A 144179-nucleotide genomic window follows, 5' to 3' on the forward strand; every position below is an offset into this window, starting at 1 on the left:
GAGTGTGAATTGATTTACCCATCCATTGTACTGTTGTCTGTTGAAGGCACAGTTTTAACTTAAATAAAAAATTTTAGAATTTTAAATTTTATTGCAATAAGTTAAAATAAGTGTCATAAAAGAGTTTCATGCCGCTAAGAGAAATTCCTATACTTAACACTCCCTCTGAAATTTTTTGTGGTTGTGTTCAGTAATAGGGCAAAGTTGGAGTGGCTTATATAAAATAAGTCTTATTTATAGTCACTTCAATTTTTTTGAGGTATAAAATACATACAAAAAAATGCACAAATCTTAAATATACGGTTTAATGAATTTTTACATGAGTATATACCTATGTACCTCCTAGATCAAGATACAGAACGGTTCCAGCATCTTTTTAATATGATTGCCGAGCAGGTCTTTTTAGTGCCCGTTACCACCTACAAGATAGCCATTTGCTGGACGTTTTAGACTCAGGAGTAACACAGGTCTGTGTGATGGTTTCTGGGCTTGTGGATGCCACCACATGGTGAGTCTGCATACTGCTACTTGTTTTCTTTCAAGAAGGGCTCAAGCAGTTAGATTTCCAAAATGAAAAGTGATATAACAGATTCTGATGTGGTTTACCATTAAAGTAGATGAACTAATGTTTCCATTTAAAAATAAAAAAGATTCATCTTTCAAACTGAGGATTTAAGATCAGGTAGATAATGACATCATATGTATTTATAGTTAAATTGAGTATAGAACTTTCTGCTTGAATAAGCATATAAAGAAAGAAATGACTTATTGAAAACATTATTAGCTACTAGCTATAAAATGCCTTGAAACTGGTAATGTATAGAAAGTGTATGAATAAAATTACATGAAAGTAATTTATTCAAAGCTTTGAATTTATTGATATGTTTTTTAGTATTTTACTGTATTCTGACTACAAAATGCTATAATTCCCTTTGGAATTGTGGCATTCTAGAATGGCTACATAACAGTAATATCTCTTCAAATGTACACTGAAATTTTTGAATGCTCACTAAGTGACGCATTTCACATAGGTCTTTCCAATATTTTACATTTTCAGGAGGGGGAGAAAAGAGAACTCAAGCACTTAGAATTTTAATGAATATTAAGGAAAAGTATACAAATGGTAAATTAAATGATTTCATGTGCACATGCGATACCTGTTGAGAAATAAGAAAGGGAAGAAGAAAATAGATGGACACTAAACAATGTTTTATTCCTATAAATGTGGAACTCATCAAGACTCTCTTACAGGAAGAATTTCAGGTCAAGGTGTAGACTGTGCCACATGATTAATCACATGCCCTCCCATCTCTCATTTAAGTTTTCAGACAGATATTTTCCTAAGAGCAGAAAACCATAACAATAGAAAATGATTAGAGTATCATCAGTGTACCAGAAACTTTGGAATTACTTGCAAAATAGAAAGCAAATGGGTTTGAATTTCCTGAAAAAAATCAAAATAGATGAAATTTCAAAGGCAAGCCAGGTTCCTTCCTAGAAGCTTCAGATAAGCTCCAGGCTCCACATCAGCAGATTCAAAAAGAGGAGTCGGCTATGGAGCAAACAGCACTGTAGTTCATTCAGGATGCCTCCATGTGAGAGTATTGGGGCCCAAGAGAAAATCAAAGCCAGACTTGTAGTTACTTCAGCATTTGGGCCAAAAAGCACTAAAGAAGATATTTTATAATATTAAAGACTGAATTCACAATGAATGCATCAATCTATGTGCCAAATAACATAGCATAATTATTCGTAAAGTAAAAACTATAGTAGCTGCAAGGAGAAATAGAAACACAGTAGAGATAGAGACCTCAATTCTCTTAATCTATGTCAGAACAACTAGACAAAAAGTAAGAACATAGAAGAAAATTAGAGCAATCTCTTCAGTGGTCTATGGGAAGACTTTTTTGAACTTAACTGCGTTGTTAATTAAGCATGAGGACAAAATAAAGACATCTGGGAATAAAAAGGTTTACCACTCATACTCCCTACATGTAAACATTACTTGAGGAAGTTCTTTAGCACAAAAATCCAAGACATCAGGTTATACAATAATGGCAGCAACTAAGTAAATCAGAAAAAATGAAGGAAAGAGTTATCAAGCACCAAGTTTTTAATGCCATAGCATTCAGTTACCATCTAAATTGGCCCAGTCATAACATTTGGTTTATAGTGAATAATACTTACATAATCATAATATTGTTACAGAAAATACTGTTACGGAAAATACTGGAAAACCTGGACTGAATCACTGACTGAAGAACCAAGCGGCACTCCGAGGTCTTGGAGTGTTGAGGTTTTATTTCACACCGGCGGGCTCAGAGGGGAGCAATCTCTCAAGGTCTGAGTCCTGAGCACAAGCAAGAGGAGCAATTTATATTATTTTGATATGTGGCATTTTGGCTTGTGCAGGGCAAAAGAGGAGCCTAGAGGAGGGGAGAGGGGAGCTGGGAGTGCTTTGCCGATTGGAGGTAAAAAGCAGTTTGCTGACCTTGACGGCTGTGTTGAATATTTTCCTTATCAATATCACACATGCTGTCCATTAATTATAATACAGAGCAGCATGTAAATGTCATAAACCTTGACAACTTAAACTTTGTGTGGTAGGATAGAAATCTCAGCCAAAAAAATCAAGTATGTAAGAAATACCACATTATTTTCTACACTTCAATTTCAGTTCTGCCCCAAGGAAATATTCCATTTCTCCCTTCCCCTCCCCAACAAGACTTGCTTGATGGGAAATGTAAGCACAATCATTCCTGGGGTTTGTCACCCCTCCCTGGGTCCCTTCAAGCTACATAGCTGCCAAAGTATCAGAGTGAAGGGGAACTCTCCGCTCAGTAATCTCTACACCCAGGTAACTGAGAGCCTCATTGAGTGATTGTTTCCAATGCAGCAGATGGGAATCTTAGCTGAGACTGGGGACACTGTGCTAGGTCCTGTTTTCCCCAGATATTTGATACCACCACATTTAACAAGGCTTGCCCCATCCTCAGGGCTTCTCCATACAGCAGTGTTTGAGTCCCACATAGCTTCTCACCACCAACCCACCCTCATGAAATCTCTGGGGGAGACGCTTCGTACCTTCTGCTTCTATGAGTCATTATGCTTGCTCCCTCAAATCCTATGGAAATCATTGAGTTTTGGCTTTGGAAAACAAAAGCCAGGAAAAATTTTACAGGCGAATTCTGCTTTCCTCCGTGTCCTACACCTCCCCTGAAGCAATAAAATTCAGAGCTGTTACTTACTTGAATGGAGAAATGGAAAAGGGAAATATAAATTAATATTATACAATATTATTCAGACACATATTAATATAACTAAAAAATTGGGGGGTAGAGAGAGAAGTAGAAAAGAAGGTAGTATTCTCATTTTTCTTTGTGGGTGCTCAATCCATACTAAATTTGATAAATTAAGAGTCAAAGATTTAAATATGTTATTTAAAGTAAATGAAGCAATCACCAGAAAATTAAAACAAACAAACAAACAAATAAAATCCTGAAGTGGAAGGTTATTTACTTCATGATAAATTTTTAACTTTTCATAGTATCAATAGAGTCTATGTAAATTTGATAAAACTTGAAATGAAGACAAACCAAAACAAAAACCCTTAACAAGGGTGATTTCTGGGAAATTAATTCAGGACTGGGGAGGAAAGAAGAGTACTGTGAAAGGAAGGGAGACTTATATATTTTCACTTTAAGCTTTTTTAGTCTCATTTTAAATTATATACATGCAATTTTTCCCCAATAAAAATTAGATTAAAAATAAATAAGCAAACTTTATCTTGCATCTACCTACCACTTCAGCATTTTATTTAAAAAAATAATAATAATAATAAGGGAGAAATGTGGGATTCACATATAAATCAAGTATAAAAATCAAATGAATAGTCATATCTGACTTGTTTATAGTTCATGATGCATGATCAAAACTGAAAGTTTCTGCGATATGACTGCCCTTGCACTGTTCACCATGTAAGAACTTATTCACTATGTAAGAACTTGTTCACCATGTAAGAACTTGTTCGTTATGCTTCAGAAGATTGGAGACTGTTGAGAATTAGGCTTGGGGTTGATTAATGATTGTGCATTGAGTCCCCTATACAGAATTTTATTGTTGTTAACAACCATTTGATCAATAAATATGAGAGATGCCCTCTCAAATAAATAAATAAGTGAATAAGATGTTAACATCCAAAATATATAAAGAACTCACAAGCCTAAACACCCAAAAAAGCAGATAACCCGATCAAAAAATGAGTGGAGGATCTGAACAGACACTTCTCCAAAGAAGAAATTCAGATGGCCAACAGGCACATGAAAAGATGCTCCACATTGCTAATCATCAGGGAAATTCAAATTAAAACCACAGTGAGATATTACCTCACACCAGCAGTTAGGATGGCCAACATCCAAAAGACAAGAACAACAAATGCTGGTGAGGATGCAGAGAAAGGGGAACCCTCCTACACTGCTGGTGGGAATGTCAATTAGTTCAACCATTGTGGTAAGCAATATGGAGGTTCCTCAAAAATCTAAAAATAGAAATACTATTTGACCCTGTAATTCCACTCCTAGGAATTTACCCAAAGGAAGCAAGATCCCTGGTTCAAAAAGACATATGCACCCCCATGTTTATTACAGCACTATTTACAATAGCCAAGATATGGAAGCAACCTAAGTGTCCATCTGTAGATGAATGGATAAAGAAGAGGTGGCATATATACACAATGGAATATTATTCAGCCATAAGAGGAAAACAAATCCTACCATTTGCAACATGAATGGAGCTAGAGGGTGTTATACTCAGTGAAGTAAGCCAGGCAGAGAAAGACAAGTACCAAATAATTTCACTCATTTATGGAGTATCACAACAAAGCAAAACTGAAGGAACAAAACAGCAGCAGGCTCACAGACTCCAAGAAGGGACTAGCAGTTACCAAAGGGAAGGTGTTGGGGAGGGTGGGTTCAGAGGGCGGGAGAAAAGGACTAAGGGACACTATAATTAGCAATCACAATATAGGTAGGTCACAGGAAAGGCAGGACAGCATGGAGAAGACAAGTAATGACTCTATAACATCTTACTATGCTGATGGACAGTGAGTACAATGGGGTGGGGTGGAGGGACTTGATAATATGGGTGATTGTTGAAACCACAATGTTGCTCATGTAAAACCTTCATGAGATTGTATATCAATGATACCTTAATTTAAAAATACATATTTTATTATCAATCACAAAAAATAATCCTGTGATCCAGTAAAACCATTTTTAGTAATGCTCCAGCACTATGTTAAATTAAAATCACAGTTCCTATATATATATTTACTTACCACTGGATACTAGTTATTGTCCAAAGAAATTTATTATCCATTCTCTTTTAGATACCAAACTTCCATCTGACATGAATTGCAAGCATTTCCCCAACTATCCTGGTTTTCTTTTTACCCTTGTCTCCTTTAGTGCAAATGTTTCTTATTTTACATACATATAGTATTTGAATTTTTCTGTTGTGCCACCAATAATTTCTTGATGTTTCTAAAATTTCTGAACTTTTGGTTTCCTTATTACTCAGTAATTCCCACATTTGGGAATTACTCTCCTAAGACATGATGAGAAATTCGGACACAGTGAAAGGACTCACACTTAGAGATGGCAGGGGTGGGCAGTAATAAGTGGGAGTATAAATATATAAATTTTACATAGTCTTACCTCTTACAGTTTTTAAAAGTAGTTTTTAAAAATTATGCCACTTTTCCATTGTAAAGACCAGGAAAATAATGTGCTATAAATGAAAAGCTTGAACAAAAACTGACATTTCAAAAGATGTTAAAGGATTCTTTAGAATAGGAAAATAAAACATAGCTTAAATAGCTAATAAGAGAAGAATTAATTTTGAATATATATTAACTTGTAAAGTGTATATAAAATATAATAATATATGCAGTACTTAATGAAACTATTTTGTTTTAAAGATGTGGCGTTTTGTAGATGTCTTTTAATAACTGAAAATTTTAACATTTAATTATATCTTGGGGGACATTTAATTAGACTGAGCTATTTGCAGGAATTTTTAAACTATTATTTGTTTTACAAAAATCACTGTTACAATGCTAGAAGAAATTAAAATATAAGATTCACACAATGTTGTCACACCATGCATTTCCCTCCAGACTTTGTCATAGGTGTAACTTTATTGAATAATTATAATCTGTCAACTCTAATTACACATTTTCAGAGATGATTTTGGAGGTGTGTTCTTGAATTATACAGATATTTTTTATGTGTTTCAATCACTTTGAAATGAGTTCCCAGCACCATAAAAAATGAAGTATTTGTCACTTTATATAAAACACCTACATAGTAAAAATGTCAATCACTGTATTTATTGCATTTTTGCTATTTTCTCACAGAAGATCATCAAGAGCTTTTAATGATTGGTGGAAAAAGCAATAAGTGGATGAGAAAACAAAAGCTTTAATGAGTTCAACTTCCCTTAAGTCTGAAAAGACATTTGGTGGGAAAATGCTGATCCACAATAATGGGTTACAATATTGTAAATTAAGGGAATTCTTACCCACCTTTTAAACAAGTCACATTGATTGGGAAACATGTTTTCTACTAAGATTCTACCAGTTCATATTTGTGACCAACTAACATTATATTTTGCCATTGTTACTAATTTATAGCAATACCTCTTGCTCTTTATTCTTCAATATTTTAATTTAAATGTACAATTTCTATTGGTAGCTCCAAGGTTATTATTGTTATCATCAGTCAGTATTTTACAGTACCATTTATTGAAAATCTTTTATTTGCCAGGTACTTTAATATATAATTTATCTTTACCTTAAAATTCCATGAGGAAGATATTGTTATCAAACTGAGGCTGAGGAAGGATTAAGTCTCTTGCCCAAGGCCATATGTGGCCTTTAACCTATGAATTTTAAAACGTGGCAGCATTGGGATGTAAACCCAAATCTATGGGGCCAAGGGCCACACTCTGCACTACCCTGTACTCATCTCCTAGCCTGCTAATCCAAGGTTTGGTTTACAGAGACTCTGGTGCTCTGAGGCACTCTAAGTTTATCAGGCATACAGAGTAAGTGAAAGGTTATCTCGCCGCGACCCTCCTTAACCAGGACGACTCAGGAGACACGGGCCCACGCAAGAGACTTTATTATCTGAAGGAGAGAGTGGCTGCCCCAGATGGGGGTGGGGAGAGAGAGAGCGACAGAGAGGGAGCAGCAGAGAGAGCAGGGGGACAGAGAGACAGAGACAGAGAGCAGCGAGACAGACACACACAGAGAGAGAGACACAGACAGAGAGCAGCAGAGAGAGACAGAGAGAGGGCAGCAGTGTGGTGCCTTTTATTGTGGATCCACTCGGCCTGCTGCTTTGGGGGAGGGTCAGGATGTTTAGAGATAAGGCGGGGTAAACCCAGTCAAGCCCCAGGCAAGCCCAGGCATAATTCTCACCAGTTTATGTGCTTGGGACCATGGGGCAAAAGGAGGATAAATTATATCTTCTTACATTCCTCCCTTTTCTGTTTTATAAGTGGTAGAGGATTTGGGAAGGGGTGAAGGTCAGTCTTCAGTAACTGCTTCTTGCTGATTAGGGGCGATGAAGTTCATTTTTGTATTGATGGGGGGCGGTCCTCAGATGAGCCCTTGGTCTGCAGTGGTGATGGCATTTTCCAGGTTCAATAAGGATGATCGTCTTTGGAGAGGGGTTGGTAATCCTGTAATATAAGCTGGTTAAAGGTTTGGTTAGAAATTTTTGCATTTGGGCTGATTGCTATGTTTACATAGGGTGGCTGAATTAATAGCATTTTGGGGGAAATATGTGTAGGCAGAAAAGCGACCTGTAGGGCAAAGGGAATCCTTGATGGTGTAATCTTTTGGACAGTCTGAAAGAGAAGAAAGGGCTGGTGTTGGGAAAATAGGTCTGGTGAGAGAGTAAGTGTTGAGACCAGGGTTAATAATCCTGAAGCATGATGCATGGAGGTCTTAGGACTCCGTGCTGGCAGAAACTTCTTCAGTGATGAGTGGAAGCAGAGATGAATAGTGCGAAACGCGCAGAGTAAGAGGTCCCATCAGGGTGGAGTAGGAACCTGTGGGAGATTTGGTGGGAGGGGAATAAGCTGAGACAAACAGCTTAAGGTGCGAGTTGTGTATCCAGTGGAGAAGACTCTGGAGTTTAACTGCAGTTGGCGTGGAAAGGATTACTGTGTATGGTCTTGCAATAGGCATGCTTTGGAGAAGTTTTTTCCTGTCTATGGTAATAGCCTTGTAGTGTGGGGTGAGCTGAAGTCCCAGGTATGTGACCTGAGCGGCAGACAGCTGAACTTTGGAGGGTGAGACCTGATAGCTGTGTTCTGAGAGAAAGTTTAAAAGGAGAAAAGTATCCTGTTGAGAGGTTTGTAGGGAGGGACTGCGTGGGAGGAGTCATCTACATATTGAAGGAGGGTGGAGCTCGAGAGAGTAAGGAATTTGAGGTCTTTTGCTAGAGCCTGTCCAAAAAGGTGGGGACTTTCTCTAAAGCCTTGGGGAAGGACTTGTTAAGTGTTCTCTGAATATTAAAAATTAACTTAACATAAGGAATTTCCTGCCTTGATTTTTCTCTGGGATACTGGCGTCTTGGTCTGGGAGCATATCAAAAGGCTGCCTGCTCAGCTCCCAAGGTGGGCTGAGGTATTGTCTATTTGCTAAATAATCCTGCCGTTTACCATGCCGTCTACAGCTGGGTCTGCATGCTAAATTAGTTGCTCAGTTTGCAAAATTACCTCGTCAGATCTGAAGGACAGCACATAGGCCTGGGCCTTTTAGTATGCTAAAATGAATTTTATACACGATTACAAATGATTAGCATAATAAAATATGTGCTACTCTTCTTTATCTGGGGAACATTAACTGATCTCACTGAAGAATGATTCTAGAGCTTAATGTTCAACATAGTTTTAGTAGGGGAGGGGTTTCCTAGCATGTAGTTTTACATTGCTCTGACTGCAAATATCCTGCCTTGCTTTCTCCAGAGGCTCTCACCTTATTCTAAGCCTATGGTCCCTGTCTCATTCTCCCCTCTATAGATAGAGACTGTAGCTGCTGCTAGGGAAAGGGGCCGATGACAGCTCAGGCTGCTTCATGCTGAGAGGGGGCGCAGTAAAGGGTGCAGCTAGGTCTCCATCACTGGTCAGTTGAGAAGGCCTCGGAAGGTTGGCGCTTCTATTCTGGGTTTCATTTCTATTACTATTTGCAGTTTTGTGGCTTCTAGGCAAGATAGAACAAATTGTGTTATTGGGTTAAGTAGCAACATCTGGAGTTGGATTTTCCATTCTGGAAGGACAAACTTGACAAGATTAAGAATGCAATGGCTGAATATGAGAACTAGAAATATGAAGCCTAATTGAGAATCATAGCTAGATATCATGGGGAAACTAGAATTCTGGATCGAGTTTACATCTAAATGACTAGTATTAGGATTTAGTGTAGATAAGACTGCATTATTGAAACAGTACTTTTCTCTAAAATCACCCTCATTTTTATTAGAAGTAGCCAGATTAAGAAAAGAATTAACAGTTGGCTTGATTATTCGCATAAGTGCAGCATGAGGAGTAATTGATTACATGGGATCTTTTAAATGTGCTTTGCTGGAACTTTTTGTAAGGAATTTCAGATTGAACTTTTAAGGGCTTCTTGAGGCCAGAAAGCCAAGCCAGACTTGCCATCAGCTTGTGCCTGCAGTACCTGTAGATTTGGGTGAATTCCTCTCTTCCTGAGGTTCCTGCACCTGCCAGGAAGTGACCTTCCTTACTCACCTGGTAAGGCTGCTGGGAACTCTGTAAGCAAGGTACCAGGCCAGTTCTTCTAAGGGGCTTTGTTGGCTTTATAAAGTCAATCTTAGTTCCTTAAAGCTGTCTGTTCATATCTGAGTTTACACACGTGTCTCTCAGGTGTAACGTTCCAGTCAAAGCCTTGGTAATATAACCAGTGTTTTTAATTGGTCCTCTTACAAGGAAAGCAGATTCTTATTGAACTTGTGCAAATAAACATACTGCCATGAAATATAAAAATAGTCACTGAGAGTTTTTAAATTCTGGAGGGATCAGGTAGAAAGATGAAGTTTCAATTCTGCTTATAAAGGCAGTCATTTACTAAACTGTTGTCAGCTTAAAAGAAAAAGCTTAAAACACTTTATCAACATTTGAAACAAAAAGCCACAAAATTATCTTCCTTAGTTTACTTAATCCTATGTAACTAATACCTGTTCTGCTGAAATCTATTTTACTAATTTAGGAGTAATGAAACAGTGAGTGTAGATGACAAAAGACTTACAAATGACAATGGTTAAAGATCTGATGAGAGCTTACTGTAAGACAGTTGTCATAAGGAAATTTGGGTAATTCTGTAACACAAAGCATTCAGTAACAAAGTTTAGCATCATTCCCTGTGACAGTGCCTTCTAGGATATTAAGCAGGTAAATAAGCCAAATTAGCCAAATATTTTCCTCAATGAGAAAAAATTCCTCTGACATGTTCCAGGGGTCCTCTGGAAAATATCAGAGTGAACTAGAGGTAAAAGAACCTTTTTGCATTTGATTTTGGGAAGTCGTTAAAAGTTTTAAGGCACTTGCTTAAATAGTTACTCACATTAGACAAAGCTATACTTCACTTTAAGCATTTTTCTTTGAAAGATTTAACAGATACCATCAACTTATATGACTAGGTAAACTTAGGCAGCTGATAACCATAAGGACATGTCTATTCAGTTCAACTTAAATTAGCATTAATGCTTAATATCTTCTATTAGAATTTTCTGGAAATTTTAGAATGCCCAATTTTTACAAGCACTTGTCTTTAAATCAATTTTTATTAATACCATCTGGAGGTAGAAAAATACTTTTAATTTACACACTTAGACACAAACATACAGATTGAGACGTAATGATACAGTGAGATGACAGACAGAGCTCCTGGCATGAGCCAGGAGAGGACAAGAGAGCCCATGGTGGTGCATTGTCTAGGGGTTTTATAGGCAGTTGAGGATATTTGGGAATGTGAAAAAAGCTTAGGGGTGTGGACTTTAAGAAGGCAAGTAGTAGGTGAAAGGGTATCTTGCCATGACCCTCCTTACCCAGAATGACTCAGGAGACACGGGCCCACGCAAGAGACTTTATTATCTGAAGAAGAGAGTGGCTTCCTAGATGGGGGTGGGGGGGGGGAGAGAGAGAGAGAGAGAGAGAGAGAGAGTAGGGAGAGCAGGGGGACAGAGAGACAGAGACAAAGAGAGGGCAGCAGAGAGACAGACAGAGAGGCAGAGAGAGAGCGACAGAGGGATAGAGACAGAGAGCAGTGAGACAGACACACAGAGACAGAGAGAGAGGGCAGCAGAGAGACAGAGAGAGAGAGGGCAGCAGAGAGAGACAGACAGAGAGACACAGAGAGAGAGACAGAGAGACAGAGACAGAGAGCAGCGAGACAGACAGACACACAGAGACAGAGACAGAGAGGGCAGCACCGTGGTGGTGTCTTTTATTGTGGTGGACCTGCTCTGGCCTGCTGCTTTGAGGGAGGGTTGGGATGTTTAGAGATAAGGTGGGGTAAGCCCAGGCAAGCCCAGGCATAATTCTCACCAGCTTCTGTGCTTGGGACCATGGGGCAAATGGAGGATAAATTACTATTTTCTTACAGTAGGTGTTTAGGATTGCAGGGGAGACAGAGAGAGAGCTTGGTTCGGAGGTAGGAGAAAGCCTGGATATATGGGATCTCTTTCCATTTGCCCGTAAGCTCACAGAAGTTGTATAAATTGCGGAGAATTTTAGGATTTAAAGAGCCATTGGGGGGCCATTTAGACTGATTGTCCAAGGGATATTATGGCCAGATCTAATTACAGTAGCGAATAGGTTTGAGGTCTGGAGTGAGGTGGAGGGGCTTTAGATTATTGAGTAAGCACCCCAGCGGTGAATCTGCAGGAACAGAGGGGCCAGACCCCATGGTGAGAACGAGACTGTGCAGAAGTCGCTGAGGTGTCCCTGAGCGATTGAGAAGGTCGCGGAGAAGACCAGGCACAGTTAGGGGGTCATCACCACCTCTAACTGTGGGGTCAAGGCAAAAACACCGGGGAGGCTCGGTACCTGGTACCAGGAGTTTTCGAGTTGAGTAGATACATAGATAAAGGGAGACCAGGCCTCAGTGGATGAGGATTCTCACCATGGGGAGGCAGAGAAGGGTCAACTATGGGGATCAACCGTGACTCTGAAAGTCATGGTTGGGGGTGCCCCTGTCCCAGAGGAGCCCTTGGGGGTGCCGGACACTCAACGGTCACCTCCCAGGTTCCAAAGGGACACTTAGGTTGACCATGAAGGGGAGACTCACCAAATCGAAGGCCGGTGTTGGGTGAGAAGATGAGCAACCGGGAAAATGGACGGTGAGCCCGTGGAGGAGGATTGGACAGTGAGGGTTCCCAGAGCAGCTCAGGTTCCGGGAGTTAGAGCAAAGTCAATGGGAGAGCCTCATCTGAAGTCACGGCACCAATGAAAGGGTATCTCGCCACAACCCTCCTTACCCAGGATGACTCAGGAGACATGGGCCCACGCAAGAGACTTTATTATCTGAAGGAGAGAGTGGCTGCCCCAGACAGGGGTGGGGAGAGAGAGAGCAGAGAGAGCAGGGGTCAGAGACAGAGACAAAGAGAGCAGCGAGACAGACAGAGAGACAGAGAGCAGCAAAGTGAGAGAGAAGAGAGAGGACCGCAGCGTGGTGCCTTTTATTGTGGATCCACTCGGCCTGCTGCTTTGAGGGAGGGTCGGGATGTTTAGAGATAAGGTGGGGTAAACCCAGTCAAGCCCCAGGCAAGCCCAGGCATAATTCTCACTGGTTTATGTGCTTGGGACCATGGGGCAAAAGATAAATTATATATTCTTACAGTAAGCGCACATTAAAAACATGGGAAAACAGAATGGATTTTTGAAAAAGAGAATCCTTGATCGGTGATTCCTTCATCTTTTAATTCCAATGGAAAAGTTAAGAGTCCCTTCCCAGCTTTGTTACAGGCAAATTGATTCATTGATTAATTACATTCTACTGACTACCCAACCCCAACTATCTGCCTTGTTAGAAACAGGGCTGAGCCTGAGAAAATAGGAATAGTCACAGGATTTAGTCCTCATCCTGACTTTTTCCCTTTGTGGTCAGTTAACACTAACTACCATGGAAAAAGTGCTCTCTGTCTGCCAGCTGCTATGCCAAGTTCTATAAACAGGGTTGTAAGTCTGGGAGAGGAAATCCTGGGGCAAAATACCTCTACAAACCGCAATCAGTCAAAGGGAGAAATAAAGTTTAAAACCCATTTATTGCTTACAAACTGCAGTCTAGAGCCGTCTCTCTCCTCTGCTCCTGAGGAAGCAAGCAAGCCAGCAAGCCAGCCCCTCCCTTTAAACTCTCAAATTCAGATACGCCCTCTGTTGCCTAGGTAATTACCCACTGATATGGAGATGAACTTCTCTCCACCCCTGAGGATATGCAAATGCACCAAAGCCAAGCGAAATACTCTGGAAATGTTACAGTTTTACCCACATGATACTTCATTTAATCCTCACAACCACCTTAGGAAGTAGGTATTGATATTATCAACATCAATGAAGTCTGAGAACAGAAATCAAGCAGCTCCAGGACTACAGCCCGGGTTGGCTGGACTCTAAAACTGCTCTCCACCCTTTACATTATACATGTCTCTTGAATCAATGAATGGCTACTTACGCTTCTTTTTGGTAATCTGATTTCAAGATTTCAAGACTCCATTTCAAGATGTTCATAGATAACGCCTATTAGAGGAAGACCACCAGGAACACATTTGGAGTTAGAGTTTGGTTTATTTTCTTCCTGTTGGGAGAGAGAGAGCATAAGGGCTCTCCCGGGGAACCTGGGATGAGAGACTCTGGGCTCCAGAGACTCGGAGGGCCGTACCTCAGGGTTTGGGGCTATGCTGAGTGATTCCAGTGAGGAACCAGGAGAAGCGGGGATCAGCTCTGGATTGGTGCCATCAGGAAGCAGGGGCAGTTTAGCAACTGATGTTTCTCTGTAATCTTTGTTCTGGATGCAACAGGAACAAAGCAGAGCTGGAGAATTGTTTACATGGTCTTGGCTTCCTTCTGTTGGACACATTTTTTAGATTTCATTACAAATATTCCAGTCTGATCACCTGTTTCCTGGAAACTGCAGTTTAAAAACCTCTTTCCTGAAGCTTTGGGTTGAAAACCCCAAGGTTCAGATCTTTGAAGTAGGAGTGAGATGTTCCATTCTCACTGATATTTCAAACAAAAAGTGCCTCATAAACTGTGACAGCATTTTCCAGTAGAAATGTAATGTGAACCACACATGCAGTCTAGATTTTTCTAATAGTCACATTAAAAAGAAACAGGTGAACTCAATATATCCACAATTTATCCAAAATATTATTTCAACCCAATCAATTGAATTAGACATTTCAGTTTCTTTTTTCATACCAAGTCTCCAAAATCTAGTATAGCAGATCTCAATTTGGACTTTACATTTGCATTGGAATGCTTGGTCAGTATGTAGATGTCATAAAATTTACATATAAAAGTATATTTACATTTCCAAATTGTTCCACACATACTTAAGAGTTTTTCAATAACTGGATCAATTACCAGTTTGTAAGTTCATATTTAAACTGTTTAAGATTAAGTAAAATTAAAAATTCAGTCCTTCAGTGAGGTCTACGATTTCAGAGAATAAGCTCTCATTTTTCTTAGCTTCCCATCTTCCCTGTCAGCTGCAGGGCAGGCCTGGCCACCCACAACTGAAGTTCAGGGCTGCTTATCATCCCTGTTCCCTCTCATTTGCAGGGAATCTATCATTATTATGAACTACAGACATTATCTTCTACTGCTTCCAAGTGCTTCCCTAATAGCATAAAGGAATTATAAAGAGGTTTCTCAAAACTCTTCCCTGAAATGAGGTATCATCACAAGACACACCACAGATTCCTTGGGTGCCCAAGCAGCATTAAAGACTTTTGGCCAGCTGTGGCCATGCGCCCCACTACAACAGTCTGTTAGGATAGGGCCATATTTCATCTCATTTCCAGAGATCAGGCATGCTTGTAATTCAGAGTGATTTCATGGAGAGAAAGGTATCCTCACATTCATGTTTCAGTTCTGCCTTTGACTAATAATGAATTGCTGTGTAAGTAATTTTAATCAGCATGTTTTCCAAGGTTTACACTGATACTTCAATTTGCACAAATGTCTTTAATTTTTAGAATAAAAGAAACCAAACAGAAATAATATGGTATGATGATTTTGAGATATAGCTCGGTGCTCCATAACATTGTTTTTAGTGATTACATAATATGCCATGTGATAGATGAGATTCTTTACTGAACCATTCGCCCACTATTGACATTTAGATTGCTTCCAGTTTTTCATTGTCAGGAAACTGGTGAACATCTTTAGGCATAGATTTTATCATGAATCATCAGATATGGCATTTTGGGGTCAAAAAGGCTCTGAAGGTTTTATGGCTCTTGGCACATACAAAGTACTTTCCAAGGGGATTATATTAATTTATAGTGTCACCAGCTATGTAAAAATAATTCACCATCTACAAACCTGAATTCATTGCTATAAATGTGATTTTGGCATAATTTCCCTGCCATATAGAAAATCACCAATTTATTCATAGCATTCCCTCTTCTACATATATATATATATATATGTATTTACCTTAAAATACATAATAATGAAATTTTTATATATTTTTAAGTGGCACTGTGACCTCTTTTCCACAGTCTCTTTCTTGACAGTTTTTTTGATTTCAAGGTTTCTACAATTACAGTAACTGCTGATTCATTAACTTTCAATATTGAGATACCATTTCGATTTTAAGTCATCATCATTTTAGGTTTGAATGTGTCATAAATTTTGTACAAAGTTTACAGAAGGGACAATAATTTTACAGACAATACTTGTTAATTTAAGTTTCTTTAACTGGGAAGAATGTGTCTTTCTAATGGTAAAAATCTAACTAAAAGAACTGTGCTATCTTTGCCAATTTCATTATGTAGTTTAACCTAGAAGTTCTTAAATATAACATAGATAAATAAAATTACATAGAAATCCAATAACTCCTTTTGTTCCAGAGATTCTATTTCCTTCTCTCCCTTTCTCGTTTGTTGAAACTACTAGCATGATTTATGAATTTGTTAAAAGGAACAGTTACTACAGATAATCACTATTAGGAAACATATATTTTCCAAAAACCCTGTATCACAAGAGCGTAATAGTATTAATATTAGTGCAAAGACCAGCTGCCACCACTTACTGTGGGAAGCTTAGGGGGTATAGGTTTTATTTTTAAGAAAGAAAATGACATTCCTTATACATACTTGATTTCTTCTCTTGAGTTACCATTAACTCAGTTGGAGAAGGAAACTTTTAGAACTTATGTATAAAAGCTATTAGGGCCTGGTGTTTTCTACATGGAAATTTTTTTAACCATGGTTTTAACTTATTTAATTAGTTGTAGAACTACTTAAGCCCCTTATTGAATTTATCTATTAATCAAAGTTTTCAAAATTGAGATATCACTTTTGATGGTATTTTCTCTCTTTTTTTTTGTACTTTATCTGTAATTATGCCTCTACTGTGGATTGCTAAACATAGCTCCCAATGAATCATTCCTCCCTGTGCCTGCTCCCCTTTGAATATGACTTTTCTATTCCCCCTATCAAGATTTAACCTCCTTGGCTGGCCCTGTTGTCAGGCTGGAAGTACCAGAAGGAGGAAAGCGAGGACAGTGCAAGCGGAACAAAGACAGCACCAAATAGCTCTGTGCCATATAAGGAAGGAACAGACAGCTCTTCCTGGATTCCAGGCCTGTGACGTGTGGACAAACCCCAGATGCAGACCCCCTCCATCTGGAAGGAGGAGACCTCTGGCTGTCCATCACCTGACCGTAAGCCAATAAAAATTCCCCACATACCCCTGGCACGGCCCACTTCCCCCTCCCTTCCCTGTGCTTATAAAAACTCTCTGCCTGTCTGGCTGGGCAAGACTTCTCCAGCCTGTGTCTGTGCAGACTGGTGAACCTCACCCAGGATTGTGCTCAAATAAACTGCCTGGCCTTTTGTTGCCTCTTGTCACCTGCTTATTTCAGTTAGAATTTATCTTACATTTGGTGCCGAAACCCAGGAAGGTGCATGAGCATGGGGCCCTGACTGGCCACCGGTGCTCCCTTCCCTGACCCGGGACCTCAGCCTGCTCTCCACTGCATGGACTATTTTCCAGTGAGTCCCTCAGTTTCCCCCATTCTGTTTCCCTTCCTAACTCTTTTTCACCTGGTCCATTCAAAATCATAGCTATGTCCAGGTTGGGGCATCCGGCCCACCCTCTGCGGGCATCCGGCCTGCCCCTGGCCCTGCGGTATGGGAGATGTCCCTCACCCAGGCTCCCAGGATGTCTCCCCTGACTTGGCACGCTTGGGACGCTGGGCGATCCTCTCAGGGGGATTAGTTGGGGGGAGGAGGTGACGCAGACATGGGGAATCAGCCCTCAAAAGCAGAGGCTCAGATCCCACTGCAGTGTCTCATTTCTAATTTGGCTACTCTGTATTTGTGCTGGGAAGTTTGCAAACGGAAGCTGGTCTTCCTTTGCTCTCAGGCCCGGCCTCAGTATCCCTTGGACAATCAATCTCGCTGGCCCCCTGAGGGAACTTTCAATTTTAGCCTCCTCACCGACTTGACTAATTATTGCCACCGGAGCGGAAAGTGGGTGAAATCCCATATGTGCAGGCTTTTTAGACTTTGCGCGCTTGCCCAGATCTGTGTGTTAAGTGTACTCCTTCCCAAGTTTTATTGGCCCAGGTCTCTGCCAAGGACTGCTGATCTCTACCACTCCTATTACCAGGAGGCTCTTCTCTGACGGACTCGGTGGAGGATCTTGGCTATCCCCCTTCCCACTCCTCCAGGCCCTCCACAGGAGCCAACTCCCTTCCTCAATGTTCATGTCCTCACCCCTCCTTCTCCTCTCTCTCTCTATCTAGTCCACCATGTTGTTCCCCTTCTCTTCCGGTCTCCCCGCCATGTTGTCCCCCTTCTCTTCCGGTCTCCCCGCCATCTTGTTCCCCTTCTCTTCCAGTCTCCCTGCCATCTTGTTCCACTTCTCTTCCAGTCTCCCCGCCATCTTGTTCCACTTCTCTTCTGGTTGTGCCGCCGTCTTGCTCCACAGGTGCCGACTCCAATTTGGAAAAAATGGATAAAACTCCCCCATATCCTGGTCCCCTGCCTTCAAGTTCTGCATCGATTCCCAGGTTGGATCCCCCATTGCCAGTGTTGCCTCCTCCATCCCTTGCTTCAAACCCACCGCCGTTCTACTCTCTGTGGCTGGCACCCAAATGGTCTAGCCCTCCCATAACCTGCTCTAAGTCACAGCAGTCTCAAGCTCATGTGATGGCTCCTCTGAGGGAGGTGGCAGGGGATGAAGGGGTGGTGCAGGTTCATGTTCCCTTTTCCCTGGCAGACTAGTCTCAAGTGGAACAGCAATTGGGGTCTTTTTCCTCTAACCCTGTAATGTTCGCTAAACAGTTTAAATATCTCACTTGAGCTTACAAGCTCACCTGGCATGATGTACATGTAGTCCTCCAATCCACTCTAACCCTGGAGGAATATGACCATGTCACGGTGGCGGCACAGCACTGTGGCAATGAAGCCCACACCACAGATGAATGGGAACCTATGGTCAGAGAGGCTGTTCCTCTACAGGAACCCCTGTGGGATTATAATTCTCCCGAGGGTGAGGCATGCCGGGGATCGCATGGTTTGCTACTTGTTGGTGGGTATGAACTCAACCACCCAAAAGGCCATCAATAATGATAAGCTTAGAGAGATTACCCAGAGGCCTGATGAAAACCTGTCAGAATTCCTCAAGTGCCTCAAGGAAACCCTAGGGGCTTTTACTAAGATTGACCCAGCCTCAGCGTTAGGTTCCTCTCTCCTGGCCATGCATATTATAACTCAGTCGGCTCCCGACATCAGGCACAAGCTTAAAAAGGCTGAAGATGGTCCCCAGACCCCTCTAGGAGACCTGGTAGATATGGCATTTAAGGTTTTTCATGCCCAAGAGGATGAGAGCAAGAGGAGGTCAGCTGGCCGAATGGCGTAACAGACTCACACCATAACAGCTGCTCTGCGGCCGGCTCATGGAGATCATCAGGGTGTCCCTGAAGATCGACTTGAACCTCCAGGCCCTCGCTTTTGATGTGGTGAAGAAAGGCACTGGGTACAAAAGTACCCCAACCAACCACATAGACTGACCAAACCGTGCCACAGCTGCAGTAAGCGAGGTCATTGGAAAGTGGACTGTCCACTAGGGGGTGGTCCTCCTCTGGCAGCAAAGCCCCGCAGGGGGCAGACACCCATGAAAGACTACCCTTCAGACCTGCTGGGCATCCTCGAAGATTGAAGATGCCTGGACTCGGACACCCCGGTCACCCTCACCGAACCCAAGACCAAGCTGTGGGTAGTGGGTAAGCCCATCTCCTTCTTGGTGAACACAAGGGCTACCTACTCTGTTCTCCCCTCCTTTAAAGGGCCTTTATACCCTGCCAGAGTCTCCATAGTTGGGGTCATGGGAACCCTCTCCAGGCCTTTAGAGATGGGCCTAGTGGCCTGCACCTTTCAAAGCATCCTGTTTACCCATTCCTTTCGAGTCATGCCTTCCTGTCTTACCCCTCTGTTAGTACAGGATTTGCTCTATAAGTTAAGAGCCTCTATTTCCCTCCCACTTTTTGAAAGCTTACAGGATGTCAGAAGTTCCCTCATTGCTTTGGTCAGTGAAGGAGAGTTGGACGATGGGGACCTGAGTCTCCCAACTCCCTGGACTGCTGTCAATCCGATCGTGTGGGACATCTCCACCCCTGTAGTGGCAACCCACCACACCCCTGTTTTAATATGCCTTAAAGACCCATCCCACTTCCCTTCTTGGCCTCAATTTCCTATTTCACAGGCTCACTGAAGGGGACTACAGCCTATTATTTGCTCTCGCAGGGGCTTTTAGTACCCACTAACTCTCCATGCAATACTCCCATCTTGCTAGTAAAAAAGCCTTCTGGAGCGTATCGCCTCATTCAAGACTTCCAAATAATTAATGAGGCTGTTATTTCCATACACCCAGTGGTGCCTAACCCATATACTCTTCTGTCTCAAGTCCCTTCTGGTACCTCTCATTTTACTGTACTGGACCTTAAAGATGCCTTTTTCACTATACCTCTCCACTCAGACTCACAGCCGCTATTTGCCTTCACGTGGGAAGACCCTGACACCCCTCGGTCTAGACAATTAACCTGGACAGTTCTACCTCAAGGTTTTAGAGATAGCCCCCATCATTTTGGACAGGCCCTGGTGGAGGACCTCTCATGACACTCAGCAGGCGAGAGTACTCTCCTCCAATCAATGGGTGATCTTTTACTTTGCAGCCCCTCAAAGGAGGCCTTGGTTCTAGATGCCACATCCCTTCTTAATTTCCTGGCAGACATGGGATACAGGGTATGCCCTGCCAAAGCACAGCTGTCTTTATCTCAAGTTACATACCTCAGGCTAGCTCTAACTCCCACCACTAGAGCCCTAATGGCGGACTGAGTGGCTACAATTAAAGCTCTCTTGCCACCTACTTCAGGAGCCGAGATCCTATCCTTCCTAGGATTAGTAGGATTTTTCAGACACTGGGTGCCTAACTTTGCCCTCCTGGCCAAACCACCTTATGTGGCTGCCACAGAGACTCCTACTGGGCTACTAACTTCACCCACCGAAGTAGCCTCTGCTTTCAATCAGTTGTGGGATGCATTGCTCTCATCGCCCCCTCCCCCCTCGGTGATGCTCCCCAGCTTAACTAAGCCCTTTACCCTATATACAGCAGAGAGGGCAGGGGTGGCAACCGGGGTGCTGGTACAGCCAGTAGGGCTGGGTTACCATCCCGTTGCCTTTGTCTCTAAACAGTTGGATACCACCGTCAGGGGGTGGCAGCCTTGCCTCTGAGCCCTGGCAGCTGTGGGAAGTCTGGCCCGAGAAGCACAGAAATTAACTCTCAAACAGTCCATTACTGTGTACTCCCCACACCAGTTACAAGATCTTTTGAGTCATAAATCCCTGGCCTTCTTGAGTCCTTCAAGGGTACAGGAATTCCATCTTCTGTTCATTGAACATCTACAGGTAACCCTACAAGTTTCTCCCCTCCTTAACTTAGCCTCCTTGCTTCCCATCAGCAATCAGGTGGATCAGCCCACTCATTCCTGTGTAGAGATTGTAGAAGCTCTTAGAAAACCTAGAGAAGGACTACAAGACATGCCCTTCAAAGACGCTGACTTGACTTTTTTCGTGGACAGAAGCTCGGTGAAAGAGAGTGACAGGGTACAAAGGGTGGCCTATGCAGTAGTGACTCTGTGCAGGTGATAGAAGCAAACCTACTTCCATCTGGGACCACCTCCCAGAAAGCTGAATTAGTGGCTCTTACCTGGGCATTACAGCTGGCAGCTGGGAGGAGGGCCACAATATATACTGACTCTAAATATGCCTTCCTAATTACACACATTCATGCTGCAATTTGGAAGGAAAGGGGCTTCCTTACCACTAAGGGAACCCGGATCATCAATGACAGGGCTATCAGCTGCCTGCTACAGGCCCTACAGGACCCCAAGGAGGTGCCCATCGTGCATTTTAAGGGACATCAGACTGGAAACGATCCAGTAACCAGAGGTAATGCATTCACAGATGCCATGGCCCGACAGTTAACATCCAATCTAGCCAACCCTCTGTACTGTTCCTTTCCCCCTCTCTATTGCCCCAATACCCCGATGATGAACGGCAACTGCTTCTACATCAAGGGGGGATGTTGGGAGATCAGGGATAGATATACCTTGGGGGACGAATTGCCCTCCCCTGAGTCCAAGACAGAGATACCATATCCAAAATTCATCAGTTTCTACAGATTGGGCTGGAGGCTATGCACCAGTTTCTCTCCCCCATATTTGCCCCTTATGGTCTCCACAAGGCAATAGATCAGGTGCACCAGACCTGCACTACTTGTCGCCTCTCATCTCAAGGTGCTCTGAAGATCCAGATGGCCCTCCACCAGATTAGGGGAATGATCCCTGGACAGGACTGGCAGGTTGATTTCACTCATATGCCTAGGCATAAAAAGCTCCGGTATTTACTGGTTCTGGTTGATACCTTTTCAGGGTGGATCGAGGCCTTCCCCACCTACTGAGAGACTGCATCAGTGGTGGTGCAAGTGCTGGTGGAACACATCATTCCATGTTTTGGGCTCCCCACTTCACTCCAATCCGATAACGGATCTGCCTTCATCTCCCGGGTCACTCAGCTAACAGCCGAGGCTCTCAATATCACCTGAAACCTCCATATACCTTATCACCCCCAATTATCAGGTAAGGTTAAAAGGGCTAACAGTCTCCTTAAAGATCAACTAACTAAGCTGTCTCTGGAAGTTAAGCTCTCGTGGCCCGATCTTCTCCCTATCACTCTTGCTTGGCTGCGTGCTGCTCCCCGGGGACCGGCTGGACTAAGCACATTTGAGCTAATGTACGGCAGGCCCTTCTTACTGAACACAGGCCTGCCTGCTACCTCTCCTCCTTTGGCCTCCTACCTTCCTTACTTTTCACTGTTGAGACATCTTCTCAGGGAACACACAGACCAGCTCTTACCCCAACCCACGTCGTCCAACAACCCAGGGGATGCAGCAATTCTTCAGCCAGGGGATGAGGTTCTTCTAAGAGAACTCCAGCCTCAATTGCTCCAGCCTTGCTGGACAGGACCATACACTGTAATCCTCACAACGCCCACTGCTGCCAAACTATTGGGACACCCTGCACGGTACCATATTTCCTTAAAAAGAGCCCCACCCCGATGATGTTTGGCAAGCGGAACAAGTTGGACCTCTACAGATCCAACTCCAATGGGCTCCTCGTCCTACTCCTCCTCCTTCATAGTGGAGTAGCCTCACCTTCTCCCATCAGGTATCAATTTGAGGCCACCCAAAGATACACCATAAAAAATGGACAGGTGGAGGAGACTATTGGGACAGACTTCTGTGAGGTTAACAATTGTCAGTCCGTAATTGCCCTCCCACTTAACCGAGTTTGGTGCCCTGATGGGGAGACACCTACCCACATGGCCCTCTGCTTCACCTTTCAACAAACAGAAACATGCAAAACACAGTGGGTCAAGGAAAATTTTGGATGCTCCTGGGCCTCCTGTGTCATGAACTGGATTGTAGAGGGCCGCCCAGGCGATAGCCACCATATGCTTACTTTGCAACGCTGGGCACCCTGGGCAAAGAGGTATTTAAACATCAAGGACCCCTTACATAATTGCTGGAATGAGGGCATTACAGGGGGTGTCTACTTAAATAATTTTCAAGCATACCCCTGCCAGACCATCACGATTCACCAAAACCTGGAGGTAAGTGCCCCCGAACATCTTGAAGAAGTACAATGGGCCATTAAAACCCAGGAAACCCACTTACAGTCTGACATACAACAAAATGCTAAGACCCTTCCCTTTTCTTGGTTAAGTCTCCTACAGGAGGGGCTGGATTTATTCCGGCACACCCTTCCCAATATTTCCTTGACTCAATGCTTCCTCTGCACTTTCCTTATAGAAGCCCCTGTGGTGGCAGTTCAGGCACCATCAGGAGAGAACCTATCTTGCCCTCCAGGCCCTCCCTCAAAGCCCAGACTTATCAGGGAGGTACCATTATTTGAGACACCTGAAGCAAATGTGACCTTGAGACATCACTATAAGCAGCCTTCCCTTCTTTGCTCCTGGCCAGGCACCTTCCTGTGGTGCAATGGGACCTTATACAAAACCAACTTTGCAAACGCTTCTTGCCTGCTTGTCACCCTGGTCCCTAGGCTGACTCTGTATGGGGGAGCTGAGTTCACCAACTCCTGGGCCTTGGATTCCTGTCACAAGAGAGCAGTCCTCTTGCCTTTAGTGGCAGGGATCTCCCTCACTTCCTCCATTCTAGCCATGGGAGTGGGCACCAGTGCCCTGAGTTACAGTATTACAGCCCTAGAAAAACTGGAATGGCGGCTTGAGGCAGCCGTCCAGGCATCTGCAGCCTCTCTGGCATCCCTCCATAAGCAAGTCACCTCCTTGGCCCAGGTAACTCCCCAAAACCACTGGGCTTTAAACCTCCTTACTGCAGAGAAGGGAGGGACCTGTCTATTCCTCCGGGAACAATGTTGTTAGTATATCAATGAGGCGGGACTTATGGAACAAAATGTTCAAAAACTACAAGAACTAAAAAAGGAACTCCAGGGAACCAGCATATCAGATAGTAATCCATACAGCTGGTTTCAATCCCCTATTATGGTCTGGTTGGTGCCTCTCCTTAGGCCCTGTTGCAGCTATCTGTTTTATACTCCTTATTGGCTGGCCCATGTGTTTTCAGGTTCCTTCAACAGAGCATAGTGGAAATATCACACATAAAGATCAATCAACTATTGCTGCACAAGTACTTGCCCCTCCCGACTGAGCCTCCTCCAGCCATCAACCAGCCTTAAAACCTCCCACGATGCCCCCAGTCAGCCGGAAGTAGCCAGATTGAGTCATCACCCATTACGACCAAAAGGCTGGAATGTAAGGCTGGAAGTACTGGAGGGAAGAAAGCGAGGACAGTACAAGCAGAACAAAGACAGCACCAAATAGCTCTGTGCCATATAAGGAAGGAACGGACAGCTCTTCCTGGATTCCAGTCCCCTGACATGCCGACAAACCCTGGATGCAGACCCCCTCCATCCAGAAGGAGGAGACCTCTGGCTGTCCATCACCCGACCCTGATCCAATAAAAATTCCCCACATACCCCTGGCACGGCCCACTTCCCCCTCTCTTCCCTGTGCTTATTAAAACTCCCACCTGTCTGGCTGGGTGCAACTCCTCCAGCCTGTGTCTGTGCAGACTGGTGAACCTCACCCGATATTGCGCTCAAAACTGCCTGGCCTTTTGTTGCCTCTCGTCGCCTGCTTATTTCAGTTAGAATTTATCTTACACCTGTGACTTGCCTAGACCAACAGAATGAGGTAGAAGTGACATTCTGGGACTTCTAAATCCAGGTCTTAAGAGGTTTTCCACATATGCCAATGAGATAGGGACCATGGGCTTGGACAGAGTAGAGTGAGGGCCTCTGGAAAAAAACAAAAGCATGATAGTCCATTGTGGGATTTGCTTTGGCCTACTGGGGGGGCCCAGCTTATTTTTCTAACTTTACCCAAGTGCTGCTTTTCTTCCTCCAGCCCTAAACAAACGATTTGTTGCAATTTAGGCAATGTAGCAAGCAAGCCCAAAACAGCATAGTAAAAACAGGAAGGATTCCATCTTAAAGCCCAACTAGTTAAAAAAAGTTTCCTAACAGACACTAACTCAGCCCACCTTGGGAGCAAAGCAGGCAGTCTTGAGTGATACGCTCCCAAGACCAGGAAGCTGCTATCCTGGGAGGAAATCAGAGCAATAAAATTATTGTAAATAACCAGAAAGACTAATAAGAAACTTAGTGTTTCTTCAAAGGTATTTGGGACCACTTAGCAGGTGTACATCCCTAGCCCTTTGTCTCTCAACTGCCTACAAAACCCCTAGACGATGCACCATCCCGGGACCCTCTTGTTCCTCCTGGCCTGAGTCAGGAGCTCTGTCCTCTTGTTTTCTCTCTAAATAAAAGCCTCTCCCTGGCTTTCCTACCTTGACTGTGAAGTTCATTCTTCAGCTCTGTGAACAAGAACCCCAGCATCATCAAGAAGGAACTCAGCTACTGTGTAAAAGACTTCAAGCTAGGCTGCTAGAGAGAGACCAAATGGAGAATTTGCCAGAGAAAAAGAAACTAACCTTGTAGAAAGAGTGACTCCAGATGATTCAGCAACAAAGCCCCACAAGGATGGGTGAGACCATCTTGAACACTCTGCTATAGTGGGGAAATGAGATGAGAGAATGAAAACAGAGAGCACCACCCATCCCAGCCATCACCTAACCATTCAGACCACAGATGTGAAGCAGAGGTGTACTGTCTCACTATCTGCCCAAATTCCTGAGCAAATAAAATGACTACTGTTTTATGCTATAAATTTTAGAATAGTTTGTTACACAGCACTAGGTAATTGGTATAGTCCCCTTTGTGTATTCTCATTCATGATATTATTTGTGTCTTCTCTTTTGGATCAATCATGCTAGAGTTTTATCTATTTTAGTTTTTTTTTTTAAATCAAGTTTTAACTGTTGATTTTCTCCTTGTATCTTTGCTTTTCATCTCACTGCATTCTTTTCTTTCTCTTATTTCTTTATTTCTATATTCTTTGACTTCATTTTTTTCTAATTTCTTATGATAGACACATAGTTTATTAGTTTTGAGACTTTCTTCCTTTCTAATCTAAGCATGTAAGACTCAAAATTTCCTTCAAAGCACCTATTTTGCTTCATCCCACAAGTTTTGATTTGTATTCTTTATGTTATCATTTAGTTTCAGGCATTTAAAAAATTTCTATTGTAAATTCTTCTTAAAAAAAACAAGAGTTATTTAACAGGTTTTTAATTTACCTTTTTTGCTCTCAATATCTAACATTATCACATATCTCTTCTTTGAAGTTTGTTCAAGCTTTCTTCAGGGGCTAGTATGCAATGATTTGTAATAGCTCCATGTGTGCTTAAGAAAAATATGTACTCTCTGATTGTTGGATATTCATTTGGTCAAGTTTGTTACTAGTTTTGTCCAGAACGTCTGTATATACCTTCTAAAATTTCATCTGTTTGGCCTGTCAATAATGACAGAGCTGTGTTGAATCTCTCATAGTAATTATTTATCAGTTTTTTTTTTGTAGTTCTGTAAACCTTTGCCTCATCTACTATGAGGCTATTTTACTGGATGCACACATGTTTCAGATTGCTCTAGCTTGGTGAATAGAACTTTTATTATTGCACAGTGACACTCTCCATCTCTAGAAATGTGCCAGCTTTCTTTTGGTTAGTATTTGCCTGACACAGTATATACCATTCTTTTATTTTTTACTCTATGTCTGTGTGCTTTGGGCATATGTCTTAGAAACAACATATGTCTAGATTTTAAAAATCCACTGTACCTTCTGACTGATAAGTTCACTCCATTTATGATTACTGTAATTATAGATATACTAGTAACTTTTTCTATCATCTTAATTTGTAAGTTCAGTTTGTCCCACTTTTAGTATGCTTCCTATTTTTAAAAAATGATAAATGGAAAAGTCCTTTATTAGATAAGAACCTTAGTGCATCCTCTTATCCCTTGTTCTCCCTTCACTCCCACCTTCCATATCTTGATATCTGGAGACTTTCATTCTAGGTTATTTTGAATATGTCCTCTTTTTCTTTTGGTCTTAGCAATTTTTAAATAACAACAAATATTACAAAGGTATTTGCTTACCTTCAAAAATTTGTTTTACTTTTTTTTTCTCTATATCTCTTGGAGATCTTAGTTGCTGCTATATAGGAGCAGGTACTAGAGAATGGCAGGGGAGAAGTGAAAGCCAAACTCTTAACAATTTCTTTCCTATTTTATCCTCCATTGCCTCCTGCCCCAGGCCATACCCATCATCCTATAAACACCAGTTCAGAATAGCTGCATCACCCCAGATTTTTCTATTTCCTTTGTATTTGGGTGTTTACCAGATAACTTGGCTTTTTTAACCCCTCGGTAGCTCCTCTGAGGTTGAATTGAGGTGAGGCAGAGAGCCAGTAATTTTCCTTTGTCAGCATCTTGGCTGAAAACAGAACTGGAAATAGTTATTTCATTTAAACTTCCCAACCTTTCTAGGAGACAGAGATGGAGATTCAGAGAAGGGCAGAAACCTAGGTTTGAGGGCTGGCTCTGCTACTTAACTAACTGTGGGATCTTGTAAAAGTCATTAATCTTGGAAGTACTTTTTATCATTAAAAACTCTGATTCCTCACATACACTTTCTGCCTGTGCTTCAGTAACCCTCAATAAGGCTTTCATTTACTGTTGTATGTTTTCTGCCACCATTGTTTTGCTGAAATTATTTTCAGCAAGGATGCCAATTGTATTCCTGTTGCTAAATGGACTGAACATGGAATGGTATGCCCTTCCCTTACGTTACGCTTTGTTTTGCATTTCTTATCTCACTAAAATACTATAGTTTTAGTTAACTCAGCAAATCACCTGAGGGTTTACAGAGGGAACTCTTCCCACATGACCTTGTGGTAGGCAAGTATTTCTTAGAGAGAAAACAAAGCATTAAAGATAAAAGAAAAAATTGATGTTAGACTTAATCAAGCTTAAAACTCTCTAATCACCAATGATACTATAAAGAAAATGAAAAAGCAACTGACAGAGCCCAGTTTTCTACTGTTGGGGTGGGAGGTTAAGATAAGCAGCAGGAGGAAGCTAGAATGGTCCATGTGGTAATGGATTAGAGTTGGAGACATCAGCATGAACTCATGATTAGCTTAATATAGATACAGATGGTCACATTTAGAAATATTTACAGATATGTATATACATACTACTTAGTATAGACAGGTATGTTTCTTCACACTGTCTGCGAGAGAATCTGCAGTAGCAAGGAGCACACCTAGTATCCAGATCGTGGTTTCTGGTACCATTCTCCAACAAAACCAATAAAAGGAGCCAAGGCTCCTGGGAGAAAAGGCTGATTCTAGAAGTGGGACAAGGAAATCCAAGATGTGCTTGCATCTTGTTAAGTCAGAAAGTATGGAAGTACTAAAACAAAAACAAAACGAAACAAGCCCACAATGATGAGGATATGTCAAAGTGACAGGAATAAACTGGAAGAGCTACAACTGGCTAAAGTTAGAATGATTTGAGCAACAAAATGAATAAAGTTGTATTATAGTATGATCCAAAGTATGAAATAAATATCTATGAGTCCTGATATAAATGACTGAATGAATAAATAATGGGGGAGAAGAAACAAATCTCCCATGCAGAATAATTCCAAATAGTTTATGTTTATAGTTTGTCCTCAGGAAGATGGAACATAACTTCCTACTCAAGTGTGGGGTGCCCTTAGTTACCTTTCCAGAATACAGTATGGAAAGGGGGGGAAATAGAAACTGTACAGTGAGGAAACCTGACAAATACTACTTCAACCAAGTGATCAAGGTTAACATTAACAGTGATAATCATGTTGAAGTTATGTACTCTTGCTGTGATACGGTTCAGAATGGACCTTCACCTCTATGGTCTTCCTCCCGAAAACCTATAACCCTGGTCTAATTAGGAAAAACATCAGACAAGTTCTGAGGGGCATTCTACAAAAATCCATGACCAGTACTCCTCAAAACTGTCAAGGTTACCAAAAACTAGAAAAGGCTGAGAAACTTCCATTCTAAGGAACCTAAGGCAACACAATGACAAAATGTAATGTGGTGGCCTGGAACAGAAAGGATCAGTGGGTAAAAACTAAGGACATCTGAATAAAGTATGGACTTTAGTAAATAATAATGTATCGGTATCATTTTGTTAATTGTAGTAAATTATGTAATGGGGAAAGGGATGTGGGGCATATGGGAATTCACTATCTTCCTAATTTTTCTCTTAATTTAAAACTATCCTAAAATTATTTATTGTAAAAAGTCAACCAACTGCGAGAACATATTCAAAATACGTATGTCTGACAAAGGACTTGTACTCAGAATAGATAGAACTCCTGCAAATGAATACTAAGTTGATAGGAAATTGGAGGAGCGGTTGCCTAGATCTAGGGTCGGAGACTGGAAAGTGGATTGAAGGAATTCTTGGGTGATGGAAATGCTCTATATCCTGATCGGTTAGTGATTTAACAGCTTTTTACATTTAGTAAAACTCATTAAATTATACATTTAAAAAACTATGCTTTTCACTGCATTTAAATTTTACCTCCGTAAACAAATGGACAACGGAAAAATGAATACCGGCGACGTTGAAAAATAACACTAAACGGTCTAAGGAGAAACTGGGCGTGGCAAGGCCTTTTTCAAAACGTTAAGTGAAAAAACTACTCCAAAAAACTGCTGGAGCTATGTGACTAAATAAAAACATTAAAAAGCCCTGCAATCTCTGAATTCCTTCTTCGCCGGAGGTTAGCCGCCCTTCCTCAGGCACCCGCGTAGCCCTGGGAGGTGCCGAGCGGTTGGACACACCGCGCAGCAGCCCGGCCTGCCTCTCCCGCCACGCGCCCAACCCCGGAGCCCCCACTGCCCCGCCCTTCATCAATCTTTCGTCGTGGACCCGCCCTTTGATCCGCCCACACCCATCCTCTGAACCATCCGTTCATCTTTCAATCAAATCAAATGTCGCATGAGGTGAACCAATCGGAAGCCTCGTATAAGGGAAGGGGCGGGCACTTTCCCCGGAAGTGTTTGTTAAAACACATCCAATCAGAGACTCAGGGCGGGATGTTTGAATTTTGCCGAGGCTCGGGTTGCAGGCGTTTCTTCTTCGGAGACGGCGGCGGTCTTACAGACCGAGAGGGTTCCTTTATTTTTAGTTTGCTTGAGGTTTCACGCTAGAAGCTGCTTCAGGTAGGTGGGTGCTGGGGAGCCCGAGGGCGGGCGCTGGCCCGCTTCCTTCTAGAAGGTCTAGAGGTGTCTGAGGACGGGCGTCTGCGAGCTGGACGCCGCCCGGGGAAGGCTTCTCCGGGACCGTGTTACCTGTCTTCCCGGAACTGATGACAGAGTCCTCCAGAAAAATAAATGTTTGTTGCTATAATCTATGTAGCAGTCAGCGTCTCACCACTGGGGCGTAATTGGCTTTTGGGGAGGGACAATACTTCATGTCCTTTTTCTCCACGTTGAATTCCAGTAGCTCCTCCCAGATCCCGTAACAACAAAAAACGCCCTGGTTGATAACCAACCTTTTGGGAAACCACGGCTAAGGCACTCTAGATTTAGAAGCTGAAAGAAATTACAATCAGCCAATTACAATCACACTTAGGTATGTGTGAAAAGCCAGGCCGCCTGACTTGGGATCCCAGCTCCACAACCTTTTAGCTGTGCTAACGTGAGCAGTTAATTTACTTTACCTGTGTAATGGCGATCTACTAACTACCTTTTAGGGTTTAGGCGATAATTAAATATGTCTTCAGTATTCTCTTTCCCTTTCTCTTACTGTCTTTGCTGCTATAATGCTGTGTTGTATTTTAAAGTAAGTGATGCGTAAGTTTTATTTTTTTTTCTTTAATATTTAGCAAAGTAATACTTAGGGGAGGTGGCAAATCAAACAGTAGAGAGGAGTTCTTGATGAAAAGCACAATCCTTTCTCTTCCCCTGGCGTCTTAAAAGGAGAAAGTAGTTAGCACCCAGGTCAGACGAATTCTCATTTTTTATGCTCTGTTGATTGCTTAAAACCAATGGGACATTTTAATATGTTGCATTTTTTGTGCAGATTTTTCTTTCATCTGAAGTTTTCTGGTGGATTTGATTAGTTATTCTTGTGGAAGAGAATAGTGTGCTTATAACATTTTTAACATCCTATTGTCAGACCCTCCCTCCTTCCTTTTAAGCTGGCAAGAATTTCTCTGGAAAACCAGTCCTCCTTCTTCTGTTTGGCTTGGTTCTCTATGCCAGCTATATAGGTGACACCGTTAGGCTTTCCACTTTCCTTTATGCTTTTCCTCAGTTGGATCCACAGGTTCTTGGAGACTATGACATCCTCTTCCTTGTCTTCCCTTGTTTGGCTGAATACATTCTCAAGGATCTTTCTTTAAAAAAAAAAGTGTATGCCACATAAACTACATGATTTCTTACATGGCTGAAAATAATTTTATTCTGCCCTCACAAGAACAAACTGATACAGTTATCCCTCTGCATCACTATGATAATTCTTCTGAAAATTCATGTTTTTCTCAATCTTCTTCAGTATATCTAACTGCCTATTTATCATTCCTACCTAATAAGCATCACCTGTGTTTTGTTTGTTTTGTTTTTTAGCTTGAGAAAAAGTTCAGGCTGCCTGCAATTCATCACCAGAAGAAGGTTGAAGAAACTGTTCTGTATAGTTCTTCACTTACTTTCCCTATTTGTACCTTTACTTCACACTCTTTGTTTGCAACATTCTCTACAGTAAGCCTAGGGCCTTTTATTTTTATTCTGGGCCATAGCTTCTGGGACTTCACTTCATCTGTCAAGCAAGTTCCTATTTAGAATCCCAAAATATGTTGTAGTGTCTTATCCTTTGATAACCAGCTTCCCACTCCTCAGTATCACATACTTATTGCATTTTGTATTTTAATATTTTTATTTTTGAAGGCTCTGAGGTAGGATGGAAAGTGATCTGGAATCTTAATTTTTAAATAACAAAATGAAAATCCATGTAGGTTGGTGTATCTCTCTTTTCCCTGATAGGATGTCTTCATCACATTTTGCCAGTCGACACAGAAAGGATTTAAGTACTGACATGATTAGAACGAAAATTGCTCATAGGAAATCACTGTCTCAGAAAGAAAACAGACATAAGGAATATGAACGAAATAGACACTTTGGATTGAAAGATGTCAACATTCCTACCTTGGAAGGTAGAATTCTTCTTGAATTAGATGAGACATCTCAAAAATTTGTTCCAGAAAAACCCAGTGTCAAGCCAAGTAAGTAAAGATCTATTGTAATTGTAAATGCTTTGGAGAGTGAAGAAAAGTTGGTTTAATACCTAAGATTTAAAAAACCCTGATCAGAAGAATGGAGTTTTGAGATACCATACTAAATAACATGGTGTTTTCTACAGGTAAATACAGTCTATTTAGGCTGTGAAGGTCCCTAGCTAAGATAAAGCCATTCACCTATGGATTGTTACGATACTTTACTGTTTATATTGTTTTATAGGAATACTAAAGTTCTTACTTTTTGGAGCCTGGGTAGGCTAAGTGTTGACAAGATAAATTAATAAGGGAATAAAAATAGAATTGATTGCAGAATCCATGAAACAAGGATACTCTTATCAATGGAAACATTTCTTAGGATTCATCCTAATTCAAGGATTTATCCTTGAAGTTTTCCCAAATGGATTTAGGGTCATTAGGAAGGGAAGAACTAACTAAAGAAAGGAATGATCTCAGGAAAAGATAAAAATAATAAAAATAGAGTGTCTTAGAAGGCAAAAGATGCTGCAGAAAAGGAGAAAGAGACCTGGGAAATCACCTTTGCACTTAAGAGGAATGAGTCATTGGGCTGTAATTTAGTTGTGTTTACATAGCAGGCACTAGTTGCTGGATGACAGTAAAATAAAGCAAGGATAAACTGAAGTGAAGAAATAGCAGAAAGAAATAAAGTTGTCTCAGAAGTTTATAGAGAATCAAAGAGATGCCAAGTTATTTAGCTGCTTCAATCTTACTTTCCAGGACCAGTATATATGTGGCACGTATAAGACACAGAACATATCTGAGCCTAATTGATTCTGTAAGAGGATAAAAGATTTCAGATATTATTTTTTGTGATTCAAAAGGAAAGTGAGAAAAGAATTGGACAAAAGTGTTAGAGAGTTCTTGTTTGTTTTTGAGATGAGATGACTAGTGCCTATTTGAAGGTCAAAGGAAATGGGCTGGTAATTGAGGGGGAGGAGAGTAAAGAATAATATCGCTAAGAAGTTGGGAGGAGATGAAAACGAGGCCATAGAATGGTACAGGATGGCCTTTGAAAGAAGAACTAGACTTTTTTTTGTCTGAGAAGTGATGTTATTGCCTCTTAAGTCATCTCCTTGCCTCTTGTCCTCTCAAATGCTCCATTCCTCAACCAAAATCTGTCAAAGTCTAACCCTGTCCATATTTGATTAAATTATGCTTTGTTGTATTTCCCATTTAGAAAGGTCTAGATGGAAGAATGGGCCTACTATGTTCCCAATAAAGCAAGTAGGCAAGCTTGACTAGAGAATGAATAAGGCTAGCTGTAGAGCCCTGAGAGACATCATTACAAGGACTTTGACTTTTACTCTGAGTGAAATGAGAAGCTACTAATTGATTAAAGGGTGTTCATATATTCTGATTTATGTTTTAAAAGCATCACTTTGACTGCTATGTTGAGACTAGATTGTAGGGTGGCAAGCATAGCCTCGGGGACACCAGGTAGGAGACATTGCAATAATTTAGTTGCTGGTTGATCAAGGTAAGAGCAGCAAAGATAGGTGGTTGCTTTCTGCATATACTTAAGAGGTTAAACCAGTAGGATTGCCTAATGGTTTGGATGTGTGATTAATAAATAAAGAAGAGTCAGAATGATCCCAAGCTTGCAGCCTGAAGAACGAAAAGTTTAGAGTGGCCATTTATTAAATTGTAAAAAACTAAGGGAGGAACAGTTTTTGGGAGCAATGATAGGATTAAGAGTTCATTTTTGGACATGTTATATTTGAGAAGCATATTAGATATGTAAGCAAAGTTGATGAAAAGGTAGTTAAATATACAAGATGAGTTCAGGGGAGAAGTCTGAGCTGGAGAAAGAAATTCAGGAGGCGTTGACCTATATATAAGCTGTAAGACTGATATGATCATCCAGGCTTGGTGTAGAAAAAGGAGAGAGGAGGGATGAGCACTCCAGCATCCAGGGACTGAAGACACAAGGGAAAACTAGCAAAAAACCATGGAGAAATGCAAAGTAAAGTGAGGACAACCAGAAGAGCACGGTACCCAAGAAACCAAGTGGAACAAGCACATCAGGGAGGAGAGACTGACCATGCCAGTACTGTTTGTGAGGTCAGGCAGTACTGAAAGTGGGACTTTGAACTTGCCACTGTGGAGGTCACTGATGATCCCGATGAGTAATTGTGATGGAGTAAAGTTCAGGGAGTGGAAGCCGTATTGGAATGGGTGCAGAGAATAGCAGTGCCTTTGCCCCAGAAATTGAATTTGAGTCTAATCAAAAGCGTTAATATAATTTCTAGTTTATAGAAGACATGACGACTAGAGGAATGAGTGAAAACATGAGAAAGCAGACATACACAGTGCAGGACATTCTGTAGGACAACTGACTAGGTTTTATCAACAAGATAATGGCATGAAAGAAGGGTACCTGGTTGTCTCACCAGTGAGCACAGGTGTGACAAGATATGGTCCTCTCAGGACATTTCTGATAGCACCTGGGTTGGTCAGAGCCCTCTCTGGGTAGTGGTATCTGGTCATAGGCAGTCTCTCCGTTTGCTCCAGTGTACTGTGTAAATGCTATTTATGTATGCCATGTCATGAGAAAGGTTGAGATACTAGTGTAGACGTGACCAATGGGTAGCTAAGGTGTAGCAGAGCGATCATTGGAGGAAAGCAAGCCTAAGAATTGAGAAGTTGCGGTGTTAGAGGGGTTGTTAAGATTTGTACAAGGATACTGTTGGTGACAGTGATAATGAGCTAGGCACTAAAACCATCAAGGAATGAGAAGGAAACCTGGAGGGTCTGTAGATGACAAGCTGGGGTACTATATAGTATGATCAGGTGACATGAAATGTAAAGCTAGGATCTGTTAATGAAAAGGAAGAAATAATTGGTGAGGACACCTCTCCTCTTTAGGTCTGGTGATATTGATCAGTATGGGAGAAAAAATAGTCAACCACTTGAGAGACTGAGAGGACAACTCGGGAAGCAGTGTCTTCAGGGGAGAGCCAAGTTGCAGTTAGATCAAGAGAGGGAAGGAACATTTAGAGAAAAAAATAAAGTCATTTTTGCTTTTGCATGTTCTCTTCTCTGCCTGGATTATTATTTTTTAAACAACTTTATTAAGGTGTAATTTACAGACCATAAAAGTATCCATTTTGAGTATATGCTTTTTAAATTAGATTGGCGGAGTTGTGCAGTGATCTCCCTGGATTATTTTTAATCCTCACCCAGTGGGCAAACATATTCTCATTCTTCAGAACCTTTTAAGTATCTCTTTTCTGAAAAGCCTTTCCTGATCTCCCCAGATAGAGGTTTGTACTGATTCCCTATTGTGTGCATTCTGCTACCATTCATGCCATACTAAACCAGTCTGAAACTGTTCATTTCCCTGGGATACTGTAAGTCCCTCTAAGGCAGAAATTCTCTAACTTACTCTTATTGCCTAGAAATGCCTTACACATAGTAGCCACTCATATTTTTCAAATTAGTTTAAACCAGCATGAGATTATATAGGTGGAAACCTAAGTTGAGCTAAGGAAACTGAAGCAGTCCTAATATCAAAGGAAAATATTATATTAGTTACCCTAAAACTTAGTGGCTTTAAAGTATAAATAGTTATTATTTCACACAATTTTTGTGATCAGGAATTTGGGTGTGGCTTAGCTGGGTGGTTCAGGAGGTTACTGTGCAGCTGTTATCTAGGGATGCATCTGAAGGCTTGACTGAGACTGGAGAATCTGCCTCCAGGATGACTCACTCACATGGCAAGTTGATGCTGGCTTTTGGCAGGAGGCCTTAGTTCTTGCACGTGGTCATCTCCATAGGGTTGCTTGAGTCTCCTTAAGGTTCCATGTGGCCACTGGCACATAGAGCAAGTGGTCCAAGAGAGAGCATGGCAACAGCTGCTATGTCTTTAAAGACCTAGTATTCGAAGTAACAGTCCATCGTATTTTTTACAGCACTTTTTTGATATTTCAGGTCAGCCCTGTTCAGTGTGGGAGGGAATGACCCAAGGGTGTAACTACCAGGAGGTGAGAATCACTGGAGATCAGCCAGCCTAGAGGTTGGCTCTCATAGAAGTTAGTTAATTTTAAAGTGAAGTGATACATGCCAAGTATGTAGCAAGCAGTTAATAAATATTTGAGCAAATAAAGGCAAAAGAAATAGAAATTGTAAGAGTGGGGGTTGAAATAACTTGTGGTTAGAGTACTAAAGAATTATAAGAAGTTACTAAAAGCATTTCTTAGTAGCATTTGAAGTTAGAAGTTAAATGTTTGCCTAACTTTTTATATGACATGGTTTATATACTGTTTTTTTTCTGCTTAGGGTCAGTGAAAACTGTTCTAAGTGATCAACGAAAGCAAATGCTCCAAAAATACAAAGAAGAAAAACAACTTCAAAAATTGAAAGAGCAGAGAGAGAAAGCTAAAAGAGGAGTTTTTAGAATGGGTCTTTATAGACCTGATATGCCTTACTTTCTTTTATCAAATGAGAATACTATGAAAACTGAGCCAAAAAAGGTAAACTTAATATCCTAACCTGATATAGAAGAATAATTCCTTTTAACTGAAATTTTAAAAGATTAAATTATTAAAATAACTGTTTCCCATTAGTCCCTTTATTTCACTTAACTAGTTAATAGGAGTTGATAATCACATAATAGTAACTCAGAAGATGAAGATCAGGTCTCTTGATGTAGCTATAGAGAAGTGGAGGTAGGATAAAATAGGTGGATAGACGTCAGGTACCATGACAGGCTAAGAAAGGACTGGTCAGAGTGGCAGGAGAACTAAAATGGATAGACGCTAAAGGTGGGGTGATCTAAAGAGAATGAATGGTCAGTGAGTCAAGAAGGATAAAGTTTGAACATAGGCAGATGTAAATGAGGTGGTCCTTGGTGATTTGCTAATTTAAAGATAAGTATAAAAGTCCTCACTGACTGTATACTCCTGATTTAAATAAGAATTGAGTAATATGAAGGCCCCAGATACTGCCTATGTTTCTAGGTTTCATGAATCTCATTCCTTCATTTGACAGATCTTTGATCATTTACTGTGTGTATAGCCTTAGGGTAATGTGGAAGAAACCAAAATTAATAGAATATAGTACAAGGTGGAAAGATATAAGTATATCCTATATATTAGAGGAGGGAGAGATTATTTATGTTTGAAGGAACATCAAAGAAAACTTTTTGGAAGGTGTTAGATTTAAGCTGGCTTTTGAAGAATATGTAGGATCCCAATAATTGGTCTAAACTATAAACAGCTATTTAAAATAGTTAAAGAAATATATATGTAGGGGGAACAAGAAACACATTATTGTGTTAAATAATAAGATTCACCAAAGTTGTTTTTTATTCTACTTAGACAATAGACATTGCTGAATTTTGTTCCCTTTATACATTCTAGAGAAAAGACTCATTTCTTTAACACTCAGTTTTCACTGAGATTTGGAGAAAAAAATGACTTCTCATCTAGAGGAAAAGTCTGCTTATGCTTAAGAAATTTTATAGAGTTGATAAATATCTTACCACGTTATAATCAGTCTCATGCTAGATTTTTTTCCACACTTTGTGATCAGGTCTCTATTTTCTTACTTATAATGGACAAGTACATAATCAAGAGACTTGTAGGCAAATTATCAAAACTAGGAAAGTATACTTACGGTTGCTTTTCATTAAACAAAGCAAGATCCTGATACTCTAGTCTGTTCATCTACTACTTTCCAAATATATCTAGCTAATTAATCATAGAAATGAGAATTCTAGTACCTGGAAAAATTTCTCTTCTCATTGATAAAAAAGAGTAAGTTTTGAAGTTATTAACTTAAATGTAATTTAAATCAAGCCAGAACCAGAAAAAAATGGAAATTCAAGTTAGCAGGTATCTATTTGCCATAAATGATTAAGGATAAAATTTAACTTTAAATGGAAACTTTATTACATAATGAGACATGGAAATAAACTTTTGCCAGTTCACTTTTTAAAACTTTTATCTTCTCTTGACTGTTTTAAGGCTGTTTCATCTTCTGTACGGATTACAAGGTCAAAGGCCAAAAACCAAATGGAGCGGATTGAGGTATAGTTTATAATTAGTAGATGAGTGTTAGTAGAATGACAAGTTGTGCTTTTTTTCTCAGAGTAAGTAAATCCATTTTTAATCTAATATCAGCTTCAAGTATAGTAATTTATGAGATGTAATAATTCCAAAATTAATATTATTGATATGATGACATAGAAGTGTTTTGACTGGATGCTAAGAAAATGTTCACCTAAGTTATTTGCCCAAGCATATGTTATGATAGCCATACCAAATGTTGTCTTTGTCACATTCTTTTTATTCATTTACTTTCCTTATGCATTTCATGTCACCACAAAGGGCATTTAGGAATATAAAGCACATAGGGTGGGTTTTACAAACTTGTGGGTCTCCAAAACACTGTTATGGATAAAGTTCCTAGGAGGATTACTAAAATAAAGTGAAGTAGGCAAGGATGGAAATAACATCCCTTTTTATCAAGTGAGGAAGATAAACATATATTCAATAAGTTTTGAGTCACTACCAATTTCTAGGATATAGTTGTGAGATAGGCAATAAAAAAATAAGTATACAGTATGTCAGATGGTTGTAAGTATTATGAGGAGGTAAAAGGGAGATGGGGCATTCTGAAGTAGATGTAGGGTGGAATTTTGATAGGGGCAGTCAGGCAGGGCCTCACTGAATGGTGGCATTTTGAGTGAAGTCTTCAAAGAAGTAGAAGAGTGAACTATGGTAAAGAGCTTTCTATCCAGGAGAAGAATTATCTAGACATATTGCAAAGGTTTTGAAATGGAAACATGCCTGGTATGTTTAATGATTCTCAGAAGACTATAGTCACCTCTTTTTAATAAGCTTAAGTTATTAGCATTTCCTAAATCTCAAAATGTTTGTAAAAAAATTCATGTAATGTAAAACTTCTTTCTTCGTCTCATTTTATTTAGGGTAGTGAATTTTTTGCTGGGTCATTTGCAACAGATTTCAGATGCAGGATCAATTTACAGGTTAAAAATGTGATTTGATTCATTATGCAATTAAATCACATAACATGTAATCTTTTCAATAGATTGATAATAGGAATGATATTCGAGCAATCCCACCTGGTCAAAGACAAACTTCTGAAAAGAAAGTGTTGGACCAAGAAAAAAAAGGTAGGAAGGAATATCAGCAGTTGTTATGAGCTCTGATGTTGTCACAACAGTAATTTAATAGTTCCAGAAAGCATTTGATTTTATTATTTTTTCCCATAGCTGGTCAGCCTGTAATACCTACGTCTGTGAGAATGACTCGATCGGCTACTCAAGCAGCAAAGCAAATTGCCAGACCAGTCTCATCCACTACAGGAAGAAAACCAGTCACAAGAGCTACCAATGGTAAGAACTATTTCCTGATCAGTGACTGACCTAGAATATTTTGGTCCTTGAGGTTTTCTGTATTCTGTTTTAAGAATCATGTAGTTCTTTGAGTCACAGGTGCAGAAATGGGAGATTCTAATTCCTGAAGGTAGTTCTATGCACAGCGGGTTCTGTGCACACACCCACTGTGTGGGTGCTCAAACATTTAAGGATCTGAATTGGTGTAAGCCGTGCTTCAAAGTGAAAATTAATGGCCCATATAAATTATGGTCCATCCAGTTGCTGGAATACAATTAACCATTTAAGACCAATGTGAAAGTACACAAAGTAACATCATTCATGATACATTAAGTAGACCAAGGAAAACAGGTCAGACTCTGAACAGCTCATAGCTCTATAATATATACGTGAATATGCGAACAAAGGGAAAAACTGGAAATACATGCCCTGAAGTGTCAACAGTGATTATTACTGAGTAGTGTTATCTTGGGTGAGTTTTTATTGTTCTGTATTTTTCAAAAATTTTTCCTAAGTTTCTATAATATGTATTTGATATAGAGGAAAAACGTAATATGCCTTTACACCCTTGTTTTGTTTCGGAAACTGATGGTCTCTACTTATCAAGAAATTTTATCAATTTTATCCCATTTTATAATATGACTTTTAATCATAAAAACCTTTAAGACATACATTCCTATTCTTGCCTGTTTTTTCCTTTCCCAGATTACCTAGTACTTTTAATGCAGCATTTCCATCTAGTCAAAATGGATATCCTATTTCATTTTTATTTTAGATAATGAAGCAGAAAGAAAGGCACCAAATCAAGGAAGACCTGCCAAAAAGTTAGAAGCAAAGCCTGACAAGGTAGAGCATAAACATCTGTTTATTTCTAGAAACTTTGAAAATCTTACTTGTTACTTTCACAAAGTTGAAATTAAGCATACAAAACTTCAAGAGGTTAACCTACATGGTTAAGACCTTGAAACATAAAGAAGAATCAAGGGGATTGAATGTTTTTCAGGTATCTTATCTTCAGAGCTTTATAGAGAAAATATAATTTGGTTAGTAGGAGACAGAAAAATAGAAAAATAATAAAAACACAGCTAACAGAAATCTTGGGAATTAGCTGAGACAGAGGATGAAGTATGGTGAAATGCACCGTTCTCTTTGAATTCATTTAGGCCTGAGTTTGAATATTGTCTGCTTTCATTAGCTATGTAACTTGGGCAAATTAGAAGTTTGTTTTCTCATCTCTAACAGGTAATACCTCCACAGAGTAGTTTTACGAAAAGAATAAAATAACCTGTCGTTTCTGATAGCATCTAGCATAGTGCCTAGTAAAGTTTTCAAAGAAGAGCCACCATTTTGAGAACCCAGTCCCTCAGCTTATAGTCTGTGTGATAATTGTTAACCTTAAAAAAGTGTTATGCCATAGTGTAAGAAACCTGGCTAGGTTCTTACTAAAAATCAAACATAGATCCTCTAAGGAAGGCAATATAAAGTAAATCTTAACAGACAAGCAGCTGTACCTCATAATTCACCCCTTAAGATTTTTTTCTCCTTAAGGATTATCACTAGTTTTTACTTTCCCTTCTATGCTGGCCTTAGGAACCCTTAAACTCTTGTCCAGGTTGAAATACTCTGGTTTCAGTTGATATCTGATTAAAAATCATAAGTGTAGAAACCTCTAAAAATTATGTTTAAATGGATGGGTGAAATGGGAAGATGGTCAAAAGATACAAACTTCCAGTTATTTAAGTCCTGGGGATGTAATGTACAGCATAGTGACTGTAGTGATAATACTCAATGGTATATTTGAAAGTTACTGAGAGACTAGATCTTAAAAATTCTCATCACAAAAAAAATGTTTTAAGTGTGGTGGTGAATGTTAACTAGACTTATTGTGGTGATCATTTTGCAACATATGTATTGACTCATGTTGTATACCTATATATAATACAATGTTATATGTCAATTACATCTCAAAAAATCAGATAACAAACTGAAAAAGAAAATATGCTTAACATTTTATATGGTTAATCTTGCTGTGTCATATTGAAAAATAATTTTGCTCATATGATAAGGTTATAAATAATAACACAAGGCTATTTATAAAAAAGGATTTGTCCTTGATAATAGTTATCCAATAAACACTGGACTTCTGATTCTCAAACCACTGTAATTACCAACATAATTTAAGTAAAAAGATGTGTATTTTTTAGGTGAGTAAATTTTTCCACCTTAGTTTTCGTGTTTTAATTGACTATAATACTTAAAACTTACTTTTTAGTCCTGTAATAAGGATTGATTTTCTTTCTGGATCATAGCATTAGTTTAGTGTAGCTGATCTCATGATTTCATGTATACATTTAATTGTATTTGTTTTTGTCTCTTAAGTTATGTCTGTGGAACATAAGTCTCAACTTTCACATTTTCAGGCCTGTAAAAATTGGTCAAATATATCCCCAGATGAGCAATTCTCACTCTATTCTGTTTACCCACATCTAGGTCATTTCATTTAAAGTTGATAGTGAAGAAAATACTTTACATTCTCAAACCAGTACAATAAATGGAATGGATCCAAATGGAGTCTTATCAAAAATGGAAAACTTACCTAAGACAAATACCGCAAAAATGAAAGGAAAGAATTCCTTTGCTCCTAAAGATTTTATGTTTCAGCCAGTGGATGGTCTGGAAACCTATCAAGTAACACCTATGACTCCCAGAAGTGCTGATGCTTTCTTGACACCCAGTTATACCTGGACCCCTTTAAAAACAGAAGTGTAAGAATATAACATCAATAATGAATTCCTTGCTAAGACGAATAACAAATACCTTTCTTAGATTTGGTCTGTACTCTTTAAAAGTTATTATTTAGTTAGTAAACTACATTAATGATAAATCATGAAAATTTGGATCTTTTAAAACAATTTTTCAGAAGGCTGCAATAATGAATTTGACAGTTTTGTTATTTCCTATGCATTGTTATTATCATTAGTTTCACAATACAATTTGTGGTTTTTTGCTTTTAGTAAATGACCATATTATAACGCTTAGAAACAAATTTTTAGAAAGAAATTGCTATAAGACTAAGCTCAAATATAGTTTGGGATTTTTTTGTTTTTTTTGTTTATGTTTTTTTGCTGAGTATTACTTTAAAAAAACTACCTCTAAAGGCAAAAGTGAGTAACTTGCAAAGTGGGGGTAGGGAATGGAAGTCATTTGGACTCTAAAAGAAAAGGCAAGATAGTTTTGCAATGACTGGTGGACAGTAAGTTTACTAGAAACTGCTCAGCAGCGTCCAAGGCTTACTGAGCGCTAATGGCCCATGAAGAACTCTTCAGAATTTCTGGATCTCAGTTCACTTAGTAAAGATGGAAAATTCCCACCATACTGGTGTTTAAAAACCTTCCCCTCCAGAATAGATACATTTTTTTAAATGTATTTCTTAAGAAATAAATATTTTATCCCAGGTTTGCAAAAAGTGACATAATTTTGAGGTCTGGAAATTTGCTACATGGGTTTCATGCTTTATGAAGTCTATTTTTGCTATTGTTTTTAGTGATAAAACTCAAGAAGCAATAAAAGACATTGTGGCACAAAAATGTAAAGCTTACTCTACCAAGACAGTACATCAAGATTCAGATAAACTGCAGTGTCCTTTGGGTTCTCTAACAATTTGGGATAAAGGTATGGTACTTTCAATTTTTACTTGCTTTTCTGGATTCTGATTTATCAGAGATTTATTTAGAGCCCTTTTCACCATATAACTAAGGGATGTGACCTCACGATCAGAAGAGATGAGAAGTCATGGGGAAAGACATTTGAAAAGAGATGGAAGGAGGAATACAGACTGAGAAAGGGTCAGGGGGGATAAATGTCAATTTGAAGAGATGAAGAATGTTAAGAGATACTTTAGAGGAAGTGAATAAAATATTGAAGCAGAAATTTTAAAATTCAACATTGAAAAAAATTGAAGAATTAAAAATTTTTTCTTTTTATGGGGTATGTCATTTTAGGAAGCACTGCTTTGAAATGTATAATCTTTTTTTAACCTATAGAACATGTCTTAAGTAAAAATGAAACTACTAATGAAAATTCAAATGACCTTCCAAAAAAAGAAGTCCTATCACTTGGAATCAATAAAGATCAGCTATCTCAGCCACAACATGATGTGCCATATTTCAGGTGTGTCCTTTTTTGTTCTGAGTGTAAGAATTTTGTATTAATGTCTACACATTTAAAATGGAAATTAATCTATTTCTAACCTTAATATGTAATAGATGTATTAGACTTTGGGATGATTTTCATTTACATTTTGAATTTGAATTATTTTTTTCAGTAGCTAGTGCATTCATCCTAATTCAAAAGGTAGACAAATGTGCAAGTGAGAAGTCATTTTCCCAACTCTGTCTCCCAAACCCATAGTTTACACCATCCTTGGAGGCAAGTGTACTTATTTCTTGTGAATATTTTCAGGTAGATAATGTATGTATAGACAAACATAAACATATGTGTTTTTTATTTATAATAACAATAGCATACCATTCTGTCTTCATTTAAAGTTCAATATTGGAGACATTCCATTATAGTACTTAGAATTTTCCATGTTGTGTGTGTGTGTTTAAAGGGCCAGATAGTATCCAGTTATGGATGTACCACAATTTACTTAATAGGTCCTCGTTGCTAGTTATTTACATTGAATTCAGTCTATTACTAATAAAGCAGGGCTGCAGAGAACAACCCTGTATGCTTTTCAGTTCTCTCATGTGCAAATATATGATGACCTCAATCTATCCAGCAAAGTATGGGAGTTCCTATTTTCCCATACTTTTTTTTCCACTCCCACAAAGAAACCAAATTAATACTGTTTTATAAAAGGGTAGTGGAAGATGTTAAGGGGTTCTTTGGCCCACTAAATCATGAAATAGGATTAAGTTTCATGGAAAGTGAAAATTAACATCTTGTTTGAGAAACTTTAAATATGTCACCTAAAAGCCTTGGAAACAAATCAGAGGACTTCATTTGGAGAAATGCTCCAACATTCCACAATACACAGAAAATGATTGCATACTGTTATTCTAGCATGAATGTAGTGAGAAAATTGTCACACCTTTTCCAGTGCAATATTAACAATTTTTTTGAGCTTTGCCTATCAAAGATGAGAAATATTATCTCACTGTAGTTTTAATATTCATTTCTTCTATTATGGATGAGTATCTTTTTACATGTTTGAGAGCCACTTCAATTATTTTTAAGGGCATAAGATTTTAGAGATTAGCTAATCGTTTGTGTTGTTTAGTTGAGATATTGAGATAATGAGCAATTTATCCAAGTGAATAATGTCAAATCTAAGCTAGGTGTCCTTTCTTGTTAATGAAGTTGTTTCTGTTATGCTATTTAATATAAACAGCTCAATTTTTCTTTTAAGAAACTAAACCCTCTTTCTTCAGTTTCTTCTGCCGGGATGTCTTTTATAAAGACAGATTAAATTTACCCTAAGTCATGGTTGTTTAACCTTGGCAATATTGACATTTGGGGATGGAAAATTCTTATTGTGGGGGCCATATGCCACACTGTAGGGCGTTTGGCAGTATCCCTCTTTCAGTTCATGACAGTCAAAAATGCCCCCAGACATTGCTAAATGTGCCCAAGGGACAGAACTGACCCTTGTTGAGAACCATTGCCCTTGCTCAGTCTCTAATAACTATAGAGAATCTGTAAGACCCTATCACTGTGATGATTCTAGACTTAACAGTTTTTAGTTTCAGCCTACTCTTGGCAGTTGGTCCATGGACAGTTAACAGAGAACTAGTAACAGAACTAAGGAATGTCCGATTCTCTTCAGTGTGAGAAATAAGAACAGAACAAAATGGAAATATTAGCATAAAAAGTGGGTTCTTGGCATTAATAACCAGCATAAGTTTTAAGTGTAAAGAAAGGTTGGGCATATATAGGTTACTAACGTATTTATGGATTTTATTATATCACAGTTCATAAAATAACTAAGCATCAACTCTGGGAAATTAACATGTGCCTCCCTTTTATACCTTCCTAATATTATATGTAAGTACCATACTAAGCTAATATTACTCTGAGAAACATTTGTAAAACTGCAATGTATGTCATAATTTTAGAAATATACTCCAGTCAGAAACTGAGAAATTAACTTCACACTGCCTTGAGTGGGACAGGAAGCTTGAATTGGACATTCCAGATGATGGTGAGACAACATTTATGTTTATGTCTTAACTTTGTATCTTTTAATATGGTTACGTTTATCTGAAACATAAAAATCTAGTGTTGTCCATCTTTATAATTTCATTGTTATTCAAAATAGCAAGGATTTTTCATATCAACATACATTCACTAATAGCTGCTAAAATGGTATATGACTTAAGAGATATAATTAGAATATCGACTATCATACCTGAGAAATAGACATTTGCCTATTTTATTATTAGGCATTTTTCGTACAACTTTGAGTGACATCTATAACTGCTATTGTTTAATTATGTAAAAATAATTTCAGAATAAAAATTATCTTATAAGTATGGAACAGATTTTCTGAGAAGTTCCATAATCTTATTTGGGGAAGCTATTTAGAAAAAATCATTTATGTGCTATGTTAGTTTGAAGTGCTTAGATACTAATGTGCAGTGAGTAATTTGAGGTTGAATTCCTAAGAAATACAAGAACTAGCAATATGTACGAGACTGAATATTGCTAATTTTTTTTGCAAGAATCGAAGCAGATAGTTAACTCTCAGTACTTATATAACAGTTTTGTAGTGATATTTTTGTTTGCATTAAGATAAGAATTTGATTCTGTAAGTTCTCAGATATTTGGGGTGAGGTCTTTGTAACAGCTGGTTGGCTTTCAACAAAGGTCATGTTTTGTTCTTTAATTTTTAAAAATCTCTTTTTCCTTTAGCTAAAGATCTTATTCGCACAGCAGTTGGTCAAACAAGACTCCTTATGAAAGAGAGGTTCAAACAGTTTGTAGGACTGGTGGACAATTGTGAATATAAACGAGGTGAAAAGGAGACTACATGTACAGATCTGGATGGATTTTGGGATATGATTAGTTTTCAGGTATGTGGTCAAGTATTTTGAATATATTAGCTTTTGAGTCTATTTTTTTGAAAAAGAGCTAACAGTAGTAAAATGGGGGTAATAGTGGCTGCTTAGATACCTGTAATATTAAACAAGATATTAGACAGTACCTTAATAAACTGTAAAGCTTTATGATTTTTTTAAATTGATGTCTCCTACCCCATATTGTCGAGATAATCTCTATATGTGTTGGAAATTGAGATTATATTTAAATGCTGAGTAGTCTATAATGATTCTACATGTGAGAAAATGAGTAAATGTGGTCTTCAGTAGTTCAGTTCGTCTAGCAGTTATTGAGTTCCTACTGTGTGCCAGGCATTGTACTAAGAGTTGATAAATAAGGCATATTCTCTTTCCCAGAGGAGTTTGTAGTGAGTCACCTACAGCATATAATTCCAATCTAATGTACAAAGTGCTATGATAGAGGGAATCATTAGGAAGATTCAGGATATGTATGTGAGGATGTAATACCTTCTAACTATTTGAGCTTATTTTAGAGATAAAAATAAAGGTACAAAATACTATTTTAGGACCCATTATTAGCCAGTGATCATTAGACAATTGAGGAACCGAACCTCAAACCTGAAAAGAAAAGGCCAAAGCAAAAAAGGGAAGAAAGCTATTGAATGGAGGAAGTGGGGATAATAGGAGAAAAGAACTTTTAACTGCAATATTCTGAAAGAAACCAAACATTTCATCTGCCAAATAAGAACAGCTATTAAAAAAAACAGAGAACCATAAAAATTCCTCATTGAAGTTAAAAACTGAGACCAGTAATGTAAGATTCAGCAGAAAGATGAAATATGAAGCTAAGCTCTCCCATAAAATAGAGCAAAGAGAAAGATGTCAAATAAGAGAGACTAGATAAGAAAATTAAGTGGACCAGCCTAGGAAGTATAATATCCAAGTACTAGGAATTCCAGAAAAAGAGAACAGAAAAAATAAGAGCAAATAATTAATGAAACAGTTTAAAATTTTCACCCCAGAACTGGAGGACCTGAATTCCAGACTGAAGGAGCCCACTGAGAACATTTTCATCACCATGTCCTTCCTGCTTATTTGCAAGTCAATCCCCATTCCTACTTCCAGTCCCAAGCAACCTCTAATCTACTTGCTATCTTTGTAGATTTACATTTTCTGGATATTTCATACTAAATAGAATTATACAGTATGTGGTCTTTTGTATGTGATTTCTTTTATTTAGCATGATGTTTTTGAGGTTCCTCCATGTTGTAGCTTTATCATGTGCCTTGTTCCTTTTCATTGCTGAGTAGTGAATTTCATTCCATTGTGTGAATATATCACGCCGTTCACCATTTAATGGACTTTAAGGTTGTTTCCATTCTGTGGTGATTATGAATAATCTGAGTATTCACAAGTCTTAGTGTGGGCATTTGTTTTAATTTCTCTTGGGGCAGATAATCTAGATATTGCTAGTTCATACAGTAAATCTATGTTCAGCTTTTTAAGAAACTGCCAAACTATTTTCCAGAGTGATTGCACCATTTTACATTCCCACCAACAATGTTTGAGTCTTCCTATTTCCACATCTTCACCAGTATACTTGCTGTCTAGGATAGTCATCCTAGTGGATGTGGAACATTTCATTGTAGTTTTGATTTGTGTTTCTCTAATGAGTACTGATGTTCAGTATTTTTTCTTGTGATTTTTAGTGATTTATATGTCTCTGGTAAAATATTCAGATCATTTACCCATTTTTAAATTGGGTTGGTCTTTATATATTCTTTATATATTCTGGATAGTCCTTTATCAGAAATGTTCTCAAATTTTTCTTCCAGTGTGTGGCTTCTCTTATAATTTTCTTAGTGGTGTCTTTTGAAGTACAAATATTTTTAATTTTAAAGTTAATATTATCAAATTTTTTATGTTGTGATTTTGGCATCATGTCTAAGACCCGTTTTTGCCTAATGTCATCATAAAGATTTTCTCTTAGGTTTTCTTCTAAAAGATTTATAGTTTTAGTTCTTACTCATAGTTTAAGTGTATGATCATTTGGGATTTGTTTTTGTGTATGATACAGGTAAGAGTAAATTCATCTTGTGGACATGCCAATTTTCCCAGCACTGTTTATTAAAAGAGACTATCCTTTCCTCATTGAATTGCACTGCACATTTGTTGAAAATTAGTTGGTCTTAAGTGTAATCCTGAGTCTTTCTGACATTTACTTAGGAGAGAGATTGAGAGTATGTATATAAATGCATAATAAGGGGACTCAACGCATATTTACCAAACTGTTGACCGTAGTGACCTCTCTAGAGGGGACTGGAAATACCAGAAGGATGGGAATCATACATTCATATTCTGATAGTAGGCATATTATTTGAATCTTTTAAAATGAGATTGTGTCAAGAAAATGAGAAGCCAAGCCACAGATTGGGAGAAAGTATTTGTGAATAACATATTTGATAAAGGACTGTTCTCCAGAATATATAAAGAACTCTTAAAACTCAAAAATAAGAAAACAAACAACCTGATTAAAAAATGGGCAAAATATCTGAACAGAAACCTTGCCAAAGAAAATATACAGATGACAGGTAAGCATATGAAAAAATAAGATGCTTAATATCACAGGGAATTGCCAATGAAAACAGGATACTACTACATACCTATGAGAATGGCGACAACCCAAACCACTGATAATACCAAATGCTGATGAGGATGTGGATCAACAGGAACAGTCGTTCACTGATGATGGAAAAGTACAAATGGTACAGCCACTCTAGAAGACAGTTTGGCAGTTTCTTACAAAATTAAATATAATCTTAAATTTTGATCCAGCATGCTTCTTGGTATTTACCCAAGTGATTTGGAAACATATGTCCACATAAAATGTACACAGGTGTTTATAGCAGCTTTATTCATAAGTGCCAAAACCTGGAAGCATCCAATCTGTTCTTCAGTAGAGGAATGAATAAATAAACTGTTTGTAAAAAAAAAAAAAAGACTGTTCACATTATATAATTTAGGATGTCCCTCTCCTACCATTTTAGTGATCAAAAATAATTTAGGAGAGTTATTCATATATGATATCCTTTATGGAGATTTTGGAAGTTTGTAAGACCAAAACTAAATTGAGCAATTTTGCCCTAAGAATTCTTGATTTGGCTTACTATGCTGATAGACAGTGACTGCAATGGGGTGGGGGGTGAGGACTTGATAATATGGGTGAATGTTGAAACCACAATGTTGTTCATGTGAAACCCTCATAAGACTGTATATCAATGATACTATAAAAAAAATTCTTGATTTGAATACTAAATTGAGAATGACTTAGTCTAATTTTATATTCACCAGTATGAGTCACCATTTTAATTTTTTGAAGCTTTGGTTAGTTTGCGATTTTAATATGATTAATCTGAAAAACTTGTGCTTTATTTATTAACAGGTAGAAGATGTAAACCAAAAATTCAACAATCTGACCAAACTTGAGGAATCTGGATGGCAAAACCATAATAATACAAACAAAAAAGTCTTTCGGGTAAGTCTGTGGGTTTTATATCCAAATTTCTAATACAGATCCTTCTACTTTAATGGATTTTTATATTTAAGACTTAAGAAAGTATAGCTTTTCTCTTTTCATCATTTTACAAAAGAAAGTTCCATATAATATTTACAATGTCCCAATTGCCTTTGAAGAAAAAATAAAGAAATAATCAACATTAAGTCCAGTGTTGTTATGTTTGGAGGGAGGAAGGTAGGGGCTGTGACTGATTTGTAGTACCCAGCGGGCTTCTAAGTTACTAAATAGTGGGTATGTGCATGTTTGTTTTATTCTTTAAACTGCACCTATACATTTTGTTATAATAATAATAATAATAATAATAGTATTACAGATAGAGATACTTTATGTAACACTTAGTATGTACCAAATATTGTTCCAAGTGCTTTACATGTATGAACTCATTTAATCTTCACAACAGTCTAGTGCACGTACTGTCCTCACTTTGCAGTTGAGGAATCTCATGCCCAGAAAGATTAAATCACTTGCCCAAGGTGGAGCTGGGTTTCAGGCCAGAGTTTCTCATTGCAGAATCTGTATTCTTAACCAGTAGGCTTCACCTCCCAGTTTTATATACTCTTTTGTGATCTATTTTGAAATAAAAGAATTTTCTAAATAAATTGAAAAGAGGATCAATGTCTCCTTAGAACATCTGTCTTCTTCCCTGTATTTTATCTTGTAAATTTTCCAGTTTTGTCTGTAAATGTGGTTTGTTAACATGATAGAAAGATTCCATTCTTACCTATTTAGAGTAATTTTTTTTCCTAGTAATGTTTTGAACTCAGTTTCTGGTCAGATGGTACTTTTCAAACCATCTTAGAGCATTGCCAGAATTATTTTACTGATGAAGTCTCATGACAAAGACCCTAGGATAGTGACTAAATTAATTGTATGAATTTCAGATCTACTAAACAGTGAAGAATGTTTAAACATTCTGCAGCACTGTGGGTAGTTTTTATTGAGTACTCCGTCCTGGAAACAACATCGTCAGTGATGCAGACAATGACTCCTATCAGTATAGCATTGTATTAGAGCCCTGTAATTCTGGTTGTTATCACCAGGTGTCTCTCTCTTCTTACTTTATTTTACAGCCTACTCTTAGAGATTATCAAACAAAATAGAACTCGTCTTTTGCCTGTATTTTGATGCCATTCCCTCCTAATTCTTGTTCATTGGTCTCTCATTCCATCAGTTAGCCTTGTTTTCTCATTTCCTCTCTCTTTTCCATCAATTTTTAAACATGTCCAGGGCTTTATCTTTGTTCACATTAAAGAAAAAAAGCTAAATCTGTGATTGCCACATTGCCTTCCAGTTTTTCTCCCTGTTCCCACCTGCCAATCACAGTCAAGCTTCCCGAGAAGGTTGCCTATACTTTGTCTTCACTATTTCAGTTCTCACTTAACTCCCCAACTCACTGCAATTCAATTTCACTCCCTTTGTGCCTCTAGAACATTTATCACCAAGGTTATTGACCCGCTAGGTACTGAAGTTATTACCCTTTGTTATAAAATCTAATCCCTCTGCAGTATTAAATACTATCTACACCCTCTTTCTTGAAATTGTTGTACTGATTTTCCTCCTACCTCTGTTCCCATTCTTCAGTCATACTGACAAGTTTCTGTTTTTCCATTTATCTCTTAAATATTTGTCATACTTAAATTCCTACCTCAGCTCTTTTCTCTCCTTCCCTATACTTCCTGTGCAATCTTAACCACCCAGTGATTCCCAAGTCTGTATTTCAAACCACAATTAAACTGCTAACCTCTAGTTCTGTACATCCTGACTCAGTATACCTTAAAATCAATCCCAAACTAAAATCATCTCCACACACATTGATGTTTCCCTGTCTCAGAGAACGGTATTGTCATCCCACCAGGTGTCCACAATAGAAAACCTGTTCTGTCTTTTCTGTTTCACTATCTCCACCCACACATATCCAAAAGATCACCTGAGTCCTCTAAATTCTACCTTTTAAATATCTTTTGAATCTGAAAGCTTTTTTCCATTTTTTTCTACTTGACCTAACTACTATCATCTTTTCCCAGTATCACTGCAGTAGTTGCCTTTCTAACTGGCTTGTAACCCTCCAATCCATTTTCCAGGCTATAGCCAGAGTGACCTTTCCAAAACACAAATTGATAATGTTAAATGTCCTGGTTTAAAAAAATCATCAGTAAGGTCTATTGCTTTACCCTCTGTATAAATGTGGCTCCTTAAAATGGTTACATGCAAGGGATTTTATAATGTAGCTGTTGTTCACCTCTCTCCAACTCCTCCATGTTTTCATTCATTTTTGGCTTTGCAAGTATCCTGTTCACTCTGTTGAGCCCTTTGCTCACCCTACCTTTTAGCCTAACTGATTTCAGCGTAAGTGGCACTTCCTGTAGGCTTTTCGTAATGCCCATAAAGATGGATTGAAGTGTTCTGTGTTCTCTTACAGCCCTCTGAATTTATCTCTGAGATTCTTCTTAGTGCCTTTATCTAGCTCTTCCATTGAGCTGTGCACTCCTTGAGGGCAGGAACTTTGTCTTTTACTGTTTGACCACCAGCATTTTTAACACGTACTAGGAACTTGATAAGTATATGATGAATGTGTTAAATATTTTATGTAGGCTTTCTTTCTCTTGTAAGATGGTAATGAGTGACTTTAATAAATGTCATAATTTCTCTTTGCAGAAAAAAGTTGTCTCAGGTATAGCAAGTAAACCCAAACAGGACGATGATGGAAGGATTGCAGCTAGAAATCGTCTAGCTGCCATAAAAAGCGCAATGAGAGAAAGAATTAAGCAGGGAGAACATGCCGAGGCAGCAGCCTCTGTAATGCCAAAGGAAGTTGATAAAATAGTGTTTGATGCTGGATTTTTCAGGGTTGAAAGTCCTGTTAAATCATTCTCAGGTTAGTTTCTCTGCTACAGCTACTTAAGAGAAATAATTGGGTTGTATGGGAGCATGTAGGAGAAATGGAAAATAGTGTTCACATGAAAGGGTATATGTTCTCTGTGATTTCTGAAAAATAGAGCTAAGTGCTCACAAACACATTCAGATCACATTGTTTGGATGATTAAATTACCTACCGTTACATTATCTTCTAAGATTGCTTTTATATTTTCTAAGTGATTTCGCTCTTTGTTATTACCACTTAACCCCATAGCCCTGTGATGTAGGTCCCAAGATATCCCAAAAGGTAAGGGAACATGAGAAGTTAGGTGATTTTCTTCAGGTTAGTTAGAAGTTAGTTTCGAATATAAGGTGCAAAGCAAACAGACATCAAACTACCACACATCTCTGGCTATGTTTTAAAATGAAGCTTATGGAAGTGGGGGGAGTTGGCTTAATTTTCATTTGTATAAAAATTTTTGCTCAGATCTTTTTGAAGCACAGGAAATTAACTAATTGCCTAATTTTAAAATATTATAGTAAAACCAGCTTTTAATACTTCAGGCAACCATTGTTTTTTTTTTTAATTTGTATGAAGTTAGTTGATATATAATATTACATTGGTTTCAGATGTACAACATAGTGATTCGATAATTATATACAGTACTAAATGCTCATTATGGTAAGTGGAGTTACCCTGATACCATACCAAGATATTACCATATTATTAAGGAAATCATCCTTATGACTTTCTAGCTCTGGTTGTATTTTTCCTTAGCTATTTTTCATAGACCATCATTAATAGATTGAAGTTTCATTAGATTGCAATTATTTATAAGCCTATAATGAGAGGCCATAGTTGAGGTACTCTGTTTCTTAAATCTTGGCAGATGCTTCTGTCAGTGCTTTAAGTGCTAGATGATTATTTTTTAAGGAGAAAGGGGGCTGAGTCCTCTTCAAGTACTAATCAGCTGAAGGGATGTTTTTTCCTTATTATTTAACTGTGTCTGCTAGGAAGTTTTCTGAAAATAAATGAGCTGCTATCTAATATTTACATTAAAATTTAAATTTATCACTTTAAGTTTATCATGACCTCCCTGTCAATTTAGGTATCACTCCTGCTGTAGTTTGGGTTTATTTCCTTTGCTCCAGGCAGTTGTACTGCCTGGATACCCAGGAATTGCCTCACTGCTAGTAATGTGGCTCCTTGCTACTTACTTTGCAAGGGTCCTAGTGGTTTGCATGACTATGAGCTTATCACTGTCTATTCTTTCACGTACCAAACTTGGCATTTATGCCTAGGGAGATTAAGGCTTATGGCCAAAATTGATGTCCTAAAAATCAAGTTCTAGAGCCCATAGTTTATATGGGGATTGCTATAAAACAGAAATCCCCCACGAAGCCCCCCTCATCCCATTGTCATTCCCTAGAGGTAACCTCTTTAAATTCTTAAAGGAGTCTTGGGGTCTTAAGTTGATTACAACCCTCTCTCTAAACAAGGTGTAGATATTTTCTAAAAGCTCACTTAATCCCTTTTTTTCCATCTCTTAGCCTTACCTGATTATCTCCCAAACCAGAGAACCCTCTGTTACACCTTTTTCAATAAATAAGCTTCTAGTTTTCTGAATATGGTGATGGGGAGGGGGATATTGACAGTTGCCTGGCTGTGCAGAATAAGGGAGTCTGGGCTCTAATTATTGTTTAAACTGACTTGGAACCAATGTTCCTGTTTTTGTCTCTATTGTCGTCTGTGCTTCCAGGGATACTTGAGGCTACCAGTTCTTTCAGGGGTGCTGTGGTATAAATTGGGTTGATTCTCATCTTTTCTGACTTGTGGATTAGGATTTGTTTTCTTGGATCTACTAAGTAATATTCCGCCTCACACATCTACATTACAGCTTCCAAAATTTTCTAGTTTTATTTGTCACTTCTTTAGGTCCCTTTGTCTTTGAAAATTATATTTCAACCACTGAATTAAAGAAAAGGATGCGTTGTCCTCATGGCATTCTGCCTTTAAAGAGTATCTCCTTTACTGCTAATGGTAGTAGGATGTCAAGAGGAAGCAGAGTCTAATGTATGTGTTCAATACTATCTTTAACTGAAAATCCTGGGCATTCTACTTTAACAAACATCATTTTACTGGAGAAAGACAAGTTGGTGTGGGAATAGAAAGAACTTGCTCTGTCTTCCTAGTTATAATGAAAAGTAAATGAAAGAACTTTTTAGTACTGAGATGATTTCTTTCACCTTCTAGGACTCTCTGTCTCTTCTGAACATCTTTCTCAAACATTTAGAACACCTAAGTCTGTCAGCAAAGCTGTGTCTGAGAGCAGGGCTGAGATGGGCCCTTTAAGACAAACTGTGTCACCACAGAATTCTGATCCTCAGGGTACTGAAAGTGAACAGGTTGATAAGAAGACTTTGCTTTCAAATATTCCTGGAAGGAGGTATTTCTTTCATATGTTATTATTAAAAGTTTAACAGATGCTAACATTAAATACCATTTCAGCTTGTTAACCTGATAAAATATGCAAGAGATATATCTTAATTAAATTTCACAATAACCCTGTAACATATATATGTACATGTTTACAAAATTCTTCTATTTTATAAAAGAGGAAAATAGTGCTTAAGATTTCATAATGGTAAATGGTCATATGCAGGTGGGCAAAGGAAATTAATTCTGCAAAACTAAGAAGAAAGAAGCAACACAGTGTCCTTTGGTGCTAAACAGACTGCAGCTTTGGTCCTTGACAGGTCTGAGCCCAAAACCCTCTGTATGACATACTAGCCAGGAAACTTTGGGACAAGCTTAATTAATTCACTGAGCTTCCATTTCATCATCTGCAAAACAGCAGTGCAAATGCCACCCTCCTCACAGGGTCATTGAGAGGTGGCACTTTTGTGCTGGCCTTGATGGAAAGAAAGTACATTGAGACTGCTGCCTGGGCAGATGACAGAATAGAAATGGGGGAGCTAATTTGCGCTGAATAATTATTATGGGCCAGCAACAGTTCTAGGTTCTTAATATGTATTACCTCGTTTAATCCTCAGAACAACCCTGTGAGGTACTAGGCCCCCATTTTTCAGGTGGGAAAACTTGAAAAGTTTGTTAACTTACCCAAATTCAGTTTATAATTGGTGAAACTAGATGCTGCCTGCATTGCCTCTGCTACACAGTACTGCCTCTGCACAAATGCACCAAAATTACCCTGGTAGTCCTTGCACATGGGACATAAATGTACAGACATCTGATAGGAGAAAAGATACTTTAAAGTAAGTAAGACAGAAGATTACAGTCCGGAGCCAAGAGAAGACTACTGGATTTATTGTTATTCTGCAGATGGGTCAGCACTGAATGTTCAGCCATTGCAACGAATGAAGGCTGTCAAAAAGAAAGAAAGAAAGAACACCCTATGAAATGAAATAGGGGAAACAAATGAAAGTTTTTGTTCTTAAATATTTCATGAAACAACTTTTAGATTTTCTAAGTTTTAGTATAAGCCAAAGTGTATTTAGCATTTGTGGGGACTAAAATGTTTAAGAAGTTTTAGAAATATGTGGATTATAAAATACCAATATATTGTCATTTTTTAAATGCAAGTTACTTTGTATATCATGCAGTTTATTTATAATCTCATGCTAAGAAGATCCATAATTGTATTTAAGTGATATCACAAGAATTCTTTAAAATTTTTTTACTTAATTCCCAATAACAGTCCTGAAAGAAAATCTTATAAACAACTTTGTGCAATGAAGGCAAAATGAAGCTGAAAACTAGGAAAATAGGATTTTTTTTTAATGACTTGCAAGACATTGAGACATATTTTAAATAAAATATAAGTTAAGAACTTCAAGATTAGAATTTATGCTGTAACTAACATGTAAATAATTGAGTTGTTGCTTAACCCACCAGAAGTCAGCTTTATCCTAATCTTTCCATAGTATGTATCTTTGATTTGGCTGAGGTTCAAAAGATTACTAGCAGACTGACAGCATGGTACCAGGCTTCTGAGCTTTGTGGGAAGAATGCATTTAGTTTGTAAGGCCCTTCTTCAGTAACTATAGTCCAAAACTAATCTATTTAAATCAGGTCTGACCTTGGGCTAGGCTCCATCTTTGATGCATAAAGGATAGATTCAAAAAGTAACAACATGTTTAATTATCTGACTACATTGCTACTTTTTTTTTTTTCAGGAACACCATAGTAGAAGATGCTCAGTGTTCTTTATCACAAGATGTAATCGAAGTAAATCATGTAAGTCCTATTCCAGTGTAGTATGTAGCCCAATGTATTATCTGTTTATGACGTTATATACAGTAACTCCATAAACCACCTCCAGAATTTCCACTGGAAATTTCAGTCAGTCACATAAAATGATAATTCCTATTTCAAAGGCCTTTGGCTTGCTTGAGACCAATATGCCATTTTGTATTCTTCAACTCACATCAAGATTATTTTTTAAAATAAAGTATTATTGTAATACAGCCACACTCATTTATTTATATATTATATCTGGCTGCTTTTGCAATAAACAGTAGATTAGTTGAGTACTTGTGGCAGAGACTCTATGACTCACCACGCCTAAAATATTTGTATTTACTGTGTAGCTCACAAACCTAAAATATTTACTCTCTGGCCCTTCGTAAAGAATGTTCGCCAGTCTCTGAACTGGAGTATAGATACTTGCTGAGAAACTACTTCAATCATACTATTGCTACAATATTATCTGAATGATTGTTCAAGAAGCAAGAGAGTAAAATTTACAGTGTTCTTTAGCCTGTGTTCAGATGTCATCTTTCAGTTTTTCTTGTTTTTAATAGCAATAAGACTTCAATTTGTTTCAATTTTGGGTAATTAAATGTAATAAACATTTTTACTTCTAGAATGCATGTAAGATAAACTTTGAGATTGGTTGTTTACCCAGTAAAATGAGTTTGCATCTACTTGCTGCTGAAGTGGCAGAGGATATTACTGCTAACAAAAAGGAAGAAATTTCAGATGTTGTGGAAGGAATGGAATTAAATTCTTCATTTACAGCACAGGATATTCTGATGAAAAGTCCTGAAAAAAATATACCATCACAAAATATCTCACAGGAAGAAGAAACTATAATTTCTCAGTCAGGTGAGATCTTTTTAATACTTTAAAATGAGGCTTTGTTAAATAAATGAACTTGGACTAATTATAGATTATCAGAAATAATTCTGGGTACCAGTGTCTAAGAATGAAGGTTTAAAAAATGGACACTCACAGTAAATTGTGAGAATTCATTTGTGTCCTAATACTCTACTCTACACCCTAAACCTTTTGAATCAGACCTATTATTAATCCATGTTGGATATAAGTAGCATTTTAAGTTAGACCTAATTATTTGGATCCTTCATTGTCTATGAAGACTCAGAATTAGAAAAATTCCCGGAAATTTCTTTAGTTCTCCTCCTCTTTAACATATCCTCATACCTTTCTTCAAAATGCCCTATTTTTCTTTCCTATTCCTACTTACTTTTCTGCAATAGGAAATGGTCCTTGTATTTCCGTTACAACAAGTGATAATTTCAACTACTATTTTCATCTGCTACCCTATGGTGCTGTTGTAACTGGGTCCTAGGGCAAAATAAACGTTATAGCCTTGGCCAGACATTCCAGCAATGTTCTTCATCTATCATTTTTTGGGTACCTTCTCTTTTTAAAAAAAAAAGTAGCAGATGCTGGTTTTATTATAAAAGGATGTAACTCAGAATGGCCAGATGAAAGAGACGCATAAGGCAAAGTATCGGGAAAGGGTGCAGAGCTTCCTTGTTCTCTGCAAATCTCTACACATTTACTCACCCAGAAGCTCAATGGGTTCCTTTAATATCATGAGCATGAGATTTGTTTGTAGAAGACTCTTTTTTTTTTTTTTTAAGGTATCATTAATACAAAGTTACATGAGCAACACTGTGGTAACTAGATTTCCCCCCATTATCAAGTCCCCACCACATACCCCATTACAGTCACTGTCCATCAGCGTAGTAAGATGCTATAGAATCACTACTTGTCTTCTCTGTGCTATACTGCCTTCCCTGTGCCCACCACCACCACATTATGTGTGCTAATCATAATACCCCTTAGTCCCCTTCTCCCTCCCTTCCCACCCATCGTCCCCAGTCCCTTTCCCTTTGGTAACTGTTAGTCCATTCTTGGGTTCTATGAGTCTGCTGCTGTTTTGTTCCTTCAGTTCTGACTTTGTTCTTATACTCCACATATGAGTGAAATCATTTGGTACTTGTCTTTCTCTGCCTGGCTTATTTCACTGAGCATAATACCCTCTAGCTCCATCCATGTTGTTGTAAATGGTAGGATTTGTTTTCTTCTTATGGCTGAATAATATTCCATTGTGTATATGTACCACATCTTCTTTATCCATTCATCTACTGATGGACACTTAGGTTGCTTCCGTTTCTTGGCAAAGGTAAATAGTGCTGTGATAAACATAGGGGTGCATATGTCTTTTTCAAACTGGACTTCTGCATTCTTAGGGTAAATTCCTAGGAGTGGAAATCCTGAGTCAAATGGTATTTCTACTTTGAGTTTTTTGAGGAAGCTCCATCTGCTTTCCACAAAACATTGAACTACTTTACATTCCTACTAGCAGTGTAGAGGGGTTCCCCTTTCTCCACAACCTCGCCAACATTTGTTGTTGCCTTGGATGGTGGCCATCCTAACTGGAGTGAGGTGATATCTCATTGTGGTTTTAATTTGCATTTCTCTGATGATTAGCATGTGGAGCATCTTTTCATGTGCCTGTTGGCCATCTGAATTTCTTCTTTGGAGAAGTGTCTGTTCATATCCTCTGCCCATTTTTTAATTGGGTTATTTGTTTTTTGTTTGTTGAGGTTCATGAGTTCTTTATATATTTTGGATGTCAACCCTTTATTGGATATGTGATTTATGAATATATTCTCCCATACTGTAGGATATCTTTTTATTCTACTAATGGTGTCCTTTATTGTACAGAAGCTTTTTAGTTTGATATAGTTCCACTTGTTCATTTTGCCTTTTGTTTCCCTTGCCTGTGGAGATATTTTCATGAAGTTGTTCATGTTTATATTCAAGAGAGTTTTGCCTATATTTTCTTCTAAGAGTTTTATGTTTTCATGACTCACATTCAGGTCTTTGATCCATTTCAAATTTACTTTTGTGTATGGAGTTAGACAGTAATCCAGTTTCATTCTCTTACATGTAGCTGTCCAGTTTTGCCAACACCAGCTGTTGGAGAGGCTGTCATTTCCCTATTGTATATCCATGGCTCCTTTATCATATATTAATTGACCATATATGCTTGGGTTAATATCTGGTCTCTCTATTCTGTTTCCCTGGTCTATGGATCTGTTCTTGTGCCAGTACCAAATTGTCTTGATTACTGTGGCTCAGAAAACTCTTCTTATATTGAAATTGAGGATGAGAATTTTACTAAGAAATTTACATTTTAAAAAATGTTATAGTGTACGATGACCTATATTTTTGTGTTAGCATTTGATACTTGAAACTTTTCCTTTCAAGGCTTTGTCCATTTCTAACAACCTTTGATTGCAAGAATATTCTTCAAAAAGTTAAAAATTACTGCTTTTTGTTTTTCAGTACCATTTGATAATAAAAGTCTCACAACTGAATGCCATCTTCTTGATTCAGTAAGTTTCCAACTTAATTTGGAAAGTTCCTTCATATTTTAGATTTATTTTATAAAATGATTATTACTCACTTTTCAATTTGTGTGCAAAGTGTAAATTTACATCTTTTCACTGCTTTTTTACTCTGAAACTTATTCATTATTTTTCTCAAAATGGGGAAAACTTTCATGTTTATATAAAATATGTTCTAGCATTTTATTTCCCTATTTGATTTATGTATTAAATATGTTATGACAAACAATTTAATTTGTAGCTTGGATTACGTTAGGTTTTTCTCAGTGATGCAAAAAGATGAGGCAAGGTTTCTGTTGAAGCATAGTTGAGGCAACTATGTTGAAGCATAGTTGGGGAGATAATATCTACCCTACCTTCATCATTGGTTATTTTATTCTAATTATTTTAGATTACTATATATATGTCCTGCTATTTTATGTGGAAGCTCCTTGGCCTTTATTTTTGGTAACCTCTTGTCTCTAAATCTAGTTCAAGCATTAGCCCTTCTGTGAAGCCTAGCTGTATAAGCTCTCGTCTCTCCCATGTTCATTTACATACAGGCACGGGTGCACAATGCAGACCCTGCACACATTTAATCTCTTATTAAGAGTATGATTAAATATATTACATATATTTCTAAAATCTATTTGCCTTATTAACTATAAATTTCTCTTTAATCAGAGCTGCCTGATTCATATTCATGCATGTTGGCACTGTGGCATGAGAGAAATCATGCTCTCTTGTCTCCTAGGTACTTACAACATTGGTTTTCAGCCATATCCCAGATATTTTTGTTTCAGTGATCTAGAGTAGGACCTTCATCAGTGATTCTAATGTGTAGCCAGGGCCAACAACTCTGGCTTACAGCCTCACCTTGTAATTTTCTAGGGCCAGCTGCTAAAATGGGTCAGGGAATGGCTTGGGTTTGATAATCTTTGATCTCAGAATATAAGAAATCCATTAAGGGAAATGTAGGATCAAACAACAACAGTATTTATTAACCTCATGAAGCCTGGCAACTGTTTGGCTTCCTCAAGCCGCAATTCCTCAAGGACTTCTTCATACGTTGGCTTTCATTATCTTTCAAAAATGCCTTCTTTGCATTCAGGTTTCTGAGCTGCCCTGTTTCAGTAGACTGAAGTGTGTTACTGTGACCCGTGCTCTGTTCTTTAATCATAGGCTGAAACCTAGAGGGTCAGGGCCTTTAAGGCCAATTTATGTAAACCTGATTTCTTCCAATTTCTAGATCTCAACTCTGAATGATTGGTTTTGATAATATATGGTATCTTAAGTAAATCTGGAAATTAATCATAATATTCTGGTTTTGATATATTAGTACTGTTTAAAAGTTCTTCACAGCTACCTAATACAATATCTGGTTGATAAGTCTTAGTACCTTATAATTTAGTCTCCCTGTGAAGTCTTCTGTACTTCCATAAATATTAGAATTTAGATATTTTGATTTTTTAAAAAAATAAGTCCACTTAATCTATTTTAGATCCAAATTATTACTTGCTCTGTAGCATCATTTGAACCTTAAGTAGGACTTGAGGGAGAATAAAGAAGAGTCCCAGTAGTATCATACTAGTAAAAGGCCTATTAAGTACAGTTATGTGGATTAGGATTTGTGAAATATGCATAAGTAGCTTAAGGTAGAGCCTTAGTTTTATTCATCTTGCATATGCTGCTGAAGTCCATTTATATATTACTTATCACCATTTATGGCATATATTCCTAATATATCTTTTTACTTAAAAAAATATGTATATTTAAAACTAGAGCCACTGGAAGGTAGCATAATCATTATGTTATTAATAATTTAGTTGTTATGTACGAAATATTCTTTGTTATTAATTAATCCACTATTAACTTGTAATGTTGAAGACTGAATTGGTGAGACTTCAGTGATTTCTCTGAATTTATTCTATAGCCAAGCCTAAACTTCAGTAATACGTTCACTCGGGTGGAAAGAAGACATCAAGAATATGCCAGACACATTTCCTTAGGTGGTAATCTGATTACGTTTTCACCTTTACGGCCCCTCACTGGAGCACAACCAGAAGAACTTTGAATTTAAAAGTACTCAAACATGTTCCTTCATATTATTAATGCTGTGATAACATCCTTACAATATTGAAAAGCTGAGGAATATGTATTTGTGTTCACTTTACCCAGTCCACTTGTGTGGTGCATGTTTTAATATTCAGTGTTCATCAAAGTGTGTTTTAGATATGATACTGTTTATCAAGGGAAGTGGGGATATTTTGTACTTTAACCATGCAGAATAAAAAATGTGGTGTGCCTTGCCTCTCTTGTTTAAAATGTATAAGCTTAAAGCTAAGTATATTTACTCAGCTTATGAATAATCTTCAGTTTAATCAAAATATAACATTAAACTTTGACAGAAATATTTGTATTCTTTTATACTTTTTCATAGTTTGAACTCTTAAATGTGTTGACATTGAAGAGTGTTGTATATCACATTTCTAAGGTATAGCGAGTTTCTTTAGATGAGCTGCCTGGGTTCTGAAGTCAGTTTATATGCTGTACTTTTAAATAGTTAAATTATTAGAGGTACCCCTTAAATCTTCACCTTTTCATTTCCCCCTTGATATGACTGATGGCCTTTGAAGGAAATGTATTCTTCCCTTGAAAATAATTTTATCAGTTATTTAATATATTTGAAATATTTTCTCTTTTGTGAAACTCTTAAGTATAGAATTGTAGAAGACAGAGCCAACAGAATAACAGCTCCAAGAAAACTGATGGTAGCTAAAGCTTATAACCAGGCCTGGGTCCAGTTCTTTCTGTCTCCAAGTAAGTTGAGGCATAGAGGCATTTGCCAAACAAGCAGCAGCTTTGTGGATAACCACTTAAGATTAGAGATTCTCAAACAAGAAAAGAAACACATCTACTTTTGTTGTCAGAAGGTATGTTAAGCTTGTGGGAAAGGCAGTGGTTACTATCAAGTCCATGTGAGCCACTGGGAGGCTATGTGGGGAGCTGGCTTGGAGGAATGTTACCAAAGTACCTAGTCTTTCTGAAAGGTAAAAGCAGTTTTAACAGCCTGTTAATGAATAATTCAAGCAAGATATACAGAATAAAGAAACATATATAAGACTTAGGGTTTTCTAAGGGCCATGAACATGTAAAAAAGGCTGGTACAAAGTAACTCCAGATTTAGAATCTATATAAAGCAATATGCAATAAAATGTTATTTGCCCTCAAGGATAAAGTACATGACAATAAAACGTCAGTAAATATTTTTTTTTGTAGGTTAAATATGATGTTCTACTGAATCATTTACAAAGCAAATGCTATTAAGTAATAGTAAAATGAACTCATACTGGCTTAACAATAAGGAAATGTATTATTTAACAAGCATTCAGGGTGATTCCAGGCATTTTTAAATTGACAGCTCAGTAATGGCATCAAGGTCCAATGCTCTGTTCATAGTTCATCCTGTCATCCTCAGTGTCAGCTTCTCTTCAGACTGGGTCCTTGTGGAGTCATAAGATGACTACCAGTGGTAATCAGCTATGTCTTTCTCCCCTGTCTGGTTAGGCCAATGCCACATAGCCCTCTGCATATCAGCAAAGGACTCAGTTAAGTTAATCAAGATTCCCTATTTTATTGGGGATTATACCTTAATAAACCACCACTACTATTAGGAAACAGGAAATGGATAGGTAGGCAGCCATCAATGTGCCTTTCAGTTAGTGTTCTTGGGCTATTAAGTCTCTAGAATTATGAGGTATTAGGAAAATCTCTAAAGATAAAATGAAAACTCTGGGTCAAAAAAGACTAGCAAACCAATTTTGAAAATACATCAAGAGGATCATACACCATTATCAAGTGGGATTCATCCCAGGGATGCAAGGATGGTACAACATTTGAAAATCCTTCAACATCATCCACATCAACAAAAAGAAGAACAAAAATGACATGATATCTCCATAGATGCTTAAAAACCATTCGACAAAATTCAACATCCATTCATGATAAAAACTCTCAACAAAATGGCTATAGAAGGCAAGTACCTCAACATAATAAAGGCCACATATGACAAAACTACAGCCAACATCACTTTAACAGTGAGAAACTGAAAGCCTTTCCTTTAAGATCAGGAACAAGACAAAGATGCCCACTCTCTCCACTTTTATTTAACATAATTCTGGAGGTCCTAGCCATGACAATCAGCCAACACAGAAATAAAAGGCATCCAGTTTGGTAAGGAAGAAGCAAACTGTCACTGCAGATGACATGATATTATACATAAAAAACCCTAAAGAATCCACTCCAAAACTACTAGAACTTAATATCTGAATTCAGCAAAGTTGCAGGATACAAAATTAATACACAGAAATCTGTTGCTTTCCTATACACTAATGAAGAACTAGCAGAAAGAGAAATCAGGAAAACAATTCCATTCACAATTGCATCAAAAAGAATAAAATACCTAGGAATAAACCTAACCAAGGAAGTAATATACCCTGAAAACTACAAGACACTCAAGAGAAATTAAAGAGGACACTAATAAATGGAAATTCATCCCATGCTCTTGTATAGACAAAATTAGTATAGTCAAAATGGCCATCCTGCCAAAAGCAATCTACAAATTCAATGCAATCCCTATCAAAATATCGGCAGCATTCTTCAATGAACTGGAGCAAATAGTTCTAAAATTCATAAGGAATCACAAAAGACACCGAATAGCCAAAGCAATCCTGAGAAGGAAGAATAAAGCAGGGGGAATTACACTCCCTGACTTCAAGCTTTACTACAAAGCCACAGTAATCAAGACAATTTGGTACTGGCATAAGAACAGACCCATAGACCAGTGGAACAGAATAGAAACCCAGATATAAACCCAAACATATATGGTCAATTAATATATGATAAAGGAGCCATGGATATACAATAGGGAAATGACAGCCTCTTCAACAGCTGGTGTTGGCAAAACTGGACAGCTACATATAAGAGAATGAAATTGGAATACTGCCTAACTCCATACACAAAAGTAAACTCGAAATGGATCAGAGACCTAAATGTAAGTCATAAAACCATAAAACTCTTGGAAAAAACATGGGCAAAAATCTCTTGGACATAAACATGAGCAACTTCATGAATATATCTCCACAGGCAAGGGAAACAAAAGCAAAAATGAACAAGTGGGACTATCAAACAAAAAAGCTGTGCAGCAAAGGACACCACCAATAGAACAAAAAGGTATCCTACAGTATGGGAGAACATATTCATAAATGACATACCTGATAAAGGGTTGACATCCAAAATATATAAAGAGCTCATGCACCTCCAAACAAAAAGCAAATAACCCAATTAAAAAATGGACAGAGGATATGAACAGACACTTCTCCAAAGAAGAAATTCAGATGGCCAGGAGGCACATGAAAAGATGCTCCACATCGCTTATCATCAGAGAAATGCAAATTAAATCCACAATAAGATATCACCTCACACCAGTAAGGATGTCCACCATCCAAAAGACAAACAACAACAAATGTTGGTGAGGTTGTGGAGAAAGGGGAACCCTCCTATGCTGCTGATGGGAATGTAAATTATTTCAAACATTGTGGAAAGCAGTATGGAGGTTCCTCAAAAAGCTCAAAATAGAAATACCATTTGACCTAGGAATTTACCCTAACAATGCAGAAGTCCAGTTTGAAAAAGACAGATGCACCCCTATGTTTATTGCAGCACTATTTACAATAACCAAGAAATGGAAGCAACCTAAGTGTCCGTCACTAGATGAATGGATAAAGAAGATGTGGTACATATACACAATGGAATATTATTCAGCTATAAGAAGGAAACAAATCCCACCATTCGCAACAACATGGATGGAACTAGAGGGTATTATGCTCAGTGAAATAAGCCAGGCAGAGAACGACAAGTACCAAATGATTTCACTCATCTGTGGAGTATAAGAACAAAGCAAAAACCAAAGGAACAAAACAGCAGACTCACAAAACCCAAGAATGGACTAACAGATACCAAAGGAAAGGGACTGGGGAGGATGGGTGTGAAGGGAGGGATAAGAGGAAAAGGGCATTACAATTAGCACACATAACGTATGGGGGGGCACAGGGAAGGCAGTATAATACAGGGAAGACTAGTGACTCTATAGCATCTTACTACGCTGATGGACAGTGACTGTAATGGGGTATGTGGTGGGGACTTGATAATGGGGGGAGTCTAGTAACCATAATGTTGCTCATGTAATTGTATATTGATACCAAAAAAAAACAGGGATTTCCATTTATTGAGGACCTATTATATGATACCCCCTTTGCAAACAATATTTACTGAATGATCACAGTAACCCTACAAAACATCTATTACACTGCCCATTCTATAAAGGAACCAAGGCTCAGAAGATTTAAGTAATTTTGTGTAAACCAAGTTCCCTCTTTTCTCCATAGCTTATGTTCTTCTGTTTAATCATAGGAGTAAAACAGTCAAGATCAGAATAGAATAAAGAATTAAAGATTTTGAAATAAGCTCTTTAGGACTAAAGGACTTACTCCTTTAGTTGCCGGAAGTGAAGCTAGTAGGCAGCAAGTATCTTCCCATATGAGAACTCTGGTGAAGACAGCCACTTCACTCAAGATTGTACCATTTCCCCAGTTGCCTGTTTTCACTGACTTAAGGTAAGATATAAAGGTCTGTTCCTCTCTTGACAGCTCTAACGGATCATCCCAGCTTCAGAACCCCTGTAAGGTGGGCTGGGCATACAATGCTCAACTTTTCACCCCTACAACTGTCGGTGGTAAGAGCACTCAATAAACTCCTTGCATTCTGATCTTTGCGTCCTGGGGAACCCAGCCTGTGACAAAGTATTTGAGATGGTTTAATAGAAACAATAATACATAAAATAACATTTTGGTCTTTTTAAAAATGAAGTGGTGTGACCACATCCTAGTTAGGGAATTTTACCAATCTTTGGGCTTCTTGAGGAAGGGCAGAAAGGCATGGTTAAGAATATTGACAGGGAGAAGTATTAAGTTTTTCAAGATGATTATGCAGCTAAGAACCTACTTTTTCTTTCCTCTATGAATATGGAGATGTCATAAAAACCAAGACAATATGTGGGGGATTGTCTCATCGATATCAAATAGTGATTTGAAAGCAGTATTAAAATAGTTAAAAGGAGACAGAAATACCAGAATGCTAACAATTATCTTTGGGTCATCTGTAGATAAAATTTTTCTTTCTGCTTTCCTTATTTCCTGACTTTACTATATTTTTGTAAGTAAGAAAATGGGAGGATGATTTCCTTGTAGCATCTCCTGGATTTTTATTTATTTATTTAGGTATCATTAATATACAATTACATGAGCAACATTATGGTTACTAGATTCCCCCATTATCAAGTCCCTACCACATACCCCATTACAGTCACTGTCCATCAGCGTAGTAAGATGCTATAGAGTCACTAGTCTTCCCTGTATTATACTGCCTTCCCTGTGCCCCCCCATATGTTATGTGTGCTAATTGTAATGCCCTTTTCCTCTTATCCCTCCCTTCACACCCATCCTCCCCAGTCCCTTTCCTTTGGTATGTTAGTCCATTCTTGGGTTTTGTGAGTCTGCTGTTTTGTTCCTTCAGTTTTTTGTTCTTATACTCCACAGATGAGTGAAGTCGTTTGATACCTGTCTTTCTCTGCCTGGCTTATTTCACTGAGCATAATACCCTCTAGCTCCATCCATGTTGCTGCAAATGGTAGGATTTGTTTTCTTCTTATGGCTGAATAATATTCCATTGTGAATATGTACCACATCTTTATCCATTCATCTACTGATGGACACTTAGGTTGTTTCCATTTTCTTGGCTATTGTAAATAGTGCTGCGATAAACATAGGGGTGCATATGTGTTTTTCAAACTGGACTCCTGCATTCTTAGGGTAATTTTCCAGGAGTGGAATTCCTGGGTCAAATGATACTTCTATTTTTAGTTTTTTGAGGAACCTCCATATTGCTTTCACAATGTTTGAACTAGTTTACATTCCCACCAGCAGGGTAGGAGGGTTCCCCTTTCTCCACATCCTTGCCAGCATTTGTTGTTCCTATTCTTTTCTTTGTTGGCCATCCTAACTGGAGTGAGGTGATATCTCATTGTGGTTTAATTTGCATTTCCCTGATATGTTGTTACATATTTCTTTTTCCATTGAGTCCACTGAGCATTATCAAGAATAAACTGCCCCAATCTGGTTTTTAGAAAACTGGGAGAGGTTAATTTGAGGGTAGTATTTACTCCTATTTCCTTAATTTAACAATATTTTAACAAGTATATAAACTTTAGAAGACTCTCATGCATTGTTGTTACATATTTCTTTTTCCATTGAGTCCATTGAGCATTATCAAGAGTAAACTGCCCCAATTAAATGACATATGAAGACAGGTAACCTTAGAATATTTATTAAATGGATGATTTACAAGGACAGTGTTGAATAAAGGTAAATTTTTCCATCATAGAGAACATGAAACTTTCAAATGCATAACGTTTATATTTAGTTTTGGTTTTTTTTCTTTTTCATATCTGCCCCTTTAGGATTATATCATAGTATATGAAGCACTGGTGAGATTTATGTCACCAGAAATTCCCAGTGTGCTGATTTCCTTGATATTTTTCATCCGATGATTGTACTGCAACAAGTGAGCATCATTAACTGCAACCTTGAAGTGGTCAGATTCAACCAGTACTTGTATCTGAAATGACACATATATAAAACTGTTAGGAATGCCCATTAATTTCAAAAACAGTCTGGCCTAAGCTCAGGGCCCCAAAACTTCATCTTTATAATCATTTGTGGAACTGATTAAAGTCCAGAAAAAACCTGTTAGCAAAAGTAAACTCCAGGTTATTCAATCATCGAAACAAAACAAAAAGATGATAAAATTGTTAGAAGGATATATAGATGAAGCCATAAAGGAAAAGATTAATAATTTATTTCCATAAAAACTTAAGTTTTTATATGGCCTAAATCACCTACAAGTAAAAATAAAAATAAACACTAAAGTAGGAATCCTCTAATAGGGTGGCAAATGTAACGAAGATTGACAATAACGAGTTTTGGCTAGAGTAGGAGAATGACACTCCTTCCAATGGTTAGTGGACATGTTCATCCTTACATCCCTTTGGAAGCAGCACTTTGGCAACATCTAAATTTTAAACATGTATATTCTTTGAATAAAAATATTTTTCTGGGAAGCAAAGATTTATAAGGACAGTGACTACAGTATTTTAGTAAAATCTTTCCAGGTTTAATGTGTTTAGAGTATTTCTGTACTCTAAATTTTCATCAAAAGGGTGCTGGTTGAATTATTACATATCTAAACAATGAAATACTATTAAGTAACAATGTTCTGATAATGCAAAGATGTCCACCAAATGTGGAATATGGTCCCTCTTAGTCCCTGCCCTTGAGGAGCTTACAGTTTAGGTATTTTATTGCCTACTCTACAGTTGGCCTAACCCAACAATGTGGACCTAATATTTATTGAAGCAGTTCTTAAAACTGAAAAGTGTGCTGTATGTCATAGAAAACACTGGAAAGCTACTCACCAGGTTGCAACTTTTGTGAGACTGGAGGAAGAGGTAAAGGATGGAGGAACTTTTTAGCTAATTTAAAAATCTATAAATTTTTCTTTTCATAAACAAGCATGTACAAATTTTAGAATTTAAAAAAAGTTTTGATTGCCATGCCAACTATGTTTTAAGAAACTCTCAGTCCAACCTTACCATTAAAGGACTTTTGCCTTTTTGATTAAAGACGCTATTTTTCTCATTTCTGGAAAAATTTAAACTCAGTAGGGTGGTAACAGGGATAAGGGTGAAGGGCCTGAAGAAGCTAGGGAGTGTCCCACCTCTGCTGAGCCTGTGCCCTGAGATGGGGGCTGCTGCACTGCTTAGGTATCCCAGGAGAATGGATAAAAACTCATCTCAAGTGCACTGGGCTTCAGTGTGATTCCCCATGACAAATATACATCATCAATACATAATAGTAGCCATAACTTACTTTGAATGGTTTACCAATTTCAAATGGGAACACAGACTGTCTTTCTTCCTTTCCCCAGGTATTATCCAGCTTTGTATTGCAAACAATGACCCTCCTGTTGTCCTCATTGAAGCGTGGGTTAAAGTGGAAGGCAACATCATTTCCTCTCTTGAAATCTAAAGCAAGTCTGTTTTAAACCAAAGACCCAAGTTAGTACAATGGTTCAAGTGTTATATTTGTGCCAAGTGAAGAACATACAATTTTCTAAAGAGTAAATCATTTTATGAAATACAGGAAAACTTTCTAAATGGAAAAACAAACCAGAGAACGGGAAAGTATTCTAGGCCAAGTATGTGGTGTACTGCCGTTGTATCTTAAAGTAAGCGAGACACTCTGTTGAATTTTTTGGCCTCATTGTCTTTGGTCACATCATTCTGTTCAGCTGTAATTCCCTCTACTGCCTCTCCTCATGAAAACCCTTCAACGTTTCCTTATAGAAGGTTAGGCACTTTATGCATTACACTGCCAATAATAATGGCTACCTCTTTCCTGCCTTGCCACGTTATTTTTAACACCTATTAGAGGCAAGCCAGTCACATAAAATCAGAGCTTTCAAATATCAAATACCTAGCTTCTTCATAGTTAGCCAAAACCCTAGTCCTAGAGCAGCAAGAACGAGAACGATGTAGTTAATGTTCAGTGTCCTGTGGCTACAGTGCAGAATCATGGCGATGTGCGGAACACGCCATGGGGCAGAGCGGAGTTGACAGAAGCATTGGCCCAGCCTGCTGACCCTGTTATTCTCCTTGGATGTTAACGCAAACCCAAGTCCTCTGGCTGATAACGTATTAATGCTATCCCTCAGTTTCTCAAAGTGTATTTCATGGAGCACTAACAACAGAATCAGCTGGTGCTCTTGTTTTAAAACAAAGTCTACACTCTAGACCTTCTAACAGTGATTCTTTGGGTATTTTCATTCACACAGTGACACACATACAACCACACATGTATCTTCCATGATTAAGTTCACAAGGAAAAGACCAATAAAGTCAAGTGGCAGTAGAGTTTGTATTTGACTAAATAACCCATGGCTCTACTTTCTCTGCAGGGAAAAGGAAGACATTGTCATCTTTATCACCTTAAGCATTCTTTTTTCCATGGAATTCCTCACATAGATTTTGCAGAACCAAGGAACTGTTTTTCAGTTTACTTCCACCCTAACCACCTCAACCAAAATTACTTTTGATGTGCCACAGTCTCAGTCTATATCCCTGGTGTTACTGGAGCTAATATTACCAGTGCAATAACCCTGATAAGGGAAAGATGCCACTGTGGGTCCGTGTGACTGCAGCTGTGGGAGGGCAGCAGAGATTACATCATGAACACTGTACACACAGGATAAGGAGAAGAGACAGGTTTTGTAACTGACTGTGAGACAAGGTGTACTGTGCAGGGACTACTGTGTTTAGAGCAGCTGTACGGTTGTGTGGAAAGAAGAATGGGCTTAGGGCAGTGACCCCCACACAGAACCCGAGGGGCGGGCTGCAGGTGGAGTGAGGGGGCTATCTGAATGTAAAATGATCATATCAGAAAGCTGAGTCCACCTCCTGGGAACAAAGGAGGTGCCTCCTGTTGATTCACTCGGATCAAGGTGACAGACATTCATAGAGGCTGTTTATGGATTCTTGAATAAACCTGTGTACATTGCTTGAATCTATACCTTTTGTGTGCTCTCTATATGACCCAGAAACAGATAAATTAATGGCCATAATAATACCACTAACCTCAGGGACAGGCACAGCGTCAGGATATCATTAACCTGCTTGTGTTATATGTAAGCATAGCCAATGGTGATAACCAGAGGCAGGCATCCCAGAGCAGCCAGAAGTCAGCACGATTTTTCCTAAAGTAGCTCAAAGTCTTACCCTCACCTAGCTCACCTCAATCAAACCAGTTCCATGCCTTTAACTTGTAGAATCTTTCCAAACCTTTTAAGTAAATACTGCCTACTCAGAAGACTGGGGTTCCCCATCCTGCCACTTACCACCTGTAGACCAGGCTGACACCATGGAAATCTGTAACTCTGCTACTGTGCCCAAGAAGCTCCATCCAGGAAGACAGAAAGAGCAGCAAAGCACCCGAGATCTGAGACTGCACTGCAGCCTGCACAACCGCAGGGCAACTTGCGCAGATATGAGGACAGAGTGGCATAAGATTCGAGCTCTCATATCAACCCAGAACCATGTCCAATGGGATCTTTTTGGCTTTGACCCTAATTTTTGATGGACTTCTAGACAACAGTGCACACTTGGTTTTTTTAGACTATATGGCTCAGAGGTGGAGGGATGGCCATATGTTACATTACAAGGGCTCTACTTTAATTATAAGGCTTTCTCTACCAGTAAGAACCAATGGAATGGATTTTTGCTGTTCTTTGCCCTCACAAAGTAGAATTCTGCTTTATTTTGGTTTGGGGAGAAAAATAAGATTCAGCCAGAGAAACCTTTTCCCCTTGGTGGGAACACATACTGATTTACAGGCTAATCCCACCCATGGTATAGTCAAGATTCCAAATGTGTAGTTTTAAAAGTTCTGTAAAAATTCAAAACAGATCATCCTTTATTCAAAAACCAATCAACAATTATGTTAGACTTGCTCTTTTTGCCTTTTACCTGTTGGCACTGGGCTTCACTGTGCCCAGAATTGTTATTAGCATGCGAGGCATGACTCCCCCAGGCAAAGGCAGGTCATAAGGCACCGTCTGGGAATGAGAAAATATACACGAATCAGTGAGGAGTCATGTTTTCTTGGGGAAAGAAAGACAAGGATGTTACTAAAGTTCAATCACTATTAATATGTGTGAATAACACAGAAGTCTAAGCTTTCTTTCTAGACTCTGGGGCCACCTTGCCCCGGGCCTGAAGAGACCAGGCTCCCTACATGCACAATTAATAAGTAAGAATAAAGCCATCAGTTCATTGGTGCCAAAGGCAGAACATTCCATTTTGGAGCACTTTACCTCTCACTACAAGGGGCATCCAAATCTATAACTCATTCCCTTAAGACTATATTTTGGAAAGGCTTAATAAGCTAGACCTTGCAATTAATATTAACATTTTTATGCCACTCTTAAGATCCTTGTCATATAACATACTTCATTGTGGTTATTCTTCTTTCTGAGGGCAGGCTTGAGTTCTTGTAAATTCTACTCCCACACACCAGCAGAGTGCTTGAATATGGCAGGCACTCAATATTTGTGGAATAAACACATTTCAGTTAATACATTCCCTAGTTCATTCCACAAATATTCATTGACCATCTGTGTTCAAGGTGCTGTAAATATCCCCAAAACTCTATCTTTGGCCTCTTCTCTTTTCCCATTGTAATTTTTTCCTCCTGGGTACAACCATCACCCAAGTCTTTTCTCTCTAGCCCTGATCTCTACAGTCCTGTACTTCCTCCTCTCTTGATGAGCTACTAGTGCCTCAAATCCAACAGTGTGAGCTGGAATTGTCTCCCCCACCATGTCCCCCATCAGATCCCTTCCCTGAGCTCTTAGTTTGCACTGACCCTTGGCTGGAGCCCTAGCTGTCCAGCCTTCAAGAGTCAATATTATCTCTACTCCTAAGACTTAACCACTAGAACCTGAGGCTCTTGCTCTGTGATCTCTCTCACATCCACCTCTTCCTGTCCATGGCCTCCATGTCCCCCTCTATCTACAGCTATCTGTGGTCCAGACCCTGTTCGAGGCCACTCAATCTCCAGTGCTTTCTCATACTCTCCTCTGAGCTAAAATGATCAGATGCTACCAATGCCATCCTCCACATAGTCCTGAATAGGTCTGATCCCACACTACTATTAAACTCTGTCCTTGTGTCTAACTCTTGTCTCTCAACTAGACTACACACCTGGAAGGGAAGGATCTGTGTCTGAGAAATGTCTGGAGCTCCACAAAGATAGGTTTTATGCTTAGAATTCATTTACTAAAATGTGTTTCAATATAAATGAAAATTCAATCCTTAGAGCACAGAATTATCTTTAGAAGTTTTTTCAAAACCAAATTACCTTGGTTCCCCTACATGTTCTCTTGATGACCCTGGACAAGTTATATATCTCTCTATTATCCCATTTCCTCATGTGTAAAGTGGGGATAAGGACAGTATCTTCTTACAGGGTGGCCATGGGGTTAAATGAGATCATTCACATAGAAGCACACTACTGGCATTTATTATATAATCAGTGTTTATTAAAAATAATAACCCAAACTTTGCCCCATTACTAATGATCTTGATGTACTTTAAAGCTGCTTTACAGATGCCTTCAAAAGATCCATTAGCTTCTCTTTATGCTAACACTACATATACCAAATTCAATATGAGCAACGATTTTTTTCTACTGGACTGACATATACCATGGCTGATCCTTGAAAAGTGGCTCTAAGCAGTGAGTTTAGAAGCCCTTTGCGGGTCAGTGACCAGAGCCAGGTCCCAGCCAGAGCACAGCAAAGTGATGTACCACTGCTCAGCCAATTGCTGGGTTCCTTCCTCTTTAGCTTTGTCCTGGTCACAGTCAAGTATATGAAATGACTAACTTCATCTTACCAGTGGTCCAGCAGGAATACCAAAGGGGCTGGCACCAGGGTAGGCTCCAGGAGCACTTGGCTGTCCAGGAGGCGGGTAGGTCCCAGGCCCACTTGGTTGCCCGGGGTAGGGTCCCGGTCCAGGGTAAGCAGGTGCTGTTGGGCCAGGGTAGGTTCCTGGAGGTGCCTGTCCAGGGTAGGTGCTCGGAGGTACCTGTCCAGGGTAGGCTCCAGGAGGTGCCTGTCCGGGGTAGGCTCCAGGATAGGAGGCCCCTGGGTAGCCCCCTGCCCCAGCCGGCTGGTTTCCCCATGGACCAGGCCATCCCTGGGAATTTGGGTTTCCAGACCCAGATAAGGCATCATTAAGCTGGAAAAAAGGACATAAACAAACAATTACAGATGAAAAACATTCACAAAAACAGAATCTTTAGAAAAACAAATATGTGATCTAAAAAGTAGAGGGATATGGTGAAGGTATGAAATTCATAGCAATAAAATCTTTCCCACCTATTAAATAGTTCTGAGTTCCTAAGACCAAATTAGACTTTGGGATTACATATGCTCTATCACTTTATTATTGCCTCCCATTATCTCAGATCACGGAGGGTTGCATCTCTTAATTTGCTAAGGTCAGAAGCTAAGCATCTTCTATGTAAAAGCACATTCTTTCTAACTGGCATGAGAAAATCAATCACACAAGTCAGGATGCTCAGGCTGCACCATCTTTCCCCTTCCTCATGTGATTTCTCAGCTCCTGCCCATGGAAGCCACCCGCTTCGGCCCCAGGCCTTTCAGTAAAGGGCTTGCTCTTGCAGTCAGTGACTCCCAGGCCTCTCTCTGCCTGGCTTTCTTCCTGAATCTGTTGCTGGAAAAACAGGATTCCAACTAACAAGCCCTCATTGGACAAGTGAGGCCAGAAGAAGTCACGTGATGGGGGAGTTTAAAAAGGGAGAGGTCTGATGGTAAAATAAATAAATAAATAAATAGAGATAGAGATATAGACAGACAGAGAGAGATGGAGAGAGAGAGAGAGAAACCCTCAACCTATGAGGAATGTATTTTGGGAAAGAAAATCAGACATATAACACCTACCGAAAAACTGTCTGCCATTTTCCTGAGGGGAGAAAAAAAAAAGATTATCATTTGGTCCTAAAAGATTTCACCAGTTTCCATATACATTATACATCATAGTTAGTTCATTGTGTAGTACTAATCAATCTACAAGCATTCTTCTAACCCAAGCCCCCTGCTGTTTCTCAAATACACCTAACTCAATAGTGTGGAATCACAAAAATGTCTCATCAAAGGGTGGGGATGTACTCCAGCTAGCTTAACAAGCCCTATTTAACTCATAACTGAACTTTAGTCACACCGGCCTGTGTTCTGACTCCTGGAATGACAGGCCATATGACACAGGAGGGAGAAGAACAAGGAAGAAAATGTGTTCCGCCCTTTTTCTAGGCAAAAATGTAAATGGCCCTGGTTTATCTTTGGTCCTTCTGTCCTTCCTGTGCACTCCTCTACCACCACCTCTCATAAAGCGTTTAGGTTAATGCTGTCCACTACCTCTCCTGTTTCCACTACCACCCCATGTCCTCTTCCAGGTTTAAGGAGGAAAGCCGAGCTGGTTGACTCCTACTGGGCTCTGAAACATAATGTCCCTAGACACACTGCTGCCAGATTTATTATCTCATTTGCACACATTTATGCCTGTGCTGGGCCAGGCACTGTGCGGGCTCTTGTCTGGATCTGAAGATAGATAGGTCAAGATCTGAGTGGTCAAAGGACCCACAGGCCAGCAGGATCACAAGTGACTGTCACTGTGAGTCAGATACGTGCTGTGGGAAGTCACAGCGGGTACGATTACTTCTAAGAGGGGAAGGGACAGTGCTGTTTGAGCTAAGCCTTGAGGAAAGGTGAGACTGGGATATGGGGCAACAAAGAAGAAAGGCAGGCACAAGATGCTTGTCTTCTTTTTTGTTTAAATACTTGCTATTCCAAATGAAACCTCTGGCAGTATCACAAACTAAGGTTAAAAAAAAAAGGCAATAGGGAGTAAAATATTTTGGGGTCAGATGCTACAAAAGAGGGTTGGCCTTGCCCAAAGCTGCATCAAGGGGTGGTGTTGAGACATCATTCCTGCTTCCTCCTGATCTTCCCCCTCTGCAAAATCCCTGATCACATGCAACACTTTTATACCTCCTCCTGCTGCAGGCGCTTGGCAGAGAGAGGAGGGCAGCTTTGGACGCTTGAGCCTGAGTGACTTTTCTAGGCTCAGGATCACCTGTGCTATGGCCTAAACTACTCAGACCTTACATAAAAAGAATCTCATTTTCCTTGAGTTGTCCAACTGTTGTATTTACCCAATCATTTTAAGAAATGATATTGCCTCAAGGTAGCCAATAAATGGCAGCTCTTTGATAGGTCCTAGAAATGTTTTAGTGAACACTCAAAAAGGCAGAGCTCCTCCTTGGACTTAATGTTCTTCATTTACACATATGAGATACTTTATCTACTCTGCTATTATCTACATCACAGTTAAATATTACCTTCCAGTAAACTTCTTGTTGCTCATCCCTTTTTTTAATCTAGGTATACTCTAACATATTTGAAAGCAGTTAGGTGATCACCTTACCCATTTTCCAAGGTGGGAAACAGCTGGCAATGTGGGAAGTCACAGTGACTCTCCTGGGGCTAACATTCCCTGTATTTCCTACAGTATTTGGTCTTTTAAAGCAAAAGTCAGGTGCCCTTCTGCTTGTGCTTCCTTCCTCAAAAGCTGCCATTGCCTAGAAAACTGCTGCTACTGTAGAAGGAACTTGAGAGGAGTTGTTACGGAAAAGGAAAAGAAAGGACATTTCTTAAGCCAAGAAAATAAAGCCCTCTCGTTCTGGACGCCAGCAGGAAACAATTCCCAACTTCACAGTGACAGAGAGCTTAGTTCCTTCAATTATACGAACCTTTCTTCTACCTGGGCACCATACCAAAGATCAAGGAATGACTTTGTGTTTTGACTTCTTTAAGATACCCCGTGTGAGGGGCTTATTCCCACCCTGAGCACAGTGGCATCTCACGTAGGGTACTCTGTTGTGGGGGGCCGTCCTGTGTCTTGCTGGCTGTTTAGCAACATCCCTGGCTTCATACACAAGACACCACCAGCACAACATCCCTCCCCCCAAACTGCACAACCAAAACTGTCTCCAGATATTGCCAACTGTCCCTAGGGGGGAGGAGGGAGGGGACAAAGTCGTGCAGGGTCAAGAAACACTGGTATAGGCTGCCTAGCTTGTGTATCCCGACAGAAATGTTCACACACAGGTCGATAAAAAACAAAAAGATAGTTTCAATGGTTAAAACCACCTAAATCTGTGCATTGGCCTCAGAGTGTCTAATCAGTGTAACTCCAATCAAACTGAGATGTGTCCAAAAACTGATTACAACCAGAAACTCACGTAAAGACAGCATTTCTAAAATTTAACATTTATCCATTTCAAAGTCTCTGCTCAAGCATATTCGGCTTATTTTCCAACCCAACCAAAACAATCTGAGAAACAAGCAGATTTCACTTTATTTCCACTGTGTTTCACACAACACTTTGGATGACAATTTTGACTGTGTTGTGCACATTAAACAAGCCCATTATAATAACAACACCCTGCATTTGCATGATGTTTTTCAATTTACAAAGCACTATCCCCATACCTTGCCTATTTTGATTCTGATATAATCTTATAAGATTGACAAGGGAAAGTTAATATCCCCCCTTTCGAGGTGAGGAAACTGAAGCTCAGAGAGCTAACCTGGTGGCCCAAAGTCATTCTGTCACTGGCAGGCCAAGAACGAGGGGTCAAGCATCCTGACTCCTTATCTAGGCTCATTTTACAATAATATAAAACCTCACACTTTGAAATTTCAAAGTGTAGTCCTTTGAAAGTGTTAACTGCTTCATTTAAAAATTAATTCTCTGGCCTCTTCATTCAGAATTCCATACATGCTGAAATTGTAAACAAATTGAAAAAAGCTGAGTGACTCATTCAGAGTGCAATAATATCGAATACAAAGATGCCATTTTGCACAGTCACTTTGCTAATTATAACCACATTTAAACCAGTAAAGTGTACTTTTCCAAAAATTGGGTAAGCACCATTTTGATTATCTCAACTCTGAACTATCAGATTCTTTTTTGAAAAGGGTTATAACCAACGTTCTTTTGAAACCAAGATTAATAACTGAAAAAAATTTTAGATAAACAATTTCTTTATTTGCCCAGAAAATTTCCTTTTTTAAAAAAATTTTTTTAGAGAGTAGCTTATATAGAGAGAGGCAATCAAATGCAAAAAGTCTTCCTACTCTACAGATACTATAGATAACATGAACTCTAACCTGGCATTCCCAGAATCAGGGAATTTTGAAGAGCCTGAAAAGAAACACTGATAAAGACAAACGAATAGAGGAAATACTACCTGGGTCTTTATGTTAAGGAAAACCACAGGCAGTGGTTCAGTGTCACTTTGGAATAAGGAATTTAAATATGAGTCAGAGTGTAGGCCACTTTATTTGGCTGTTAACTGTAGCTTTTCCCTTTAATAGAGTGTCTATCCACCGTGCTGTGCTATTCTAGGCCCCACCTAGTAATTAACCCAGTTGCCTGTGTTCCCTGGAGCACTCCTGAAGTTTCTGCTCACAAACGGCCCTGACCTTTATACAGGCTGTAAGGGAGGATCGTGAAGCTATTTCCTCAGAACCCCAAGGCACTACCCACACTCCTCGCCAAGAACAGAGCAGAGGCAGTTTCCCCTTCTTATCCTTACTTAAGTATGGAGCAGGGCCTGAGGAGAGTTCCCTTTCCAAAGTCAATTCAGTGATACTGAGCTGGACTACAGGAAATTAGTCCTTCATGAGGATTGCTTTCTCATTACCGTGTCTCAGCATCAAGGAAGGTAAAGTTACTTTGTGCCTCTCAGTTACTGATTTTGTTCCCTCCTGTGTGGAAAAGCTGACCATCAGTCAAGAGGGAACACCTGATACTCAGTCAGCAACAAGTTGCAAGTAGACAGCAGGCACCGCCCTGGCAGGCTTACTACATGGAGTCCGTGCGAACCAGTTCAGGCCCCAGTCACAAGTATTAACCTCAGTAGGAGCCTGTGTCCAGAGCCATGAGCTAGGAAAGAGAGGCTATATTTTAGATCAGTTACCATGAGTCTCAAGTTCATTAAGCTTACAAGCCAACTGATATTTAAGGTCACCATGAGATTCTCAAGTTATATATATATATATATATAGGTCTCTTTTGCAGTCACAATTTAGAGTCTCACTGAAGAGGGTTCTAGGCAAACAGGTACCTAAATTTTAGATGAAACCAACATTGGCCTTTTGACCTCACTAGCAATAAGGGAAAAGTCTTTAGAAAGCACTTATGCATATTTGCGGCACAGCAAAACATCATTGATTAAGGACCTCTGGGCAGAGTGAGACTTGCCTATTCCGTTGAAAAACGCTTACTTTGGGGGTCCAACCTATCAGGCAGGGCTCCCCACTTCTGCTACTCCTGTAACCCAGTGAGGCATCCTCCTATTGCTTCTCAGCTCAAAACTTTCAAGGGCCATCATCAGACTTCTCCCCAGAATATGGAGTAAGTGATGATTCTAAAAGGGTAAGGCCCAAAGGTTATGAATTTAAGCAGCTCCAGTCTCCCAAAGATCAAGGATGAGGCACAACCATCAAAGGAATGAAAGACTATTCCAGAGATTCGATGTCTGAAAAGGAGACTGTTGTGTAAAAGTACACTGTGATTATTAAACTTAAACTTTATGGAAACACAATTTCCTGGTATGAAAGATAAACTTGATAAACTAGAGGCAAATGCATCAGAATTTTGAAAGTTCATAGAATAGTCTCCCATGCTCTGTGCGCAAGTGGTCAATTCTTATTGCTATCATTTTCTTCAGAATTAACTACGCCTGTCTTCCCTTTCTTTCTCAGAACCCTAGAAACAGACTGGGTCACTGAGGTCCAACCCTCCTCATGGTCCAGCAACCCAACTCCCAGGAATCAGCTTACAAATATTCCACAGGACCTGGAATAGGAATCGCTAACTTTAAAGCGCTGACCTGAAGCCTAGGTGTCCTCACCTATGTGTCCCCGACTCCCTGGCCTCGAGCCGCTACTCTTCCGGGTGGGCACATCTTAGTGTACTTTTTATTTGAGCAGCTGAAACTTAAGAATAAACCCTCAAGCATGTATTAAAAGCCCCAACCCTGTTAGGGCTCTGCACACTCGGACCAAAATTCTGTCACGCGCCCCACAACCTCAGCACAGGTTTGCGAGCGTTAATGCCCAGTTAGCCCGTCCGGGTGGGGATGAGTCACTGATTTGCAGAAGATTAGGGTTTGCGGTCTTTGCCAAGTCGGGCCCATGCCCACTCAGGCTCTGGGCAGCACCGTTTTCCGCGGGATCAGCACCGCATCCCGAGGGCTTCCGCAGCCGCTGGGGCTGCCGCCCTGGGAGACCTCATTCGCGCCCCGCCCCCTCCACTGCCGCCAGCAAGACCAGGTGGCCGGGCAGCCAGCAGGGGTCGCGGGAGCAGCCCTGCACTGCCCGGGGCAGCACCCCCTGCCCCGGGGCGGGGACCCTGGTCCCTAGCAGCGAGCTCGAGCGGCCCGCGGGTCTTGGGCGCGCGCGTCCCCCACCCGCTCGCTGGGGACCCGGCCCAGCGGCCGCAGGGCGGCACTGCGCCCGCCCCGACCGCGCAGCTAGGAGTCTTCGTGAGGCGTGGCTAACTTGCCCTGAGTCTCTAGGGCCCCGGCCCACAACGGCGCCCCTCGCTGCGCACCAGGCTCTCCGGCTCTCCGCGGCCGCCCGCCGGCCCCGGCCCCGGCAAACCAAGCCCGCTCCCCGGGGTCCCAGGCCTCCCAAGGTTCGCGCACCGAGCAGCGCCCGGGTCCTCGAGGGCCGCAGCCGCCAGCAGACCCTGTCCCCGTGCCCAGTCCCGGGGCGCCCGCGCCTCACCCCTCGCCTCGGCGCTCGCTCGCGGGCTCCGGGGGTCCTCCTGGCGCCGGCGTGCGGTCCGAGGGCGGGCGGCGGCTCCGCGCCTCAAATACGCCCGGCCCTGCCCGGCCCGCCTCTCCCTGGGCGGGGCCGCCGCCCCTGTTCTCCCGGCCCGCGCCCGGCGCCAGGCTCCCGGGCGCGCGAGACTCGTTCCGGAGCGGGGGGGCGGCGTGGGAGACCCTGAGGCGCGGCCCGCCCCCTCGGCCGCCGCCCGAGACCTGGGGTGTGGGCGCACTGGCCTCCCTCTCTCCGGCACCGTCCGGATCCCGGAACTTATGAGGCAGGACGGGAGGCGCCTGTCTCCTCGGTGTGTGCTTCTTTCGGGAGTTCCGCTTGCTTGCTTTACCCACGCTTCCTTATTTTCTGTCTAATTATCACTCTCGTGCCTTCCGCATTTACTTTACCCAAACCCTCACCCAGCATGGAAGTCTTTCCAGGAAGTGCACGGTGGCGGGCCACCGGGAGCGCCCATCAAGTTTTCTGAGATGCTGAGTGAGGTGATCCCGCGTTCTCGGCCTGGCATTCGTCCGCGTTCCGAACCGTGGCGTAGGCGCACGCCTCTCAGACTGAGAGACCTAAATTATTTTGCTATTTGCTCCCCCGCACCTACCCCAGAGTTTGGTGTATAATGGGGTTCTCGTTGAAACAATACTTGTTTCATGTTTCATGTGAATGAACGAAATAATGAATCACGCGCTTCCTAGAAAGTATGACTGTTTTCTCAGACTGGGAAGGGTTCTGGTGAAGGAGGGAACGGCTCAATGCAAAAGTATCTGTGGTAAAGACAAGGTAGAGGACGAGCACTGCTACAAGAAAGGTTGTTACAACAAATAGCAATTCTTGTGAGAGAGATGGTATTTATTTGGTATCATTACGCTGGGTAATAGCTGAGTAAAATGGCTAAGGATATCCAAGATAGATTTTCTCTTTAAGTTTGACCAGCCGCTCACAAAAATCAATTTGGAATGGATTAAAGACTTAAATATAAGACCGAAAAACGTGAAACTCCTAGAAGAAAACTTATGGAAAAAGCTCCTTCACATAGATCTTGGCAATGATTTTTTGGATATGACACCAAAAGCACAAGCAAAAATGAACAAGTAGGACTACATCAAACTAAAAAGCTTCTGTACAGAGAAAAAATAATCAACAAATGAAAAGGCAACCTACAAAATGGGAGAAAATATTTGCAGACCGTATACCTGATTAGAAGTTAGTCCGCAAAATATATAAGGAAGGTATACGACTCAATACCAAAATACAATCTGATTAAGAAACACAAAAGATCTAGATAGACATTTTTTTTTCCAAAGAAGACATGCAGATGGTACATAAAGAGGTGCTCAACATCACTAATAATAAGGAAATGCAGATCAAAACTACAATGAGATATCACCTCACATCAGTTAGAATGACGAGTACCAAGAAGACAAGAGGTTAAGTGTTGGTGAAGATGTAGAGAAAAGGGAACCCTTGTGCACTGTTGTTAGGAATGTAAACTGGTGCGGCCACTCTAGGAAACAGTATGGTGCTTCCTCAAGAAATTAGAACTACCATATGATCCAGCAGTTCTACTTCTGGGTATGTATATCCAAAGGAAATGAAAACTCTCTTGAAGAGATATCTGCACCCGCCATAGTCATTGCAGCATTGTCCACAATAGCCAAGATACTGAAACAACCTAAGTATATTGATGGATAAATTGATCAAGAAAATGTCACACACACACAGGAATATTATTCAGCCATGAGAAAGGAAATCCTGCCATTTGCAACAATATAGATGGACCTTGAGGGACTATGTTAAGTAAAATAAGTCAGGCAAAGATAAATACCTTATAATCTCACTTATATGTGGAATCTAAGAAAGTTGGACTCATAGAGTAGAATTCCAGGGGCTGGAAGGTGGGGAAATAGGGAGATGTTGGTCAAAGGTTACAAACTTCCACTTATGAGATCAATAAATTCTGGGGTTCTAATGTGCAGCATGATGGCTAAAGTTAACAATCTGTATTGAATATTGAAAGTTACTAAATGAGTAGTCTTAAATGTTTTCACCCTGTACTTACAAAAAGGTAAATGTGAGGTGATGGATGTGTCACTGACTTTATTGTGGTAATAATTTTACAATATATGTATGTAAAAAATAAACTTAGATAATAATAGCCATTATTCACTGAGCACTTACTATATGCCTCGTGTTTAACTAGTACTTTACATACATATATGGGGGTAGGTATTTTTATCTTCATTTTGAAGATGAGAACACTGAGGCATAGAGACTTAGGTATGACCAAAATCACAACATAGGTCAAGTGGAGTGTATGGCAAAGTCTGAGAAATAAATGTTTGGAAATGGGATATTTGCCCTTCAACAGATTGAGGCAAAGAAAAGAAAGGAAGCAAGGAAGGGGAAAAGCCACCAATAATAGGCCACCAAAAGTTGGCAGATTTAGAAGTTGGAAGGGATCATACAAGAATGGAAAGAATAACTGATCACCATGTGAAAGTCTCTGAAAGGGAAGATTAAACGTTCGATTCCAATGTTTCAGTTCTGAGGAGCAGTTTCCTATTTCACACTGGGATCCTGTATCTGGCTGATGGCATATGTGAGAAAACTTCTGTATCTGCTGGACCTATGCCTGGGAGCCTTCAGATTTTTGGCTAGATGAGAAAGGGATTTGGCATTAGAGAATGGAAAGAGGACAGAGGTCTAAGGAGGGGATGTCAATGCAGCCTCTTTTGCTAGTCTGGAACCCCCTGGAGAGAAGAATGTGACTGTCTTTACGAAAGACCGTCAGGGCCCAAGAGACAAAATACAGTCCCTGGGAGTGAGGCAGCCGTTCTTCCCTTTCTGCATACACCCAGGGCTGTGCTGGCTCTGCGGACTTGCAGCGCACACTCCTGGGACAGGCGTCAGGGTTCTCACCACGGAGAAGCCTGGCAGCGTCACCAGGAGTTCCCTCAAGTGAGTAATGGACTTTTCCTGAGAGGCGAGGCAGACGCTGCAGCTGACAGGACTGGCACACTGGTTTTGTCAGCATGAGAGGCATGCGCTTAGGACATGGGGCGGGGTGCCCTGAGCAGCGGAGGGGCAGGAGAGGGGCTCTGCTCATGCAAGAACAGGACTTTGGGGAGCCTATGAATAATCTCTGTGGGCCAAAGGAGGCCCAGCTAGAACTGGCCCACTTGTAGTTGTGATGTAACTTGGTGATATAGTTACACATGTTTAGTGTTTCGGGCAATGATTTTATTATTTTACTATGACTTCACCCAGTGAACCAAAATGGAAAATTAGTATTGCAGTATTGTGTTATAATCTCACGAATATAATGTGATTGAAGAGTGGAAATTAATGAAAAATCCAAATTACATGTTACCAAACATACATGGAGAGATACTTAAATATATAAATCTCTATCTGTCTGTAAGTAACTCTAAAAACAAGATAAATTAATGTTTTTAAAATGTATGGTTCATAATGGGCTGGAATGCTCCTACAAGCTTAGCAATTACATAAGGTAACCCATTAGCCTTATAATGTTGACTGCTTGGGATCCCATGATGTTGGAGAACAGTACCCCTCACTCACCCCACCCCGACCACCAGGGTCCCCTAGCTGTTCGTCCTTGCACACAATACTCATTCTAACTTAACATCCTTGCACAGGTTGTTTCTGTATCTGGAAATCTCTTCTGTTGTCTGCTGACTAACTCTCTCACCTCCTTCAAGTCTGCTCACATGTCACATTCTTCATGAGTTGACTATTTTGCCACCCTATTTAAAATCACAGCTCTAACCTTCCCCAGTTCCTCTTCACCATGCTCTTATTTTTTCCCATAGTATTTATCAATTTCCAGCATGTTTTAGATTTCACTATTTCTTATGTCTGCTGTTTATTTGTGGTTCTCCCTGCCTTTCTTCACTCCCCTCCCTGACAGCAGGGTTCTTCTCTGTGTTATTCACTGATGCGATGGATCCAAGTGACACATAGTTAGGCACTCAGTGTTTGCTAAGTGAATAAATTCATAGTGTAGGCACTGAAGAAATCCTGTGGCCATTTGATTTTATTACTTTCAATGCTCTTACCTCTAATTAACTAATCTCCCTTAAAATGATAAAAAATTTTAGAGTGGAGAATTCACTAATAAGTCACTGTTTGTAAAATACAAAAGTAACCCTTTTTAAAAGGTTTATTCCCCAGGGAACTGACTAAAGATTGACCACTTATTTTGGGTAAACAGACCTAGTTATTCAAAGCAACTCCATTATAAAGCAATTATCAGCCAACTCTTCAATACATTTTGCATAGGAAATTCAAATTATGTATACTCTCCTTTTAACCTCATGTTATCTTCTGTAGGAAGAAATAGGTAGATATTATCAGCTCATTTTTACTGTCAGGGAAAGTGATTTACTTTTCCAAGCTCATCCTTACCTAGGAAGAGAATCCGGAAGTCCCAACTTTTACAACTCATCTAGAAAAACACTGAGCAAAGAATCATTGTGGGAACTGGTTTATGTAAATTAGAAAGAAAACCAAGTATGGTCTGGTTCCTAAGTAATTCCTATACACTCTAAAATAACCAAATAATTAACACATTGTATAAAGATAAATTATTTCATCTCGTTCTCTACCATAAGAGGGAAATGTCCTCATAAAGGACTCACTTGATGGAACTGGGGTGGCTTGACATCCTCTAGGATAAATTTGTAAGTGCCTTATAGTGGCTGCTACTGTTCTTGCATCACTGTCTCCTCCAGCTTATACAGAAAAGTCATGGTGTGCGGGGGATGAATCACTGTGTGAGGAGGAATTAATTATGTCCCTCTTCTCTGAAGAGGGAACCTGGCGGCCAATTTACTTGAGGGATCATCCATAGTAAATGATTAATCAATGGTTATTTGTCTCTTAAGAAAATGTTGTAAATCTTAAGACTTTGAGTCATGAGGCCACATGGCATCCCTCCACTCAGAGGTCAGCTGCTGGTAATAAGGAAAAGTGATAGCCAAGCAGGTTGTTATGGAAATCAGGGATGAGTCACCCCCTTGCCTTTCTATCTGGTACCTATGGTGATTTCAGAGATAGATAAAGCTCAGGCCCTCGCTGCTTAAAGGCCATACTTACACTTAATTGTGTGATCAGACATCTTTTTGGCTTTACTTCCTCACTTGCACATCCCTATGCACCATCCTTTGGTGCCAATTTCATGCCCCTTAAAGCTAGCAAAAAGGATTTTGCTATAATGAGCAATAAATAGCTGATTAGTACCCAACGGGAAGCTATACAAATTCTTCCAAAATAAGGGTAAAAAGCAATCTACTAAGATCAATAAAAATATCATTGAGTAGCTTCAATATACCAATCAGTGTGCTGTTTGAAGTAAGGGCCAAGCCCAGAGTATACCTTCAAGCAATAGCTTAGCTGATTCCTACTGATCCAGAGATTTTAGGACCCTGATACAAAAGCAAGGACCCTACAAGAGGTGTCTTTCCATGGGGGAGGGGACATTCAGGGAAGCGGGTGACAGCCCAGAAGGTATAGGGGCGTCTGAGCAAGGGGGCTTTAGTTAGAGAAATTCAGAGAGTAGGAGATGAAGATAAGGGCAAAGAGGGTGTCCCTCAGGGTGGGTAAAAATGAGAAAGAAAAACTTAATTGGAGGAGAAAAGCAGAGCTAGTTTTTTCAGGGCCAAGTGTTTACTAGGAAAAGGGAATTGGGAGGAAGGATAGTGAGAAAACAGGAGAATTATGGAAATGTAAAAAGTGGGAATGAGCCTGGGACAAGCCAGAAAGGAGGTGAGAAGCTACCCAGAAGCCAGCACTGCAGGGGCCAAATGCGGAAGGAAGGGCTCACAAAAGGTGAAGCTCTGACGAGGTACTGATAGTGTTTTACAGACAGCAGAGCACAGGAACAGCCAGATGAGGGGAAACAGATCTTTCCAGTTTTCACATTTGGACTCTGGGGAACCCGTGGTGAGTTTAGCAATTCTGTCAGTGTCCACAGAGTGTCAACACTTCCAGGTGACAAGTGAGAAGTTGAGTCAGGCATTAGGACAGTTAGTCTGTCTGATGCCAAAACTGGATTCTGAGTTGGCATATATGGAACATCTGACTGGCAGACTGAGGGATTGGAGGACATGCTAGGTGTTGTGGGGACACAGTTTATGCTTTGAAGACAGAGAAATTTCTAACTCCAGAACAAAATGATTGTGCCTCTGCTGTTTCTGTTCCCAGTTATTTGCACATATGCTCTTCATGTTCGAGGTGTCTAATGGGGGCATAATATACATCTCATCCATTTTGCAAAATCCAGCCTTTCCAGCTCCCCAAACAAACAGGTTCATCAAAAGCTGGTCAACAAATGAAATGGGGCCAGTGGCAGTGACATGTCAAATGCTGGTTGGCAAAGACCCCCCACCCCCTGCCTTACTGTAACTAGAGCCCCTCAGCAGTGCAGCTAAGGCCTTAACTTGCTTAGAAGGGAGACCCCTCTACTTGGATAGGGAAGCCAGCAGCACCAGGAGGTAAAAGGTCTCCCCAGTGCCACAGCAGGTGGAAAGGCCCTTCTCCAGCCCAGCCTCATCTCTGACCACCTCAGCCCTCCCCTGTCTGCTTCTCAGGCCTGACCATAGGCCTGCCTTCTGCACTAGCTACCACCAAGACCCCCATTCCTCCCACAGCCCCTTCTCTGCATCCACAGGGCTTCTGGCAGAGCCAGCGGGCCCCATCATATCTGCTGCCATTACGGTGACAGAGCCCAGACTAAGTCTGTCTGCTCAATACTATACTGACCTGTCTTGTTAGGGGACATAAACTAAGGAAAGGGGTAAAGAGGGCATTGGTTTGCCAGGGCTGTCACAACAAAGTGCCACAGACCAGGTGGCTTCAACAACAGACTTGTGTTCTCACAGCTCTGGAGGCCAGAAGTCCGAGACCATGGCATGGGCCGCTGGTTCCTCCCAAGGCCTCTCTCGTTGTCTGGCTGATGGCAGCCTTCTCCCCATGTCTTCACCTGGTCTTTCCTCTGTACGTGTCTTTGTCCAAATTTCCCCTTTTTACAAACATACCACTCAGATTAGGGCCCACTCTAATGACCTGATTTTAATGTAATTACCTTTAAATACTTTATCTCCAATTACAGTCACGTTCTGGGGTGCTGGGAGTTAGGACTTTAACATACAGATTTTGCAGGACACAGTTCAGTCCCTCACAGAGGCAGAGTGTAAAGGGGTTGGGGGGGTCATGATTGTTGTTTCAGCTGTTGTGGTCAAGGAACATTTCTCCACGGAGGTGATAGCTGAGCTGAGATCTGAATAATGAGAAGAGGGCAGCCATGTAAAGTTTGGGGGGAAGAGGGAGCAAGAGGAACAACACTGACAGTGGCAACAGAGAGCAGTGACAGAATAGACATCTGTTGGATGCCTTCTGCCTGCTTCCCTCGGAAGTCCTCTCCCTGCCATCCTCGCGGGGTGGCTCCCAGTGGCCATGACAGTGCTTCATGACCTCTCACCCCAGCTGGAGTTGATAGACTCAGGAGAGAACTGTTGACACAAGCTGAGCATTTGGATTCTCTCACCTGGCAGCTGGGATTTGTGCCCTCGAGAGTCCACCAGTCAGTTGGTGAGTGGCTGTGAGACAAGACACATAGAGAGATCTGAGGTATTTAAATTCCTGGCTCAAAGCCCTTTCAGAGGCCCAGTCTTATTTCTGCATTTGGATTTATGTCACCCACCCCTCCACCTCTGCCTTTTAAAATCTTTTTTCTTCTCAGACTTGCTAAAGCTGGTTTCTGTCACTTACCACCAAGAAGCCCTGACACAGAATGCTGGCTCTCATGGGGGCTTCACGAGAGTCCACATGATTTGTGGAGGCTGCTTCCTTCCTGTATGCTGCTCCAGACTTGAGCCAGAGAGAACTGGTTGTCAGTGTTATCACCATAGCTACTGCTATTTCACTTATGTTCCAGAATGTCCCCACTGAATCTCACAGTGCACACCCACAACTCGGGGCCTGCTCCCTGGAAGTCTTTTCTGGGAACTTGGTGTTGAGCTGCTCCTTCTCTGCTAGGCAGCCTGTCCACCATCAGCTGGGGGTTGTTCAGGTCCACACTTTTCTGGTCTTCATTTCCAACGAACCCTCATGAATTCTGGCCTCCATCTCTCTCTGCATTCTCTGGGCTGGTCATTCTTCTTTCCCCTTATGTTTCAGCAGATTCTGTCCTCTTCTCTCCCCCAAAATCATGCTTTATCTCACCAAAAAGCACATAGGTTTCCATTGTATGTGTTTCCTCCAGCCTTTTATTAAAACTGGAACAGTCAAAACACTCTCTGGGTGCATCTTCTGCAACCTGCCAGTCTGTTAGGTAGGGAGAACAGAGGAGAGGAGGTCAGCTGGGAAGCCTGTTTGCCGCTGTTGATAAGCATCACCTTGCAGAGCAGCAGAGCTCTCAGTGCAAACAGAACTACGTGCCTGGGCAGGCCTCTGGCCGGGTGGGGCAACTCCTGCTCAGAGATTCTTCCAGATCTGCACATTGGCAACATGCTGTGCATATTTTCAATGCATCTGCTAGACAGCAAAAAAAAATCTCTGTGGAGATCAATTACCCACAAAAAAATATCTAACTGGGGAGATCTGGTTGTGCAGAAAATAGGAGAACACGGAAGAGATTTGTCCCCTCTCTGCACCTTTGGAGGGCATGCCATGTGCTCTGAACCCACCAAGGCAAAACAAGGTCATAAACCTTGAGGAGAGGCTGGGGGCATGTAGTTACATTTGGTTGTTTAGTACAAACTGTGGAAGTCTACTGCCTACAAGCACATTCTAAATCACACCCAGAGCATGAAGCAGCAAACAGTGGTAGGGATTTTTCAGAACAGGGCGAATTCTTTCTAATCCAAGTTGTAAATCAAAGCTCTCCCAGTCCCTTGCTATCATCACCTGCAATGCGCAATGACTTTGATGATCACAGGACCCTCAGAGCTACCTGCCAGCGGCCCAGCAAGACCAAAGGTCAAGGATCTTCCAGTCAAATAGGAAGTTGCTCTTCTAAATCTAGCATAGAATGGGAGGTAGGGGAGGAATTAGGCCATGAATAGTGCAGTTTGTATTTATAGAGACTAAAATGAGCACTGTAACATTTAAGTTAATAAAAGCCCTTCCTGGAGGCAAAGAAAAAGTCAGAGCTGGGTAATTGATTCCTGGTGATATGCTGATATAAGAACATGAAAAACATTTACCTGCTACTGGTATAGTATTACTGTTACAGAGATTAACTGGCATAGAGTGTTACTGGTATAGAAATTAGCTGTTATTATCTCCCTTCCAGATAATCACAGTTTCAACTCTAATCCTATGCAGTGATCATTTTGCCTCTGCTGCCAATTCATTCACCATTTCATCATTCATACATAACGTGTACTATTTTCCAGACACCACAATACAAGTAGAAGACATAAAAGTAAGACATGTTCTCTGCTCTCAAGAGCCTCCAGTTATTGGGTCAGACACATACATAGACACCTAACTAGTGTTACAACTGCTGGAGTAGGGGAATCTGACACATGCTCTGGGAGGACAGAGGGAGAAAAAATTTACTTTTCCTGGGAGTTGAGGAAGGTGGGGCAGGGCCAGGGGAAACAGCCAGTGAGGGCTACAATGGGAATGAACATTTACATTGGGCTTATTACATGCCAAGAGCTCTTCTAGGCATTTTGTGTCCTTCAACTCATTTAATCCTCGTAAGAAACCCATGAGCTAGGGATGATTACTTCTTTATTTTGTTGATGACAAAACTGAGGCACAGAGAGTCCAATAACTTACTCAAGGTCACACAACCTGTAAGTGGCAGAACTGGGGTCTAGGGCTGGGCAGGGAGGCCCTGAGTCCATGCTGTGACCTCCAAGGCTATGCTGCCTGACTGGGAGCACACAGGTATATGGTGACAGGTAGGTGGGCTGCACTCAGATTCTGAATAGCCTAAATGCTGTGTTTTATCGTAGCATGAGAGAGGCTTTTTAAACAGACATGATTAGATGGGTCTTTGCTTTAGAAGGATAAAGCAAGGGCTAGATGAGTGATGAATTGGAGAAGAGACAACCTGTAAGAGGCTGTTGTAATACTCTGAGGATCCAGAACAGCACAGAAGGGAAGGCTTAGAGCTGGACGGCAAATGCCTGGCATGTGTAATACCACTCAAAGCAGAACTGATAGCTGATCACAGATGAGGTCAGATGCTGCCTCAGCATCCTTCTGAACACAGTGCTCCAGGCAGTCACTACTAGTCAGTCTAAGTCAGTACATCAGATGAATCCTATTTGCCATCTCTGGTTGGGATAGGCATTTTAGGCGGACTCTAATGGGACTTGATAGCAGATAGAATGCCCGAATGAGGGACAAAGTGTAGCCACAGACAACTTGGAGGCTTCTGACCTGGGTGTCTGAATGGGAAGTGATGCTATTGATTGTGATAGAGAAGCCAAGGGTTGGGAGGAAAAACCAAGAGCTCTGTTCTGCAGATCCTCAACAGGGCATCCGAGAATAAAGGCTGGGAGGGAAATAGAGGTCTGAGCTCAGAAGAGACTCAAACTGAACTGCAATTAGAGCATGTGAGGCCTGGGAAGGGAATGCCATCTCCCAGAATTAGTAGAAGACAGAAGGGGGCTCGAGGATGGAGCCCTGGGAACACCAGTCCCTCAGCGGAGCAGGGAGTGTCTGACAGGGAAAGGGTGCTTGCAGATGGAGGGAGTCAGGGTTACTGGATCCTGCGAAGAGGTCAAGAGCAACGAGGAAGGTTGTGCTGAGATTGGTAATGGGGAGATCCTTCTTGACCATCTTAAAAGAGCATTTTCAGTAATATAGTGTGGGTAGGAACCAACTCACATGGTTGGGTGGCTGAAAAGAAGGTTTAGGAGTATAAAACTATTCTTCCAAGATGTCTGGAGGTAGGATTAAGGGAGGAACAATAGCACGTTGCTGAAGAAGGAGCAGTTGAACAGGAAGGGACTGAAGATGGAGGAGAGAAGCAGCTGGTGTATATGGAGAAAAGAGATGGATTAAGAACAAGGGGGTGTTATTGGAAAGAACAGACACAACGCAGAGTGTCATTTTACATCTACTGGTGTCACTCTTACTGCTAGTCCAAGGCCCTGTCTTTTGGTCCCTTTTATCCCCAGTGCCCAGTAATACACTAGGGACTGGATGAATACGTGCTGAATGAAGTGACTAAGTGGTTGAATGGGATCTCTTTTTCTTAGACATGAAGGAAGGAGTCACTGGAGCTAAAGTTCCTGATAGTAAAGAATGGGGGAAACAATTTTTAGCTGGTGATAAAGAGGGTGGCAAAGCATGCGGGTGTGGGCAAAGGAACTGGATCAAATTCCCCAGAATTCATGTAAAAGCTATACCAGAATTTTCATTCTTAAAGGCAAAAAGAAAAAAAGAAAAGAAAAAGGAAGGCCACAGTCATTTTTTCCTTTAGAAATATATACCAGAGTTTGTGCAACAGGATTTCTGAAGCTCTGTCATTAATGATGGATGTAGAACTTCCTTTGTTATTTTCTCTTCTTTCAAGAGGTAATACCCAGAATGAACAGAGGGACCCACTCTGTTCTCTATCATTTATGGAGGGGCAGGGGGGGTGACAGAAGTTGTCTAAAATAAATATGTTTAGAGGTGCACTACATCTTCAAATGTAAGTGTGATTAGGTCTGGTAAGAAAGTGTTCCTTCCAGTTGTCTTTGTTTCCCCTTGGGATTAAAAAAAATTATTTTTAAGTGTTTTCCTTTTGCCATGCCTGCGAGGAAACAAAATTACCCAGCTGTTTGCCAAAAATCACAGTAGTGGCAGCTACATCATTATATTTGTACCTCTTTATAATTAAGATGAGATTGACATGAAAAAATAGTTGTATTCCTTTAATGATATTATAGGTTTTGTGTTATTCCTTCTGCTCTTTCTCATCTGCTTATCTGCTTTTTTGAGGGTAGCCTCTTTACACATCAATAATTTCCAGGTTACAAGTTCATTAGACAGCTCTAACTGCCTCACTTTTCCTTCCTCACCACCTCTTTATATTTGAAAATGTCAGTGGGCACTGAGTGAGTGAACTCAGGTGATTCCAAAGGAATGAGTCCCTCTGACCATTGTTCCCCCAAAGCCAAAATCCTGTAGAGTAGATGTGTTATTGTTTTCGGTTAGGCCTCTGGCTGTTTTTGAAAAGAGGGTGCTGGCAGTTCCTCATATTATCACAATGGAAATCAAATCATGTGCTTGTGTGTTTGGACGTCAGGGCACCTCCTATTCCTGGCTCAGTGGGTTTAGAGGCCTTTGTCATGTGCCCAAGCAAAACAGTCTCTCTGGGGTATCTCTTCTTTTTTCTGTTGCTATAGGTGAGTCTGTCCAAGCATTTAGAAATAGGGCGTTCTCACAATTTAGCACATGTGGGGAAATCACAGATAGAACACGAGCCAAGTAGCACGTTTTATTGGCTGAGTTGGCAGTAAAAGCTCTCATGACTCAGACTTGCTTCAGACAAGGACAGAATCTTGAAACTGGGTGTAGCCCCTCGGAGCAGATCAAAGCTCCAGGCTCGATTGAAATGGAAGGGAGACTCTGTACTTGAACGGAAGCGGTGGAACATCTGGCATTAGTCAAAGCCATAATGAGCTGTGGTTCAGTCCTCAGTGCATCGGGGCCTGGGAGGGAACAAGGGGGTCCCTGGTTTGGATTGGGGGCCAGAGATCCAGCCCCCATATTTATAAAGAGTCTCAATTTTAGATTTTTGTACTATCTGCAAATGAGGTTATAAATTCAGACACAAAGTTGTACTTGCAGGAGGGAAAGACTATATTCATCAGACAATTTTAATTTTTAAAACATAAACATTAAAATACACTATGACTTTTAAATCTTGTTTAGCTATTTGCACATTTTTAGAAGTATAGTAGGAGCCTGAAAAGTGGAATTGACGACCTGCCTTCCCTCTGCTTTCCTGCTAGCAAAGGGGCTTTTAATAAGTGCGGACTGAGTAGCTAGGAGCCATGCATTCTGAAAACATGCTTCTGGGGAGTTTACAGAGAGAAACAGTTCTATACCCTCTTCCTGGCAGTCAAATGTCCTTGTTCACCCCCACGAGTGTGCTGCTCCAATGGGACCACAGCCAGCTTCTCCCACCCAGGTCGGGGCTGCCAGAACTACAGAGGGACCCACACAGATCCCAGCAGCTCCAGTGCAAGACTCAGCTTCCTCCTCATACCAGCTGCCCCTTGAGGGATGCCACCCATCTGAGCACCTTGGGCAGTAGCGAGACCAAGATGTTTATGATATATCTGGAAGAGAGCACATGAAAAGGGAAATAATAACAGTGCTGTTCTTCCCTCTGCATAAGGGGAAACAAATCTCATGACAATTGATACTTCATGTTGAGCCACATGGTTGAGCTCCTACGACTCTAAGGCCCTTGGGATGAAAGATGACAGTAATGCTCACTTCTCCTCTGGCTGTTCACACGTTGTCAGTCATTGAAGCTGCACCTCGAGCCTCTCATCTAGAAATATATTTAGGTTAATGAATTCAGAGTATCAGTGTAATCAGGCACAGAGCTTTGGCATTCTGGTTCTTCCAATTAAGCAATGTAAGGCCCAGGATACCAGAGATCACCACCAGAAGTCATGATTGTGAAGTGAAATATATTGCTTATTGTGAGTAATGGCCAAGAAAGTTTGAAAGCACCAGTGTTAGGAGAGTGAATCACAGCTGAATGTAGGGTGCAGAGGAGGAGCCTGGAGGCCAGGAGTCTAGTTAGGATGCTCTTGTCATAGTTCAAGCGGGCAGCAAAAAAGATCTACATGGGAAGGAAAAGCCATGGGAAGGGAAAGGAGATGCAGGACATGAGGGATTCTGTGGGTGAAAGTCTCAGGGTGCGGGGACTTGCTGGATTGTGGGGGCTCAGGGAGAGGGGAGAACCAGTCAGGGATGACTGAAAGTCACACCCAGGCACTTGAGAAGATGCTGGTGCCCACAGCCAGGGCTGAGGTTGAGGGACGGGGTTGGTTAGAGGATCAGTACAAAACTGCTGGAAAGACCCACAGCTGCCATGAGGTCCCAGATCAGTCAGGGTCCCAGCAGAAAAAAGGATCCCCTGGGATGGCTCCTTTGCAGATACTGAAGGAAGGGAGGACTTTCAGAGCAGTGGGCAGGCTTAAGGGAACCGACCTGGGATGATGAGGCACCCAGAGATGAACTCTGGTAGGAAGTTCTTCCTCCCAGATCCCTCTGGGCCCCAAGCTTATAGGGCACAATTTCCTGGTGCTTTTACTCTCCTGTCTCTGAAACAAGTGCAAGACTGCTGTTTGGTTTGTTGCTAGCATTACTCCTCTGCTACTATTATTTCTACCCTCACCATCAGCACAGGCAAACATTTATGGAACCCTTACCTTGTGCCAATGTTTTACATGCATTTCATTTGAGCATATTGACCTCATGAGTTAGTCCTACCATTATTCTAACTTTTCAGATAAAGAAGTAGAAACCCAGGCACATTTAAAAACTTGGCCAAGTTCATGCAGTGAGTGACAAAGCTGGAATACGAAACCAGGCAGTCTGATGTCTTGTCCACTCTCAATCATTCAATATACTGCCACTTCCTGAGAGATAGAAGATAGCAAAGGTAGCAAATGATGGAGCAGTTAACCACAGCAAAACTTAGAGAAAAATCACCGATGATGTCTTACTTTGATAAAGGGGGCCTGGGAATCTCAAGGTCCCATTTCCCTAATTCCTTCTTAGAAGCTGCAATGGGAATTGGTCTAGGTTTTATCTAGAAAAATCACCCTCCCAGTCACGCACTGCCTGCGGGGTTGGATGCTAGAGTTACAGTCCCCAGTTCCAGCAGGAGAGGAACTGGGCTGCCCTAGTCACCTGACTGCATGCTGGGCAGCCTCTTTCGGAAACTTCTCTTAGTTTTCACGTTGATTAGGGCCTCTTGGCTGCCCCATGGCCCTTCTGCTCTGCAATCGCTTGCATGTAACCCAGGTTGGGAGCCCGCTGATCCTGTTCACGATGTCAGGCCTCTGCACTCACTGTAGAGTTGCCCTTCTGCTCCAACTTCCCACCTTCAGAGTCCTGCCTCTTCCCAGTCTGGTTCATGTCCCTTGTTCAATGGGCCTGTCGTGTATGTTACCCACACAAGTCACCTATATAAGTGTTAAGGTTGGTCTCTTCTGGGTCCAATTTCAGACAGTCCAAGCAAGTTTCTGAACCTCATTTTTCCAGCAGCTGAGTGGCTCCAGCAAATATCCCAGGACTTGTTTGCCTTCCACCTGTACCTCTAACAGCCCCCAGCTGACTGCCATTCTGTACATACATGGGTCTCCCCTGGGCCTCTCACTAGCCCCTCTTCTCACGTTGGAAGTTCACGATGTCTCACTTAGCTCGTTGATCTGAGCCCTGTGAGGATTAAGCAAGGCTTCCCCAGCTCACACCCACAGCCCCATGCTCCTCCAAGCTGCCCTCTGATGACTCACGGCCCTCATGCTGTGCCTTCCTCCCCTGCTTCATTTCCTAAATGACTTTTGAGAAAGGCTCACCCTTTTATTTTCACCACCGGTAACAAGAATGACAGCAGTGTTGTTAATTACACACACACACACACACACACACACACACACACACACACACACACACACATTCCAAAAGGGGACACACACACACACACACACACACACACACACACACACACACACACACACACACACACACACATTCCAAAAGGGGATTTTTAAAACCAAATTTACAAGGAAGTACACAGGTAGGGCTCTCCTGGTGAAGGTGGTGGAGTATTAACTTCTTTGTTTCCATTGTTCCCACAAATACAGAAAGTGCTTCAAACTGGATAGGAAAAGAACAAGGGCAGCCCAGAAGAATGTCAGACTGAGATAAGCCATATGCCAAGAAGAGAGAATTTAGCTACTTTAAGGATCATCAAGTCTCTTTGCCCAGATAAATTATGTCTTGGAATGTGAGTTGAAACTTTTAGTAGTATACATTTTTCAGACAGCTCTTATATGAATCCTAATTTTAAATATTTTAAAAATAATGTATTTGTATGAATTTTAACTTAGAACTTATTTAATATTCACTTTTAAAGTGAATCTATGAGGAAAAATTACTGACCAAAATTCAAAATAATTAATATAGGTATAACAATTGCAATTTTATATCAAGCTCATCATTTAATTTACTTCTATATGTAACTTAAGTTGCAAAGAGTAAACAAATTAAAAAAAAAAGCTTGTCTTGTTACCTGTTGCTTAAACTTATTTAGGAGTTGAAAAGGAATACTAGACATTTTTAAATTTCCAAATTGCATCATCAAGATTATTGACTTTCTTGTCCTAGATACAAAAGTCAGACATGAAATACTTAACGCTTTATTTTTTATTGAAATAACACTGATAGACAATCATATTAATTTCAGATGTACAACACAGTGGTTCAACAGTTATACATATATTTAAATCCTCACCCCCTCTACTATCTATCAATGTAGAAAGATGTTACAGAATCACTGATTGTATTTGTCATGCTGTGCTACCATCCCCGTAACCAGCTTATATTGTGATTGCAAATTATTGTGCCCTTTATTCCCCCTCTTCCCCATACTGCCCCAACCCCTCCCCCTTGGTAACCTCTAGTCCCTTCTCGGTATCTATGAGTCTACTGCTATTTTGTTCCTTCTGTTTTGTTTTGTTTTTATATTCCACATATAAGTGACATCATACAGTATTTGTCTTTCTCCACCTACCTTATTTCACTGAGCATAATATCCTCTAGATCCATCCATGTTGTTGCAAATGGCAGGATATCTTTTCCTTTTATGGCTGAATAATATTCCATTGTGTATACATACCACATCTACTTTATCCATTCATCTATTAATGGACACTTAGGTTGCTCCCATATCTTGGCTATTGTAAATAGTGCTATGATAAACATAGGGGTGCATAGGTCTTTTTGAATCAGGGACCTTGTTTTCTTTGGGTAAATTCCTAGGAGTGGAATTCCTGGATCAAATGGTATTTCTATTTTTAGTTTTTTGAGGAACCTCCATACTGCTTTCCACAATGGCTGAACAATTTTACATTCCCACCAACAGTGTAGGAGGGTTCCTCTTTCTCAGCATCCTTGCCAGCATTTGTTATTTCTTGTCTTTTTGATAGTGGCCATCCTAAGTGGTGTGAGGTGATATCTCATTGTGGTTTTAATTTCAATTCCCCTGATGATTACTGATGTGGAGCATGCTTTCTTGTGCCTGTTGGCCATTTGTATTTTTTTTTAAGAGAAGTGTCTGTTCAGGTCCTCCCCATTTTTTTATCAGGTTATTTTATTTTATTTTATTTTATTGTTTTGGTGTTCTGGTGTTAAACTTAAATTTAAATATAAGTTTAAATATATTTTGGATGTTAACCCCTTATCAGATGAGTTGTTTACAAATATATTCTCTCATACTGGAAATACCTAACACTGTTTTTATTGCCACATGACAGGTTACATATTTGCTTATAAAATCTCACCAAGGCCTCACAAGAGCAGAGACCAAATAGATGCTTGTGAGCCTCATGTGGCTGTTGACTGAGCACTGTGTTCTTGGGACAGACATAAAAATGCAGGGCAGCCCCATAACCTTTCTAATCAATGGCATATGGCTAAGTAGAGTCAGACTAATGATGCGGGGGCAAGGGCTAGTGACTGAAATGGGGCACTGGAGTCCTTGACACTGTGTATATATTGATATACATGTGGTTATGTGGAGTATATATGTGTGACAATTCATAAGCTACATACTTAAGAACTGTGCATTTTACTATAGGTAAATTATACTTCAACTCCTTGTTAGCAGAGGGAGAGAGTGAGAGAGAGAAGAAAGGAGACCCAAGATTTGCTCAGATATCTTCTAGCAAAAGTTTATGTGCCAGTGGTTTCCCTTGGTTATAATTTGGTAGCTAACCCAGCAAGTGTTTGTGTTTTTAATTATAGTTTTAAAAAATGGCTTTAAATATATTTAAAAAGTAAAATATGGGAAAATCTAAAAAATAAAATTCAAATCAAATCTATTTAAAATATAAGATTTAAATAAAATATATTTAAAAGATGAAAATCAAATCATGAATATTTCACAATCACTCCTGGCAATCTTCAAAAAAATCACAGAAGATTTAAGGAGTGCTGGATGACCAGCAGTGGCAAAGCACAGTATGCATGGTCCTGTGGAAAGCATGTAGGCTTTTGCATGTACCAACATGCATTCAAATCCTAACTGTCCGTTACCTTAGGTCTGGTAGCTGGAACCTTACCAAATACACAGCCCCTGTTTTCTCATTTGTAAAATGGGTATAATGTCACCAGCCTTCAAGTTGTTGGGAGATTAAATGAGAACATAACTTAAGCATCCAGTACACTTAGCTGGCCCCCAACAAATGTTAGTTCCCCTCCCTTCTGTGTCCCATAATGCAGTGAAATATACTGCATCTAGAGGGCATCTGCCGACCTTCAGAGAAGCATGCGTTTTGACATATTTTTCTGGAAGCAAAGATGCATATGCATCTCTTCATCCACAGCCACTTTTGGATTGTGGCCTTCCTTCCTGCCATTGACACATTTGCAAAACCGTACAGAGGTGCTGGTCATCTTCACCTTGAAGAGAAAATGACCAGAATCTGAGTGAAGCAGACAAGCCATTCCAGGCCCTGGCTCCACAACTACAGGAACAAAACAGAAATCTGTCGATGGGTGGGAGGTGCTTGTCTTGTCTTCCTGGGTTTCTCATTCCTTTTTCTTTTTTCTTTTCTTCTCTTCCCAGCCCAGCTCAGGAAGTGGGAGAAAAATAACCAAAGGCCAAAGGCAGAGAGCCCTTCCTCATGCTTCGATCATAAGAATGAAATCTAATGTCTCATAGCTTCTTAAGCTCCAGTCTCAAGATGTCCTGTTGGGCTGGTGGTGTCCACACTGCAGACAGGTGTGGCCATCACACCAGTGTGTTAGTCTCCACATCCTTTGCTTCTTGCAGGATCCCACCACTTGATCTATAGGAAGCATTTACTCATAAGGGTGAACATTCAGTTTGGTCTCTGAGTCCAAGTGTGCTTTTTCAGATCACCCTGAAAGAAATGGCTTTGCACTGCCAGGGAATGTTAGGCCTACCTCAACTTGTCTGTGTGAGCCTTCAGGTTCCCAGCAGTCCTGCCTCTCAGATGCTATTGATCCCTAATAAATGGGATATACATCTTCCAGTTTCAGGAGGCTGATCTAAGTATGCCTGGAAGCAGATTTCAGTTCCAAAGCACCCCTCTGCCTGGGTACCTGGGGGTGTGCAGGGCTACATTTTGCTTTGGTAAATTCTGGCCAAGAGTAGTTTAAACTGGAGACCAGAGGCCCATATGAGACTTGCTGAGACTCCGGGGAAAGGTTGCTTCCCAATTGCTTTTCCCTGATCTTTAGCCTTTGTCATAACTGACGGTTCATGCCCTCCCTCTGCCCTAGCCTTCAGACCCCAAAAGGTATTTGCCTTTCAGGAGGTCTCTTCAGCTTTGCTGTCTAACCGGACCTTGTATGGTTCTGACAGGCCTGAGTTTGTTGCTGAGACTGTTCACCTTTTATTTTCCTTTCACAGAACTGGTAAATTCCTTTAAGAACTAGCCTTGAAAAAGTTTTACAGAATCCACAGCCTAGGTGTCCTCTGCCAGTATTCTGTTTGCTTGTTATGTTGCAAGAATGTGGCCCAACAGCCTCCACACCCCATGAGTCAGCCCAGCTCTAATGAGTCCTCTTTTCCAGGCAGTTCTGGGACAGTGCCTCCTCTAATGTCAGCCAGGTGCTGCTGGGGCCACTGTACTGGCCCGCCTGAGCCGGGGTGGGAGTTAGAAACACTCCCTACAGGTGCACAGAGGGAAAGGGAAGGTTCCACTCCCCAGCACCGCAATCACCCTTGGCCCTTCAGGTGAAGCCTAGGAGGTGTGAGTTAGAAGTTAGGAAGAACTTGTCTGGTGGGATCAATTTAGAAGGGAGCTAGCAGAGTGGCTATCTCTTCCTTTGAGAAAAGGCAGTTGGTACCACCGAGGGGTAGTGTGAAGAAACCTGTCTTACTTTCAGCTAATTGGTCTTTGATTTGTGGAGCATTCAATTTGACTGTTAAGCTTCTGGGGGCAAACTGGAGGAATTTTAGCAATTCAGAGATTCTCAAAACCTCTAGCCAAAAAGATGACAGAGAAAAAGAAATCTCCATGCTCTTGAACTGTGGCAAAAGGCCAAGCTTTGGAAAATGGCCACACAAGAGATAGTAATGAACTCTATTTAAACATACTCTTCTCTTTGGAAAGGAATTCCTTAGGGAAAGCTTATGCCTTTATTACCACTCTTACTAAATAAGAAAACCTTAACTGATTTTACCTTAAACTTGTACCCATAAACCCTTTTACCAGATTTTAAAAGTCCAAGCCTCCTTGCAAAAATGCAAACCCATTTCTATGACTGGATGAACTGTTACCAAAGCAGAAGACTTAACCAATACTTAGTTCTATGAAGGAAGAGATGAAATCCAAACACAATGTACACATTTACCGATGATTCTTCTGCTTGCTGCCAGATATCTATGAATCATCTGACACCAAACAGCCCTAAGTCCTCTCTGCTGTAGAACATGATGGGCTCTGCCAGGAACTGCACCATAGTTTGTGGTCTAGTTGCCGACAGAATTTACATAACACCTTTTCCAACTAATTTAGGCTGCCCCGGAGGGTGGCCACCCCTCCCCTCCCCCAGGCCCTGGAATGGCTGTTTGGGGCCAGCACAGGCCCCCTGGCGGCTGGTGCCAGAGTATTGCCTGGCTCCTGACCACATCCATAGGTTGGTTGTTTTGCTTTGCTTTGGGGAGGATCTTTTTATTTTGATATAATTTCAATTTTGAAGAATAATTATAAGAACAGTACAAGGAGCTCCTACAAGCTTTGATCCATTTGTTTGCATTTTTGCCTTATTTTCTTTACCATTCTCTCTTGCTTTCTTTCCCACTTCCCTCTTCCATTTAAGAGTAAATTCAGGACATGATGCCTCTTTTCCCTTAAATACTCCAGAGTGCATTTTCTGGGAGGACATTCTCTTACATAATCACAGCACAGTTAACACAGTCAGGAAGTTAAGGATTAATGTAATAGTATTTCATCCATTGTCCCAAAAATGTCCTTACTTTTTTTCCTCCCTGAAGCCAGGATCAAATCCAAGATTGTACATAGACTTTGGTTGTCAGTCTATTTATTTTCTTTTATTCTCAAATATTTCTTCAGCTTTTCTTTGTGTTTCCTGGCCCTAAAAATTTTAAAGTCCAAGCAAATTATTTTATACAATGTCTTTCAATCTGGGTTTGTGTCATTTTTTTCTCATGATTGGAATCAGGTTATATATTTGGGGCAGGAATATCACAGAACTGATGATGTGTCTTTCTCCAAGCATCCTGATCAGAGGCACATGATACCAGATATTGGCTTATATCAATACAGGGATTTTAGGTTTGATGACTTGATTAACTGTGAAGTCAACTAACTTGCTTGACTATGAAATTATTTTTAATCAGTAAATGATTTGGCAGGGTACATACTTTGCAACTCTGTAATTATCCTTTTTTTCAATCAAACTTTTAAAACTTTTACCCATCAGTTTTAGTATTCATTGATGACTTTCTACTTGTCATTTTGGCATTCTATTATAATGAAGAGGTTTCCCTTTGCCTCCATTTATTTATTTATACATACATGTATTTATATCATATGGATTCTTATTTTATTCAATGGGGTATAATACATTACAAATATTATTTATTTTAATGTTCAGATTGTCTTCCAGATTTGGCCAGCAGGAGCCCCATCATCAGGAAGCCCTGATTTCTGAGTCTTTTCAACACATTCCCATAATTCTTCGAGCACTTCTTTCCATTTTGTCACAACAAGATGCTCCAGGCTCTCCTTTACTTTTCCTGCCCTTGGCCCTGGAATAAGCCATTTCTCAAGGATTCTTTAGTAGGAAATGGTATTTAGAAACTAAGATCTGGGTGCTAAATAAGCTCATTCCTAGTGGTGTGTCATTGCTTCTAGGTCCTCTTAGCATACAGAATTACATACATACGTAAAGATAAATATAGAGGCATAGATATATATTAGGAATATATTAGAGTCCTATATATGGATATGTATATCCATATATAGGTATGCCAATAACTCCAATTCCAATGCAACAAGCCCTTTTCCATATTTGTCATTTCTCTCCCCAATAATTAAAAAATCTGGCCCTCAGTAACTTCAAGCTCAAGAATGTACAGATTAGGAGGCGGGAGCCAAGATGGCGGCGTGAGTAGAGCAGTGGAAATCTCCTCCCAAAAACACATAGAGCTATGAAAATATAACAAAGAAAAATCTTCCTAAAATAGAGACCACAGGACACAGGACAACATCCAGACCACATCCACACCTGCAAGAACCCAGCGCCTTGTGAAGGGGGTAAGATACAAGCCCCAGCCCGGCGGGACCCGAGCGCCCCTCCCCCCGGCTCCCGGCGGGTGGAGAGAAACCGGAGCAGTTTTTTTTTTTTGGCGAGCGCTTTTTGGAAGCCTTAGAGGGACGGGCCCCCGTTGCTGGGGAGGCAGGGTGGCGGGACCGGTAAGGAGGTGCCTGGGAACAGCGCCGGAGGACAAAGAATATCCCGCGTTTCTCCCTGCGAGACCTGGGGGCGGGTGCCTGAGACCGGTGCCTGAGGACGGAGGAGGTCGCGCGTTTTTCCCCTTTTTTTTTTTCTCTTTATGGCAAGCGCTTTTTGGAAGCCTTGAAGGGACGGGGACCCCAGTGCTAGGGAGGCACGGTGGCGGGACTGGTGAGCGGGTGGCTGGGACCGGCGCCTGAGGGCAAAGAATATCCCCCGTTTTTCCCTGCGGGACCGGTGGGCGGGTGCCTGAGACCGGCACTTGAGGACAGAGGAAATCGCGCGTTTTTCCCCTTTTTTTTTTCTCTTTTCTGCGAGTGCTTTTTGGAAGCCTAAAAGGGACAGGGACCCCGGTGCTAGGGAGGCAGGGCGGCGGGACTGGTGAGCGGGTGCCTGGGACCGGCACCTGAGGACAAAGAATATCCCGCATTTTTCCCTGTGGGACCGGTGGGTGGGTGCCTGAGACCAGCACCTGAGGACGGAAGAAATCGCGCGTTTTTCCCCTTTTTTTTCTCTCTTTTTGCCAAGTGCTTTTTGGAAGCCTTGAAGGGACAGGGACCCCGGTGCTAGGGAGGCAGGGCGGCAGGACTGGTGAGCGGGTGCGTGGGACCAGTGCCTGAGGACAAAGAATATTGAGCGTTCCTTCCCTGCGGGACCGGTGGGTGGGTGCTTTTTGGAAGCCTTGAAAGGACAGGGACCCTGGTGCTAGGGAGACAGGGCAGCAGGACCAGTGCGCGGGTGCCTGGGACCGGCACCTGAGGAAAAAAAAAAAAAAATCGCGTGTTTTTTCTTTTTTTTTTCCTTTCTGTTCCCTCTCTCATTGTTGCTGTTGTTGTTTTGGTTTGGAGAGTGCTTTTTGGAAATCTTAAAGGGGCAGGACAGGTCACTTAGACCAGAAGCAGGGAATCTGGGGATCTCTGGGCACTCTAACCCCCTGGGCAGCAGGGAGCACAGAGGCCCCTTACGGAGATAAATAGTCTCCTGGCTGCTCCCCCTCTAACGGGGCTCCACCATTTTGGAGGAACAGCCCCAGCCAGGCCAAGCCCACAGCAACAGTGGAGATAAACCCCAAAGCAACTGGGCAGGAAGCAGAAGCCCTGTCTGCGCACAGCTGCCCAGCACAAGCCACTAGAGGTCGCTATTCTCCCAGGAAAAGGCTACAAACCAACAAGAAGGGAAGCTCTTCCAGCGGTCACTTGTACCAGCTCTGCAGACTATCTCTATCACCATGAAAAGGCAAAACTACAGGCAGACAAAGATCACAGAGACAACACCTGAGAAGGAGACAGACCTAACTAGTCCTCCTGAAAAAGAATTCAAAATAAAAATCATGAACATGCTGACAGAGATGCAGAAAAAAATGCAAGAGCAATGGGATGAGATGCAGAGAAAAATGCAAGAGCAGTGGGATGAGATGCAGAGAAAAATGCAAGAGCAGTGGGATGAAGTCCGGAAGGAGATCACAGATGTCAGGAAAGAGATCACAGAAGTGAAACAATCCCTGGAAGGATTTATAAGCAGAATGGATAAGATGCAAGAGGCCATTGAAGGAATAGAAGCCAGAGAACAGGAACGTATAGAAGCTGACATAGAGAGAGATAAAAGGATCTCCAGGAATGAAACAACACTAAGAGAAATATGTGACCAATACAAAAGGAAAAACATTCGTATTATAGGGATACCAGAAGAGGAAGAAAGAGGAAAAGGGATAGAAAGGGTCTTTGAAGAAATAATTGCTGAAAACTTCCCCAAACTGGGGGAGGAAATAATCGAACAGACCATGGAATTATACAGAACCCCCAACAGAAAGGATCCAAGGAGGACAACACCAAGACACATAATAATTAAAATGGCAAGGATCAAGGACAAGGAAAGAGTTTTAAAGGCAGCTAGAGAGAAAAAGGTCACCTATAAAGGAAAACCAATCAGGCTAACATCAGACTTCTCAACAGAAACCCTACAGGCCAGAAGAGAATGGCATGATATACTTAATGCAATGAAACAGAAGGGCCTTGAACCAAGGATACTGTATCCAGCACGACTATCATTTAAATATGATGGTGGGATCAAACAATTCCCAGACAAGCAAAAGCTGAGGGAATTTGCTTCCCACAAACCACCTCTACAGGGCATCCTACAGGGACTGCTCTAGATGGGAGCACCCCTAAAAAGAGCACAGAACAAAACACACAACATATGAAGAAGGGAGGAGGAGGAATAAGAAGGGAGAGAAGAAAAGACTCTCCAGACAGTGTATATAACAGCTCAATAAGCGAGCTAAGTTAGGCAGTAAGATACTAAAGAAGCTAACCTTGAACCTTTGGTAACCACGAATCTAAAGCCTGCAATGGCAATAAGTACATATCTTTCAATAGTCACCCTAAATGTAAATGGACTTAATGCACCAATCAAAAGACATAGAGTAATAGAATGGATAAAAAAGCAAGACCCATCTATATGCTGCTTACAAGAAACTCACCTTAAACCCAAAGATAAGCATAGACTAAAAGTCAAGGGATGGAAAAACATATTTCAGGCAAACAACAGTGAGAAGAAAGCAGGGGTTGCAGTACTAATATCAGACAAAATAGACTTCAAAACAAAGAAAGTAACAAGAGATAAAGAAGGCCACTACATAATGATAAAGGGCTTAGTCCAACAAGAGGATATAACCATTCTAAATATATATGCACCCAATACAGGAGCACCAGCATATGTGAAGCAAATACTAACAGAACTAAAGAGGGAAATAGACTGCAATGCATTCATTGTAGGAGACTTCAACACACCACTCACCCCAAAGGATAGATCCACCGGGCAGAAAATAAGTAAAGACACACAGGCACTGAACAACACACTAGAACAGATGGACCTAATAGACATCTATAGAACTTTACATCCAAAAGCAACAGGATATACATTCTTCTCAAGTGCACATGGAACATTCTCTAGAATAGACCACATACTAGCTCACAAAAAGAGCCTCAGTAAATTCCACAATATTGAAATTCTACCAACCAATTTTTCAGACCACAAAGGTATGAAAGTAGAAATAAATTCTACAAAGAAAACAAAAAGGCTCACAAACACATGGAGGCTTAACAACATGCTACTAAATAATCAATGGATCAATGAACAAATCAAAATAGAGATCAAGGAATATATAGAAACAAATGACAACAACAACACTAAGCCCCAACTTCTGTGGGATGCAGCGAAAGCAGTCTTAAGAGGAAAGTATATAGCAATCCAGGCACACTTGAAGAAGGAAGAACAATCCCAAATGAATAGTCTAACATCACAATTATTAAAACTGGAAAAAGAAGAACAAATGAGGCCTAAAGTCAGCAGAAGGAGGGACATAATAAAGATCAGAGAAGAAATAAACAAAATTGAGAAGAATAAAACAATAGCAAAAATCAACGAAACCAAGAGCTGGTTCTTTGAGAAAATAAACAAAATAGATAAGCCTCTAGCCCAACTTATTAAGAGAAAAAGAGAGTCAACACAAATCAACATAATCAGAAATGAGAATGGAAAAATCACGACAGACTCCACAGAAATACAAAGAATTATTAAAGACTACTATGAAAACCTATATGCCAACAAGCTGGAAAACCTAGAAGAAATGGACAACTTCCTAGAAAAATACAACCTCCCAAGACTGACCAAGGAAGAAACACAAAAGTTAAACAAACCAATTACAAGCAAAGAAATTGAAACAGTAATCAAAAAACTACCCAAGAACAAAACCCCGGGGCCGGACGGATTTACCTCGGAATTTTATCAGACACACAGAGAAGACATAATACCCATTCTCCTTAAAGTGTTCCACAAAATAGAAGAAGAGGGAATACTCCCAAACTCATTCTATGAAGCCAACATCACCCTAATACCAAAACCAGGCAAAGACCCCACCAAAAAAGAAAATTACAGACCAATATCCCTGATGAACGTAGATGCAAAAATACTCAATAAAATATTAGCAAACAGAATTCAACAGTATATCAAAAGGATCATACACCATGACCAAGTGGGGTTCATCCCAGGGATGCAAGGATGGTACAACATTCGAAAATCCATCAACATCATCCACCACATCAACAAAAAGAAAGACAAAAACCACATGATCATCTCCATAGATGCTGAAAAAGCATTTGACAAAATTCAACATCCATTCATGATAAAAACTCTCAGCAAAATGGGAATAGAGGGCAAGTACCTCAACATAATAAAGGCCATATATGATAAACCCACAGCCAGCATTATACTGAACAGCGAGAAGCTGAAAGCATTTCCACTGAGATCGGGAACCAGACAGGGATGCCCACTCTCCCCACTGTTATTTAACATAGTACTGGAGGTCCTAGCCACGGCAATCAGACAAAACAAAGAAATACAAGGAATCCAGATTGGTAAAGAAGAAGTTAAACTGTCACTATTTGCAGATGATATGATACTGTACATAAAAAACCCTAAAGACTCCACTCCAAAACTACTAGAACTGATATCGGAATACAGCAAAGTTGCAGGATACAAAATCAACACACAGAAATCTGTAGCTTTCCTATACACTAACAACGAATCAATAGAAAGAGAAATCAGGAAAACAATTCCATTCACCATTGCATCAAAAAGAATAAAATACCTAGGAATAAACCTAACCAAGGAAGTGAAAGACTTATACTCTGAAAACTACAAGTCACTCTTAAGAGAAATTAAAGGGGACACTAATAAATGGAAACTCATCCCATGCTCATGGCTAGGAAGAATTAATATCGTCAAAATGGCCATCCTGCCAAAAGCAATATACAAATTTGATGCAATCCCTCTCAAATTACCAGCAACATTCTTCAATGAATTGGAACAAATAATTCAAAAATTCATATGGAAACACCAAAGACCCCGAATAGCCAAAGCAATCCTGAAAAAGAAGAATAAAGTAGGGGGGATCTCACTCCCCAACTTCAAGCTCTACTACAAAGCCATAGTAATCAAGACAATTTGGTACTGGCACAAGAACAGAGCCACAGACCAGTGGAACAGATTAGAGACCCCAGAAATTAACCCAAACATATATGGTCAATTAATATTTGATAAAGGAGCCATGGACATACAATGGCAAAATGACAGTCTCTTCAACAGATGGTGCTGGCAAAACTGGACAGCTACATGTAGGAGAATGAAACTGGACCATTGTCTAACCCCATATACAAAGGTAAACTCAAAATGGATCAAAGACCTGAATGTAAGTCACGAAACCATTAAACTCTTGGAAAAAAACATAGGCAAAAACCTCTTAGACATAAACATGAGTGATCTCTTCTTGAACATATCTCCCCGGGCAAGGAAAACAACAGCAAAAATGAGCAAGTGGGACTACATTAAGCTGAAAAGCTTCTGTACAGCGAAAGACACCATCAATAGAACAAAAAGGAACCCTACAGTATGGGAGAATATATTTGAAAATGACAGATCTGATAAAGGCTTGACGTCCAGAATATATAAAGAGCTCACACGCCTCAACAAACAAAAAACAAATAACCCAATTAAAAAATGGGCAGAGGAACTGAACAGACAGTTCTCCAAAAAAGAAATACAGATGGCCAAGAGACACATGAAAAGATGCTCCACATCGCTAATTATCAGAGAAATGCAAATTAAAACTACAATGAGGTATCACCTCACACCAGTAAGGATAGCTGCCATCCAAAAGACAAACAACAACAAATGTTGGCGAGGCTGTGGAGAAAGGGGAACCCTCCTACACTGCTGGTGGGAATGTAAATTAGTTCAACCATTGTGGAAAGCAGTATGGAGGTGCATCAAAATGCTCAAAACAGACCTACCATTTGACCCAGGAATTCCACTCCTAGGAATTTACCCTAAGAACGCAGCAATCAAGTTTGAGAAAGACAGATGCACTCCTATGTTTATCGCAGCACTATTTACAATAGCCAAGAATTGGAAGCAACCTAAATGTCCATCGGTAGACGAATGGATAAAGAAGATGTGGTACATATACACAATGGAATACTACTCAGCCATAAGAAGTGGAAAAATCCAACCATTTGCAGCAACATGGATGGAGCTGGAGAGTATTATGCTCAGTGAAATAAGCCAAGCGGAGAAAGAGAAATACCAAATGATTTCACTCATCTGAGGAGTATAGGAACAAAGGAAAAACTGAAGGAACAAAACAGCAGCAGAATTACAGAACCCAAAAATGGACTAACAGGTACCAAAGGGAAAGGAACTGGGGAGGATGGGTGGGCAGGGAGGGATAAGGGGGGGGAAGAAGAAGGGGGGTATTAAGATTAGCATGCATGGGGGGGAGGGAGAAAGGGGAGGGTGGGCTGCACAACACAGAGAGGACAAGTAGTGACTCTACAACATTTTGCTAAGCTGATGGACAGTAACCGTAATGTGGTTGTTAGGGGGGACCTGATATAGGGGAGAGCATAGTAAACATAGTATTCTTCAGGTAAGTGTAGATTAAAAATTTAAAAAAAAAAAAAAAAGAAAGAAAGAAAGAAAAGGGGGATTACTCCTTAACAGGATAAAACTATTGGTAAATCAAAGATCAACGCATGCTTTAAATATCCTTAATGTTGATCACTTAAAGGGTGTCAGATGATCAGCTATGGAGGTACTCTTTTCTGATAATATTCCTTTCTCTTAATTAAAAAAAAAAAAAAAAAAAAGCAGTTACTGTGTGCTGACCTCCAATGAGTTCTGCACAGTGGTATAGAGGGCATGTCAAAGTGTGGGCAAAGGGTCTGTTTGTTTCTACGCAGAAGATCAAGGCCTAGCTTGGATACCCAGAAAATGAACTAAGATACGATATGAGGAGGAGCTTCCGGCATCAGCACTCTCTGGAGGACTCGTGCCGGGGGATGATCATCAAAAAGCCTCCACAGGGATCCGGACGATGCTGCGGTTGTGGCTGCATCCAGCCCACCATCTCCTGGACTTGCCATGAGAAGGAGGAGGGAGATGTCTAGGCTGGCATGTGCATACAGTGAGACAACGAATTTGACTGGATCTGTACTGTTGGAACTCAACCAGGAGTTGGGAGGGGTGCAAGTTGTAGCACCCCAAAATCTCATGACTATAGACTATCTATGGTTAAAAGAACATATGGGATGTGAACAGATCCCAGAAATGGGCTGCTTTAATTTGTCTGATGGTTCAAGTACAGTTGGAAAATATCCATCATATCATAGATAAATTTTCACAAATGCCTAGGGTGCCTAAATGGTTTTCTTGGCTTCACTGGAGATGGTTGGTAATTATAGATTTGCTTTGTTTATGTCACCATATTCCTATTATGTCAATATGTGTGTGCAAATTAGTTAGTAGTTTAAAACCTATACATACTTAAGGTACTATACAAGAAGATATGTCAAAGAAATAATCAATCCTCCCAAGTTTCCTTCATATGCTACATCTATAGCTTTTCTTCTTCCTTCCTAATTACAAACTTTAAATAGAATTCGTGCCTCATATCGAATTTACCGAGTATCATAATTCCTCCAGGTGGTAAAGATACCTCGAGACAAGTGCTGGGCATAGAAGCCACAGGGCATAAATCTGCAAAGAAGTAAAAAGCTAACCTTTGCAAACAATATGGCTTCTCTCTCACTTACCAACTTTACATTTCCCTGTATGGCCCCGGAAGATGACTGGTTAGCCAGAGACGGGTAAGATTCCTCAAGGGAGGAACAACCTAAGACAGGCACAGTCGCAGGGGGGCCATCAGGTGAGAATTTGGGGATCAACAGAGGTGAGGCTCAGAACCTCACCCCCCCTGCTTTGAGAGAAATCTTCTGCATCCGTGGATGTTTTGCTGCCCTTGTCTAGCCTGGATTAATACTTAGTCCATAGGCACACACCTGATCATCTGATCATCTACATTTGCCTTCTTACAGCACTAAACTATGTTTTCTACCTTTATCTTGCATCTACCTACCACTTCAGCATTTTATTAAAAATAAAAATAATAATAATAATAGGAGAAATGTGGGATCAACATATAAATCAAGTACAAAAATCAAATGAATATTCATATTTGACCTGATGGTTTATAGGTCATATTGCATGATCAAAACCGAAAGTTTCTGTGATGACTGCCCTTGTACTGTTCACCATGTAAGAATTTATTCACTCTGTAAGAATTCGTTCACCATGTAAGAACTTGTTCGTTATGCTTCAGAAGATTGGAGACTGACGAGAATTAGGCTTGAGATGGATTAATGATTGTACATTGAGCATTGACCCCCCTATACTGAATTTTATTGTTGTTAACAACCATTTGATCAATAAATATGAGAGATGCCCTCTCAAAAAAAAAAAAAAAAAAAAAAAAAAAAATGGGAATTCCCCAAAAGCACGTCTGCTGCACCCTGAAGTACCATGATTGCCTCCAGGCAAAGTGCTTGTGTGGTTATTTGAGTTGCAAGCTGAATCAACCCTTTTTTTCATGTGACACCATTATTTCTTGAAAGAATGACTGATTAACAAGCTGTTAATAGTTATTCATAATTGGGTGCTTAGAAGTCAAAGTTTTAAAAATGAACAAGTGAGCCTATCCTCTCGAGGAGAACAATATTATAACCAATGACAGAATTTGAGCTTTTAAGCAAAAATTAGAATTTGGGAAAATGTGTGTCCTCTACATTGAGTGTGATAGCTTCCCAGTACTTCAGATTTTCCTAATGAAGTTTTTTGATATTGTAAAATTAAATGTGCCAACGTTTGGAAAATCTGTATAATTCAGTGAACCAATATTTTTCAGATGACCAATGCATGGTGTTATAAAATCAGGCATGAGCAAAAGATCCATTCAAAGTGCAAGATAAATCAATAGACTTTAATGGAACTGAGTATGACAATATAGATTCATATTCCACATTGAAACCAATCTTTATCAAACTACTTCTAAGAAAATTTTAATATTGTATCAAAGAAGAACACCCACAATTATCTCCTCCTTTTGTCTGAGCACAGGAAATTTTCTTCACATACTTCAACCAAAATAGCATATTACAATAGGTTGAATGCAAAAGCCAATCTCCAGTAGCCTTTATTCAAGCTGGACATGGAAAAGATTTACAAAAAATGTAAAATAACACTGTCTTTCTCAATAACTTCTTCTTAAGGAAGTATGAGGTTTTTAATAAAAATTGTATTTATGTTAAAAAAAAAAAAAAAAAAAGAATGTACAGATTATTGTTTCAGAATTGCTAATCCATAGCACTGCTAAAAGTAAACCTAACTAGAGTTCAATTTGTGCACAATGTTTTTAAGTAAAATTTACATACATTGAGATGCACAAATCCTAAACATACAATTCAATAACTTTTTACAAATGGATACCATGTAACCCACACTTCATTCAAGATACAAAACTTTCATCTCTGTATCTTCTCAGAAATTCCCCGTGTCTTTGCCTGGTCAGTCTCCCCTAGCACCAGAGGCAACTACTGTCCCAATATTTTGTTTAATCTGTTGATGCCAATTAACTCCCTAGTTTTGAACCCTCATCTTTATCTCTTGCCCTGCTTTGCACACCTCTGCTCCCAGTCTCAGGGTGCCTCAGTGCCCAGCCTTGGATTACTGGGTCTGCTCTTCCTTGGCAACCCCAAATGTGATCCTCAGTTTGCCTCCCTCTCTCCTGATCCCTGGTGCCAAGGAGTTTGCCCCTCCTCCAGGTCACATGCTGGTTTGGTTCCTGCTCTAGTCCACATTCCTCACTTCTCCTTCCTCCTGGGCTTTTGATCCCACCCCAAAGGATCTCTGGCCTGGAATGTGCTTCCAGGATAACACAATTTACCAATGATAGTTTCATAGAAAGGCAGAACTCCTCAAGATTTGGCAATATTGCTCTGTCTGGTCCTGCTTGATGCCTGATTTCTGAGCCACACCTGTTCCTCTCTTCCTAAATCTTGCTTCTTACTCCAGTTGGGTGGCTGTCACAGTCCATCCTTCCCAGTGACAGGGTGAGGCTTTTTTCATGAGGGTACCTTGTGAGCATAACTGCCATCCACTGAAACCATGTATCTTGTGGGTGTTTAGTAAATGTGAAACCACTCAGCCTACCACCAAGACATGGAGAGTGGCCAGAGCTGGGGCACAGGCAGGAAAGGTGGGTGGGCCCTGAGCACCATATAAATGCTTAATGAATAACTCTTTTTCAGTAGTGCTCAGCCTAGCCAAAGCTATGGGGTGTAGGTAGAAACTAATGCGAGGCCTCAGAACTTGGAAGTCACACCCATGTTAATATTTAGAAAACAGTGGGGTTATAATAGCTTATTTTCCAGGCTCCCTAATGAAAAGGGCTAGTGTGGTTCAATCAAGAGAGCTTCTGAAAAGACTTTCTGACGTCCAGGCTCATAGCTCCACTCTTCATAGTGACCCTTGACTACATTAGCAGTTTAATAAGCAGTTGCTTGTTCTGCCTTTTGTGTGCTTGGAATCCCCCAGTAAGGCTAAAAGCTCCTTGAGGATGGTGACAGTGTCCTGCATTTTCCTGTTTTCCTTCATCTCAGCACCAGGTGACAGGAGGTGTTCAGTAGATACTTCTGAAAGGAATCAATTCTTCTTATCACTTAATGAGGCCTTCTTTCCATTGTATCACAGTTCCTAGTACAATACCAAGCACAGAGTTGGCACTCTGATTGGCCAAGTAAGCCGTGAACTAATTCCCTAAACTGTTGCTGAATCAAAGTGTTGTTTCTTTCAGGAGTCTGAATGGAAGAGGAGAACAATGAATGGGCAATGCTTAATAACCCAAGTGGAATTCACCTAATAGTGGAATTACAGGCAACAGGGAGCCAGGGTGAGAAGGACATTTATGAGCAGGGGCTCTTTGTTACCCCACTACTCATGCCACACACTATGTTACTCTTCCTTTAAATCCTCATAATGTTGGGGTTTTCTCTCTCCTATTCAATTTTTATTTGTTTCCTTTGGCCCAATAGCAAATCGGCTGTAGCACCTTATTCCAAAGAGCCCTGTAGGCACCAGAATCTCCTAGTGGCTAACCTGAGTTTCCTGCCTTTATCACTTTAAGGAAGACTGTGGGGGTTGACACCAGCAGGCAGGAAACCAGTGGCTCTGTAGGGTTGGATCTCCTCCCCAGCAGACCACATACATTCCAGAATTTTGCTCTGACTCCTTCACCTGCCTCATCTGCTCCAGTGCCCAGTTCTGTAGGATCTGTCTCTGCCAAGTCTCCCACTGCTATCCTAACCCAGTTTAAGCCCTCAGTTGCCTCTTACCTCGATTATTTTAACCGTCTACTTCCTAATAAGTCTCCTGCTGCTGATTGTGGTAAGATGTAAAGCTATTTGGCCATAATCTCAAAAATATGATTACTGGGGCCACCACCCAACCCATTAGTCCCTATATGCAGGGAGAGGCCAGGGAAACACAGCCCATGTAGTACTTCATGTAGAACTCCATCCTGATGAGCTCTCAGTTCGCCTGATGAACCAGAAGGCCACAGCTGAACCAGAAGGTCTCCTTCAGATGTAAGGTGCATGGTTCTCTCAGCTTTGGTTTCAATTAGAACAATCTGGGGAAACTGTGGGTAAAATTGTAATATTTCCAGAATATCTTGCCTGGCTTTAGTGCATTTGCATATCAACCAGCATTCCTCAGGGGTGGAGAGTGGATCATCTCCATATCAACAGGAAAGAGGTAGCCCTGGACTGCAGTTTGTAAGCAATAAACGTGTTTTAAACTTTATTTCTCCCTTTTGGTTTTAGAGGTATTTTGCTCTGGGATTTCATCTCCCTGGAGTTACAGGAAAACTTAAAAGAAGTCTAATGTCTGGGCCCAAGCTCTGGAGCTTCTGATTTAATTAGATTGCAATGAGATCTGCACATGTTTATTTCCTCTGAGATGAATTTTTATATAAGTACAAAAGTCCTTATGCCCCACCAAAAATGTTATAAGTCCATCATTAGTACATTTTAACTTATTATTACAAATTTTCATTACAAATTTAATTATTGGGAAATGTTCCATTGAGACAGGGACCATGGGCTTAGACAGAGCAGGGTTAAGGCCTTCAGAAAAAGCAAGGCAGGATAATTACAGTCAAAGCAAAGTAACTATAGGCAAACAAACTCCCTACCAAAACTTCATGCTAAACATTAAGCTCTGGAGTCATTCTTCAGTGAAATCAGTTAATATTCCCCAGTAAAGGAAAGTATCTCAGCATAGCTCATGTTTTTATTAGGCTAATCATTTGTAATCATGTGTAGGATTCACCTTAGCATGCTAAAAGGCCCAGGCCTATATGCTGGTTTTCCTCCTTCAGACCTGATCAGGTGATTTGCAATCTGGGCAATTAATAATGGCAAGCAAGCCCAGCCATAAACAACATAATAAAGGCAAGAAAGATTTCATCTTAGATTGCCTTTTTAAACTCTTTAGCAAACAGACAATAACTCAGCCCACCTTGAGGGCAGGGCAGGCAGTCTTGAATGATGATTGATATGCTTCCAGACCAAAAGCTGCTATTCTGGGGAAAAAATCTGCAATAAATTTCTTATATTAATTTTGCAAAATTACCTGGAGGACTAATGAGAAAAGGGACTTAATGTATCATCAAGGATGAACATTCTAAGACCACTTAACAAGTCCACACCCCTAAGCCCTTTATCACAAAATCCTCAATTGCCTATAAAACCCCTAAACAATGCCCAACTACAGACTCTCTTGTCCCCTTCTGGTGTGAGCCAGGAGCTCTGTCCTCTCACTTTATCTCTAAATGAAAGCCTCTCCCTGGCACTCCTACCTTGAATTTTTGCTAAGTTCATTCCTCTACTCCGCAAACAAGAACCCTGGCATCACCATAAGTATACATATTTAATCACTCACCAGCCTCCATTGAACATTTAGTTTGTTTCTGATTTTTAGTTATTATACAAGTGTTAGGCAGGAAAATAGATATGATTTGGGGTAGAAAGAGAAAAAGGCCAGGAAAGTACACTAAAAAGACCCAAAGTTAATTAAAGCTCAAAAAGCCAGGAGCAACTTGGCCTTGAATATTTGAATATTCCCCAGATAAAGGATGGTTCCTCAGCATAGCCCATGTCTTTTTTGTGTTAATCATGCAGGTCCAGCTTATTTTTTTAATTTACTTATATGTTGTTTTTTTCTCCTTCAGCTCTAATCAAGTAGTTTGCAACCGAGGCAACTAATTTAGCATGCAGGCCCAGCTGTGAACAACATAGTAAAAGGCAAGAAGGATTCCATCTTAAAGATTGCATTTTAATACCCAGGAAGTTAAGACATAAGATTCTTAACTTACTCTTTAGCAAACATACAGTAACTAAGTCCACCTTGGGGGCTGGGCAGGTGGTCTTGTTTGAAATGCTCCCAGACCAAGATGCTGGTATCCCAGGGAGAAATCAGAGCAGGAAGTTCCTTGTGTTATGTTATTTCTAAGTATTCAAAGACCACTTAGCAAGTCTGCACCCCCAGCCCTTAGTCACATTCCTGGTGCTCCTCTCTCTGAGGTTGCCCACACTTTCTAATTTTAAACTTTCTCTATCCAAACTTTTAGGGTGCCTCTCCTTGTGAGGTGGACTGTACTTTTTCTCTCTTTAAGTAACTTTAAATAAAAATTTACTCTGCTTGGCTACTGTGGCTCTGCCCTTCAATTCTTTGTTGCAGCAGGGACAAGGACTGAGGGAAATACACAATGCTCCCCCAACACAAGGAAACATAATGAGAGCCATCTTCACAAAATTTTTCCGTATTTGAGGCATTTTGTATTTCATTAGTAAGATTTCCAGAAGTCTTATTACCAGGTGTGGATAAAATGGAAGTTCCTGTGGCCAGGATTCTCACCTGGCCCTAGTCAGCTAGCTCACTACACACGTGTGGGCAATATGTTTTATTGACTCTATATAAAGAGCTCCACCCAGCGCTCTATGCGACATGGCAGCACAGCTGCTGGAGAGTAGAAACTAGAGTGGTGGCAGCACCGAGGACAAAGACTGAGATGGTTGTGGGGACAGAGAGGCCCAGAGGCAGAGACCAGCCTGCTGCATGCAGACTTGTTCTGAGTGGATGGGATTCTAGTGATTGAACTGCCACTGTGGGAATAAAGTTGTGTATAAACTCTTCCACCCCAAGAACGTTCTATTGTCATTTTTTGGTCTCACTTAATCCATAGTGAACTTGCCCAGGGCTGAAACCCATTGGCAAGACAATTGGAAATTAGCAGGATTCGTCGTTGACCAAGGAAAAGAACAGGCTGCCCTCATAGGAAGAGTGTTTCCACAGGCTCCCTGTGTGGATGGGGAGACATTTGAGTGTCCCCCAGTGGACATACGGTCTGACGTGGCTAATCTCCTAGAGGACTGGGCTCACCCCAAGACTAGGAAGGGGTGGAGGCCATGCCTGAGCCAGTAAAGTTGGCCCTCAGCAAAACAGGGAATTCCTTAGAGAAACAGAGTGCCCATGAGGCTGCAGGAATGGTGGGGAGTTTTCTTCTTACAATAATGAGAAAGGCTGTAAGGGAGAAAGACATCCTGCTGCCAGGAAACATGTGAAGAGGCAGCACAAGAACGTGAGCTGCAAGGTGCCATTGAAGAGGTAAAAAATTTGTTGGTGACTGAAATGGCGTCACTATGAGGAGCTGTGGAAATGATAAAGGATGTTGTAGTAGCCCAAGAGGAAGCAGCATGAGAAGGGGCAGTGGCCCAGGAAGAAGCAGCATGAGAGTGCAGGCTGCCAGGTGCCATGGGGCTGGTGAAGGATGTAGTGGAGCTGTCAATCCCAGAAATGGAAGAGTGGAAGTTTGAAGAACAGGTAGGGGTAGAGGCCCTAGTGGTACTGGAGGCATCAGCCCCTTGTAGGTTGAAACCCTACAGGTTGAAAGTTGGTGGAAAGCCCATGAGAACATAAAGACTCAGCAGCTGCAGGTTCCTCCAGGAGAGGTGCAACCCCCCCAGTCATGGAGCACTCTCTGTTCTGCTCCTATACTTGGGCTCAAGCAATGAAAGCACAAAAGGAAATACAGTCTGCTGCTTGAAGGAAGAATTTGAAGGGTCCCGTGAAGGTCACGAGGACCCAGGTGTGGACTGATTTGATAAAGGCAGCAGCAGATGGAGAAACTGGGTGGAGAGTCAGATAGAATCTTACTGGAGCTGTGGCAGCAACTGAAACTGGAGGAGCAGTTCCGGCTGCTGAGGACAAAGCAGAAGCCAGAGAAAAAGAGACAAGACCGGCCTGTGTGTCTGAAAAACTTTCTGCTGGAGAGGCTGGAGAAGGTGGGTATTGTAAGGCCCACCCATGGTCCTTTTGGTTAACTCATTTGAGCAGAACTGGTTTGAGTACACCCAGAGTGACCACTTGGTAGCAATGGATCTCCTCAGGCTTGAGGGTTATTATAATTTGTATTTGTATATTATATTACATTGTTATGGAATTTGGCTCCAATGTTCCAGCTTACTTGCACAGGGACCATTGCAGAGGATTGAGGGCACACAGATTGAGAGGCGAGAATCCTAGAGGGGTTGAGTGTGGATAAAGTGAAGGTTCCTGTGGCCAGGATTCTTACCTGACCCTGGTCGGCTAGCTCACTACACACATGTGGCCAATACGTTGTTACTGACTCTATATAAAGAGCTTTGCCCAGTGCTCTGGGCGGCTGCAAGGCTGCAGGAGAGCAGAGGCTGGAGTGGTGGCAGTGCCAAGGACAGAGATGGAGATGGCTATGGGGGCGGGAGGCCCAGGGGCAGAGATTGGCCTACTGTATGCAGACTCACTCTCAGTGGACAGGATTCTGGTGATTGACCTGCACCATGAAAATAAAGTTGGGTATACATGTCTTTACCCCAAGAATATTCCACTGTCATTTTTCATTCTCATTGAATCCATAGTGAACTTGTGCAGGACTGAAACCCATTAGCAAGACACACAACAAAACAGTTAATCTGTGTTTCAACATAGGTCTATATTTGAGGCTAATATGTATATATATATTTTTTATTTTGGTATCTATAATTTACAATTACATGGGGAACAATATGTTTACTAAACTCCCACCATCACCAAGTCCCCACCACATACCCCATTACAGTCACTGTTCATCAGTGTAGTAAGATGCTATAGAATCACTACTTGTCTTTTCTGTATTACACAGCCCTCCCTGTGCCCCCCTCTATATTATGGCAGCAAATAGTAATGTACCCTTTTTCTTTTTCCCCTTATCCCTCCCTTCACACCCATCCTCCCCAGTCCCTTTCTCTTTGGTAATTGTTAGTCAGTTCGTGGGTTCTGTGAGTCTGCTGCTGCTTTGTTCCTTCAGTTTTTTCTTTGTTCTTATGCTCCACAGATGAGTGAAATCATTTTATACCTGTCTTTCTCAGCCTGGGTTATTTCACTGAGGATAATACCCTCTAGCTCCATCCATGTTGTTGTAAATGGTAGGATTTGTGTTCTTCTTATGGATGAATAATATTCCATTGTGTATACATACCACCTCTTATCCATTCATCTACTGATGGACACTTAGGTTGCTTCCATTTCTTGGCTATTGTAAATAGTGCTGCAATAAACATAGGGGTGCATATGACTTTTTCAAACTGGGCTCCTGCATTCTTAGGGTAAATTCCTAGGAATGGAATTCCTGGGTGAAATGATATTTCTATTTTTAGTTTTTTAAGGAACCTCCATATTGCTTCCCACAATGTTTGAACTAATTTACATTCCCACCAGCAGTGTAGGAGGGTTCCCCTTTTTCCACGATGTCGCCAACATTTGTTGTTGTTTGTCTTTTGGATGGTGGACATCCTTACTGGTGTGAGGTGATATCTCATTGTGGTTTTAATTTGCATTTCTCTGATAACTAGCGATGTGGAGCATCTTTTCATGTGTCTGTTGGCCATCTGAATTTCTTCTTTAGAGAACTGTCTATTCAGCTCCTCTGCCCATTTTTTAATTGGAATATTTGCTTTTTGTTTGTTGAGGTGCATGAGCTCTTTGTATATTTTGGATGTCAACCCATTATCAGATCTGTCATTTATGAATATATTCTCCCATACTGTAGGATGCCTTTTTGTTCTTTTGGTGGTGTCCTTTGTTGTACAGAAGCTTTTCAGCTTGATATAGTCCCACTTGTTCATTTTTGCTTTTGTTTCCCTTGCCCGGGGAGATAAGTTCAGGAAGAAGTTGCTCGTGTTTATGTCCAAGAGATTTTTAGCTATGTTTTTTTCTAAGAGTTTTATGGTTTCATGATTTACATTCAGGTCTTTGATCCATTTCGAATTTACTTTTGTGTATGGCATTAGCCAATGATCCAGTTTCATTCTCTTGCATGTAGTTGTCCAGTTTTGCCAACACCAGCTGTTGAAGAGGCTGTCATTTCCCCATGGCTCCTTTATCATATATTAATTGACCATATATGTTTGGGTTAATGTCTGGACTCTCTATTCTGCTCCACTAGTCTGTGGCTCTGTTCTTGTGCCAGTACCAAATTGTCTTGATTACTGTGGCTTTGTAATAGAGATTGAAGTTGGCAAATGAGATCCCCTTGCTTTATTCTTCCTTCTCAGGATTGCTTTGGCTCTTCGGGGTCTTTTGTGGTTCCATATGAATTTTAAAACTATTTGTCCCAGTTTGTTGAAGAATGCTGTTGGTATTTTGATAGGGGTTGCATTGAATATGTAGATTGCTTTAGGCAGGATGGCCATTTTGACAATATTAATTCTTCTTAGCCAAGAGCATGGGATGAGTTTCCATTTGTTAGTGTTCTTTAATTTCTCTTAAGAGTGTCTTGTAGTTCTCAGGGTATAGATCTTTCACTTCCTTGGTTAGGTTTATTCCTAGGTATTTTATTATTTTTGATGCAATTGTGAATGGAATTGTTTTCCTGATTTATCTTTCTGCTAGTTCATCATTAGTGTATAGGAAAGCAACAGATTTCTGTGTATTAATTTTGTATCCTGCAACTTTGCTCAATTCAGATATTAGTTCTAGTAGTTTTGGAGTGGAGTCTTTAGGGTTTTTTATGTACAGTATCATGTCATCTGCAAATAGTGACAGTTTGACTTCTTCTTTAACAATCTGGATGCCTTGTATTTCTTTGTTTTGTCTGATTGCCATGTGTAGGACCTCCAGTACTATGTTGAATAACAGTGGGGCAAGTGGGCATCCCTGTCTTGTTCCCAATCTCAGAGGAAAAGCTTTCAGCTTCTCACTATTCAGTATGATGTTGGCTGTGAGTTTGTCATATATGGCGTTTATTATGTTGAGGTACTTGCCCTCTATACCCATTTTGTTGAGAGTTTTTATCATGAATGGATGTTGACTTTTATTGAATGCTTTCTCAGTATCTATGGAGATGATCATGTGGTTTTTCTCCTTCTTTTTGTTGATGTGGTGGATGATGTTGATGGATTTTTGAATGTTGTACCATCCTTGCATCCCTGAGATGAATCCCACTTGATCATGGTGTATGATCCTCTTGATGTATTTTTGAGTTCGGTTTGCTAATATTTTGTTGAGTATTTTTGCATCTATGTTTATGAGGGATATTGGTCTGTAATTTTCTTTTTTTGTGGTGTCTTTGCCTGGTTTTGGTATTAGAGTGATGCTGGCTTCATAGAATGAGTTTGGAAGTATTCCCTCCTCTTCAATTTTTTAGAAAACTTTAAGGAGAATGGGTATTATGTCTTTTCTATATGTCTGATAAAATTCAGTGGTGAATCCATTTGGCCTGGGAGTTTTGTTCTTGGGTAGTTTTTTGATTACTGGTTCAATTTAGTTGCTGGTAGTTGTTTTGTTCAGATTTTCTGTTTCTTCCTTGGTCAGCCTTGGAAGGTTGTATTTTTCTAGAAAGTTGTCCATTTCTTCTAGGTTTTCCAGCTTGTTAGCATATAGATTTTCATTGTATTCTCTAATAATTCTTTGTATTTCTGTGGGGTCCATCATGATTTTTCCTTTCTCATTTCTGATTCTGTTTATGTGTGTAGATTCTCTTTTTCTCTTGAAAAGTCTGGCTAGGGGCTAATCTATTTTGTTTATTTTCTCAAAGAACCAGCTCTTGGTTTCATTGATTTTTTTCTATTGTTTTATTCTTCTCAATTTCATATATTTATTTTCTATTCCTTATTATGTCCCTCCTTCTTCTGACTTTGGGCCTCATTTGTTCTTCTTTTACCAGTTTCAATAATTGTGACTTTAGACAATTCATTTGGGATTGTTCCTTCTTTAAATAGGCCTGGATTGCTATATACTTTCCTCTTAGAACTGCCTTCACTGCGTCCCACAGAAGTGGGGCTTTGTGCTGTTGTTGTCATTTGTCTCCATATATTGCCTGATCTCTATTTTAATTTGGTCATTGATCCATTGATTATTTAGGAGCATGTTGTGAAGCCTCCATGTGTTTGTGAACCTGTTTGGCTTTTTTGTACAATTTATTTCTAGTTTTATACCTTTGTGGTCTGAGAAGTTGGTTGGTAGAATTTCAACCTTTTTGAATTTACTGAGGCTCTTTTTGTGGCCTAGTATGTGGTCTATTCTGGAAAATGTTCCATGTGTACTTGAGAAGAATGTGTATTCTGCTGCTTTTGGGAGTAGAGTTCTGTAGATGTGTGTTAGGCACATCTGTTCTAATGTATTGTTCAGTGCCTCTGTGTCCTTACTTATTTTCTGTCTGGTGGATCTGTCCTTTGGAGTGAGTGGTGTGTTGGAGTCTCCTAGAATGAATGCATTGCATTCTATTTCCTCCTGTAATTCTCTTAGTATTTGTTTCACATATGTTGGTGCTCCTGTATTGGGTGCATATATATTTATAATGGTTATATCATCTTGTTGGACTGACCCCTTTATCATTATGTAATGTCCTTCTTTATGTCTTGTTACTTTCTTTGTTTTGAAGTCTGTTTTGTCTGATACTAGTACTGCAACACCTGCTTTTTTCTCCCTATTGTTTGCATGAAATATCTTTTTCCATCCCTTCAGTTTTAGTCTGTGTGTGTCTTTGGGTTTGAGGTGAGTCTCTTGTAAGCAACATGGAGATGGGTCTTGCTTTTTTATCCATTCTATTACTCTGTGTCTTTTGGTTGGTGCCTTCAGTCCATTTACATTTAGGGTGATTATTGAAAGATATGTACTCATTGCCATTGCAGGCTTTAGATTCATGGTTACCAAAGGTTCAAAGTTAGCTTCTATACTATCTTACTGTCTAACTTAACTCACTATTGAGCTATTATAAACACTGTCTGATGTTTCTTTATTTCTCTCCCTTCTTATTCCTCCTCCTCCATTCTTTATATGTTAGGTGTTTTATTCTGTACTCTTTTGTGTTTCCTTTGACTGCTTTTGTTAATAGTTGATTTTATTTTTTGCCTTTAGTTAGTATTTGGTTGGTCTGCTTTCTTTGCTATGATTACATTTTCTCTGGTGACATCTATTTAGCCTTAGGAGTGCTTCCATCTAGAGCAGTCCCTTTAAAATATCCTGTAGACGTGGTTTGTGGGAGGCAAATTCCCTCAACTTATGCTTGTCTGGGAATTGTTTAATCCTTCCCTCATATTTAAAAGATAATCAAGCTGGATACAGTGTTCTTGGTTCAAGGCCCTTCTGTTTCATTACATAATAAATCATGCCATTCTTTTCTGGCCTGTGAGGTTTCTGTTGAGAAGTCTGATGATAGCCTGATGGGTTTTCCTTTGTCGGTGACCTTTTCTCTCTCTCTGGCTGCATTTAATACTCTGTCTTTGTCTTTGATCTTTGCCATTTTAATATATGTCTTGGTGTTGTCCTCCTTGGGTCCCTTGTGTTGGGAGATCTGTGGGCTTCCACGGTCTGAGGAGTATTTCCTCCCTCTGTTTTGGGAAGTTTTCAGCAATTATTTCTTCAAAGACACTTTCTATCCCTTTTTGTCTCTCTTCTTCTTCTGGTACCCCTATAATGCAAATATTGTTTGCATTATATTTGGATTGGTTTGGATTGGTCACACAGTTCTATTACTATTCTTTCATTCCTGGGGATCCTTTTATATCTCTCTGCCTCAACTTCTCTGTATTCCTGTTCTCTTATTTTTATTCCACTAACAGTCTCTTGCACCTCATCCAGTCTGCTCTGAAGTCCTTCCAGAGAATGTTGTCATTTCTGTTATCTCCCTCTGGACTTCATCCCTTAGCTCTTGCATATTTCTCTGCAGGTCCATCAGCATAGTTATTACCTTTATTTTGTATTCTTTTTCAGGAAGATTTGTTATATCTCTCCCCCCAGACCCTCTCTTGTGGGTTGTCTGGGTGATTCTTGACTGGACCAAAGTCTTCTGTCTTTTCATGGTGTTAGATGTAGTTGTAGGTAGGGGGTGTGTGTGTCAGCTGGGAGAACAATGTCCCTTCCTGCTCTCTGGTTGCCTTGCCCTTCTCCGCTGCCTGTGTCAGTTACCCACACAGCAGGAGTAGCCTCTGGGTTAATCCCCTGAGCTGCCATGGGCAGGGCAGCTGTTGGGGCAGCCCAGAGACTGCGGGGTGTGGCAGGCACACCGGGTGTGCCCTCCTGAGAGAATGGCGTTCCTTTGCACCTTGCCCCGGCTCCCTCTGTCTGTGCCAGGCAGCTGCACACTGGTGGCTGCGTCTGGGTCTGACCTGAGCAGCAGCATGCTGGGAGGAGACTCTGGGCAGCTGCTGTGCCCACGGCCAGTCTCCGGCTGCTCCGCCACTGTGGTGAGGCCGTGGTGGCCTGGGGAACGATTGGCAGGCTGCTTATCGCCGTGAGGGGCTTCAGAGCTGCACTGCCACCCAGGGGTTTAGGTTGCCTGAAGGTCCTCAGGATTCCCAGCTGCTAGGCTGAGTGTGCTGGGACTATTCCATCCAGCTGTGAAGCTCCTGTCCCTTTAAGACTTTCAAAAAGCACTCGGTTTTCTTTTGTCCCAGGGGAGCCGGCTGCGGGGACCCGCTTGTAGATTTTACTTTTCCGTTTCTCTAATATCCAGCACACCATGCAATGTGTGTCTACACTCCTGGTGCAGATGACTAGGGCTGGGTATTAGCAGTCCTGGGCTCCCTCTCCCTCTCTGCTCCAACTCCTTCTCCTCCTGCCAGGGAGCTGGGGTCGCTGGCGTGCTCGGGTCCCACCGGGCCGCGGCTTGTATCTCCCCCCCTTCGTGAGGCACTGGGTTCTCGCATATGTGGATGTAGCCTGGCTGTTGTACTGTACCTTCTGGTCTCTCTATTAGGCGTAGTTGTATTTTCAAAAATATAAATAGTTTTGGGAGGAGAGTCCACTGCCCCACTCACGCTGCCATCTTGACTCCTCCTCATGAGACTTGTATTTTTAAAAGTCTCCCAAGGCAACTCTAAGGTGGAGTCTTGGTGGAGCACAACAATAGGCTGGACAAGGGCTGGACAAGTGTTGGAGCCCCTTTTCTTTAGCTTCTGGGGATCCTGTGTTCTGATACAAAGGCTCAGAAAAGAACCCCAGTGAAATGGGCACCATGGTCTCTTCCTAAGCCTAGGGCCAAATGGGCCCAAGGCATCCCTCTGGGCCTTCCTAGGGGGGCCCTTCTCCTCTAGCTGTGTAGGGTTGGAAGTGACCCAAAGAGAACCAACAGCACAGGAGAAAAAGGACCTGCTATGCCTGATCAGGAGCTTGGCGCCTCTGCCAAGTAGTGTACTTCCCAGCCCTTGGTCCTGGCTCACAGAAGCCTCTGGCTGTGCAGACCACTCCCCACTATGTCCATCCCCATAGCCTTGGCTTTTTAAGTTGTTTTTTACACTAAAGAAAAACTATTGGTACATCATAGACAAATAATACAGAAACAAATATGGCAAGATTGGGAAGTTCCTCCTCACCAACCTACTTCCAATCCCTTCCCCAGAGGTGACCTGATAATAGTCTGGTGGGCATCCTTCTAGATGTTTTTCTGTCCATGTATCAGTGCTATTGTGTGTGAGACTACATGTGTGTGCATACAGGATTTCCTAATTACATAAATGGAACCATGTTATATGTAGTTTTCTCCAACTTGTCCTTATCATTTAACTTGAAAGTATAGACCATTTTCTGTGTTAGTTAATTGTCTTGCCAATGGGTTTCAGCCCTGGGCAAGTTCACTGTTGTTTCAATGAGACCAAAAAATGACAGTGGAATGTTCTTGGGGTGAAAGGGTTATACCCAACTTTATTTTGGTAGGTCAATCACTAAAATCCTGTTCATTCAGAGAAAGTCTGCCTGCAGCAAGCTGCTCTCTGCCTCTGGGCCTCTCTGTTCCTGCAGCTGTCTCATCTCTGTCCTTGGCACTGCCACCACTCCAGTCTCTGCTCTCCTGCAGCTGGGTGGCCATGCCACTGTGTTGCCCAGAGCACTGGGAGGAGCTCTTTATATAGAGTCAATAATAATGTATTGCCCACACGTGTGTAGTGAGCAAGCCAATCAGGGTCAGGTACGAATCCTGGCCATAGGAACCTTCACTTTATCCACATTAATATAGAGCTGTTTCATTCTTTCTCATGACTGCTTGATAACCCATGGCATATGACGATACCATATGATTTAACACATTTTGTTGCTGGATGCTTTGGTTGCTTCCTGTTTTTCTCTATATTAACAATGCTGCAATGAACTCCTTTGTGTTAATATCTTCAGACCACTGACCAAGGTTTGAGTATTGCCACTGCTGGAAAACTAGTGCTGGTCTCCAGCCATGCGTACCCCAGGGTGTCTCTGCTACCTGCAGGACTCATTTAGACGCTGGAAGAACACCTCGCCCCCTGGCTCAGTCCTGGCCTCTCTCTTACCCTATTGTTCTGTTCTGGTCACAACATACCTTATGGCCCAGCCACCAGTATCCTGACAACCCCACCATTATCATGGAAAGTGTAAGAAGTACAGCTGGCGTCCCCTTGACCACCAGGAGGAAGGAAAGAGGGCTAGCTCCTCCAGATGCAGCCCAGCTGGAGAGGGTGTGAAAGCGAAAGTGGGTATCTATGGAAGTGGTTTTCAAGATTCTCACTCTTTTGCACCTGGGATGGAGTGTGGGACTGAATCACTGACATAGAAGGTACTCAGCGCTGAAGTGAAGCAGCTCTCTAGCAGCAGAGGGAGCCAGGCAATGCGTGCGTGCATGCGTGCGTGTGTGTGTGTGTGTGTGTGTGTGTAGCTCTGAACCAAATGTCCTTGGCCCATGGTAGAGTAGCCAGTCTTTGATCTAATATGTTGTTGTACTTTTGTCCTTTAAGATTTTCAAGCCCCCTGGTCCTGCAAGAAGTAATAAGGGCTAATAATAAACAGACAGTACTCTGGGAAACAGGAAATGTAGTTTCATTTATGACTTCACCATGGTCTGTCATGGAATTTTGAGCAGCTTCAGTTTGCTGCCCTGTGCTTTGGGTCCCCCTTGTCACAAGGTGCCCTCCGAACCTTTGGGAGGCAGGGGTTAAGTTTCTTGTTTTTGCTGCAAAATAGTGCTCATGTCATTGGCTGCTAAAAATGGGACAGGCAGGGAAACTTTGTCATTTGGATGAGATGTTTGCTGTGTTTGGCTTATCTTGTGTGGATGTTTCCTTCTCCCTTGCTTTTTGGACAGACAGAAGGAACATGTGTTTGCAGTATTGGAAGCAGGGGATGAACTCCCTGTGTGTCAGCCCTCCCAAAATGTATTCTTGCCTGCACAAATGCAAAGGCACATGGTGATCTCCTCTCTCAAGCCTTTGGAAACTCTGGGGAAGGGTCATGTGGTCACAGCCAGAGTAGAACAACAAACAAGTCTGCTTTAATCAGACATGAGCTGTGTTTGGGCAGCACCAAAGTTTGCACATGGAAAAGTAATTTATTTAGAGAAATCAGGATTTTTAAACTTTTTAAATTAAAGTATAACATAAGTGCATGCACCATAAATGTACAGCTTGGTGAATTTGTATAAAGTGAACACACGTTACTGAGGTAACCACTTCCTAGGTCAAGATGTAGAATGTTAGAGACACCCTAGAAGACTCCTCTATCCCTCCCAGTTACTAGTCCTTTGAGTATAACCAGTAACCATTCAACATTTTATATTAATTTGTCCTGTTTTGAAGTTTTATATACTTGTGAAATTCACATTTAGCATAGATCTTGTTCATTTACCATCGTTACTATATGGTATTCCATGAGAGAATATACCACAGTTTATTTATCCATTCTATCTTATTTATTGATTCATTATTTTATTTTGGTATCATTAATCTACAATTACATGAGTGAGATTACGGTTACTAAGATTCCCCCCATCATCAAGTCCCCACCACATACCCCATTACAGTCACTGTCCATCAGTGTAGTAAGATGCTGTAGAATCACTAGTCTTCTCGGTGTTGCACAGCCCTTCCTGTGCCCCCCACCCCCTACATTATGTCTGCTAATCATAATGCCCCCTTTTTCCCCCTTGTCCGTCCCTTCCCACCCATCCTCCCCAGTACCTTTCCCTTTGGGATTATTTTCCATTTTTGGCTACTTCAAATTATGTGGCTGTGTCAAATTATGTTCAAATTATGAACAGTTTTGCTCATGTCTTTGAGTGCTCATGTGAATGCATTTCAATTGTGTACATCTCTACAAGTGGAATTGCTGGGTTGCAATGTTTACATACATTTAGCTTAAATGGAGCTTAGAAACAGCAGTGAATAAGAATTAGGAATGTGTTTTTGATAGGGGACGGACTGTATTTAAGATCAGGCTGAGGCTTCTGGCCCTCTTCCAGGCTTGGGTCACAGGGGAGCCAGAGCAAACCACTTACCCTCTGTTTTCCCTCAACTGCAAATTAGAAATAACTAGTACCTGCCCTATCACTTGCAGGGGGATGGGAAGGCCCTATCAGAATCTCAAGCTGCACAAAATGTAAGCCGTCATTAAAATGGAAGCAGAGGAGGGAGCTTTTTAATTATTAATGAGAAATAAAGAATAACTATGCTATGTGAATTTCCTTTTCAATTACGAATCCAGAGATTAGATTAACTGCTCTGTTAGACAGAGTAGTATTGCCAAAGGGGCCTGTCATATTCTTACCTCAAACCCAGACGCTATGAGTAAGCTCCCCAAACCGTTCTCCACCTCACCGGAAGAGTTCCCAAATGCCAGGAGCCCCAGCGGTCCTCCCAGTTTTTCTCTCAATGCCCAGATGCTCCAGTTTCCTCCTTGTCCTGCATCAGCCAGAGTTGGCCTGATCTGAAAAACCTGTTTGGCTGGACTGCCTGACTGGCCCCGTTGGAACCAAGCAGGAAAGCCCAAGGCACCATCATTCCAGGTCTCTTTGATTTTTTAGTGTAAAGTTTGCGTGTTGTCAGTGAGGCACTTCAGTCTCACAGTGAAACTTAAAGTTCACAGGCACTTATTCTTACCAAAGGTTGTGATAAGCTAAATCAGGGGCTGTAAAAAGTAATAATTCATTGAAAATATTGTCAAAATCTTTTATCCTCATTGGTTTCCATGCAGATAGCTACACAAATAGAAGGCAGTGCCCTCTTCTGGCCAATGCTGCTCTTGCGTGGCTGTGGCTGAGGGGATTGCCAACTGGTGGGACTGGTTTTTAAATTGGAAGAAGGCTCATTTTGGGATTAGTTTTGAGTAAATCATGCTTGGGGATCCACCTCATTTTCCTCTTCAAAAACCAAAACTGTTATGGTTTATTTTATGTGTGAATTACATTTATATCAGTAGACTTTTTTTTACCTTTCATAATGTGGGTGGGCCTTATCCTTAAGAGCGAAAACTGAGGTTTCCCAAAAAACAAACTCTGCTTTAAGACTGCAACAAAGAAACCCTGCCTGAGTTTCTAGCCTGATGATTATGAATTCAAAACTACAACATTAACTCTTCCCTGAGTTTCTAGCCCGCCAGCCTGCTGTACAAATTCCAGACTTGTCAGCCCCACAATTGCATGAGTCAATTTCTTTAAAAAAATCCGTGTGAATGGAATATTACTCAACCATAAGAAAAAAACAGATCCTACCATTCGCAACAACATGGTTGGAGCTAGAGGGTATTATGCTCAGTGAAATAAGCCAAGCAGAGAAAGACAAGTACCAAATGATTTCACTCATATGTGGAGTATAAGTACAAAGGAAAACTGAAGGAACAAAACAGCAGCAGAATCACAGACACCAAGAATGGACTGACAGTTACCAAAGGGAAAGGGACTGGGGAGGATGGGTAGGAAGGGAAGGATAAGGGCGGGGAAAAAGAAAGAGGGCATTACGATTAGCATGTATAGTGCGTGGGGGGCATGGGGAGGGCTGTACAACACAGAGAAGACAAGTAGTGATTTTACAGCATCTTACTACGCAGATGGACAGTGACTATGAAGGGGTATGTGGGGGGGACTTGGTGAAGGGGGGAGCCTAGTAAACATAATATTCTTCATGTAATTGTAGATTAATGATACCAAAATAATAAATAAATAAATAAATCTGTGTGTGTGAATCCTATTGGTTCTGTACTTTACAGAACCCTGACACACATAAATTCTAACTCTAAAACCCATTTATATCAGTGACATCTCATTTGAATGAACATAAAAGGACATGAGTTCCGAGTTCAGGTTTAATTCTTAGGCCCACCTTCCATACTAGCTTTATGAACTAGCTCCTTAATCATACTTAGTCTTGGTTTTTTCATTTGTGTAAAGGAAAAAATAGTAATATTTACTGAGCAGGCTACTGTGAAGATTAAGAGAAAACATGTACTTAGAACAGTGTCTGGTTCAAAGTAAGTACTCAATAAATGTCAGTGGTAATATTATTAAAGTTATTGAGGGAAGCTGTGAAAGGAGGAAACTTACAGAGTGAGGAATACATGGAAGGGCAGGTGGTCTTGTTCATTCTGCTGCCCCTTGCTCACAAATGTACAAGTAGTCTCTGCTTGTCACCACAGGCTCCTAGGGGATATTGTCAGCCATTACTTGTAAAGTATCCTGTCTCTTCCATGGGAACAAAATCAGGATTAAAAACTGGGTTTCAAATTAAAGACTAAGTCATAGATGAGGCCAATATGATGTCACAAAAGTGACGATCAGTAAATCTTGGTAATCATTTAAAACAGTAAAATTGTTCTTTTAAGTCTTAATATGGGGCTTCCATAAAACTTAATCTTCACTCCACAATACAATTTATCACCAATTTAATTAGCAATTTTGTTTGCCTTCTCACAATTTAAAAGTCTTTTGAAAGATGATTTGACTGGTCGAACCTGTTTTTCAAGCTAGGCAAATGGTTATCTCTAGGAAGGATTTTGGTTAATTTGTATATATATTTTTTATTTATCTGTGTTGCATTCAGAGGTACACCAGAAGGACCCACAACTCAATGTCATATTATATACTCCGTGGGATTTATTATAGCAAAGGATACAGAGCAAAGAGCAACAGGGCAAAGATAAGCATCAATGAATGGGGCCCAAAGAGGTTCCACATGGGCTCCAATGTCCTTCCTTGTTTGAGGGCACACAGGGAGTATTCTTTCCTTCGTCGTTAACTATGGGAACTCTGTGGAATGTCTCAGCCCATAGAAGCCTGTTTTAGTCCCAGAATCCAGGGCTTTTACAAGGAGCTGGTCACATAGGTATATCCTGCTATGCAGCCAACCAGGGCGACCAAAACTCGGGACCGTCACAGAGAAAGTAGGTGCGCGCTGTCGATCTGGGGGTTTGTGCAAAGCACCCTGGCTGGCAGGTACAGGTGTGGGCTGTTTCTCCAGGCGTATGTATCACGTCCATCAGTCACTGCCATGAAGGACTCTGAGGGCCGCATTCCTAGCAGCTGGCCAAGGGCTGATTGTGGGTCTCTTGGAAACATCTAAGGAGTAAGTAGCCAGACCTGCTTTGTTAACTCTTTTCTTACAGCTTGTGTTTTCTAAAATGTCTATAATTAACCTCTATTACTTTTATATTCAGAAAAGTAACTGTTACTGTAAAGACATACAAAGTTGATTTTCCTTTCTATTTATTTAACAATGATGACTTTGTAATCTCAGTACATTTCCCTGTAGTCAGGAGAGCTGCTGAGAGAAGTCAAGTCACCCTACGTCACGTCATGGATGTCCATCAGAGCCTTCATACTCTCTGGGAAAACCTTAGAAACAGGCCAGGCCAGAGCATGTGAGATCTAGAAGGAACTACAGCCAACACTTAGTTCAACTTCCCCACCTTAAGAGCTGAGGAAGTAGGAATACTGAGCAGTGAAAGGACTCACCCAAGATTCTAAATTTTAGGTCTTTAAGTTAAAAACCTTTCTCCATACTCCTGAAATAGGAAAAGACAATGTCTTCTCAACTGCAGAAACTGGAGGAGTCCCGATTGATGAGGCTGCCTGAATGGGTGTGCATGGTCCAATCTCCTGCGGTCTAGGCAGAGGCATCTCCTCCTTCCCCATCATCTCCCTTCTCCCTGGCTAGACTCCGTCATGGCACCAGGACTCTATCTAGAGCACTGCCCATGCTACTGGGGCAATGGTCCAGTTTGGAACCTAGTAAGAGATTAGTTTCATCTTCACTACATTTTCCCCTTCTTTTACTCTCTTGTAAATTGTGGGGGTGGGTGGCGGATGTCTGTCTCTCCACTGGGATTATAAATACCTTAAGCCTCCTAGAAACATTATACAGGAGTATAGTGGTTAGTGAAGTCAATGGTCCAGAGTTTGAATTCTGGCTTATTACCTCATCGATTGTGTGATTTGAGTGAATTACTTGGGTGAGTTATTTAATGGAAATAATAGTACCTCCCTCATAACGTTAGAGGTTAGATGAAAGGAAGTAATGACTCTTTAACTATCATAGAGTTTGGCATATAAAAATATTCAATAAATATATGCATATTCTGGACATTTCATATGAATGGAATCATGCTCAGTGTGGTACTTTGTGACTAGCTTATTTCGCTTAGCATAATGTTGTCAAAGGTTCATCTATGTTACAGCATGTAACAGTATTTCATTCCTTATGGCTGAATAATATTCCACTGACTGGACATACCACATTTTGTTTAACCATTCAGCAGTTGATGGACATTTGGGTTGTTTCCACTTCTTGGCTATTATGAATAATGCTGTTATAAATGTTTTTGTTAAGTGTTTGTGTGGATATAAGTTTTCACTTCTCTTGAGTATATCTAGGAGTAGAATTGATGGGTCACATGGCAACTCTATGTTTAACCTTTTAAAGAATTGACAGGGTGTTTTCCAAAGTGGCAGTACCTTTGTGGGAAGGTTTTAAACTATAACTTCGATTTAATAACTGGGACTATTTAGATCATTTATTTCCACTTGAGTGAGTATTGATAGTTCATGTATTCTAAGGAATTTGTCCCTTTCATCTAAGTTGTTGAATTTATTGGCATAAAGTTGTTAACAATATTTCCTTATTCTTTTAGTATCTGTAGAATGTGTAGTTACGTCATGTCTCTTTCTTGATATTTAGAACTTGGTTCCTTTCTTTTTTTCCCCAGATCACTCTATCCTAGGTTTATCAATGTTATTGACTACATTAGCTATTTTTAAAAATATTTATGTGTCACTCTGCCATGTGAAAAATTACCTTTATTCAATAGTAGCCTCCAAATACTGTACACTGCTAGGCAAGCTATTTCAGAATTCATGGAATATAAAGGCTCACTCACCAAATTGAAATGCTTGCATCACACTGTTTATTAAATCAACTAAACACACTGAGAAGCAAGGGGTAAAAATAGGACCATGCTACCTAAATCCTATGTTGGTACACTATGTTTGTATGTCTTTTCTCTTTGCTAATTAGCTTTCCCTGCTGGAGATGCAGATTTGAAGACTATAGTTGAGGTTCGAGCAAGAAGGTCCTGAGTCAGTGATACATACTTGCTCTGTTGGAGAGATGTAATTAGCCAGTTGTAGCTTGTCAAATAGTCTCTTGAACACCCACGGAGGGCATATGGAACCAGACTAGGTATCACAATGGAGGCTGAATTAAGGACTTATGAATATTGATATTTAATATATCCTTGAATATTTAATGCCCAGGTGCTCCCTATGTATGTTTATTACCTCATGTACTCTTGGTTCTTCTAGCCTTTTTCACCAGTGTTAAACTCACCCAAGCTTCACTTATTAATTATTGATCTATGCTTGATGTAGCTTATGAGTTCATCCATCCATTTGTTTTATCCTTATAGAATGGACTATTTTGAAACTACACATCACATGCACTAAACCCTCCCCCCATTATTCCTTCACCTCTCTGTGACACATTCACATACTTTGCACATAGTACCCACTGAATGTTAAACAAAAAATAAACAATACCTTCAGGTAGTCTTGGCATAGAAACATAGTTATTCAAACAAAGAGCTCCTATAATTAAATATATATTGAAGATATTGGGATCCCTTACTATAGGGCTTGTTAGTGCCTTAATGCACTAATGGTGAAATCTTCCCATGAGTGGATACCACATAGTGCCCTCAAACTTACTGACCCATGGAACCCTTTACTCAAGGTGTATCTCTAGCAGTTAGTGTTCTATTGAACACGTCTTGGGAACTGCTGCCTTGGGGACTGCTTTGTGCAAGGCCTTAAAGAGGGCTGGGAAATGTAGATGTTTACTTGAGCAGCCTTAGACTAAGCAGTTGATCTGAAATCTCCTTGGGCAACTTACAAAGTATAAACATCGTACTTTTCCTGGTTAGAAAGAAAACTATGACAAGAAGATGAGGAAATGTGAGCTAACCAAATTATTCAGCCAAGGGTTTCTCTAATTCCCCCTTTGGAATAAATCCAGGGTGATGCCTCATTCCCCAATCAGCACAGTGCTGACAATCATTCTCACAAATGGCTTATAGATTGTTGCACTGTCAGGAACTTTGAAATATACCACATTATAAAAAGGAGACTTCTTCCATCAGGCTGGGAAAATATTCCTAAAGGGACCTCAGGAAACCCAAATCTTTGTGCAAAGGATCTCTGGTATGGTTACCCTTGGGGGTGGGTGAAAAGGGGATTCTAAAGTCTTGAAACTGAGTTTATTGGAGCCCTCTGCATTTGTTGATGGAAGATAGCTAACAATTTAGTAGACAAAACAGAGGAAAAGTAGAGATGATCACGTCTTCCACCCTGTGGTCCTCTGTTTCACCTCTGCCCCAACACCGTTAACATGAAGGCAGGTAGCTCCCTCCTGACCCCTCCCTCCCTTCCTGCACACAAGGGTTGTCTCCTCTTATCACGCTTGTATTCTCTTCCTGGAATTTCTCCCAATTTGTCTCCTGTTAAATCCTGCTCATCCTTGAGACTGCAGCTCAAATGTTTCCTCTGGCAAGCTTTACTTGACTCCTACATAGTAGGTTATACTTTCCCCCAGCACTTACAAGTGTAATTAGTACTATTTAATGATTGTCTTTTCCACTAGCTTGTGAGCTGTGTAAGGGTAGAAACTGTTGGCTTCATGACTGAATTACCCCAGTACCACCAAATGGTGCACAGTAAGTGGTTAATAAACACTGGTTGCATGATTGAAAATCTAGGTGCTGATATACTTTTGCTTGTTTAATTTAGGACTGTTCTGTCTTCCTTTGTCTTAGGTCAAAGTCTTCTCATTTCCCTCTGTCCCAGGCTCAGATAACTCCCATACTGATTCCAAAAAATACCTTTCTTATCTACTCCCTATTAGAGTAGCAGTTGACATCATTGTATAAGGGCTAAAGTCTGATGTAATCTAGAGCAATGGAGGCCTGGAAAGCAGTGCTCTCTTTCGATTTTTTGTTTTTCACATGAGGAACTTTGCAGTTTCAACAATCACCCATATTATCAAGCGCCCCCCAACCCCATTGCAGACACTGTCCATCAGCGTAGTAAGATGCTATAGAGTCACTGCTTGTCTTCTCCATGCTATACTGCCTTTCCCATGACCTACCTATATTATGTGTGCTAATTATAATGTCCCTCAATCCCCTTCTCCCTCCCTCCTCACCCATCCTCCCCAACCCCTTCCCTTTGGTAACTGCTAGTCTCTTCTTGGAGTCTGTGAGTCTGCCACTGTTTTGTTCCTTCAGTTTTGCTTTGTTATACTCCACAAATGAGTGAAAAAATTTGGTACTTGTCTTTCTCTGCCTGGCTTGTTTAACTGAACAGTGCTCTTTTTAAACATGTGGTACTCAGAGTTTCTAGTGGGCCTGAGACTCTGTAATGAATAGCTCATGTGTGCTCCCAAAACCCAGCAAGAAGGAATGGCAAGGCTGTGGTGTCCGCCCGTGTGCTGCTGACACCACCGGGGATGATGCATGGGAGGCTGTCCCAGGAGGGGCCATTCTCTGCAAAGTTGGGAACATGGCCACTCAGAGGTAGAATAGCTACTTACACTGGACCTGCTTTAATCAGTTCCTCCCTGGAGTACTTGCCTGCCTCTCATCTATCCTGGAAACTCCCTCACATACCCATGCCTGAATCTTGCAATTTCCCTCCCCAAAGTCAAGTGCTTTCAAACAGGGTATGGAGTGATCAGGAAAATACAGCCAGGGGTAAATTAGCTATAAGTGAGGACAGTCTCCCTTTCCTCTTCTTTCTCAGACAGCACTTTTTCTGAGGTGCCAGGTACCTTAGAGCGCTAATGGAGACCACCTGCATTGCAAGAAGGGAATGTGGTTTGACCCCGAAAGAGCTGAATTTTACCTCTGGATGGAGTTGTTGTGAGATAATGTGATTGAGGCCCTTCAGAGACTGTATGGTACATCCTTAGTGCTCAAAACGTGTTTCACTGTTAGGTGCTCTCTGGGTATTCTCAGGGAAATACTTGCCTTCTCCATCAGTAACATCACACTGGATTTAAATGGCCCATTCACTTTTCTCTTTATAGATTATAACACCCGTGTAGGCCCAATACCTAGAAAAATGTCTTCCAAGTCCAATGACCGGCTCGCATTTGTTGAGTGCTTATGATGTCAAGCACCAAGTGCTTTACATGGATTACTTCCTTCAGTTCTCAAAACCCTGGGAATTAGGAATTATTATGTGCATTATACAGCTGAAGAAATGGAGGCATCAAAAGGTTAAGTAACTCACCCCACATGATGTATCAAGTAAGTGGTTGAGCTGGCACTTCAACAGAGGTGGTCAGGCTCCAGGACCCGCACTCTTTACCACACTGCCTCGGGGGCCTGCCCTATGTTTTCCCATTTTCTCCACTTGCCGCCTATCACCATGGGACACATAGTCCCTCTCCTCTCCTCCAGTGTTTGTGGGGCTCTATTTATTTTCTTTGTACTAACTAGCCTGACATGATGCCTTATATAATTAAGCACCTTACAATCGCCTCTCCATTTGTCTAGAGCTGGTATGGCATGATGGGCCTAGGTACCAAGCATGCTCTTTCACAGAACATCTCTTGGTGCTGTTGTCAGATTGGATATCAGCCTGAGTTGACAAATGGGTGGACCCTTTATTGCTCCTGTGTTTTAATGACAACCATCTGTTCCTAAAGTAATTGAGATCTTCAGTTATTAGTACAAAGAAGAAACACCGACTGTAGGCATGGTCTCATGTTACTGTTTCAGAGCTCAGGAATCAGTCACCATTGATGTTCAGGCCTAACTTTCTCAAAGAGAGTCTGGGTGAAATTGGGGTTTCCTTTCCAATATTAGAGGCTCAGGCTCCCTATACTTTTAAAAACATGCAAATTGTACATACAAAATAATTACTTATCTTTGGAGTTAAATAAAATGGAAACTCACATTTAGCTTTGCCCCAATTCAACAGAATATTACCAGACACTTATCAAGTCCTCCATGTTGCTTCCCTCTCCCAACCCTCCCCCTGGTAATGCTAATATGCTTTTCATTATAGGAAAATGAGCTTTTTAAGAGGAATAATTTATGATGAATAAGTCCATGTAATTCCCAAGTATTTTCTTATGAAAAGTGCTAGCAGCAAATGGATATTCAAACTTTTGAAATTTTAAGGTTTCACTTTCTATTCAAACTGGTATTTTCAGTGAGCTGTTTCTAATTCTAACTTCATAACCACTGAGGCATAATAGTGTGCTTAGAACACGAGTGTTACTAAACTGTGGCCAGTGCACAAAATGAATTTTTGGCACAATTGGGGACATACATGGCTATCTATGTTTGTCACAATGCTGAACTGAGTGGGTACTGCAACAGGATTCAAACTACAGGAGGAAAGGGGGAGTATGGCGTTAAGACAGCACCAAACAAAAATTATTTCCTACAACATGCAAGAATTTTGCCATGTAACTTACGTGAGAAAACTTGGTGGCAGCAGACATTCTACTTAAACAGCCTGAGGAAACCTAGTCTGATAATGCCAAGGCATTTAATCCTTCCAGGAGAGCCACAAATTCCAGTATGGAAAAACATGTCTCAAACACCAAAAAATGAGAACTATTACTTCAGTCAACAGATACTCTGAAGTGACTTAACAAGTTGTCATTTATTCCCTGTTGCTAATGCATACTATGAAATAATAATTTCACTGCCCAACCCCCTCCCCCTCCCCCCAATTCCTTCGATTTAGAAACATTCATGTCAGCCTAGGGCTAGAGGAAATGAAATGCAATTGTACATTTGCTGTTTGTTTGCAGCAGACACAAGACAACATAATTTTGGGTGCTATTCAGTTTGTGAGAGGATTAAGTTAGGAAAAAACTTGAAGCTTTATGGGAAATTCCTTTCAGAACTGGGGTGGGTGGGGGCGCGAGTACAGGCATATTTGAGGCCATGAGGCAGAAACCTTTGAAGAGAGGCCCAGAAAAGTAGGAAATCTCAATTCAAACACTCTATCTAGGTTCTCTATCTTAAAAACAGCATGGCTTCCAACTCTGACTAGAATGTGCTCTCTTCCTACTTTGAGGATTTGCTTAAAGACATGTAGATGCAAATAAGTGTCTTGGATACTTTTCTTCATTTTTATAAGATGCAGTGTAAGTGGCATCCTAAATAATATATACGAATAAAAGGTTAACTTCTATGTAAAACATGTCTTTTTTAGGATGAGTGTTTTTTTTTAAATCTTGGGAAACAAAATTTTCACGTATTTTTTTTTCATTATAGTTAGAATAACCATATAATTTATCTTTAATATCTGGATACTTTAGAGAATGCAAGGAGGGTGCTATTAGTAATTATACTTGGGCAACATAAACCAGAATTGTTCTAGGCAAAGATTATGACTTACAGTGCAACCTTGGTGTTCAATACATACATTACTACACTGTGTAACTTTCAGCCCTCAATCTTGACTTTCTGATTTTAAGAGATAATATAGATGCTGTATATTAGATGTATAATCTTTTAGTTATGCTAGTACATTGCATAGATCCCTTTGGCTAGAGGGGAAGAATACTCCATCTTTCCCTGTGGTACTTTGACCATTATCATCTGTTTTACAGATATGGTACATGAACACAGGAAAGTAGTCAAGTGCACCAAATCACACTGCAGAACTGAGCTCTGAGCTAAAGAGTCTGCCTCCTGGGTCCCCGGCAAATGTTGCACACTCAACAGGAAGGACTGCCTTCTAGACTCTGATCACATTTCTATTAGATTCACGAGACCTGTAGACTTATTACCACCTTTCAGATATGGAATCTTGTCAAATTTGTAGAGAGGCCTTCCCACTTCATTAAAAAGCGTGAGTTCAAGTGCTGATCATTAGTCATGTAGTTTGGTCTTTTTTTGTAAAGATTTCTTTGGACATCAAGAAGGGATCCAGGTATTTATTAAGTTTAGTACTTGGGATTTGTGCCTGGCAGTAACTAAGCAACAGTTAAGCTGTTTTAACATAGCTGGCAGGTTTAAAAAAAGAACCATCAAGCCATACTTGGCAGAACCGCCCTCTCACTCTCCCGCCCCTGTAGTTCTCCCTCATCCACTGCTAACAGGGAGGCCTCAGCCACTGGCCTTGCCCAATTCTTTCTCCCTGTAGTGCAGTGGGCTACTCAGTCCCCTCAACAATCTCAAGCCTGGAGCTAGCAGCTTGGTCATCCAGTACCTTTTGTAACAACTCCCACATCCATTTTCAAACTTACTCTTAACTGCTACACCTTTGAAGATCACTTGCCTTTATGAAAATAAACTTTACTGTTTGAAGTTAGCAGTTTAAGAACTATGCTTATTCATCGAACTATAAGGATATGCGTTTCAAACATGAACACTTTTTAAATTAAGTACCCAGTGAAACTCATTCAATGACATAAACTGTGTGAAAGGTCTGCTTGATTTGACTTACCAGGTATACAATTTGGAAGCCATCTACAGCCCTAAGGTCACAATGCCAGACACATGGAATATGGCTAATCTGTTCTTAGGAAAGCACCATTTTGTAGTATAGAGAGAGGCACAGAGAAAAGCTTTGATAGCAGTCACATCTATGATTCTAATTTCAGTTCTATAACATAAAAGCTATGTGATCTCTATCCTCTTAGCCTTAGCTTCATCTATAAAATGGGGTAAGAACTGTCCATCAGAGGTTTGTTGGGAGGCTTAACTGAAATAGTGTGTGTAAACTGTTTATTAGTGTCAACTAGACCTCTGTCTCCCAGATCTCAAAGGCAGGGTGAAAGAGCTTAAGTAAGGTGTACATTATTAGCTCCCAGGAAATGAAGCTGGTTAAGAAGTAGGACACGCAAAGAAACTCTATTTAACTTGGCCTCATCTAAAAAGTTAACCAGCTAAGTATATCTTAGGAAACAAGTTTTCCCATACTTTTGGAATCTATTCAGTGACCTCTTAAGAGGACAAGAACTAGTCAGGATGTCCTGTGGAAGAGAAAAAGCAAATGTCTACGCAGGCACCCAAGGAACTGCAAAAAAGGATACTGGTGCCTGAGTAAGATAATCTAGTGGAGAAACCCTACCCTGTTGACACAGCTGGTGCCATGATTTATGTAATGACAATGGGAATTTACTTCGTCTTTTAAAGTTTCCTTATACCTTAGAGTTTTTATTTACCTACGTATCTTTAAGGAATGCTAGTCTATATGACCATTTAAAAAAAATGAGGCCTAATATAAAACATGACCACAGCAAAGACTTAAATTGAAAGTTCCTTTCTTTAATGTGACAGTGACACTTCAAATATAGCTGAGAATTCTAGATGGATTGAGATTCTATCATACTTGCAAAATTTCCGATTATGATTTTAGTAAACCTCAAGGAAATATGGTCATCTACAATAATTTAAAACAAAAGCAGCAAACTTTTTGGTCCCCCCACTTCCCTAATTCATGTTGAAGCCCAGTGTAATGATATCTGGAGAAAGGGCCATTGGGAGTTACTTGTTTAGGTAAGGTCATGATGGTGGGGGCCTCACGATGGGACTGTGTCGTTACAAGACCACAGAGACCGCTCCTTTCTCCGCTGCGTGAGGACACAGTGAGGTGGTCTGCAAGCCAGGAGGCTCCCAATCCAGAGAACAGAACTGGCCAGCACTTTGTGGTCTTTCAGCCTCCAGAACTGTGGGAAATTCCTGTTGTTTAAGATGCCCAGTCTATGCTATTTTATTACAGCAGCCCAAGCTAATACAGTAAATAAAATATATTAAGTGGGAGAGTGGAATTGCTCTAGTGGGAGCAGTGAACAGAGGAACTAAGCTTG

At 40.5% G+C, this 144179-nt stretch overlaps 2 protein-coding genes and 2 long non-coding RNA genes across 6 annotated transcripts; 1 reads left to right on the forward strand and 3 right to left on the reverse strand.

Moving 5' to 3' along the window:
* Positions 1-7164: 7164 nt before the first annotated feature.
* Positions 7165-30233, reverse strand: LOC140843078 (uncharacterized). 2 transcript variants are annotated; one of them, XR_012120501.1, is made up of 5 exons: positions 29954-30233; positions 25915-25990; positions 13967-14151; positions 13760-13882; positions 7165-7743 (listed from the first exon to the last, which is right to left on the reverse strand). It is a non-coding gene; the product is annotated as an uncharacterized lncRNA (long non-coding RNA). The 2 variants fall into 2 exon arrangements; XR_012120502.1 differs by lacking the exons at positions 25915-25990; positions 29954-30233 and adding an exon at positions 22736-22842 and having other exon boundaries at positions 13760-14151.
* Positions 30234-30440: 207 nt separating this feature from the next.
* Positions 30441-63520, forward strand: DLGAP5 (DLG associated protein 5). The gene is made up of 19 exons (XM_073211212.1): positions 30441-30597; positions 32419-32657; positions 36969-37162; positions 38657-38719; positions 39744-39828; positions 39928-40050; positions 40826-40896; positions 42541-42815; positions 43595-43722; positions 44094-44220; positions 46170-46255; positions 46966-47126; positions 50554-50646; positions 53344-53563; positions 55799-55991; positions 57742-57802; positions 58432-58672; positions 61169-61218; positions 63143-63520. Exons 2-19 carry the CDS (start codon positions 32420-32422, stop codon positions 63281-63283), a joined length of 2550 nt encoding a protein of 849 aa, XP_073067313.1. The 5' UTR covers positions 30441-30597; position 32419; the 3' UTR covers positions 63284-63520.
* Positions 63521-69635: 6115 nt separating this feature from the next.
* On the reverse strand, positions 69636-82956 carry LGALS3 (galectin 3). Of its 2 annotated transcripts, none has more exons than XM_037016394.2 (6): positions 82819-82956; positions 76903-76924; positions 75833-76177; positions 73904-73992; positions 71253-71418; positions 69636-69942 (listed from the first exon to the last, which is right to left on the reverse strand). In XM_037016394.2, exons 2-6 carry the CDS (start codon positions 76918-76920, stop codon positions 69787-69789), a joined length of 774 nt encoding a protein of 257 aa, XP_036872289.1. In that variant the 5' UTR covers positions 76921-76924; positions 82819-82956; the 3' UTR covers positions 69636-69786. The 2 variants fall into 2 exon arrangements, with proteins under 2 accessions (XP_036872289.1, XP_036872290.1); XM_037016395.2 differs by having other exon boundaries at positions 82737-82839.
* A 6960-nt stretch (positions 82957-89916) lies between these two features.
* Positions 89917-91295, reverse strand: LOC118972045 (uncharacterized). Its single transcript, XR_005060841.2, has 3 exons — positions 90658-91295; positions 90434-90485; positions 89917-90166 (listed from the first exon to the last, which is right to left on the reverse strand). It is a non-coding gene; the product is annotated as an uncharacterized lncRNA (long non-coding RNA).
* Between the last annotated feature and the right edge of the window lie 52884 nt (positions 91296-144179).

This window comes from Manis javanica, chromosome 8 (genome assembly GCF_040802235.1).
Source record: "Manis javanica isolate MJ-LG chromosome 8, MJ_LKY, whole genome shotgun sequence".
NCBI lineage: Eukaryota > Metazoa > Chordata > Mammalia > Pholidota > Manidae > Manis > Manis javanica.

Coding starts and splice junctions, on each gene's coding strand:
- DLGAP5 (XM_073211212.1), top strand. CDS start 32,420: ATGTCTTCATCACATTTTGCCAGTCGACACAGAAAGGATTTAAGTACT. Junction 38,720..39,743: donor ACCAAATGGAGCGGATTGAG/GTATAGTTTATA, acceptor TCTTTTCAATAG/ATTGATAATAGGAATGATAT. Junction 40,897..42,540: donor TAGAAGCAAAGCCTGACAAG/GTAGAGCATAAA, acceptor ACCCACATCTAG/GTCATTTCATTTAAAGTTGA.
- LGALS3 (XM_037016394.2), bottom strand. Junction 71,419..73,903: donor GTGAAGCCCAGTGCCAACAG/GTAAAAGGCAAA, acceptor GGTTTAAAACAG/ACTTGCTTTAGATTTCAAGA. Junction 69,943..71,252: donor AAATTGGTAAACCATTCAAA/GTAAGTTATGGC, acceptor GTGTCATTTCAG/ATACAAGTACTGGTTGAATC.